We start from the raw sequence: 106,361 nt of genomic DNA, 5'->3' as shown, positions 1-106,361 counted from the left end.
ACTCAATTCCCTCATCCATATCACTGACACAGATATCAAACAGGACTGGACCCAATCCTGAGCCTTGGGGGACAGCACTGGTGACTGCTGCCCACTGGATGTAACCCCATTGACCACTCACTGCTCTCTGGGCATGCCCATCCACTCAGCTTTTTACCCAGTGAGCTGGGTAAAACCCCAGGCAAGCCATGAGCAGCCAGATTCTCCAGAGTAATGCTTTGGGAAATGGCATCAAAGGCTCTACTAAAGTCCAGATAGACAACGTCCACAGCCTTTTCCTCATCTGCTAAGTGGGACATCTTGCCATAGAAGGAGATCAGGGGTTAGTCAAGCAAGATTTGCCTTTTGTAAACCCATGCTGCCTGAGCCTGTTCCCCTGATTTTCCTGCGTATACTGTGTGATGGCCCTCAAGGTGATCTGATCCATTCAGATCTTTTCTTCAGGGAATGTTTTCTGGAATGCCTACCTATCTCCAAACAGAAAAAAATTTCTGTGGAAAAATGTCACTAAAAATCTCTTTAGAATTCTTTAATTCAGTTTTATATTAAGAGTAAAATACCTTATCTTGATGGAAGCAATATAAGAAAAATAGTGACAAAGTGACTATAGTTGCAAATGCCCTATAGTTACCATGTTTGCACAGTTGTGTTTTGGCTCAGATCACGGAGTCCTGCAGGTCTTAAGTGGAATATGTGTTTCTGGGGCATGGGAAGCAATAAAAGATATATGAGTTATAGGATGATTTTTAAAAAACAAGCCTATGTGCAAGGAAGTTGGACTGTCAGTAAAGTCTTATGACTGTTACTCTAAGGACTATGCAAATATAAAAATTGCAAATTCTTATCTGATCTACACTTTTTTAATTGCAGAAGTGTCAAGTTAAGTGGCAAAGGAAAACAATAACATTCTCTTGGAAATACACTCCCAAAGAATGTAAACAAAATCAAATAAAAGTGCTGTCTTAAATATAGGATTTGCATTTTCTTAGCAGAATAAACTCTCTGCCTTGACTCTCTGTGCGCTCACTGAAGTGGAGGTCATGGCTAGTGACAACTGGGAGCTGTTCCTGGAGGCTTTCTTGCCTTTTTAGGTTATGAGGGTCTCTGTGTGTTTAGGATAATATGATTGACAGCTCCACTCCGGCCCCAATTAGCACCCTATAATTTATTAGCTTCTGCTTTCAGATTATGCGCTAACTTCACAAATATTTCAACCACGGAAACAGCAGCTATCAAGTGTCTCTTTCCTGATCCAGCTCACTTGGACTGCAGTTAAATACAAGGAGGGAGCTGTGTAGGTCTGTCAAGAGAGAATAATCATTTGTGTCTGTGTGCAACTGGGGCTGTCACAGTTCTTTAGGATCCAGGTTCTGGAAAAAAGGAGCTGTTCCACTGGATCAGAATCAGGGGTTAGGGCTTGGTTCGGTGCAGGATTGAGACCAATGCACTGGTTCTTCCTGAAAAGGCCCATGTTTGTCAACTCTGTTTATCACGTAAATACAGACTCCATGCAAACAACACCAGCAGGAAAGTTTGTGTCCCTCCTAACACTGTTTCTTTGCTCCTTGCTGCTGTGGTGTGGGGCCAGAGTACTAAGTGCAGGAGGGAAGAACCTGAGTGAGGCAGGTGAACAGAGAGGGGATGAGACGCAGGGTCAGGGCTGAGGACAGAAGTCAAGGAGAGGAGAAGTGGAGAAGTTGGGGTGGATATGATGAGTGAGGAGGTACACCTTGCAGCTGTACCTGGGCCAGGTAGGGCAGAAGAAAATGTGCCATGCCACAGGCAGATGGAGTACCCTCAGTAATATCCAACGTGGTATTACATCTCCTAATGGGACAGCACTCCTGCCAGGTGTTTATCCTGCCTTTACCATGAATGAATAAGCAATTGGCACATATCTAAAGAATTGCTCCCATCATTGGCCAGCCTGTGCTTTTGTGGGCTGCAGCCCAGCATGGCAAATGGAAGCATGAGACTAGGGCCCAGGAAGGTGCACATCTGCACCCTGCAGCCCAACACCCCTGAACCCTTGCACATCTGCACCCCTGCACACCTGCACCCCTGCACATCTGCATTTGTGTTCTCTGCATCCCTGCACTCCTGCACCCCTGATCAGGCACTTCCAGCACCTTCCCTATCTCTTGTGGGACCTGATGCAGAGAGGGCAGGGGCAGGAGGATGGGAACATAGCACCCCAAGGCCTCTCTGCTGCAGTTTGCACTTACAGCTTTGATGCACATTATTCCCTAGTCATACCTGGCTAAGGAGGCTGTAGAAGGTGCACTTCAAAAGTAGCTCCTCCTCTGTGATTAAAAATGGACATGAAGAGCCCTGGCTGAGTCACTTGTCGCTACAATCAGATTAGATAATAGTGTTACCATACTGGGAACTAAATTAACAGTATGTTTCCCTAGGCTGTAGTCCCAAAGCTTGGGAACTGACTGAAAAAATCTTTTTTCTCTTTTTGTTTTTCTTTTTCCTTTTTCTTTTTTGTCTTCCTTTTCCTCTTTTTTTTTTTTTTTTAATGATCTCCTACTTGCATTTCCCTATCAAAACTGCCTAGCATACAAAATTAGTGTTTCACTACTGAAAATAACCATACGACTCTCTCCTTTCCCTGCTGCAACTGCTCCTCTGGGTGGCAGGCCCGGGAAGACAGCCAGGACACTACAATCCTCCACAGGAGCTGGCTCATCCTTCTGTAATCAAAAGGGCATGTTAATTACAACACTTGCCCAGAAAAAGATGCACAGCAACTGTCATTCAGAGAACGGTGCTGCATCCAAAGCCACCAGCAGCATATTCCTCCCTTCCAAGAAGGGCCCAACATTTAAGCCCTAGCTAGAGCTTGTCTTGTGAACCTAAATATGACATCAAAGGGAAGGCGAGAAGGGTCGGCAGCTCCTGACCCAAGGAGGAGACAGGGCAGATACATTTCCCCAGAGGTGGCAGCACAGTCTGGGGGACGCAAAAGGGATTATTCACCCTCTGTCCCCTCCCTTCTTCCTCCTCTGCTGGGGGCTCCTATGGCAAACACACTGGGAAAGGAGATAAGAAGTAAGCAACACTGCCCTAAAGCTCTCCAACATTAGACTGAAATGTAGGGGCACATAAATGCATTTAAGAGTTTTATGCTTAATTCTTGCAACTGGAGCCGTACCAAAGCAAAAATCTCATTAAAGTGGAGATTGCACCCACAAGTACTATGACCTATCCCTACCTCCATCCTTCCCTTGACAGTTCACTTTCAACCTCAGGGATCATTAAAACATTATTCCTTCATGCTTTGCTAATTTTCAGCTATTTTCAGAAAGGGAAATAAATATCTGTGGTGAATACATCCAGAGCTCATTTTGGAAACTCCTTGTGGAGGGGACATTTGCCATTGGGCAGCAGCAGCAGCAGATACCCTGCTACGTCCAGGACTGTCACGCTCTGCAGCAGATGCTGTCCCTCTGCTTCCTTTGCTGGACTCTGCGCCAATGGGTTTGAAGCTGTTTGTGTCTGTTTGTCTGTCCCAGACTGGATAGTCTGTTTATCAGGTGGGTAGCTAGGGAGCACAGCGTGGTGCATGACATTCGGAAAGGGACAGCAGGAGGATTTGCTCTTCAGGCTGCAGAGATGGGAACTCACGTCTCTTTCAGTGCGTGACAAGCATGTGACAGGTAATATTTATGTAACATCTAAGAAGGGTTTCTTTTGTAATTCCAGATTTTCTGCAAGCTTTCATGACTAACGGAGTAATAACCTATGATGCAAAGAGGAATAAAACAGACTGGAGAAATGGCATGGAGGTCATGTGCACTGTTACTGCATTAGGAACTGTGGCCCCAGTCCTGCAAAAACTAATGCCCAAGCCTTAAAGGTTGGTGCTGTGAGTGGTCTCTCAGGAGTCAGAATAACACAGAGTGAGCAAAATTGCAAGGATTAGCCAAAACAGGGCATGTGTGCTTTCAGGCTGCAGTCTACTCAGAGTAGGAGCATTTTTAAAAAGTTTTTTGTACTTCTAGCACCTTGAGCCACTGTCTTGGCTTTTTGCGTTTAGATACTTTCATGATAAAACAGCAAAAAATGTACCCTCAGAACAAGTGCCAAAACCTATATTCATGGATTCATTGCATAAATTCTCATGCTTGAATACATTCACAGTCCAAATGAATTGTAAATGCCAATGTAGTAAATTACTCTTTTATGCTTACATGAGTATTTCCAAATGTATTTGGACTGTGTCACTCAACCCTCCTTGTTAAGAATTGCAGAGAAGAGGGGAGAAAAAAAGAAAGAAAAAAGAAATAATTGTGGTGAAGCACAATAAATCATAGATTCAGATTTATCTTTAAAAAAAACCAAAACAAAACAAAAAAAAACACAAAAAAAAAAAAAAATCAAAAAACCCCCCACCAAACCTTTAAAAGAAGCTTGAAAAGGCCCTTAGAAAAATGCTCTCAAAATGACCCTGCTAACTTTAGGCTTCTGCAGTTAAACACCGTTTTTAGTTATTTTTCTCCTACAAAAAACTGGTGCCTTCTTCCTTGAGAAACACCTCAGAATGTTTTTGGTTTAACAAATAATGTAGATTCTGAGGTCATTCCCTTGCCCTTTGCAGCTTGTCTGGGCTCTGGCTATTTGGAGGCTGAGGGAAAAATGCCCATCGGTTTGTCTGGCTGAAGGAATCGCGGCGAGTCCCCCCTGCCGTTTGCTAAGCTCTGGCCAGGGGTGCTCCTGGTCAGCTTCTCACAGGATGTACTCACACTGCTTTGTCAAACTCTTTCTGTTAGGATTCCTAGTCTTTCCCAGAAACTGATCTATCACAAACCTAGGAGAAGCAATTTTGGGTTATTCATAACTCGACTTCTGACACACAGCAAACACTATGCCCAATTATGTGAGAGTCTGGAAGGTAAAAACTCTCATTACAGCACAAAAATTAATTTTCTACTGCTTCTCCCAGTGTCAGGGGGTAATAGGAATTTCCTACTGTATGCTTTAAAATTTGTCAGCTTCAAAGATATTTCATTAAGAAAAGAAAAAAAAAAAGACAAACAGAAAAACCCCAAAACACAGTAATATTGGGATCAATGTTTTGTCTATTAAAAAAATCAGCTTTTAAGTATGGGCTAAATGCCATTTCTGCCCTATTTCATTAATTATTCACCAGCTGGTAGTAACATTTTTAATTTACCACTGCAATAGCAATTCTATAAGCTACAGTCCCCTCTTCTAGAAGAAGAAATATGGAGCAGTTCCCTCACTTTAACCAATCTTATAAACACATCATACTCTAAAATGTAGCACTGCAATGGTCTCGTATTTTCTTCTCTTTTGTATTTATCTCTGTATATTTTACTCAACAAGAAAACATTTTCAGCTGCTAAGATTTCTATTCCTCTTTCATGCAAAATAATAAAATAACTCACTTCATCCACGTGAGAGATATACTTTCTGCTTCATCCTGAAGTTTCCAGTTTGCTTCATTTCTCTCATTTAGCTTTAATTCTTCATTAAAGTACACAGGGTGAAAGAAGGAGATACCTTTAATACTTTGCTTTGCTACTGTTAAGTATCTAATTCCCCCTTTCATAAAACCCCAAACAAAACAACTACTAAAGTGGCAAAATGACAGCAACAAGTAGACAAAGGGAAGTGTTAGAGCAACTCAGAACTAATGTCCATCATGTGCTTTATGTTCTGGTTTTCCCTTTAAAGGCTGTTGGGTTGGAGGTGAGCCATTCTTCATTGCATTCCTTTCTCCCCCTGCTTTAAGAAGGTTTAACTTTCACCAGAAAATGTTTATTGTAAAAAGGAAAAAAAAAAAAAAAAAAGACAAAAAAAAAGAAAAAAACAAACCCAAAAAACCAACCAAAACCAAACAACCAACCCCACCCCCAACCAAACAACTGTTACACAGCCAATGCAAATGTGCCAAACTCTGAGAAGTGCCACCTTGGTTTTCGTCTTTCTGGGATTTAAGCAGTTGTGAGGGAACAGCTGCATATCTGTAAGTCCAGGGCAGGTGGCCTCAGTCAGACACTTGCCACTCACAACCACAAAGCTGAAAAATCTGACCAGTTCCTTGATAGTCCAAAAATGTTTATGAGTCCAAATTTCTTCTCCTTTTGCTTTTCTATAATGCAAAATAAAAATCCAGTTCAAAACTCTTAGTAGCTTTCCCATGGTTGCATTCAATAACTTTCACTGCCATTAAAAAAATATTCACACCACTTATAAAACCCCCACAGTTTCCTCTGTTGCATGTATGAAGTCCACTGGTTTTGCATCACCATCCAAGATGAGATTTGACTCTTTCAGAGTAGTCTGGCTGCAGGTCTGGGTATGGGGTCTGCTTAAATAGGAGTTCAATGTCTTTGGCTCTCGTCTTGCAACAGAAGGACTTTTCTTTCCAAAATACGTCTAAAGTGTCACCCTTGCAATGCCACGTCCTTTTAAATCCCGTTGTCTTTCCCCGAGCAGCAGGGCCACGGTGGGCTTGGAAAAGGGCAAGGGGGGCTCTGAGAGTCTTTGAGTCAGCACATCAGCTCAGAAGGGATCCACCACAGAAGGAGTAACGGCGAGCTGCAAACCAAGATCAGAAGCTGTTACAAACTGACCCGATTTCAGCTCTGAATGCCACCACGTCTAACGGGTAGAGAGCTACAGGGGAGAGCCAGGGGAAGAAGAGTGAAGGACAGCTCTAAAACCAGTACAGATCCTTGCTTTTATCCTGAGGTTGCAAACCTGAGAATGGAGAGAAACAAAAAAAAAGGAAGAAGAAAAATAGGTACAGGCATTTAAGAACAAAGGAAAACAAATTGCATTTCTTGCCAGTTGAGTCTGAAGCATGGGCTCTCCAGAGCCCCAGAAGGCTGTGAAACAAGAAGAGCCCAAGTCAGACTGGAGAAAGGCACACGTCCCTCCTGCTTAAAGTGAGGACTCCATAAGGAGCCATTAGTGACTGCAATAACAAAACCAGCATGGAGCAGACTTTCCTTCCCTTCATAACTACTGACTCAGTCACTGCTGACTGTGCCTGTGTACCCATTTTTGTCAGCACTACAGCCACAGCCTTGGTTCCAGACATCCCAACAGGCTCTACCAGGGGAAGACCACTGCCTTTTTTGTTCAGTAAATGAAACTGTGCTTTCATCTCAGAAACTGGAAGGAAAAGGTAAATAAGGAGTGGAGCTAGTTCATTAACCTGCATGGTGTCTAGAAATGACCCTTCCAGCCAGCACATGGATGGGGCCAAGCACTGACCTTTGGGTGGCTCCATTCTGCTCACAGCTCTTGCTGCTCAATGTAGGAGCAAGAACAGCGCCAGTACCTCAAAGCAACCTCTAGCCTCAGGGGATGTTTGAGGGCATTAGAAATTCCAGTAATTTTGTGGAGATGTGATCTGTTGGCCTGTCCTACCCCTCCTTTCCCTCACTCACTTGTCTGGCCTGAGACCCCCAAGAAGAGCATCCAGGGCAGAGCTCATGTGTCACACATGGGGCTTCCACCCTCACGTCATTCCCTCACAGCAGAATCTCAGCCACCCCCCATGAGTCCTTCCCTACTGCAATGGGCAGTGTGGAATCAGGGAGCAGGGGTGCAGCGGGGCCAGGGGACCTGGAGGGACCGAGGGCAGCTCACCATTACCTGTGTCCACGTTGAGGCTAATGCCCTGTGCCATGTCTCCTGTTGCGTTGGGGAAGGGGCCCGGTGTCGTCCAGGCCGCGGCAGCACCCGCTTCGCTCTTGCCCAGTTCACAGGGGGGGCTGACCGGCGTGGACACGGAGGCGGGCGTGAGGCGGTGGGGGCGCACGGAGGCGGTGGGCACCAGGAGCGAGCCGTAGCGGGGGTCGAAGTGGGGCCCGTAGACCTCGTGCATGGCAGCGGGGCGGGGGTAGGCGGTGCTCTGTGTCCCGATGTAGGGGTGGTGGTGGTGGTGGTGGTGGTGGTGCGCGTGGTGCCAGGGCTCGGGGCCGCCCTGGTGCAGGTGGCCGTGCAGAGAGGTGGGCGCGTAGGGGTCGGCGGCGGCGGCGAAGGGCAGCTCGCTGTGGGCGGCGGCTGCCAGGGGGCTGCTCAGGCTGGCCGGGACCGAGGAGGGCTGGTACGTGCTGTTCCAGAAGGACGGCGGGAAGATGCGCTGGCTCATTGGGTAGGAGCCATCTGCGAAAGAAGTGGGAAAGAAAGTCAGAAATGAGCACACGCCACAAGTCTTGATATCCTTTCCCTAGGGCTCTGGCCCTCCCTGATCCACCAAAATCACTCCTTTCATTCCCTTCATTCCGTGAAAAACTGGCAAACGTATGAACTTGCTCCAAAGTTCAGACTCCAAGTACAGATTCCTCTCCAACTAAACATCCAACAGAACTAGCCTATGGCTTATCCATGAAACTGCAACTATGTCCTCCAGCTCCCTCTTAACATGTAGATGGGCAAAAGGTTGTTACCTAAAGGGAGAGAAACATCTCTTCAGGAGTGGAAATTGAGCGAGACCTACTATACAACATTTAAATTTTCAGGACTGGGTTTTTCTTGTTTGTTTTTGTAATAGTTTCCTCGTCTAAGCATTTATACCCAACGCTTCCTGGAAAGTGGTTGCTGCCTCAGTGCAGTTGCAAAGGGGGCAGGAACAGTGAGAGATGTGACTAAAGGCAAGTTTGAATTACTCAAATATCTGAGGGCAATTCTTCATCTATTACAGTGGTCTGTTTCTTAGGTATATTGTCCACATGTTTGGGAAGCCCTGAGCAGGACTTTGGAGACTGGCAGGGCAAAAGAAAAGGACCCTACATTTTCCTAGCCCAGTTATCAACGTGCAAGATGGACTGGTGATTATTAAGAGCACAAATAGGTGTTATGCATGATTAATTGGGAATGCACACTGTTCCTGAAAAAAGTAAAACCACGTTCCTATTACTTCTGTGCCAGGGAAGTATGTCTGCTCTGAGCCTTGGCATTGCTTGGGAGAAGGGGGAGCAGTTCATGATGAGCAAAAAACCCTCCTCTACTGCCATCAATTCCAGCGCTGAATATCTCTCACCCATGAAATATTCTTAGACACTACAGACAGCAATCCGTGCAGGGTCTGGGAAACCAGCCCTGGCCGAGCAGGTGGCCCTGTGAGGGAGGGTTACTAAGACTGCCCACAAGCAAGTGCCAGCCCTAGCTCTCTGGCAGATGGAGTGTGGGGAAGGTTATTTCCCTCTGCCCTGACTACCCTCTTGGGCCTGTCCAGTGTGAATTGGGCATGGATATGGAGAGCTGTGCATAAGCCACAGCCCTGGCCTTGCCAGCACATGGCCATGGGCATGTCTGCAAGCCCTTGTTTTGATAAGCTTAAGAGTCCTTGTCAGTGCTTCAGCAGCAATCAGGGTGATGATACATGCAGGGCAAGATAGAGGGACACACACAAATATTTTTTTTAGAGGTGGGAAGCCCATGATGGTTCCTACATTTGCTTTGTGCTTTGCTCCAATCCCCGTGACCACTCTAAACTGAAAGCTGGTGTCAACGGGGAATACACTGGTCACAGTCACAATTTGGGAGTCACTCTGCGGCTAGTTGGGTGGTAGCCCCCTCCAGGTAAATCACTTGCAGTGAAAAGACAGGTTTTTTCCCCAGACTGCCTCTCAGGCTGTTTTGCCCCTGGGCCATGCCCCACCCCTTCATAATCTGAAGGGCTTTATTCTTTCCTCTTTTACCCTAAAAGGGCCAAGCAGCTGGCAGCTCCAGCCTGGGATCCCAGGGGATGCCGGCCGAGCACCAGCAGCTGGTGGGAGGTGGGAGAGAACCGGGACGAGAAGCCGAGGCGGGGACGAGGTGCCGGCGCAGAGGGGGGTCCGCCGCCCCCCGCAATCCCCCGCGCTCCCCGCTCCTCGCCGGGCGCTCACCCCGCCAGGAGCCCGCGCTCCGCGCCGCCTTCGCGCTGCCCAGGGAGAAGCTGCTGGGCTGGCTGAGCGCCCGGCTGAAGTGCTCATCCACCACGGCGCTGATGTCTCCCTGGAAGTAGGTGAAGAGGACACAGCGGGAGCTGATGTACTCGGCCTCGGGGGGTCGCTCCTTCTCGGGGCTGCAATCCTCCTCTTTGATGCTGGCCGCGGGGTGGCTGGAGAAGGAGCTGCCGGCGCTGGCGCTGCTGCCGCTCTCCGGGGCTTCCTGCATTTTGGAGTAAAAGGCGAGTTTCTGCAGGGAAGGAAAGAAAACGGAGCCGGTCAAGCAGCACTCCAAGGTGCGCTGGCCCGCCCTGTGCTCTCCGGCGTGCAGCGCCGAGCCCCCGCCCGCGGTCTTTCTGAGGATGCCCAAGCCTGGTCCTGGGCTGCCCGCCGTTCCCTCAGTACGCACCACAATCCCACACCCGCATCTCGCTCTCTGTAGTTCGGGGTCAGCGAAGGGACCGCAAGGAGGGCTGGGGGACCGAAGCCCACAGGTGTGGGTGGATGGAGCAAGACAGCCGGCGGGTGCGGAAGGCGCGACCGGACAGGGGTCACCGCCGGGTCCCCCGCACCAAGCCCCGCAAAAAAAAAGGTTTTTTGCAGCTGGCTCAGGAGCGGACGGCGGCCGCCAAGGGGCTGCAATGCGGGGGCACGGGTGGGAGACGGCCGAGCACCCACGGAGCAGCGCCGGCAGCTGGGAGAGCGAGAGAGCCGCTCAGTCCCCGGCTCCGAAAACCTGTCTGGGGCAAAGAGTGTCCCGTAACCCGCAGCTGCGAGGTAGAAGGAAACGGGGGGGAAAGGACTGAGTGTCTCAAACACATTTCAGGGCAAAACTCAGCATTTCCCTGGACACCAGGAGGCTCCAGGTATTTACTACAAAATTAATCTCCTTTTACTGGGCTCCGTCGAGTGGGAAAACAGCGGGCGTTGTGAAGTTTGCCGGATGTTTCCCGTTTTTACGCGTGTGAGCGTGTCTGCAGCTGCTGAGTTTCTCAGCAATAAGGGCTGGGACGCGGAGCCCGAGCTTGGCCGCTGCGGGCAGAGCCTTGGGGCGGCCGGCGCGGGAAGAAGCGAGGGGACGGGGCTGAGTCTTGGGCCAAGACACGCGATATATTTGATAATGTCACTCGTCGCGACGACCGCCTTTCCGCTTGGCTCCCTGCTCGGCCATTGAGGTAATGATCATCCCGCTTAATAATGTCATAAGCCGGGGGCTGAGGGGGTGGTGGGAGGGAAGGCAAGGTGCGGGAAGACATCATCTGCTATTTCTGACGGGTCCTGGGCCCCGCTGCCGGGCTCTGGAGGCGGCCCAGGGACCGCCACGCCGCTGCCCCGGCCCGGCGCTGCACGGCGGGGGCTGCACCCGCCTCGGGCCCGGGGCGCTGCTCTCTTCGTCCATCCCCTTTTTCGTTATGCTAGGGCAGGAAGGAATTAATTCCTGGAAGAGGGAAGGGCGAGGGAAAAACTGGGAACTCAGAGGGGTTCAAACTCAAAGCGGTGTGCAGCAGGTGCAGCCCCGGGAGCCGAGCCTGACCCACGCGGGACCGTGCGCGTCCGGCGCCAGCAGATCCCCGCGCACCACGGGCCGTGCGTGCCCGAAACATCCCCGCGGCCGGAGCCATCCTTTTCCTGAAACCTCGGGATTAGCTGATACCCGCGACGGCCGGGAGGAACTACAAGCAGGGAGGCGGCTCCAGCTCGAGAAGCACCCGCGGGTCTCGCAGGCGACGACAGCCGCCGGCAGCCGGGGGGACTGGGGGCCGTCCAGGGGTCCTGCCGCAGCCGAGAGCGCCCCGGGAGAGGGGAGCATCCTGTACCCCTTGCTCCCCTTCGCCGCCGCGGTTTCTTCCGCTATCGCCAAACCGGGGAAACTCCGCAATCTCCCGTCTCTCTCGCTTCCCCCACTTCCAGAGCACAACTCCGGAGCACCCCTCCGAGGCGGCTGTAAAATCTCTGCACCAAGCGGCTTCTGTGGTAGCGGCCGGGATGCCGGCGGGCAGGAGTGAGCGATGCCCCGGGAAGCCCGGCCTCGCAGCTCCCGGCTGTCCCCACACGCCGTGGACATCTCTACCCCGACCCGCCGCGCTCGGAAGTAGCCCGTCCCGGTAAAGACAACAAACAAGCAAACACTTAAAAACAAACAAGCAAGCAAACACCCCCCCCAAAAGTCCTCCAGAGGGTAAAAATCGCGCATTCTCTCCCAAGGCATCCCGTAGCCCGTCGTTTGCCGCCGGGGTACGTACCCTGCCGAGCCCCGCGCCAAGGTGGGATGCGGTTCTGCTCCGCTCACCATCGCAGGCTCCCAGATCTCCCCCCCTCCCGCCCCCCCTTTCCCCTCCCCTTCTCCTTTTCCCTTTTTCCCTTTGGTGAGGCCCCAGACGGCCATCCTCCAGACGATACCCCTCCCACCTTCTGCCTCTTCACCGCTGTCCCCCACACGTACCTGGTGGTAGGGGCTGTAGGCTGCTCCGAAGTAGGGCTGGGGAGGACCGTAAACTTGGTACATAACATCCAAACAGCTCATGGCTGGCCGCGGCAGAGGAGTATTTTTTTCCTCATCAACTCGTGTTCTGCAAAGTGGAGTAATGCTTCGGGCGAGGGAGGTTCCCGGGGGTTAAGAGGCACCACGCACTGGTGGGAGGAGTGAGAGGGGATGAGGCCGCGCTGGGCTGTGCTGACACCCCCTCCCTGCCTTCTTTCCCTGCCTTCTACTCTTCCTATAGCGTGGCTCTCTCCCGCAAATGCTGCGGGACCGAAGGGGCTCCGCTGCCGCCGGGGGATTTTCAGCCCCGGCCGGGCGGGTGGCGGAGGCGGGGGCAGCAGAGATCCCCGTTCGGCAGCCGGGACTGCCCGGAGCTGCGGGGCGGGAGGCGCTGGGAGAGCTCCGGCCACGCGGGACGCTGGAGGGGTGCGGGGGGAAACCGCGGGTAGGAGGAAGATGGGGGCTTACCCAGCTAGTCAGCCCATCTTGGGCTGCTTTTTATTTTATTTCATTTATTTCCTGACATTCCACGTGTCTCCTGTGCCGGGCGCTGCCCCACTGCCCCCGGGGAGGATGCCCCTGCCGCCCCCCGCATCGTCGGCCCCCGCTCCTGGCCCGGGGGAAGTGGAGCTCCGGGAAAGGCAGGGATCTGGGTGACCCCATCCAAATCCCACCTAGTCCGGTGCCCGCCGGAAAATGCCACCACCAAAGCCACAGGAGCTGAGGAGTCTGATAAACCGAAGGAGGAAAAACCAGTTGCTCCCGAGGAGGAATCTCCCCAGAAACTTTCGAATCACTACAAATCCCGGGAACAGCAATGCTTTTGCATTTAATAGAAACTAAAATAACGCCGAGGGCAAAGTCACGTCAAAACAACAAATTATATGAAGGTAAACTGGATTTACTCCCTGGCTTTCTGCTGAGTACGACACGCAAAGTTGTAAATAGGTGAATGTATCTTCACTGCTCATTTTAAAGGAGTTGCATAGGTGGCAAATTATTTTTTAATAGAGATGTAAGTTCTCATTTCAATATCAGCTCTTTGAAATCTTCAGCTTCGTGGTACAAGTAACAATTACGGTGAGAAGAGACCTATTTTGTTTTGTTTTAAGCACCTGTAATAAAGCAGAAAAAATATAGAAAATACAAGAGAAAGAATATTACTCAGTTTTCTAATTCTGATTGGCTACAAAAGTATTGGGGAAAATCTGAAAAGAATGAACACTTTGAATTTTGATGACCTGGAAATATTTAAACTAATTTTAGCAGAAAACCCTCATATTTAAAACTTAACATTGACTCTATTTTGTTTTCGTCACAATACAATTTTTATATTCCAAGTGCTAGAAATTGTTTTCAATGCCTGTCGTTCACCAAAATTTCAGTGCCTAATGAGCATGTTTCAATGTGTTCTGCACCAGGTGCAAGTTTTAACATTTATATTTTAATAAACCTCCTTTTCCCTCTTCTAGTTTGGATATATTTGTTTTTAATACAGCCTGAAATACTGTGGCTGTGGGCTCTGCCTCAGTGTTGCTCCTTCCCCCATCAGAAACAATTTTGTGTTGATGGTCAAGAAAATGAGGGGATGACCTCTGAGTATTAGGCTTTAAAATAAGAAATGTAACTTATACTCTATAATTTTATTTCTCCTGAACATTAAGCAAATAGTCACAGTAAAGGGCAGGACCCACTCTGTGGCTGGTTTCCAAATTAAAGCAGTCAGCTACAGAACAGCCCTTCCCTTCTCACGGTGGGAGACTGAGGGATCTCACTTTGGACAGCAGGATCTCACTTTTCCTCTGTGTCCCTGCTTGTAGGGAGCTTTCCCAGCACACACAGACCTGTGCCTGTTTCAAAGGTAAGAGTGTGCTGGGCAAGGTACCAGAAAAAGGCCATTTCTCAGAGGGTAGGTCCAAGGAACACCTGCTCCAAAGACACAGCATGCCTTCCTGCCCTTCGGACCAGCCCTTCCCCAGGACTCTGTGCCATAGCCAAGGTAGGACCTGGCACTGGCCAAGGCTGAGCATTCACTTGTGTGGACAAACCCAAGGTGTAACAGCAACACCTTGTGTGACTGGTGCTGCGGTGTGGCAGACGGTCTAGCTTGTGTGCCCTGGAGAATCTCTCCTTGAGGGCTGAATTCAGGGCGTTTACCTCACACCCAAGTATATGCTAGGGAAACTGGGTCTCAGGTTGCTTGGTATGAATCAGGTCTCTTATAGGCAGTTATTTGACTGTAAAACTGTGCAGTGTAAGACACAAGTAAACTTCAGTGTCTGAATGCAGAGCAATACAAACATTCATGCAAAAATGCTGGCAGTATTTTGCCTCTTTGGTGCATCTGTGAAATTAGTCCTAGTATAGGAAATTATCCTGGGAACCAAGGGTCAGAAACTATACTCACTAATGATCTCACTATGTATTTACAATTACATAAAAACAATCTTCCTTGGTCTGAACTAAAGAATTTTAGGTAGATTGAGTCACATAAGGAATTACAAAAACTTGGAAAGAAACAGCTGAGTTACCTCAGAGAGAAAATTATGACAGCAGTAAAGGAAAGCACAATTTTAGAAAGGACACGGGTTAAGAACTGGCTGTGCAGCATCACAGCACTGGCATGGGCCTGCTCCTAAGCCATTCGCTGGTAAATATTTCACAGCAGTAATATGAAAAGAAAATCTGGTTAGGAATAAAGTGTGATAGGTTCTGATAAACAGCAAGATGCAAAAAGTTACAACTTGCCTCAGAAAACATTTCTATGAAGCAAGTCAGTGTTATCTTCTAACTAAGCTGAAACTTTTTACAAAACAAGAATTGAGTACTACTGCAAATGGTTCACCAGCCAAGCGAACAGATCATGAAACTAAACATCAACATTCAGAAAGACTTGCACGAAAACATGTTAGCACTGACCACACTTGTTGCTCACCTTCCCTGGGAATCCCACATCCAGTGCTAGGCTGCCAGCCCCTGGTGTGTGAAGGTTGGAGCACTGAGTATCACTGAGTTCAATTAAAGGATTAAGTATTCATCATCCAGAAGGGATATTTCTGGTTTTCCAATCGTACTACATATATCATTCTTGCTGTTCATAATATACTACTTTAGAAGCTCAGGGGGATTTTCACTGTTTCCAGTAAGGCATACTTTTCCAAATAGAAGATACCATGAGCTGGGTGGAGAATCCAGTCCTCACTGCAGTCGTTTGCCACGCTGCTTAGCAGCCTTCAGTGTTTTTCTCTTCCAGCTTGGGCTGGCTTGGCTTTAGCCTCCAGCTGTTGGTTCATGTAATGCCTTAGTTCACTTATCCAAACAGTCCTTTTGTAGGTAATATTTTCTCTTATGAAATTGATTTTATTCCATATAATATTTTTTCCTGCCAAAATAGATGGAGCTCCTCAACTTTCTACTGCAATTCCTCTAATAGTTTTTGTACCATTTATTGGCAGCGTATGCAATTTTTCAACATTTTTTTAAAAATATTGAGGCAAGAATTTGTTATTTTTTTAACGTTTCTCTTTCTGAAGGTACACACAAAGTAAAATACCTTCTTTACAACTGATGTTTATAATCATTGGGGTTTTTTGCCATAACACAGTTTTAAAGGCATCATACTGATGTGCTCTCTCATTGGATGACCACTGTATTTTCAATTTTGGTACTACAAGTACATAAAAGACATGGACTGCTTGGTGGTGAGGAGCTGATGGTATTGTGAACCCCCTGGAATTTCTTCTAAACTCTTACATATTTGACTGAGATTACAAGTAGCTAGGCTGAAGACTGATGATCTTGTGTGAGCCTATGACACCTGCTCATCATGCCTTGTACAGCCATCCTTTCTCAGACATTTTCCACCACTTGTCCTCCTTGGTCACAGATGTGCAACTCTTCAAACAGCTCCATTCATGTGCTGTTTGCTCTTGAGAATGCCAAGAGACTCAGCAATGGACTCAAGTATTGCCAAATGTCCAAATTCTCACTTTGCTCACCAGTCTTCTTGTTACTATGTTACCTACTAAATTTATTGCTCTGATTTCATATCAGCTTTCAAGTTACTTATGATCATCTTGCACAGTCCACAAATTAACTAATACAAATATTCCTATACAATGTTCATATACTGTACTCCTATGTGGCTGTAGTCATATTTCTAAATACTGTAGATTGTGTGTTGACTTGTTTCTTGTATTTTTTGTCTATTTTCTGTGTGTACCACTTTAATTGTGCAGTGCCTCGTCCATGAGATGATAAATTCAGTTTCACTAGTCTTCCTGTTCCTGCTCTCTGCTTTACTGTCAGATGCCTCAATCTGCCTGTAGGACTCAGCACATGCTTCGCTTATAGCTGAATGCACTACTTGTGAGTTTGCATGGGTCAAATTTGGCTGAAACGAATTAAGATAGATAATGCTGCTCCTCTTTCTTATCTTGTCAGTCTTTGTGCTCAACATCCCTAAAAGCTTTTTGTTTTTTAGGGCTTGGCAACTGTTACCATGGTGTTCTAAGGGATGTTTCTGAGGTCCAGCCTCTGGGTCTGTATTAATGCAGAAGACTTCCAGGCTCAGGAGCTTCTGGATTGGTAGTTTTTGTGGATACTGAATTAACTGACATTAAAGATGAAAATCAGTGTTATAAACATAGTAAAATACAAAGTAAAAATCAGGGGACATATATCACTGACTTAATTGTCTCCTTCACTGTCGTGAAAAACCTGTGTTTCAGTCTCAGAGAGCTTGTACAGTTAATTTTGAGCTTCCTTTGAAGGTATGATCTTTTTTTCCCCTACAACTCAAAGGACTAACTGCTAGCTTCTAGTTAACCACAAATAGGGATACTGTTTGGTGTGCATTTGTACACGTGTGGAGCACGTCTGCTGCAGTGACAAGCTGTGCAGCAGCTGGAATGTCCGTGGTGGTTTTTGCTCCGCCATGTATTTCCAGGGGAGCTGCAGCCCAGCTCGGGGTGCAGCATGTGGCCCGTGTCACTCACCCGTCCTGCCCGCCCTGACGGGCCAGAGGCATCACCTGTCCCTCCTCTACTGATGGCGGCAGATGAAGAGATCATTATGCAGGGCTGGGAGGGAAATCCGGAGCTGTCATGAGGGAATACATTCACACGCGTGAGAACACACTGAATGCATTGGATTTAGGGCTCAATTTTGCAACAGGAAAGTTCATGGAAGTTTCTTCCCAAGTCAGCATAGGAACAGCCTCAGTTTTGCCCTCAGAGGCAGAGACAGCAGCTTTTCTGATGCGGGTCTTTTGTCACACTCAGATCTGAGCTGAATCAGGGTGTACCTCTTTCCCTCTCTCAACACTGAGCCACCGAAAGATGAATTTGGTTTGTTCTGAGATTCATTCAAAAAGATATATCTTTTGTATTTGTATATAATATGTACAATACATGGTTTTTTCTGTGCTCAGAGCAGGAAGATAATTTCAGTGAAAATTTTCCTTAACAATCACCTCCCTGCACAAAATAAAGGGGATTTATGTTTTATTTTACTTTTTTAAATTTTAATTGCTTTCATGTGAAAGCAGAAAAAGGCTGTATCTGCTCTCTTTTGAGGTTTCTTAGGCACCAGACCTATTAATACAGGCATTAAACTCCTGATGTAATTGCATTATATAAATCCTCTACAATGTCCAGTCTCAGTGATTTTGATTACACAGTTATACCTTTGCACATTTTGTTTAGAAAAAGAAAGCGGTTTTATACAAAAGCTTTAATTCCTGTAAATGTTTTCATTTTAGAAGCATCTTTCTTTCCACTCTTTCAGATAATATTTCAGACAGAGAGAGGTAGGTGGCAGAGGAAGACTGCAGCTTGAGAGAGAGTAAGTGGCTCAATGCAAGGAAACAACAAGAAAATCAGGTTTTCAGCAGAGAACAAACAGGTAAGGTATGTGTCTTTTAATGTCTGTACAGACTTCAGTATACTGCCAACAGTATGAAGCTGGGATGAGGAATTTAACTTCCTTGACTAAGTCTTCCTCAAGTGGAAACTTTAATTGCTCAGAGTGGGCAATATATCATAGGGAAGGGGCTCACTGTTTCACTTCTGTTTTGTTCAGTGTTTGTATTTGGCTGAGCTTTGAGAGAATGCCACTAGAATATGGCAACACAGTATATTTTAAGCAACAAAATTACAAAATAAAATAAAAAGAAAATTCATAGCAAAATACTGGAGGTGGAGCCATGCTACAGGGAATTGTGTTCTCATTGCCTGGAATTGCCTCAAATAATGTAGCTCCTGGGTTAAGAGTAAATAGGGGTGATTTTAAAGCCTGGAAAATTGACTTTATGAAGCTGAACAGACCCTACATTTAATTTTTTTAATGGCTATATTTAATAGAGAACTTAGTCCTCACAGCGGCAAAATCCAACGCCATCTTCAGAAATGAGGCTGGAAAAACTGGAAGGACAGAGGACGACAATAAGAAAAGAATGAACAAACATACTGACACTACAGGTATGCACTGTGTGAGGGAGAAGGGGATAAAAGAATATGTAATTTGATTTTTATAATATCTATATATTGCAGTCCAGTCCACTGAAAAACAGTGTATGCATAGCCATATTGTAGCCCAGATGGGAATTCTGACTTAGTTTCATATTGGTACCTGTGTAAATTTACCTCTTTTAATATGGAAAGATAAGATATTAGTATGCAGATGACTTATTTGTAATAAATGCTCCAGACTCTATTGAGGACACGTAGTTTGTGTCGTATGTCCTTGCTACTACACAAAATTATTAAAATAAGGGTGAATGAAATAAAATCCCACGCAAAAATCACAGCCTCAAAGGCAACTTGTAATGCTAGCGTCAGGGCTCGTGTGCTGGGATCTTCATGCAGGATGGTCGTACTTTTTAAAGAATAACCTCTTCTCATGCTGAGGTGGACACTTCCCTGAACAGCAAAGGGTTTTACACGTGCCTGTGAATCAGCCAGTGAGCTGGCAGAGGAGGTAAGAGCCATGGGCTTAGAGAAGGTAAGCCATTCTCACACCTCTGCTGAAGAAGGCTTGTGTGCATTAAGGAACTTCCTGTCTACTGAGATAAATTGATGGAGATACTATTCTAACAAATCAAGTTTTTGAAATGCAGATTCAGTTTTTATAGGTATCAGTTTTTATAGGTAATAGTTTTTATAGGTAACAGAACGCAATTTTCATTTCAGGAAGATAACTTGATTGAGGAAAAAAAAATTAAATTTCCATTTTTGTTTAAGTCCTGTATACAGCTGGTAGGAGCCAGCACATGGTTTGGCACATACTTGGAGTTGCTGCTTCATAAGAAATTAATACTCAGGACTCATTTACCCTCAGAATTTGGCATAATTTTTGAATTGCATTTTTCAGAAATTGATACAGACGGTTCTCTGGTGAGATGGGAGCATGGTTTATTGTAAAGGAGAGTATGAAAGCTGAAGAGCTGGCCAAATGCAGAGGGCAACAGGAAAGTAGCTCAAGGCTATTTCTGTGTCCCTGTCTGTGAAATAATGCAACTGCTGCATTAAATAAATTGGCTTGCCCACCATTAAGGCATCAATTTTTGTTATACTGTCTATTGCTAAAATTGCAGGGACAATTTCACCAGTCTGTGTGTCTCTTGTCCTGATTTGCTCCTTTACTTCCAGCCTGGCACTAGGCTGGGACCTGGCTGTACTGGTTTTGCTGTGCAGAGATGCTGCTGCCTTCAGGAGCCCTTGTGCACCCTCCTGGGCCAGGCAGGCAGGTACTACCAGGCAGCTGAAGAAGGGGCTCAGGGTGATTTCCAGAAACACCCAAGAAAAAGCTGTTGGGGAAAGCCATCAGCTCTGTGCTCCAGAGGAAGATCAAGATATGCAGGAACCCCTTAGAGCTCTTTTCTCTCCCCCTCTCTGTGTGCTTTGTCCCAGCCCCCTGCCCTCCCAAGGGCAAGAGTTTGTCCTCCAGCGTGTCGCTCCCGCCAGCATGTGCCGAAGCACGTTTCAGTCTCTCGCCTTCCAGCACCAAGCAAACTCCACAGTGCTGGCATTCCTGCCGCATGGGACGCTCCTGCCTCTTCCCACAGCTTGCTGCCATGCTGCGGGGCAAACCACGCACCCATTGTTGGGTGTTGTGCTCTCCCCCAGGTGACTGTGTTCTCATGGTGGAGGACAAATTTTATCATTCAGTAAAACACACCAGCTGCCACACTCCAATGACTGGCAAGTGTCTGAAGCCAGTGCCAGAAAAGATGTGATATAACCTATTTACTGCTGTGTTCTCTCTTGTCCTGCATTCTGAATGTGCAGAATTATGGTTACATCGTTTCTTTTCTGCTGCAGGCAGGTTGAGGTGTGTGTCCTGCTCTTCACTGGAGCTTCAGAAGTTGCTTGCAAGTTCTCTCTCAAGTTTTGTGCATTGCCCTGGCACAGTGTCAAAAGTCAGTTGCCCCAGAGAAACAGGGTCCATCAGTTCAGTGTTCTCCAGTTTGCCCTGCTCAGGGATCCTTCCACCAGGATCCTAAAAGCAACTGCCTTGTGGCACCCTTCTGTATGCTCCTTTTATTTGAGAAAAGCAAGATGACTCCTACTCCATGAATTGTATGTGCTAATCTCCTAAATCAGTAATGCTGCCTCACAGCTTTTGCATAGATGAGAGAAAGCTGGCACGGAGGTAAAATGAATTTTTCAAAGGGTATTCAGGGCTTCCTGAAACTGCATGTTTTATCCAACTAGTTATATGTGCTTTGTACGTGCTATGTTTTCTTCTGCATCCAGAGAGCACATGCTAAAATAGTGATTTCACACACACATGAAACACTAAGCAGAAAAGTTACCATCCTCATTGACTTAGTAAGAAAGCAATTATCTCTTTACCAACACACTTCTTTCTTCAACTGTGTTTGTCTGTACTCACAATTTGTCCTAAAATGCAGATTGCTTACAAGTTTCTTTATCAACAAAAACAGACAATACTTTTGCTTTTAAGAAAGAATAAAAAATATTTAAAGTATGTGTGGAAATATGCCCAAAATACATACAGTTCTTTTCACACTGAAGAGCTCCAAATATTTTGAAAGATGTAGCTTACATATCTGCTAGACTACCCCTACCAAGATTATTTATCCATTTAATATCTACCTACCTACCTACTAGCCTATTATACAAATTTCTCAAAATTATCAAATACCTAAGAAGAGACAATTTGAGAGGGATATCACTGAAAGAGAAGGCTGAGCAGCTAATATCGATAAGCCAAACCTTCAGATCTAAGGGATATGATGGGGGAACATCTAAACCAAGGACTGGAAAGAGCACTTTGTCTTCTGGGGGCGTTGGGTAGCCTGAAAGCTAATACACAGCAGTTTCATGGACAAAATTCCACAGACAAAACCTCCAATCTCCTTGAGGGACTTGTGATGTTTCCACATTATTGTTGTCTTTTGTAGAAACAATTGGTCAAAACCTAAACTACTGATTTTGCACAGTCCTACTGAGTTAATATTTTTCACTTGTTTTTAAAAAATTAATCTCAGGAAGGGCTGGAAATCTACCTGTACATGAAACTTTTGGAACACCTTTAAAAATCCCTATCACTTCTTAATTACTCTAAGCACTATAACTGATCACCATTTAGTTCTGTTGTATTTGATAGTTTTGACAGATTTCTCTGATGCTGTTGCTTTCTGGTGATGATCCTTCTGTCACAGGGGGGAACTTTCAGCTTATGCCCTCCCTCTCTGCCAGAGTCCTCCTTTCCACCCTTTTTGCTGGAGCCAGCTGGCAATCTCTGTGTGGTTCCTTCAGTTTCTCCGGTGAGACTTCACTCTGTGTGTGCCTTCAGCAGGTGTCCTTCACTTCTGCAGGCCCAGTTTGGATTTGGACAATTTCCTAGGAAGCTGCACCCTCATCTCAGCCCTGCATAAGCAGCATTCCTGGTGTGGATGGCCAGCTGGCTGTTACAACCTTTTTTCGCACCATGCTATGTAAAACTACACAGGGCAGGTCTTGTTGATGTGTGAAAAATGCTTCTAGCAGCCTGCTCCCATGTGCACTGAGGTTTCCAGCTTCAGACAGAGCAACAGTGCTGGAAACAAGGAAATGCTTTGCTACAGGCAGGGAAGGGAGAAGAAAATGAGTGCAGGAATAGGCTTAGTTTTCAGAAGAACAGAAGTTTCCAGAAGCATGCTGAGGGTTGGTACTGTGGGCCAACAGCAAGTGCAGGAAGAATGAGCCTAAAGAAACCCTTGTTATACGTACAGCACTTTTAAAAGACTGCTTTACTGATTAGTTTACAGGTATTGACTACTTTCCACTGATCATCTTGCATACAATACATGTACATATGGCTTTTCTGGGTAAATGGGATTTGTGACTGCTCAGAATGGCACACCACTGGTGAATCAGTCACACGGGATGTAACTCCAGACAAACATATTTTGACATGTTGAATATGAATAAGGCAGTAAAAGTGGTTAAAAAGTGCATGCATGTTCATGTATGCAAATATACATGCACACACATATGTGTACCTAAAGATGATAGATAGATAGATAGATAGATAGATAGATAGATAGATAGATAGATAGATAGATAGATAGATAGACAAATATTCTTTTTCCTTCTTTGACAACCATAATGAAAGTCTGAAGATGAAGACTTTCAGAAATTATGAAATTATTCACTAAAACTGGGAAGGGGGTGCTTTTCTTAAAAATTTGTAAAACGTAACGTTCAGTTGAAGAACTGCTTCAACATGAAGAGTGTGGTCAGGCCAGCAGCTAATGCTTCTCTGAAACTAGAAGATGCCAGAAGCAAGTCTTTCTCTCCTAGAGGTCATGGAAACAACCTTCCCAGAAAGTTGACTTTCTCTGCAAGAGAACACTTCCTAGCCTCTGTCTGTTTTTTACACATCAAATCAGATGTCTATGCCATGAAACATTCACTCCCAAAATCTAGATTTTTGTTATTACAAAATCCAAGGCAACTGGGGCTAGAAATATTTACATCTGTTCATGAATATTCTGGACTTTAACATTTCATTAATCTGTCGTGATAAATTTTTGTTTCTTTTTCTTTAGTTTTTGCTTACCTCTAGAGCAGATTGGATTGTTTCCATTTTTTTCCCTGGGACAAATTTTTGAACAAATAGAAAAATACTGAGCAAATATGGAAATACTGTGGAAAAAATATTCCACTCTCATTTCACCTCTGGAAAACTCTCACTGACCAGTCTCACCTGTACTAGAGCATTACATCTGTGTGAAGTTTTTGGAAATAAACTCTCAGTGCATATGGCACAACCTTGATCTGAAAATGAACTGTTAACTGAGACAGGCACAGGGCTGGGTTAGGAAAGAAATGAGATTCATTACGAAAAGGATAATTTATAATTGATGCAGTGGAAGGTCATCCAGCTGTAAAAATAATTTTTAGTCACTTCTCCTTTCTACACTTTTCTGAACCTGCCTGTTTGCCTCTGGTGTGATGTGAGTATGGTATGAACAGATATCTGGATAAAAAATAGAGTGGCTGGGCAATTGGTCATGGCAGGGAGAGCCCTCCAGGAACTGTTCCGCTGGCTAAGCTTGTTGGAGAGAACATGTTTGGATTACAACCTCTCATGGTTTATGGTGGCACTCTTGATTTGATTTCAACTGCTTCTCAAGGTGGGAAAACCATGATCCAAAGAAAGCGATATTTTTGCAAATGTCCCAGGTCCAAAGGAGGCTTCGGGAGGGTAAAGGGATCTGTTCCAGTCGTCTAGCATGGCATCTCCAAAAACTCGTGTGCCAGCTGGAAGATGTGGAACACGATCCTGTTAGATTTAGATATGCAGTGGAGACAGACCTATCGAGGATTGATAGGGAATACACTCTATGGGCCATAATTGTGCTTTGCTACAGGCTTTTTAAAAAATTATGATGAAGAGATTTCTGTTTCATTACTAGTTTGGAGGTGTTGAGAATAAAAATGTTTTGACTCTTTGCTCTGCTTTTGCCATTGGGCCAAAGCCAGGAGCAAAGAGAAAAAATTTAATCTAGATTTATTTTAATTCTAGATACCATCTTGTGTTTTATGAAGTCCTGGTCCTAGAAGCCTGGATGCAGACATGACTTGGAAAGGAACCCTGTAGCCCTGGATTTACCCCCAGTGAGCAGAGTCTCATCCACTGACTCCCCAAACGCTATTTTAGAAAGAAATGCTTGAAGCAAGATATAGAGATGGGGATTTCTGTAAAATGTACTCTTAAAGACAGTCTTGTATACATTGGTTTCATGTTATATAATGGCATGTCAGACATGGTCTGTCCCAGTCTGAGGACTGAGCCCTTTTCACTCAGCACACACAGTCTCAGGCTGGTAACAATTCCATGCTTTGCATGGATGACATATTTTGGAAGAGAGTGAGAGGCTGGACTCACAACTAATATAGAGAAAATAAGAAAGACGTAACATGTAAAAAAGTATTTCACGCACGTCCAAATTATGCCTGTAAAAAACATTCTTGTGAGAAAAGTAGCCCAGTGCAGGGAGAAAGGAGAGTGTAGTGTGGTGGGGTGGACAAAGAGCCAGCTCAGGCAAGCCTGGCTGAACAGCAGTTACTATGCTGTAAAAAATGGACGTAGCAAATGTACTGCGTTTGCTAAGGCTCCATGAAACTCCAGGGAAAACAGAGCATTCACAGAGTGGCTCTGCCGACAGCAAGAAAGTTTCATTATTATTAGTCATATGCTGAGGATGTCAAGGAATTTTAAGGCCGCACTCTTTGCATTTTTAGAGGTTATTAATGAAATAGCATAGCAAGGTGAATTACATTAAAATATTTTTCTAACCATTCCAGAAATCTTGGTCCAAGTTGGCATAGGGGGCTGGCAAGTGGTGAACTTTTGACCTAAGCTCAGATTGCTGGGAGACACATCCTCCTTGTTAGTTTCGGGTGACAGTTCACTGTACTAGAGGGATCCACTTGTGTGTAAAGAGGCGAGTGGGGGAGGAAGATTTAGCACTGCATTTTCACAGTGGCAAGAAATTCCATCCAGCTCAAATGTGTTTTGGCCCACTGCCCGGCTCCTTGTCAGACATATGACCATCACTCGGCTTCCTATTTCTGGCCCAGGATAAGCAAGACCCACTAGTGGTTAAAATTAGGCAACTGACCTGTGACAACACATGATGATTCTCCAGCAGAGGGTAGACATATTTAAAAACCAGAAAAGAGCTAGACACACCAAGATTTAATGTCAACGCCATGTGTAATTCATCAGTTTGGGCTACCATAATTCAGATAGCAGCTGATCTACTTCATGGAGAAGACTTAGCAGGATTTTCTGGCTTTTTTCTGACCAAAGACTTCCTATAATAATCGCCAAAGAGAAGATTATGGCATTAATTTTTTCATGGTAGAAATCCATAGCCCTCGCTCCCCACCCTGTCATGATGTAGTTGTATGATGGAAATTTTCTGAGAATAACAAACCAGGACATCTGCTCTACAGAGAGCTATACTTTTGTTGGGAAAGTTTATTTCCAATTGAAACAGCAACAGACTAGGTAGTTAACAAGGAGGCCTTTTCTATTTGTCAAAAACAAATCAGTCAAAATGTTTGTGCACATCTGGATTTTTCTGCACTTTCTGGAATGCAATACTCTTATAGCCATTATATTTCTTTCTGCTGTTATCTCACCACCTTCATCTTCTTAGCCAATGACACTGGTCATGGCAGCCTGTCCATCAAGTTCTCATACAGTTCTCTGGGCTTTATTATACTTCCCTAAAGCCTGAGATACCCTCCTTAAATCCATTAATGAAGATCACTGGCTGCCCTTGAAATCCCTTCCTAAGCCTTTCCTACATGTTGTGGTATACCCAAGAAATCAGCCAGGGAATGTTAGACTGGGTGAGCAGGCTATGGTAGTGGTCGATGTCTAATAATTGTACAGAGCTTAAGAAATGAACATGCATTTTCATATAGGCACCATAGCCTTCCTTCACCACCCTTGACATCTGTGTTGCTCAATAACAACGTTGAACCAAGGAGTGTGATAGTGATGTCCTGCAAACTGATCCCTTCTGTAGTGTAATGGGCCCTTGCATTGCACAACTAACCAATCAAGTCAGCCTTTTAAACCTTTTAATAGGTCAATTTAATACATCCTCCTCTCCTCTCTCCCTGAGATACATTGCTCAAGCAGAAATTTCCAAGAGATCTTCAGTTATAGCACAAAGCAGGATACTTGAAATTAATAAGAAACACACTCAGTAAACAACAGAGCAGTAACAAAATGTGCTTTTGCAAAGTTTTTTGCTGTTAACAGTCTGGTATTTTAAATTATTGCAGTGTAACAAAAGCTTTGAAGCCACAGGAAGTGCATCTGTTACTCATGGGCTGCTTACTCTTTGTGGGTATAAGTGATGTTGCAGGGACAGAGAGACTCCAGGTCCCAGCTCAGGTGTGACAGTGTATGCTACCCTTTGGATGGGAGGATGCTGAGGTAGATCTATGTCAGACACTTCAGCACAGGGTTCCCAGCCCTATCTTGGGCTCAGGGCACAATGAGGGGCAGCTGACTCCAGGTAAGCACCCAGTGTGGTTCTCATGGTAATGAAGTCCAGGCAGAGACAGATGGAAGGATCTGGGGACTAAAGCACCAGCCACAACCCCAAGGAAGTAATTTAGTCTTTTTGATTATCTGTGATATTCCTGCCTTCTACTTGGCACCATGGAGAAGTGGCTGTGACTGTTGGCACCTGAGTTTATGTATTGCTGAGTGTAAGCACATGTGTGGGTGTTTTAACACCTTGCCACTGCAGTCAGGTTCATCAGTATGGTCCAGACAGAAGATGGCTCATGGTTTGGTTACTATTTGGACAGAAAATAAAACCTTCAGGTCTGGTGGAAAAAGCTCCTCCCTTTTCCTTCTCTTTACAGTGCTCTTCACTCTCAGTTAGCAGGGTTTCACCTGGCTTTTCTGCTCTTCTCCATCATCTTCTCTGTCTGACCCACAATATGACAGCAAATTCTCATGCTTGCAGTGTGCCAACAGCTGTCACTCAGTAGAGAAGATCAAGAAAATTCCAGGCAAGGCAGAAGCAACCTGTCCAGTTGGCAAAGGGACTGTGACCAAGGGGAGCAGGGCTAGAGGACTGATAGAGTTTGACCCGGTTTGTGATTATAATTACATCCTCATTGGTGAGATGTTAAATCTTAATATTGAAATATTTTGCTCTGTATGTTTCAGTCAAGTCATATAAAATGTTTTAATAGACTAGAACATAGAGTTTCAAAAAGTGTGTGGGTATGTTTGGAAGGGACCACAGTAATCATCTGGTCCAGCCTCCCTGCTCAAGCAGTCATTCTGGAGCACATGGAACAGAATTTTGTCCAGGTGATGCTTGATTATGTCCAATGAGAAAGACTCTATAACATCTTTGGGCAACTTGCTCTGATGCACAGTCACCTGCACAGTAAAGAAGTTCTTCCTTACATTCACATGAAACTTTCTGTACATCAGTTCCTGCCTATTGCCTCTTGTCCTGTTGCTTGACACCCAGCAGAGTGGCTCCATCCTCTTGGCACCCCCCTTCAGATACTGACAGACACTGATAATGTCCCCTCTCAGTCACCTCGTCTCAAGGCTCAACAGGCCCAGCTCCCTCAGCCTTTCCTTATGAGATGTTCTAGTCCCTTTTGTAGCTCTCTTCTGGACCAGCTCCAGGAGCTCCATGTCTCTCCTGTGCTAGGGAGCCCAGAACTGGACACAGCACTACAGATGTGGTGTCACCAGGGCTGAGCAAAGGGTCAGGTTCACCTCCTTTGACTTGCTAGGAATGCTCTTCCTAATGTACCCCAGGATACCATTTGCCTTCTTGGCCACAAGGACACACTGCTGGCTGATGGACAGCTTGTTGTCCACCAGGATCCCCAGGTCCTTCTCCTCAGAGCTGCTTTCTAGCAGGTCAGCCCCCAGCCTATACTGATGCACGGGGTTGTTTTTCCCCCAGTGGAAGTCCCTGCATTTGTGTTTGTTGACTTTCAGGTAGTTCCTCTCTGCCCATCTCTCCAACCTGTTGAGGTCCTGCTGAAGGGCTGCACAGCACCCTGGGGTATTGGCCATTCCAGGTTTGGTATCCAGAGAACTTGCTGAAGAGGCATCTCCCCTTCATCCAAGTAATTGATGGATAAGGTAAACAATACTGGGCCCAGTATAGACCCCTGGGAGCACTGCCAGTGACAGGCTTCCAGCCAGACCCTGTGCCACTGATCACGACCCTCTGGGATCTGTTGTTCAGCCAGTTCTCAATCCACCTCACTGTCCACTCATTCAGGCCACACTTCCTGAGTTTGCCTACAAGAATGTTGTGACAGTGTCAAAAGCCTTGCTGAAGTTGAGGTACACAATTATCCACTGCTCTCCCTTCTCCATCCAGGTAGCTGCCACATCACAGAAGGGAATAAGGTTGGTCAAGCAGGATTTACCTTTAGTGAACCAATGCTGATCAACTTCTTGTCACCCATGTGGGTAGAGATGGCCTCTAGAATGAGGTTCTCTGTCACCTTTCCAGGGACTGAGGTGAGGCTGATGGGTCAGTAGTTCCCCTGGTCATCCTCATTGCTCTTTTTGAAGACTGGGATTACATTTTCTTTCTTCCAGTCCTCAAGCACCTCTCCTGAACTCTGTGACTCTTCAAAGATGATTGTGAATGGCCTGGCTGTATTCTGCAAGCTCTCTCAGTACTCATGGATGAATCTCATCAGGTGCCATGGACTTGTGGATATAAAGTTTGCCTACATGTTCTCCAAACCAATCCTTCTTGACCAAGGGAAAGTCTTCCTTCCAAGAAGTTTTTACTCTGGTTTCCTGGGTCAGAGATGCCTGAGGGCTGGTCTTGATCAATGCATAGAAGATCAATTCATAGAAGGTGTCAGTAACTGCTACTGAGCATCCTGGTAACTGGGGTCTCCTTAGCAATGGGCTCACATTATCCTTTCTTTCCCATCTAAGATTAATTCCTCCTTGAATACTATAGCCTCTGCATTAAGTATTTGATTTGAGATGCTAAATAATTTCAAATACAGAGGGATTAATTGAGTAGGGGAACTTTGTACAAATTTTTTTCATCCATTCTTGTTGCTTTTGGGTCTCACTTTTCCCACTTTCTATTACCAGCTGACGTGAGTAGTGTTGGCCCAGCTGCTGTTTCCTGATTCCTCTGAGTTGTTTCCTGCTTTATTTTGTCCTTCCTATAGCAAGAGTTTAATGTAGACTGAGTCTGCTCAGTGAATTAGGCAGCACACTGATTGTAGCTTCCCAAAATGTTTAAAAATGTCTACCAGTGTAGATGGCCAAACTGTCACTAAGGTGCTCTTATGCAGACATGAAGATCCTGCTCACACAGAGCCATTCATCTCAGTCTCCACAGAAGTAACAAATGTCATCTATATACAGAAGCTACTCACATATCTCTCTTGGCTGACATTATTGACGCTTGTCTTTCTGGATACATATACTGACTAATTGCAACTGCCAGTGTTTTAAGAGTCAGATCAAATAATAAAAGATGATTGTGGCCAAGTGATACTCCAAGCTCCCAGGGCCACTTTGAAATACTGGAAAATTATTTCAATTGGTTTGATAAAACAGTGTCTTATACTTATCATTGTTAAGGTAGGTATTGTTTTAAAGACGTGCTCATTCTCTACATTTGTTCCTGCAAACATGCCATGAAGAGAACCCTTTCCTGAAAATAGACCTTCCCAGCATAATTCCTTATAAAGGGAGCTGGTGAAATGGAGGAAAGAAAAGCAACTTTAATACAGCACCTGCAATCTGCTGTGAATTGTTATCATAATTCAATTCTTGCTTAAATCTTGTGCAGAGTGGAGATCCTTAATCAATTCTTCACCTTGCCCACTTCTCAAGGAACTGTTCTCAAGAGGTGACAAGTTTAGGTTGACCAGAGGAACTTCTTTTTCATGTTCAGAACTGCTGGTGAACCTTTCTGGGACTTTCACTACTCTGTAGCCCTGAAATGCAAATGTGATTTTTCTGCTTCTTAAGCTCTTCCAAAACCAAATTCATGGATAGGTAGTTAAACAACATTTTCAAATGGATTAATAAAATCTTAGAATCATAGAATCCTAAAGGTTGGAAAAGACTTCTAAGATCATTGAGTCAAAGCAAACTGGGATCAGCTGCCTTCCCTTTTAGAATATTTCTTTTGGAAAATTAGAGCAGATGGTGAGAGGTGCTGGTTATCTGTGAGCTTACCATGGTAATGCAGGCTTTTTGAAGGAATATTAGAGCACTACATCTTTGGTGTTAGAGAACAGGTGAAGATGAATGAAGAAACAACACAATTCTAGTGAGCAGGAAGGCAACCCTTGGTTGTATTTTGCCTTAGGGGAGAAACAGTGTTTCATCACCCATTTTTCCTTAGACTGCACACACTACATTTTACACCAGCTTTGCCTTTTGATAAGTTTTCTTCTATTACAGAACTCATTCAAGTCAATAGTCTGACTACATTTATTTCCTATTCTGCAATCTCAGTAACAGACTCCATGGTTTTAGAATCATAGAATTGAGTGGTTTGGGTTGTAAAGGATCTTAAAGATCAACAAGTTCCAGCATTCCCAACCCCCCACCATGGACAGGGGCACTTTGGAAGGGAAGTTTTCCCTGTTTATTGTTCATAAGGCCTAAATATGCCTCAGAAAGGCATTGTAATCACACCATCATGCAAACCATGTCTCTAATGTCCAGGCAATAAAGTCGTCTTGTTCACCCTCATGTAACTGCTTTTCAAGAGCAACCGTAAGTTCTTATCCCTTTTGCTGACACAGGCAGAATTAATTAGCACTCACCTGACCTGGTGTAGAAGACATTTTCATTCACTTGACATTTACTAACTTGTTATCTAACACCTTGCTTCTATCCTCCTAGGTAACCTGTCTATTCTAAGCTTCCTTTATTTCTAATGGCATATGCATGGCATGTTCATATAGCCCTCATGTCTAACACTTTCTCTGCCAGGCCCATGCAGGAGGCCCATTCTTCTCCTCCTCCCCTCTAATATTTGCTTAGCCTGAATGTGACTTCTGAGTCACTGTGCACAACCTTATTTTCAGCTCTTGCTGCAACACAGTGTACCTGATGAGATGTCTGGGAAGGCACTAGGTTGAGCAACCCTGTCTTTCTGTGTTCCCCAGGCTACAATGAGTACAAGGCAGTTGTTTGTCAGGTAGGTGCAGAAATGGGTTCACTGTCACTGTGACACGACTGTCCTTGTCTCTACATCACTTTTGGTCCGCAGGATGGCGTTTTGTGAAAAGCAGGGTCTTGGTGTCTGCTTGTCAATACAGATTCTTTGTTAGCAGAAAAGAGAGATGGTGTGATCATATTCTCTCTCCAATTAATCTGCAGCAGTAACTCATTAGTGTTACTTTTAAATTTTGGAGTGGTAAACATGGAGAGACTTCATCCATTTTTTAATCTCTGCTTTTTTTTTTTTCTCTGACCACAACACCGGCAGTACTTGCTCTTCCAGAATGCTGAGTGGAGTAGGAAACAAGAGATGTGGCTGAGGGGAAGAGGCACTGTTTATACCCTCGCCATGTCTGGAGCTCTTCTTGGAGGCACTGTTTATGCCCTCATCTTGTCTGGAGCTCTACTTTATATCTCCAGGCAGCACTCTCCTTTCTAGCCTGCAGTCCAGGGAGCACATACTTTATTCCCAGCGGAACCTATTTAAGTAGGGAGTCTCCATCTCCCTCTTCACAATGGATTTGTCTTTTCCTAAAGCAGACAGTCTTAATCCTGAACTTACCATCCACACATTGCCACTGAGGAATCGCCACCAGAATTCAAATCTCACCTTCAGATTTGAGGGTCTTTCTGGAAAAATGCTCTTTCCTCATCTATCTGGTAAATGAAATGATTCAAATTATGGGTAGTTTTTATTTGCCCTACTCTTTATTAGACCTCATGTAGGCTCTTCACAGCACCAAGACTTACTGCCAGGAGGTGGAACTCCAGTTAAGTTTTGTGCAAATAACTCTGGGCTTACTCTAACAACACCTTTGTTTTTCAAAAGTGCTCTCCAAGTTGGCAGATGCTATTTGGTTTCCCTCAATCAGGCACCTGACTCAGGCTTGCAGCCTGGAAAATGTAACCTCGTGTTAGGCTTTGTGGATTGCCTGAGAACCTGATATTCCTGAACTCCTTCTGCAGCCATCTCATGAGATCTCATGGTAGTGACATATAATTATTGCCATATAAAAAAATAACACAAAATAAGAATTAAACACCGGCAGGGAGGCCGTGCCTCTGAGACATGAAAGAGAAGCTAAGGAATGGCACAATGTCTGTCCTTCCATGAAGATTACAGAGGACTCTGCCCTCCCATTCATCATGACATAACTTTCCTGCAGGGATTATAGCATTTGTTGACAAGTAAATGTATTAGTAGGAAATTATCTGATGCATTTTGATGTGTCTAAATGATATTTAGCAGGTGGAAACATGAACAAAGCCTGCATGTACAAAACCAGAAGTCCCATGCTTGTCTTCTGTTGACAACATTATTATTTATATTCTGCAAGGACAACAAGTAGAAATGCCAAATCTCGTCCAGGGTTGAGAGAGCCAAGTTATACAGCTGGACAAAGGAAGGACAGAATACTCAAGCAGTCAAAGAGGGGAAGTAGGGGTAATATGTTGGGGTAAGTTTCAAGAAAAATGAGAAGGAAGAGGAACAGAGATCATGAGACATATCAGGAAAGGAAGGTAGATAAACTGTTCCACCCTGGCAAAGATGATGACCCTCAGTGAATTTAGGGAGCGTGGAAGCTGCCTGCTTCATCAATATAAGATGTGAAATTACACAGTAATTACATTCACAGTTCAAGGTTCCTTCATGAAGGACTGTGCAGGGCACCTCCCATACTCAAGTAGTCCACTACCAAGAGTGAATATTGGACAGCAGTTACGTTTTTATGCCCTTCTCAGCAATCTTTTTTGCTTTCAGACTCTGACTAAAGTTAGGACAGGCTGCAGAACACACAAAGAGGTGTTTCCAGGCCTGGAATTGGATGACTATGGGACCCTCTTTTGGTTACAACATATTCGAAAGTGACATCTACAGCATACTTTGCACCTGAGCAGCGTGTTTATGGTTCATGGCATTGAGCACTGACATATCAGTGAAACCCAGATGAGATGGAACAACCTTTTCTTACATGTTGGCATACGACTTGCAGCTTCCCCCGTTTAACCTCAAAAGTGGCATTGGCACTGTATGTCTTGCCTTGTAAAATGCAAATGACAAAATTTGCTCTCATTCTAAGCTCTCTGAACACAAAGCAGACGTGAGATCTGCTGAAAACAGCGTAACTCAGCTACATCTTCTTCTTGGTCAAAAAACAGGAAGAATACTGAATGATTCAGGTGAATCTAGAAAAGTACTCAATGCCATCTTTATGATAGGAAGAGTGCTTAATCCTAAATAGTCCTGAACTCCTGCGCTACATACCTTGCTCAGCTTCTGTTTTCATAGAAACAGGGTTTACCTCTGTTGCAGACTGTCACAATGTAGTCTTTGATATGTGTGTTAAAGTCATGAAGCTTGGTGCTGGCAGCTTCTGTACTATATATATATACTACATAATACTTCATATTCAGGCATAGTTGTAACCTACAACTATGAATAGGCTACTCATTTGCTACAGAATGAGTAATGTTTTTTGCCCAGATTGGAATTTCATTTTATGTTAAAGCTTCAACATTGTAACATTTCACTGAATCAGTCTTGAAGATGAGTTTGATTAGGCAAACAAAATTTGAGCATGTGAAATAGCAGGCTTCTCCATAAGAAATGACATCATTGACTATGCACGGTAGAGTGGTATGATGGCAGTCCCCCACCCTCCAGACTCACAGTAATAGAGAAAGCTCTTTCCACTGCAGTAGGTGGATGTCAGCTGATTTCCTGAAAGCAATCTGTCACTAGGTTTCCAGCAAAGAACTTTCCAGTACTCAGTAGTGTTGGTGTGCAACACAAAACCACCATGGGAAAAGCTGGCATCAAGCAAGGGCTATACCTGGTATTAGGGAAACCTCCTGCACCTTCAGAGATACAGGAATGGCAAGAATCCCTTGAGAGAGATGGTCTGTTTGCTTCTGCCTCAGAATTCCCATTAATGTTCCCACAACGTTCAAGATCTCAGGTATTCTCTCACATCAAGTGGCCACGGTGAAATACTGTCTTTAAATTTGGGATTGTTACACATTTTCACATTTTGACAAATGATTCCACCTTGAATCACACCATAGCACTTGCTCTTCTAGTCATTAGGCTAACTCTCCCTTTTTAAAAATTTTGACCCAACCTGTAAATGTTTTGCCCAAGTTAACAAAACTCTACAAACATCCCAGGCTTTACAAACACACATGAATTGTTCTTGTCTAACAGTGTTGGGATGTATCCAATGTAGAACTTCTCCTATAAATACAGAAGTATAGGTTGAAACTACGTAACTAGAGATTATAAACCCAGTTCTTCAGAGGGATTAGCTTTCTCTCTGCAGACTCTGACTGCATGTCCTAGTGTCACAGCGCAATTTATTCACCCTGTTCATCGTGTTTTAAAGGCATAAAATCCTAGGCATATCTTTCTTTAAGTATGTGCATAAATGAAACCACAATTTGTCTGGCACCGCTCACATGAGGAGAGGCATCTCTTTGTGCTTCCAATGTGCACCCAATATACTACGGGTTTGTGTTTCACTGTGAAAGTGAAACTAGACAGAATGCCATTTAAAGAATAAAGTGAGGTGACATCACTCCATTTGCTTACTTGAATTAGAAGATTACTCACTTCATCTTTGAGTCTCAGCTGACTCGATTTGGCTTTTAACCAACAAGTAAACAAGCCCTATTAACAACACTATTCAACACTACTTCTAGCAAGATGCCAATAGGTTTATAGTTAAACAGTATTTCAGACCATCACTAAGACACCAGCACCCAGTCACTAATTTAAAAACTGACCTTTTGAATTCACCACGTGGATGAGCCTGGGAAGTCAAAGGACAAGGAAAAATCTTATAAAAAAGAAGAAAGACAGCTGCCAAGGGTGCAATTGGATCAACTTCAGAGTAAGTCTGTAGAACAGAGTGGCATTTGCAAAGGCACTGAAGAGCTCTCATGGCATCAGGCTGGTGGTGGTGACAGAGCCATCTGTCCTGTCTTTTTTGCCCTTTCCTGTCTGCCATTAATTTTCCACAAAGGCTCCAAGCGACAGTCCCCTCATAGTGACCATACTTGGAAACAAGGTGTATGACAGGCAGGGGGAGAATGGCAATAATCTCTAAGAGCCCCCGTGTTACGGCTTGGGAAAAAATAGCTGAGAGTTTGCAAAGTAGCAAAGAAGAAGTGAAAGCCGAGAAGATCTGCTGACAGGAGGATTGGGCAGGCACGCACTCCCTCGTTACACGCGGCGCAGGAGCGGAGGCGTGCGCTCTTTGTGCGCGCGCTGCCTGTGGTAAACAAGGGAGTATTTCTGGAGCAGCTGCCCCTGTAAGAGGAGATGTCCCTGTCGCTGTCCTGCAAAGTTACACTTTTATAGTAGTGCGTACCTCATGCTTCTGAAACTCTCTCATTTCTGGCACTAATTGTGCCAGGCTTTCAATCAGCAAACTGTCTTTTGGGGTTGAAGCCCATGTTTAGAGATGAGAAATTTTGCTGAACTGGATCTGTAAAACATAGGATACACACCATACTTTGGCTTTTAAAATTAATAACTATCAATCTGGTCTCTACCACAATATGTGAAGAAATTAATATTGTTTGCTTTATATTCATATTGGTGCTGTTTATAGCAACAGTCAAGTCTAGACATGTTTTACAGAGTTTAATTACATAAATTCCAGTTTAGATATTTTATGCTGAAAATCATTCCAACTCCCAATTTCAATATTCAGCTACTCTGTTCATCATTGGACTGTGTATCTTACAGTACTGCTATGTGCAATGCAGTCAACACTTAGCCCACGTCTATTCTCCCATCTTTTCCTCCAGAAGGATATATGCATTTGAGGGGTTTTGTTTTGATATATTAAAAGCAAAATGCGCACACACAGACATACACTACACAAAACTGAGTGTGTATGAAGTGAGCTGCGTACTCAGAGCAGATCACTCTTCCATTTAATGTTGGTGGGCAGTTACTGAGGGAAGTTGCACAGTCTGCCTTCTGTGGAAGATGTCGCTGCTGTTATTGCTTAGGCTCTTCCCATATCCAAAGGCTGCAGTCTCTGCCATTAGGCTTCCTCCAAACTGGTTTTAAGACTGACATACCTTACTGACTCTTGAAGATTTTGACCCCGTGACTTATTGTGTGTAATTTATCCATGGAGGGGTTGAGAACTGGGTGTTTAATAAGACCGTGACTGTACCAAATGATGGGTACTTCCTCAGCCCTTATTCCCATTCCAGGGTACTGTTCTCAGGACCCAGTAATATAATTGAGCTCATATGATGAGCTCACTTTTTTATTTTACATTATTTCTGTTACTTGCAATTTGGTAGAACACATCAACCTGCTTCCAGGTGATTTTTGTACATACTTCTGACAACAGATAAGGTCTAGTGCTTCTTGGAATCAGTGACTTAATTCTTGTTTTCTTCCTTTCTATCAAGAAAATGAGGAAGATTTCTAAGTTCTGTTATCCTGGCAATGGCTGTTTTTCTTACAGAACAGGAATCTTTGATTCCTCTTTCATTTCAGCTTCTCGGATAGTCCCCATTTAATAAAATAGGACATTATCTCCCTCTTCTACACATGGTTAAACTGGGAGGTCAAAATGGCTTGTTTGCTCAGCAGCTTATTAAGTGTATTTTTTGATGCCCTGAGTAATTTCCTCTGGCTTCTAGTTAGAGCTGTAGGTGCAAAGCTTCTGTAAGTTTTGAAGCCCAGGAAGTAGCATTCCTCCATGAGGTTTTTCAGGTTTTCTTGCTGCTATTTATTTTCTAATAACTGAAGGTTGAAATACCAATGTGGGCTACTTACTTGTTACCAAAAGAAAATTTTCTTACCTTTGAGAATGGGAATTATACTGTTTAGTTAGAAGAACAAGTCTATGTTTCTACTGGAAGTAGTGGAAACACAAGTGCCCAATCCTGGCTGGTTTAAGAATACAAGAGATTAAAGTTTTGCAAGAATAGTAATCTCATTCATGTGTTTGTTTAACTACATCACCCCTTCCTAAGAACTTTGGGGTTGTGTATGTGTTCTTTGGGTTTAAATAATGAAAATTTATCTAATAGCTAATACTCAGCTCTGCTTCATGAACATGTATGTGGAGATGTTTTTGTTTTGCTAACACTACACAATACTAAGCTGTTTAGCCTTAGGAATAGAAGAATTTTAATAACTCAAATCTTCAAGCTTTTCAGTGGAATAACATGATGTGGAAGGCCTAATTTTATAGACAAGTTACTGATTGCTTGAGGTTCAGTAGCTACATCCTTTAAGAAAAACACACTAGAGTCTCTCTTACTGTTTCTTCCAAGAGAAATTACCTTTTCTATGTGGAAAATGTTTCCTTTAAAATTTTTTCAAAGCTTTCCAATTTCTTTTTGCAGACATTCTCAGAAAAAAAAGTAAAGGTGAACAAAATAGCTTTTTTCCCCCTGTAGTTTCCAGGTTTTCTCCCAGACTCTCAGATCTTTAAGCAGCCTACAGGGGCCCAGAGGTTGTGCCATACCTCTGTGAAGCTATTGGCAGAGAGGATGTCACTGGATGGAACATGTAGCAGCTGTAAGAGAAGGAAAAAAACAGCGGTGTGGCCTTGCCTCTTCCCCTTCACTCATCTGAGAACTGCTGTGGAAATACTCCTGTACTCTGAAGAAATTGTGACTCTGCTTGGTTAGTGTTCAGGATTCACTCAGGTGGGAGTTTTTTTGCATGATCTTTATGCTTGTGAACCTGCTCAAAGTTTAGATCTCAATTCAAGATTTGGGAGTCTGGAGGTGTAATGTTTTCTTCACAGCTGATATCTGGGGATGCCAGGGACTGGATAGCTTTGTAAGTAGCTTCCAATGGAAATAATTAAATTGCAGATGACTACTCTGCCTCTGCTAAGGTAGGCTCTGCTTTGAACCTTCTAACTTTTTTACAGACATGTGAGAGAGTCAGAGTAGAATCAGATCGAAGTAACCTTGCTTGCTGCTGATTCTAGGCCAGAGTTGTTGGTGCTACAGCAAAAGAGGTGTCTGTATGCACAGAACTGGCCAGAAAGGTGCAGGCAGGTTTTAGTTTTATGGTCATATGGACAAGCACAGGCAGGTTGCTCCTCATGTTCTGGACTATGTGTTGACAATCGGCTGGAGTAAATCACCTTGGTTTCTGAAAAGATTCTTGATATTCTAGAGAGTCCATATTGTTTAGAGTGGCTCTAATCAAAGATGGAATGTGAATGTTCAAAGGAAATCTCTAAAGGATGATCTCTGGAGAGCATAATACTTGGATTTAGTCTTCAACAAAACAGCCCACTGAAATCAAAGACATGGGGAGTTCACAGAGCTCCTGTGGCAGAACTCCTCACATGACATTTGCCAGACTGAGAATTTGGGACAGGTTTGATCCAAAGAGCATGTCTACAATTAATTCCTTAAACATTTTCACTCAGATAGAAGTGTATAAGGGAACCCTGTTCCCTGGTTGTAATATCTAGGATTCTACTCCTTTTGGTAGAATGAGAGCAGTAGATTAGACTAAAGATGGTGGAAGTGCACAGCAAGAGGGTGAAATTGAATTTGCATAAAACGAATGTACACCTCTGTTCAAGGCAGTTCATGCTCATGCTGTGTTCACTTCCCGAGCTGGCCGTTCAGTTGGAGGCAGCTTGAAGCACCCCATGTTTTCAGACACCAAGAAATGTTGCTGTGTGGTGTGTATAACTCATGCAGGACCATAGCCCAGTAACTCTTGTGTACAAGTGAACTGAAAAGAGATTTAGACATCCCCGCTGGACACAGTGACGCACAAATAGAAGCTCATGAACACATTGCTTCATGGTTATGTAATGGAATTAGTAGCCATCTATAATTGTCCAGCTGGACTACTTAAATGTACTGAATAACTAATTGAACCTATCTCATAAACTTTTTTCCTCTGGACTCTTTTTCTTTTTTTTTTCATTATGTCCCTGTAATGTCATTGTGGCCAATTTTAGCTGCCATTTTCCCCTTGAAGATATTTACCAACACAGTGCCCTCGGCCTCTTGTAGTACAGGAAGTTGGGGCTGAGGGATATCTCTCCAGTCTGAATGTTTTCTTGTCAATGATATCAAACTATAAGTAGCTGCACTAATATGTTTATGATCAGAAATAGCCAAAGAAAAAAGCACAAATATAAACATAAAAGGGAACTCTCATCATTTACATTCTTGTCATAGTTCATCATAAATCAATGTAAATATCAGAGGGCTTGTTCTTTTTGACACAACCTGGAGGCTAGTTTTGCCTGCTGACATGTTATCTTCTCACAAGATACTGTATATTAGTAAAGTTAATTGACTAATCGTTTTCATCACTGGAAGTGTAAGTAAATAATTCCATCTATTTCTACCTAGGCTTCTGTTTACGGTCCGAGGGTGCCAAGCATTCAGACTAAATGAAAAGATACCCTCTCGGAACCATGCATGGCATCCCCCATAACAAGCTGCAGAAACTCTCTGAAGCATTGCTGTTATGTTGTGGGGAATCCTGAGAATCTTAGGCTTAACTCACCACGCCGGCCAGCCTCCTGCAGGGGCAGCCAGGAGGAGGCTGGGACAGCAGGGGGGTGAATCTGGGCAGACCTGTGCTAGACCACTGTCATCTGTCATTTTTAGGAAAAGAGGCAGGTCCGAAGGTAATTAGTTATTGGTGGCTGGGAATGTGCATGAGACAATGTCGGAACACGTACTTCATCAAGAGGAGAGAAGCTGGAGGGTTGTCTAACAGCTGGTGGTTTTCATTTTTGACCATCCCTGTATAGTCAGACATAACAATTTGTTTTCTTTCTGATAAAAGAAACCATTTTCCCTTCTCCCTCAGTGACAGAGAAAGGAAATTTTCTGCTCCTTCTTCCTTCCATATCTTTGCCACCTGATGAATTAAATAAAAAATTGACTGTGTTAGCTTTTGCAGTACTTAATACATTTGATGACAAGACTTCAGTGGGGGTGAAAGTTAGTAGTCCTGAACTTTTGCTTTAATTTGTGGTGGAGACTTTCTAGGTGATGAAGGGACAAGTCATTAAATCATGAACTCCCCATCTGTCCCACAGGAACACAGGACCAGTTTTTTCTTTTGCAACTGTACCTCAAAATTAGTTAGAGAATGTTTAATATTTCCAAAGTGCCCATATAGTGTGCTATGTTCTGTTTCTATCTTTGTGCAAAATTTAACTCTGTCTAGAGAGGTCTCTCAGGTTTTCTTTGGACACTTTGCATCTAAAAAATACAGCCTGGACACTGTCACTGATTCTTACCATGTTGACTCATTTGTATGACTTGCAATAGAAACTTTTCCCTTCACTCATCTCCCTCCTGTTTAGAGGAGAGCAGGGTCCTATGCTGGCCTATGTGTTTTCCTGCTTACTTTTGTCCTGGCTCCTTCTGATGTGACTTCTGCCATTAAGGATGTCATTTATGCTGGGGATTTTTGCCATGCACAACCACCTGGGCTGAGACCACCGACTCATTTTCCCTGCTGGGCTGCAGTGCAGAGAGGCAAGGACTGGGTACTGCTGCCAAGGTCGGCCTCACATCTGGGATTTACAGGTGAAAGGCTTCCAGGAAAATGCTGAGACCAGGATGGTTCATTCCCTACCAGAATGTGCTAACCTTGTTGCCCTTAGCAGCTTTGACCTCAACCAAACTGAACCCTACCTTTTCATTAGGTCACAAGAATTGATGACAGCTATTTACTTCTGCACAAAATGTGCAGGTATTTTAAATTTAAATAGCAGTTGATAAAAGGACCTAACCATACACTTAAGTATCGCTATATACATTTGCATTTCAGGGAGGGCTCTTGAATAGGTAGGAACCTGAACACTTCGTTGAATGCTTCTAGTAGTGAAGATTGTAGTGCACAGAGCCAGGGAATGTGCAAGTTTGTGCCCTTATTTAAATGGTGCAAAACATTTTGAATGTTTAAAAGGTATTTCACCAAATAAAAAGCCACTTACACTGTAATTTAAAGAAATAATAAGTACTTTCATATATGTTATTTCACATCTATAGCTGTTTCTGTTTCGAAAAAGATGTCATATTTATTCCCCAAATGAAGTTTTATTAACATCTTTGTGTGTTTGTCTTATGGATGATACTAATTTGTGAGACCTTCACCACTGTTGTTACTGTAACATGCAAAAATCCTTTTATGTGGCTATGTCAAAACACAATCTTGTATGCAAGTCATATTTGTTTCAGATCAAGTTGTCCTCTGAGGAGCAGTGTGGTGTAAAAGGTACAGGGGAGGGAGTCAAATGGAACACTTAATAGGGAGTTAAATGGAATACTTAATAGGAACTAATCTAGCAACTGGAACTGATAGGAACAGACAGGGTTGTGAAATGTGAGCCTACAAGATGTCCACTGAGAGGTATCCATTCCACTTCATCCTCCCAAGTCTTACTTCCCACAGATGTATGCTGCCTTTTTTTTTTCCAATCAATTCAGAAAGAATGAGAAAGAGCAGTACCACAGCAATTTCTTTTTAAAGGTATTTCTTGAAATTCCAGAAATCTTTCCAAATAGTTTCTAACAGCAACTTTAGGCTGCTGAATTTCTAGGGCAGCATGTTGCTTCTTTTTGCTACCCAATGCAGTAAATGGATCTCTAACCTTGACTTGATTCCCACAGAAAACAAAACTTTTGCTTATGTTTCCTCAATGAAAAGAATTTTAATAATAGAAGTTTGTTGCATTAGAATTGGTAACAGCTTACATAACCCTTGAGGATATAGGAGGTGTTAAAGAGTAACAGCACCTTGGGCAAACCTTTTTGTAAAAGAACAGCACAGATCACTGCAGTTAATGAAAGAGAGGATATTTTAATGAAGGAAAATATCCACAGATGAGCATGCACTGCAGGTTTCTAGTTCTGAACATCTGAATTAATTCTGCATTGGACATTGAACACTGTACCATATGAATGAAATTTTGTAAATTTGACTCCACAGGCCTCATCTGAACAATTTATGTATTGGGAGTATCAGGTAGAAACACTTCTGCATGTTCTTCCTGGTCAAAATTCAAATTTCGAGATTGGTGTAATCAGCCACCTCTAAAAATTAGAATAAGCTTTATTACTTTGTTAGTACCAGTGTAACTTTTTGTCAAGCTCAGTATGAACATGCACAGCAACACCGGCACCCCAAATTTTAGGCTTGGGGTTACTGAGAACCCTGTGACTTCAGACACAGAGGACCCTGAATGAAAGAGAAAAAGTAGCCTCACAAAGCAGATGGGGCAAAAGAATTCCCCAGGCTGGCAAAAAGAAAATATTTTTACTTCAGAGTACTGGAGAAAAAGGAGAAGGAATAGGAAAAAAATTGATGCAACCATGAAAAAACTGCAAATTTTCTGAGCGAAGACTATGGAGAGATGCAGTTTCCTAGGATGCCATGAGGATTTAGTGAATCCCATGCTCACCTGTGAGTAATGAGGCATTCCAGGCCATCTGCTTTGCATGGATTGGATTTTTTATTTTCTTGGCCACCCAACTGGCTGGAAGATGTCTGTTATGGTAGTGAGAAATCTTCTGGACCTAGTTTGGTGAACGACACCTTTGATATCTATGTTTTATCCTTCTCCTTGTAATAATCTGAGCTGAAAATATCCCTGATTGCAATGATAAGGGGGGAAAAAAGAAAGAGTATGGAAAAAATATGATAGGCCAGCAAAAGAATTTTCACTATGAAAAGCACTTCCATAAAATTCTTCTGCAGTGACTAAGTTGTGTCAGTGACTACAGGAGCAACTGGGAAACTGGACATACTGGGAAGTCTTAAATGCAAACTGGGAGCATTATTAGGGAAGCTGGAGCTGTTGTTCCAAACAGAACACTTGCAGCCTGTACTGGGTTCAAACCAAGAATTACTGTTTCATTGACTGCATTCATAGCGAGGAAAGATGTTTAAGAACACGTAGGGAAATTTCCTTTAAATCAGTAGCATTGTTCTCATCTCTCCACTGATGTTGCCAGTCAACTAGACATGGAAGGAAAAAATAAGCATAGACTACTGTATGTTTTCACTTTTGTACAACAGATTTTAATCAACACACCCACAGTATATAAACATTAGGTCAGCATATAGTTAGAAAATGGCAGATGTGTAAAATAATTCAGATGCTCTTCTGCCTGACACAGTCTTGGAAGTATATTAGTGTTTCCACCAAACAACATTTACTTCTATGATCATCTTTGCTTGGGAATACTATGCTCTTCCAAAATTAAATCTCTTGCTCTTTGAGCAGCAAATGTATATTATCAATAAAAATTGAAAGAGATTGAATCCTTCCTTTCATGCAAATTTTGGTATAATCTTAACAAGTGTGTCAGGATCATAGCAACAGCTTTTCTGTGACTGCAACAATACATGTGCTGTATAGAATTAATTATCAAGAAGTGAACTGTATGGGTGATTTCAGCCTGGAAATAGCTAATCAAGATGTCTGCTGGTAGGTTGCCTTTGAACATGTAACCTACTTAACCTGAAACACAATGAGAATAACTATGAAGCATCAAGCGGCTACCCAGCAACTCTGGCTATTGTTTGGGGGTTATTTATGTTTTGGTAGCCTGGTACAAAACTCCAACATGCAATGCTTCCACCTGCCTGGATTGTTTATTGTTGATTCACAGTTCTGATCAAGATTAGCAAAAGTGAGCTATTATTTGTATGATTTTTTAGTGAATTTGCCCAGAAATCATTTTTCACTATTTAAGAAAGCAGTCCAAACCAAATTTCACACCCTTGCCATCCTTCTCCTTGGACATGAGGTTAAGCAGGGCTCACTGAGTACCGGAAGCATTGAATTCAGTCCTTGTCAACTAAAGGACTTAACAGATAAATTATGGAGTTGCGCCTGGAGAGACTCTGTGTCCCCACTCTCCCGGGGTTGCTTTCCTGGCTATGGATCAGTACTGTGAGAACTACTTATACTGATTCTTCCCTTGTGTATTTTCAGTAAAATGATTTTGGAAAATTTTCCCTACTCCCAAAATTCTAAATAGTTAATTTCACCTTTTGCTAAGCAATTTAGCAGCACAAGTCCAGAGAGGTTCAGGGATACTTGTCCTTCTGCTTTAACTAAGAATACAAAACCTGTTAGGCGCACACGTGGGAAAACTACACAGCTAGATGTAAGCCAAACGTTGGAATTTAAAAAATATTAATATTGTTTCCATCCAATATTTGGAAGGTTAATAGCAGACCAAGTAGTATAATTAACAGTCAGATGGATATTATCTAGAGAAATCATTCATGCTTGGTAAAAGACTCTCATGGAGCCTTGGACTAATGGGTATTAAGTACAAGATTTGATCTTCCTGTCCCTACTGTCATCACCAGCAAATGTGTCAGTAACTTGACAAGTGAAGACTTTAATATACTCTGTATGTCTTCTTTAACTGCTTCTTTCTGCAGGGTCAAAAACACTTACCAGGGGTCGTTTCAGCTGAGATATTAAAGCCCAGATTAATTTCTTTTCTCTGAATGCAATGCATGCAAGCCAAGCAACTAAATGATCACTCAAAAAATACATCTTTCTGGGACAGATACTATGAAAAATATCTACTGATAGGGCTAAATTGGCAAATTACAACTATCTCAGAGTTTACATTGTCTCCACCTTGTAGACTCTACTGTTGCTCTGTGGCAGCCTGTAACAGCCCTTTGACATGCCCAGGAGTGCCATTTTTATAGGGTCACTTTTTCCCAATTACTTATCCAGCAATTACAATCATTTGGCTGGGCAACATAATTCTCAGCTGTGCTGCAGCAGGGGAAACACCAAAGAGGGTTGCCCCAACTTAGAACAACAGCACCATGGCTTTGTCAAATCTCATCTGCAGTACAGTGGTTAAGAAAGAATCTGTTATATTGGAAAGGTGTTTACAGTCAAAATTAATGAAACAGGATATGGATAATTGGGAGGGCCATATTACTGGAAGAGAAAAACGGAACAAGGTCCTAATTCCATTTGAGACTAATTAGGTGGCCTGTCACTTTAATAAGATGTTTGGGCTCACAGAATCTGCTTTGTTGAGGGTATTTCTTCTTTAATTGGCCTGTCAATTACAATTTGTCATGAAATGCTGCAAACTCCTCAGGGCCTGTTTTCAGTCTGTCTTATAAAATGGGTGCCAGAAAAGAGAAAACAAAAGGTGTTAAAATACATACTGGTTGTTATTCCCCTGGTTAATTTTAAATATTCTTGCTATTCACTTCAATGCCTTCAGGGCTGAGCTACAGAAGTCTTCCACAACTGAAAAGATAGGAGTTATGCTTGTGATGCAAGTTGCAATGGAAAAATTAGATTTAAATTGAACGTGGTACAGGGGACAGAGTGTTGCCCTTCTCTGGGGTGACAAGCCGAGAATACTAAAGCTGAACGAGAGAAGCAGCAGAATAGGTGTCTTACTGGAGCAAGATATTTTTGATATCTTTAAGGCTTAGCTGAGAAATTGAAAATTAACAAGTACTTTTTAGAAGGAGCATGGAAATAATCAAGCGTGAAATAGCAATCTATTGACCTCTGGTAACACGATGTCTTGATTTAGAAAACTGCCTTACAAGCTTGACAAACAACTTAATGCCAACGCCACTGGACTTTTTATGGTAGTTCGCTAGTTACCCAGAGGAGGAACGATCACCATGTGACAAACCTTTAACAGCTGACTCAAAGGCATGCTTGGTCAAAGCAAAAGCAAGCGTTTTCCATGTTGTAATTATTCGTTTCTTTTTTCCTGGCTGAGAAAACAGTTTGGCTGAATGAAAGGGTGCTGTAAGCTCTTGCTGAGGAGCAATTTTCCTTTAGGAAGCAAAGACTGAGAAGTTTGCTGTCAACTTTTACTGCTAACAAAAGCAAGAACGTTAACCAGTACATGACTTTAATTTGTGTGTTCCTGAGCATGCAGTGTCTGTATTCTCCAAGCTGCAGTAGGAAGTATCTAGTCTCTGTTCTTGTCCTCTCCCTTTGCACTGTTCAGGTGATGTGAAAGAGTTATTGCAAAAGAATTTTCTGTGAGAAAATCACACTTTCTCTCCAGTAACAGAGCTTAAGAGAGCAGGAGCAGTAGTAAGAGCTCTTCAACTGTGTGTGGAATTAAGTGGGTACCAAAAATCCAGGAATAGGCGACTGTGGATGCAGATGTCAAAACCTAAGTCACTATTGGCCTTGAAACTCTCATAATTACTGGAACTATTTGAGGTTTCTGTCTAAGCCAAATCTTGTTTCTCTCCTCTCAGGAATTGCAATGAAATGTCCTGATCATAGGAGGTGTGAAGTGTGTTTTGCAAACCAGCATTTGTCTGAAAGCACTCAGCCCCACCTCAAATCTGAATGGAGAGCAGTCTGCTTTAAGATTTTTTCCAAAGCTTGGATTAGGTAAAGAAATAGTAATTTCCTCTCTGGATTTCCTCTCCCTTTTTCCTAAGGCCAGATTCTATTAACACATATTCACCGACTTTCCTCTGCAACAAAATGTTTATTTGTTTGTGACCTTTGCTTCATTTTCAGACTGGAATAGTTCAGCTGGAAGAGGCCCATGAGGATTATCTAGTCCAAGAGCCATTTTAGATTTTTGCCTTGACTTGGATCTGAAGTGAGGTGGCTGAAGCCACAACGCAAACCAGTGACCACTCTACAACCACAGCTTCTCGGTGTCCGGTGCTATCGCCACACGTGGACCTTGAAGGCTTGCCTTATTCTCATGCTGTCTAGTGGTGATTTAGCACTTGATTTGGGTAGGACAATTAAAAAAGCTAAATAAAATAATGACTCAAAATGCTATACATTTGTTGAACCCCTTGAATAGCTGTTTACATGCCTACTTTTACTATAAATTGGTGCTTCATGGCTCCTTTGTATAAGACAGTGAGCTAGTCTAGCGGGATGACCTAGTTATTTTTAAAGCCCGCTTATGTCAATACTCTCTGTCCTGTGACCATGTTGGCCACCATTATTTGAGGGTGAGGTCAGTCTTTTTCTTTGCTCGGGTCCCCTGCCAGCTTCTCAACACCTGCCTTGAAAGTGACAGCTCTATGGGTGTCCTCATAAATTAAAAATCATGTGCCTCTGCCCTGATGCCTTGGGACAGGCACAAAGTTAGAAACTGTCCTGTAACCCAAGCCTGGGGCTGCTGCACGGGACAGCTGAGCAGCAGGCAGTGAGCCCCGGCAGCGGGGGGCCGGCTGCAGACCTTGGGCAGGGCCCAGCCCGGTGCCCGTGGGCGTGTGGCCGCGCCAGTGAGAGGCAGGGATGGCCCCAGGTAGTGATCTTCCCCCACGGGAAAGGTGGAGAAACCAACGGGCTAGCAAGGGGCTGCCCTGGGTTCTGTGCAGCACCTTTGCCTTCGCGTGCCCGGGATGAGCCGGGCTGTCAGAGACAAGATGGGGAGTGAGCAGTGGGGAGCAGGCTCTCTACAGTGAATGGGCAATCCCGTGCACAGTTGTCACTGTCCTTTGCCACCTCCCAGCTCCACCGTTGCAGCTCTGGCTCATAATTAACCACAGTGCTAATTCAGTCACATTTTTCTCTCTTTCCAGTGTGCACTGTAGACACTCAGACAGCATACATGTTCTCCATAGCCTGACAGAGTCCTAAAGCTTCAGTTCAGCAAAGCACTTAGGTGTTCTCCTTTCCCCCAGACCTGGCTTCTCAGTCTACACCTCTCACCGCCCCCACCATGAAGGCTACATCCACCTGCAGGGAAACTCTTAGACAAATCAGAGAAGCTGCAGCACCTCACTGCTCTAAGTGATCTGCTCCTGCCCCAGGGGTCTGTTGTGACCCATTTCAGGATCCATGCCTGGTAGTGCCCAGGGTCTTTAGAGCTGCAGCTGCAGTATCACAGCACCACTGCCGCCTCTCAGCTCCATAACTGCGGGTGCCAGACACGAGTGCTAATGTGACCCCTGGTACGGAGTGAGGTCTGGGCATGACAGCTCCCAGCATAAAAAGCAAGAAAAGCAGTGAATGGAACAGAAGCTGATCGGGCATCCTTTTCTGGATGCTGCCTTCAGAGGCACAAGCAAAATCTGTTACCCTATTGGCATAGGATCCTTAGCTGGATGACTAAATTACAGCAAAGTAGAACCCCATTTTGTTTTTCAATTATCCATGACTTGTGTTTTAACAGAGTCTGCTTTTTGTCTTTCTTCCAGTCTTCTAGTAGGCATCTTTTAAGTTCCTTCTAACAACTGGGTATTATATGGTCAATGCTCTTGCCCATTCATTAGTAAAAGGCTGCAGATGGGTGCTGCTCACTGTTTCTACAATACAAACGGAACACTTTCATTATAAGATTCCAGTCCCATTTAATGCTTCCCATACTCTGTCTCAAAATAAATGCATAATCATCCACTGGAGTCCTACTGCTAGTAATACATCCTGTATTTTGGCAAGCCTCATGGCATGTGTATTTCTTGCATTCCTTTCAGGTATTCTTTGAGTTCTTCTCCTCTCCCAGCCCTGCTGGCAACTGACAGTATTGAGAACTCAATGTCCCTTTCTTTAGCTGGTAGCAGCAACAGCAGCAATAAGACTTCAGGTACACATGCTTTGAGAGCTTCTGCCTTAAGAGCATCTATCATTCCATCCCTGCATCTGGTGACATTTTATTGGTAGATAGGACAATCCAGACAAAATTATCTCTGGGGAAGGCTGCTCTGCTGCTGGCAGAGTGAGGGGCCACCTCCTGTCTCTGTGACATCCCCTTCCCTGTTGCCCCACCTGGTGAAGAGCTGGCAGGGCGCCAAGCAGGGAACGTACTTCCTTTCCTATGGGTCTGGTGGTGACAGCAGCCCCTGGCCCCTGGCCAGGGTGGCTGAGGCCTGGGAGAAGGCTTTCAGAGCTCTGAGAGGCATCTGCTGGCCCAACAGCTGCTCCCAGCAGCAGGCAGGGGACAGGCACAGAGCAGCCTGCTGGGCATTGGAGCACGGCCTCATGCGGGGAGGGGAAACTGTAGGGCTACAGGAGAGATCAGTGGGGGCTGAGACATGATGATACTAGGGAAAAAGAAATGGGAAAGAGCCCATTAGTAATGAGAATAAGTAAAGATAACTCTTTAGCACAGGACAGAAGTTTATCTTGCCATGTCACCATTTTGCTTTCTTCTTGTCTTTTCCTAATGGAAAGCACTCACAAAACCACTATTGTCAATAAACTTCGGAAAAATATCACCTCACATCTCTTCAAATCTTGAGGCAATGAAGCCATTGCCAAGGTGATCATCTATTTGTCACCTGTGAGTGATGCTAACAAATATTTTAAATCAAAGCAAGGCGTCACCCCAGTGACAGAAGAACAACAAGCCCATGCCTTTGTTGGAATAAAGTGCTGGGTATGTCAGCAAAGGTTGGTCTCAGATTTCCCTGGGGAAAATAAGGCAGTCCTACTTACACTGATCTATCAGCACCTACAGCTGCCTTTGTCAGATAAGCAATAATATGGAAATAAGAGTCCACTGGAGTAAATTTTTCAGGGAAAAAAGTTATGGTAGTTGTCAAAGGAGGGAGAGGTTATGGTATTTCTGCAGGTGAGATCACACAATTGAGATAAAGTATGGGGCTCAAAGAGTTAATATTTGAGGTTTTTTGCCTTTATGGAGAACTTTTGGACTATTCTGAAGTTCTGAAGTCATTGGAAAATGGATCCTTTAAACGATCAAAATCATGATGCTCTAGGATTGCACTTGCCTCCTAAAGTCAGTATTGTTTTGTCAAATTAGAGCATGACATCGGGTGACAGCTAATTTTATTTTTGCTCTGTGACATGCCTATGCTTCCAGACACCTGCATATCCCTAAAGAAGTAATTTAAACTTCCAGAGTCTTTGTTTCCCTTCTCTGTCTCAGTTCTTCCCGTCTCTGAGGTCTCTGTCTCAGTCTGAGATTCTCAGTCCTCCAGTGTTATGGGGACATAAATAAAAGCAGTGCTGTGAGAAAACCCAGAACTATTCAGTACTGAGCAACTTGTGATGCTGAATTAATTATACAGAAGAAAAACGTTAATTGTGGGAATCATGGTGAGTTGACTGCACAAAACAAAGATTTGTCTGCTGAAACCTTTCCTAGCTGTTCTTCACTGGGCGCAGAGTGTGGTTATGTTTGAATTTCTACTGTTGGTAATGCAGCTAGGGCTGAACACAAAACAAAAGGAAGCTTGCCTTTCTCCTAAAGGATTGATAATCCAAGGTCCTGAGACTCATGAGCAGATTTTATTTTATGAACATAAGTGATAAAGACTTACTTGAATGTTTATATCTACTTTTCAAGTACAGGTACTCTGTCAAGAAAGGTCTTGACAAAAAATTTCTACCTATTGTGACAATTTTTATTATTTACTCATTTTCCTACTCACTAGCATTAGGTTATTTGATTTTTGTGGGACAGTTCTGTGGGGCAATAGAGCATCTTGAGAACCAAAGAAAGCCTTGGTAGGATCTGGGATGTTGAACAGCAACATTGTGGCCTTGCTCATCTTGTGAATAGCTTTCCTCACTTCCATGTTCAGCCCACAATGTATTTAAGTATTCAACTCAGACTGTAACTCTAGAAGGTAAACATTTTGTTTTATCAGGGTCTTACATATTTTCTTGGCTGTGTTCGTCACAGGAAAACTTCTGAACTACAATTTGCAAAAGGTTAAAGGGTCTCCTTGTAATTTCATTATATACTCAGGTTTATATGAAGAAAAACAAAGTAGAAAGCACACCAATGTTGCCAGATCAATTTCATAATGCCAAGACTTTTAAAAGCAACAGTTACTAATTAGTTTTATACTGCTACAGAGAAGAGAAATAGTTTATGTTGTAGGGATTCTTGCTTAAGAGAAAGGAAAAACACAAGAGGTGATTTCTGTGCCCACCTATGTACAGATGGGAGCCTATGTGAAAGGGAAATGTTCATGGCTGTGCCTGATGTGCCAGTGGGCACGAATTAACCTTGTATCCTGGTGGCTACTGATGATGAATCATTAATCTTCACAGCATTTTGTTTCTAATATTTTGATATATTTGAAGAGATGCACAACTGTCACTGGCAACAAAGCATCTCCTGATCGCTGAGTTCCCATGAAAACTCTAGGTGTTTTCTATTACAATCCCACAAACAGGACTGGACAATAAAAAGGATTCTAGAATGTGCTTTAAAATACTTCTGCTTGTTGAATCACTACACACACTTTGCTGAATTCAGAGAGTTTGGTACTCAGGTCTTGCCTGAAGATAATGATATAAACACCTCTCACCCCTGTGAAAGCTGAAGGCCTGCTTTGAGTGCTGTGGAAACAAGTTCAGCACCTCTCGATGTCAATTTGATTATATGTACATGGATCTGCTTACGCTTAACACATACAATGCCTAAATACACTCCAAGGCCAAGAGAATTCAAAAAACGGCACTTGCTGAAAGGTTTCTTTCCTCCAGCTTGTTCCTCTGAACTCAGCACCTCATTGGGAAGCATGACAGCAAGTTTTCAGTGCTAACAATATTTCAATAAGGCACAATGTATCCAGATGGATATAGATGGAGGCTATCCAGTACTCTCTGTTCTTGATGTCTTCATCACAGGACAAATTTAATACCTATTTGATTTCACATGCTGCATTTTGCCTGATTTGTGTGATGAGATGGTTGGCATATTCATTCGCTCTTCTCACATACGTGTTACCTAAACACTGTGCTGAGAATAGCAAAACATTTGAGGGACTTCTCCTGCCCTCATTCTGTCCTGGATAAAAGCTTGTTGAAATGCACAACATCTTAGGGGTAATAATAAATAAAAGGAAGGATATCTCATCGATTGACAGATTTCTGTCTACAAGCTATATTAGAGCCACTTAATCATTTTCAGTGGGATTAGTCTAGACTTCTCCAAAGGTTAGTATTTTCACATTTGGGTAAGGACAAACAAGAATGTGTTTTCTGTTTACCTCTTAAAGCAGCTTCCAGACTGACATCTCCATGGAGGGCTGAGTATCCACAACAAAGAGAGGCTGCTTGCTGTGTTTTCCGTGCTCCAGCTGCACAGCAGCCATCAGGGCTCCATGTAACAGGGTGCATTGATCTAGCTACTCTGTCCTTTTGGAGGATCAGATTTTCTAAGCGCGTAATGGTAGTGAAGTTCTCCTGGTGACCAGGCTGGTATTGCCTTCCTTACACGGACTGTTAAAGCACACCGACTATTATTCTCCTACTCAATTAATTGCCAAGGAGACAGAGGAAATATGTACCCAGAGGAGAAAATGAAGCCATTTTTATTTGCTGGCTAATCAAAATCCAATGGCTTTTGAAGACAGTGTTAAATGACCATTAATTAGGAGAGATACCTAAATCTGAAGTTCTAAGAACCTTGTACAAGCTGAAGAAACAAGGCCTGGAGGACAGAAATGTTTGCCCACTGGGAAAGGATGGCTGTGTGGAAGCACATGAGTCCTATGATCTGTGGAGCAGAACCTACTTAGCTGTGTAAATTTTTCATGTTTTCTTGTTAGACTTTATCCCAGAAGGGAGATGGTCAATTATTTCTACCAACACAGATCTTATTCCTCCCTGTTATGTTAGTTGATTGTCCTGCCAGGGGCTTGGGCATCTCTGAGTTTCTGTGGTGATTTGAGCACAGCCACTGTCATGAACCAACTGGGATGTACCTAGAAGGTACTTAAGAGTCTACAGGGCAGTAAAATAAAATTCATTTCCAAGCTAAGAAAAATCTAGAATCTTGAAGGTCTCTCAATTGTTAGTGCTCTTCGATAGCAATAGATCTTTACTTGGTTTCCACTAAAAAAAAAGCTCATGTCAAAATTCACTGCCAATTGTGTGCAGAGGAGTAGATCAAGGATTCCTATATTGCTTTCAAAAAGGATCTATATACCAAACATTACACTGGAAGGTATTAGAAAAGATATTAAGCAAATACATAGGAAAAAGAAAACATCTAATAATGCCAAGGCGACAGGCATGATCTCCATATGGGCTGTTAACTTACCAGTTGGACTCAGTGTTTCTTGTGGGTCCCTTCCTAATCCAGAATATTCTGTTATTCTTGTCTGGTTTTTTAAGCAGTATCACTGAAATACTTTGTGAGTAAAAACCTGTCTTCAGACTCCAGTCAGAATTGGACTGTAGTTTTGAGAAAAACTTTTGCCAGCATAGTGCCCATTTATTAAAATAATTATAAGGTAACCCCAGCCAGCTAAATGGAAACCTGAGGATAACAGAAGATAGCAAAACTAGAGAAACTTAGAAATTAAAATACAATTTTCACAGAGTCAAGGGGGTGGGCTATTTCTCTCCTGGGAAATAAACACTTTAATATGCATAAATCTGACCCCAACTGCTATGTTACAGATTAGTCTGAAAGATTGTGGTCTGGAAGAGCATGCAGAGAACTCCATGTGATGATTTCCTGGAATTTCTGGATCAAAACAGATAAGGGCTGCATGTTGACATCTGTGAAGTGATGTAACCTTTTGTTTGCAAGCTGATCAGACTGTGATCAGCAAAGAACCAAAATCAAAAGCCTTAGATAAAAGATTCAGTGAGTTAAATTTGGGAAAAAGAAGTAAAAAAACCCCCACCTGACAAGTTCCACATATATTGGAGTGGTATTTGCAGACTCCTTTACAGAAGGACTGCTTCCTGGTTAAATTTACTGCCTTATTTCTAAATGCTAAATCATATTAAAATGTGTATACTGGTCAGAAATCTTCAAGAAAGCATTATCTGTCGTTCCAAAAAGTACAAGCACATGAAAAAAAACCAGAGTCATTTACAAATATGTCATAATTGGCACTTTCTCCTTGCAATTGAGGAAAATGAGGAAAAATGGAAATGATGAAAAAATTTTGAATCCTATGATTTTGAATACTATATTAACCAAAGTATATCACTACCCTTCATAGCGAAAGTTGGAACAGATCTTCAAGAATAAGTACTTCCTCTCAATTTATAAAATCTAGGTATTTTTGTTGGGGTGATTCTTTGCAGTAATAGTTATGGAAGTTTGTGAACAAGGTCAGAAATGTTTACACAAAAAGTGGAATTTTGCTGTGGAATTTTGCCATGGATTTTAATTTTTTAAAGTCAGATTCAGGCATTACTATGTCTTCTTTGCAGTATGCCTATGACATGCCCTAACACCACACCTAACACCTGCATCTGATGTAGTTCAGTGTGAATAAAGACAAAATGTTTGTGGGAGAAAAACTACCTAGATGTGTTATCTAACTATTTACGTAATTAACTATTCAGACCTGAAAGACTATTTTCAGCCCTCGATAAGGACATTTTTGTGTCCTAGTACAGAATTATTGAGCAAGCATGTGGCCAAAAGCTGAAGGCTTAAAGTTCATGCAAAGCACAGTGAATGCAAAGCATATTGTTATGCAAACAAATCACTTCCTCTCAAATGACTCTCAAAATTTGTCACTGAATGTACATGTAGACAGCTTTCCCAAGATTTATCAAGCTAAGTTTTCAAGGACGGAGGTTCACCAGTTTTTCTGGATAAGTGTGTCCGTGTTTGTCATAAAAGATATTTTCTTCAACTCCACCCACCAGTTCTGTTGCTACAACTTGTGACTGCTGCCTCTTGTCCTTTCATTTTTATCTCTGCCTCTATCATCTCCACAGCCCCCTGTAGATGCACTGCTAGAAGACTGATGTTCGATTCACCTTCTTGCTTTGTCTTCTCCAGGCCAGAAAACCACATCTCCCTCAGCTTTTCCTTTTTTCTTGGATAATCCATACACCTAACTGTTCTGCTAGTTCTTTGCTGCACTGTTTGCAGACTGACTGCACCCAACCATTCACAGGCTGCTCTGCTCCTGGCTGGGGTTGTGGAACAGCTCTGGCTACAGGTCCTCACCCTAGGAGCCCTCACAGCTTCTGGTCCCAGAGGAGGTCCCTGACAAATCCATATGTACACTCACACAGAGCAGAGGAGAAGGGAATTGTTCCTTCCCTCGGGCTGCTGCTTAAATTCCTGCTATCCACCACAATCACTGGTGTCCAGTGGCTAATCCTCTGAGCTGCTTCTCCAGCCTTCTTTTAGGAGGCAGCTCTAACTAGCCTTCCAAAGCCTCCCTGGTAAAACGGTTGTCATAGTGGTGCCCACTCTCCATATTTTCTGTACAATGGCAATTGCAAGGTATGTTTAGGGGTATCACATACTTTATATGTCCTGTTTCTAATTATCAAGGTGCTAAAAATAATGTGTAAACTGCTTGATAATAACATGTGTGTTAAAAACTGGCTGGAGCATTTATTAGAAGAGTAATTCTTTATTCTTTAGCATGTCAATGTATGCAGGGAGGATGGTTTCTCCTGTTCCTTTTAAAAAGAAAAATGTTAGGCTTTGATTCTCTGGTTTCTTTTCATCTTTATCTAGCATAAAAAGCCTCAGGGATAGAATAGCAAAGAAATCACAAAAGGAAGATATCAATAAGAAGCACCACTGACTATTCTCTAAGCAGTTTCCAAGCAACTTTTAATGGAAGGTCAGGCACAAGCAGGATAGAGGGAGTAAAACCCAAGACATTATTTCATACAATAAGGTGACTGTGAATGCTGCCAGTTACAGAAGAAATAGATTGGCCAGCCTGAGCACTTATTTGTTTTTCTGTGAATACAAATGAAAATCCTCTACAAAGGCTGCTATCAAATTTGAGCGGGAGTTAATTCCAGCAATAGGTTTGCAATACTCCTCGGAGAGGCTTTCATCACTGAATATGTGATGCTGAGTTTGTGGTAATAAGAATGATCCTGCTGGACTTCCGTAGCTCCTTCTGCCTGAAGATCTATGATGTTTTTGTTAATTAATTAAGCACACCTTACATTTGAAATGCCAAGAATATTTGACATGAGTTTTGTGGATGGAGCAGTTGCAGGGTAGAGACAAGGAGTAACTTTACCAAAATTGCTGTAGCTGTCCACAAACATCCTAACAGAGACAATGGAATGGCCAAAGATCTGCCTTTAGCCAAGGAGAGACAACCATATGTGCAGACAAACCTTGCTGTCCAGCACTATGGGCTGGTTACCACAGTTACTGGTGGCAAGAGACAGACATTGTACCTGAATAGCATCTTTCTGTATGTCTAACTCATGTGTGATGTTTAGTTCTTCCTTCATCCAGCATCTGACAGCTTTAGGCAGCCCACAGCTGAAATAGTCCTTTTGAACCTCAGTGTCATAACAGGCAGTCTTAATGCATCACTTTGGTCCCAATATCATAGAACATATAGCATCTCTCCATGTTCTGTGGCTTGAAATCAAAGTCAAGAAGCAAAACTTCATGTGCCCCTGCCAAGAAAAGCCCTAGGAAGGGTTCCAGGGGTTGATTTGGAGGCCTGAAATTGAAGAAGTGAAGGTATTGGTTATATTGGGAATGCTGGCCTACTAAGTAGTAATAGCAAGTGCAAAACAAATCTTTTCTCTTTTAGATTCAGTCTTGCAGTAAAATGTTTAGCTGACAAGATGATAAAGTTTGGTTTCATAAAATTTTGCTTCTCATGGCTGGATGTTCTGATGTCTGCATCAGGATGATAATACAGCCTGTCTCTTCACGTGGTAATTCTCCTTCCCCATCCAGCCTGTCTTCAGGTTAAAAGAAAAAAAAAGAAAAAGAAAAAGAAAAAGAAAAAGAAAAAGAAAAAGAAAAAGAAAAAGAAAAAGAAAAAGAAAAAGAAAAAGAAAAAGAAAAAGAAAAAGAAAAAGAAAAAGAAAAAGAAAAAGAAAAAGAAAAAGAAAAAGAAAAAGAAAAAGAAAAAGAAAAAGAAAAAGAAAAAGAAAAAGAAAAAGAAAAAGAAAAAGAAAAAGAAAAAGAAAAAGAAAAAGAAAAAGAAAAAGCTAAGTGAAACAATAGTCTGAATTTGAAATTTTAACCAGAGAAAATATTTGTGTCAGGAGTTACTGACGATGAGGTTCTGGGTCATTGTCCTATATGCCCAGGAGCCTGAACGAGAGAATGAAGAATCATTTACACTGGGAGGTCCTCAGCCTTGATCCTGTGTTTAATCTGATAGACCCACATAGCTATCTTGGGTACCCCTAGGACATGCCAGATTCATGTACCACGTCCATCGAGACACTGTTAGATCAGAGGTTTAATTTTGTCAGGCTGCAAAGGCTTTTTGCTGCATGGGAATAAGGGTCACACACACACACAGAGGCTGTGAGGAGTTGCTGCAGCTGAACATGAGACCTTGGGAAGCACCTCTCTGCACAGGCACTTATGTGTGCTTTCCACAGCTGAGGGGTGATGCTGAGGCCACTTGTCTTGCTCCAGGTCCTTGCTTGCCAGGCACAGCTGGTTCATAATCCAGTCCACTGGGACCCTAAAGTGGAAAGAAGTCACATTATGCCCTTGAAATACATGAGAGCCAATGGCCCTATAGTCCAGTATTTAAAGACTGAGATTTGAGTACAAGCTTACCACTGTGATGCCTGTACTACATTTTGTTTGGAGAAATTGATTACAGATAGGAAAGAGGGTGGACTAGCTTCTTAGCATGATTTCAGCTACTGAAATCTGCTCAGCTTTTACGTTCAATTTCAGGCATATACATAAGAAGACTTTCCAGTGGGCACAAGAAACAAAGAATTTACCCACAGTATGAATGGGTTAGTTATAGTGCATTTTCCTTGTCCTAAAAACAGACTGAGTGAAGGTTTGAAGATCAGTTTTTGAAAAACGAATCTGTTTCTGTGTTCTTAAAGTGTGTTATGAATAAGGCTGCTTTTTCAGATGATCAAGGGTAGCTTATGAACCAAGGTACAGATGTCTGACAATATACACTTATGGAAGAAACTGCTACAGTTCAGAAGAACCTTGTCTGTAAAACACACTCACATGTATCTGAAATAAATGTTGTGAAAATCTCAGTATTCTTACAGCCTTTTTCCTATTAGACATGATTTTTTAAAAAATTTAAATCACAACCCTTTCCAAATTGTATGTAAACAACATGCATCCCAAGCTTCTTCCTGCAAGGAAGGACATCAGTAAGAGCTAATTACTTCCTTACAGAATGTGCTGAATTTGACCTGAAACAGAGGACAGATTTTTCACAAGACATGCTCAGCAGTGGACATGGCAACTAATTATCAGGGGTGCAATAACATCTTAGGGCTAGTGCAGCTGGTCTGCAGAATGTTGAAATAAGACCTTGTACAGTGTGATTTGTGCTACATATACACAGATACAGACTGATACAGTGACCAACAGTTGAGCTTCCCTCTATTGCCTTCTTCAGCCTCTCTAGATCAGCTTTCTGCTCCAGACCCACTTGGCTGAGGTCAGCTCCTGGGCTAAAGTCAGTGATGCAGCTGCCAAGCCTAGGTCAGAAGAGGGATGTGAGAGAAGTTTTCTACCTCAAAGTAGGTTGATACTGGTTTTATCTGTGCTGCCCTGCTGTCCTCTGCAGAAGTGTAGTGCTCAGCTCTGAGTACATGGGTTATGCTGTGAGTAGTTGGCTGAGAAGTGCTTTGGCAGGGCAGCAGCACATCTCTGTCACAGATTTGTGGTGGCTGTCTCTTCTAGGACAAAAGGTTACTAGAACTCCAGTATTTTACTTACAAAGTCTTTGTTTTCTTTGTTTGCTTTCAATTTAGTATTGTGAAAACTTCTTCAGTCATGATGGGAAGATAACACCTTGAAGCCCATGCAATTGCAATTATCTTAATTTAAACTTGTTTCTTCTTTACTTACTTTTAGGTTTGGAGGGTTACTTTGAGAGTTTTTTCAAAGTACTTGAGATTTTTTTCAAAGTAATGACCTGCACAGCAGCCAGCAGCTGGACTTCTTAGTGGGACCACAGTGTGTGTATGTTCCAGAGAACTACTTGTTTCCTTGTTTCTGAGGCAAATGTAAAGCTCTCATCTCAGCCTACATGAAAAATCTCTTGCGTATTTTAGAAACCATCTCAGCTGGAGCAGTTTCTTTTAAGCTAACAAAGCTAATGGTGCCTAATAAAACTTGCTGTAGCTAAGGAAAAAGCATGACTGGATGAAATCTCTGAGTGGAATTAACTACCAGAAAGAATGAGTTTAAGCCCAGTTAAGTAAGTTGTTTTTGGAGCTGCTGAAAACATTTTAAAAAACAGGCTTCTTGCAAAAAACAAAGCAGAAATGACAGCAACAATATCAGGAAATTTGGGACTTTCAACTCATTCTCTGTAATAGGCTTTAAAGAAAACATTACTAGTGGGATGTGGTAAGGTAATATTATGGTTATAAAGACAAGGGACTGCAGGTAGAAGCTGAGAAATCCATCTTTATGACTGTTGTTTTCGGGGCAGTGACATCTTAAACAATAATATACAGATCCACCTTTTAATTCCTAACCCATCTCCTGCCCAGATAAAATCCTGTCTTCTCTCTGCTGTACTACTTAATGGATGTCAAGTCACTGTTTCAGGATTTATCTAGCTAAAAATGACTCTTACTTTCTAACTCTTCCTTTTTCTAACACTGTACCAACATATTGTCCTGTGGTCAGTACCATTCCCAGCTTTGCATTCTCTCAGCTTTTGGCAGAGGAGTGAATGCAAGACGACACACCCTGAGTCTCCTGGTAGCTGCTGTGCACACCCCAATGCCAGTCCCGTGTTCTTCCTCCCTCTCTTACTCTGTTTGTGCTTGATACAATGTGTCAGGCACTTCAGTGAGTCATGCTGCTTTAAGACAAAACTGATGTTTTGGGAAGATTTGAGTTTTGGCTGTGTTGGTTCCCTGAAAATCCTCAGTGTGAGATTTCACAGAGAGAAGTGTCAATCTGCGGGAAGACACCATCAGGACTTCAGCTGGTTTAGGGTGCTGCAGAGGGGTACCTTAGCTGATGGCATTTTGCTGTGTGGTTCATCAAAAATGTACCCTTTCCCGTTCACAGTGCAACTTTTGTTACTACAAAATTATCCTAGTTGGTGTCCTGGTTTAGGAATGGTATTCCCCAATTTGGTGTTCCCACTGAACCACTCCAAACCATGCACTGCTTGCTCATTCCCCACTTCTGCTGCAGCAGGCTGGAGAGGAATATTGGAGGCACAAAGGGTAAAGATCATGTGCTGAGAAGAATGATTTTCTGGAAACAGCAAATAAGAAGGAAAATGAGCAGTAACAGTAACAATCCTAACCACAGAGTGTAGAAGAAAAAAAAAGAGTGATTCACACGTGATTGCTCACATCCCAAGGAAAACACCCAACAGCAGCTGACTACTTCCTCTACAGTGCTATGCTACTCTTCTCCAATCCCCTCAAAAGGACACAAGGTGTTACAGAGTAAGCTTTGTGTCCTAGCCGTGCCCCTTCCTGGCTACTGCAAAAAATGAACCCGGTCCTGGCCAGAACCAGGGCATTTATTCTTGAAGAGACACCATCCTGTTTCATCAGTGTTGCTGTCATGACCATTCTTTATCACGTCAAGTTCCCTGGACAACACTTCGCTATGAAGCGTCCAACAATTCCCCATGTTTTCTGCTGCATTAAGTGCCTCAGACTCAGGGCCTTTCCTGGACATTTTTTCCTGCCTTAACAGATCTTAGTCACTCTCAAAATGTTAACTTCCTTCTCCATTTGCGCCCTGCTGCCATCAGTTGCTCAGTTTCAAGATGCTCTTGACCACACAGTTATCCACATTAGGGAAGCTTCTACATATCCCTGTGATTATCTACCCTAAGACCCCTTCTCAAGATTCTTTTATTCAGTGATACCTATAACAGGGAAAAAAAGAGAAAGATGACAAATTGCTGGTGTGCTCCGTTTGTAGACTGCTGTGTCAGCCAGCATTGCCAAATGTCCTCTCATGTTCATATCTTTTTCAATACTTAATTTATGTTGATTCAATATCTAAGAGCAGCACCTTGGTCCAGATTTCTTACTTGGGGCTTGGAAGGAGCTTTCTGCTCCATTTTTATGGACTGCTTCATCTTCACTAGGTGAGCAAGTTGCCAGTATGTTGATCCATAGAGTCCAAAATTCAAACCAGGAGGCAATATGCAGTGATGAAAATTATCTGAACAGCTTATTCATGTTGCTAGACTCACATGCTTCACATGTAGAAGCACTATCTGGAGTAATATCAGCAAAGAATTGTCATTTGAATTTGTTAGTGAGTTTCACAAACTAAGAGAAGCTTAAAAAATATGTAATCAAAATTAAACTACGTAAAATAAAAGCTTTGGTAGGACTTTGTGGCTTGGCAGATTTCAATGCAGGCTGAAGACACCCATTTCTCTGCTCCAATGTTTGTTTTTATGAAGACATTTTGTATATAATGATGTGGTGATATGTTACCGTGGATGTAGCACTAAATATAGCGTGAGAATATGTTTGCTATTTGAAGAGATCATGCAAGGGTGTGTAGTGGGGGCTGCATTTGCTGTATGTGTAGTACCCTATTTATAACAGACATATAGGATGGATTTAGTGTACTAGAAGTGAGCACTGTGAACTAAAGTGAGCAAGTGAACTAAAGACTTGTAAGGACATAGTGGTAGAGCTCAACAAACCAGAGTATCTAACATGGCAAAAAGACTGCCGAATTCATGAAATGCACTCAAGTTTATCTGCTTTTGGCTATACTAACAAAAACCAACTCTGGCTTGGTTTCGTTTTACACCTAAACTTAGTAGTTAACAATAAATATGACCTTGATCTTGCTATTTTTGGTGAGTGGGTTTTTTTGCATCCATACAAGTGACGTGAAATCAAGTAAATCCTCAGTGCATAAGCTGTGTTCATGTGGCAAATCACAAAATTATGTACAAGTGCTGGTACATGCCACTAGGAGCCATGGCCACTAGGCCTGGTCTCTGTTTTCTGGTAGGAAAAGATGTTTTTCTAGAGATGTTCCTTCAGAATGCTTGAACACACTTTGCTACAGCTTTAATAAATTTTCTTGACCTTGCAACTTCCATTAACCAGATTAGAGAAGCTGAGCATCAATGTTCTCACCCATGACTGAAGAGTAATTTTTTTCTCCCCTGGCTGTTGCACAGGCTGTACTGTTCTACTGCACTTTTCTTTGACATTGTCTCCAGTAACATCTCTGAGGCATAAACATCCTTCACAGAGAATTTAAATTTGTCCATAGGATGTTGGTTTTGCACACTTAACCTCTTTGAAGTAGGCATATGACTTGCAGATTGATCCTGGAGACCAGCAAAGGATCTGTTGAGGAATTTCATTGCCCCATAGTAGTGAAAGTAAATGAATTGGTAGACTTGTCTCAAGTTAAAAATTCTTGACTTACTTATAGGGAGCTGAAACACCTCAAAATCAGAAAATGAAAGGTATACACAATTCTGATTTATTTATCGAAACAAATAATCACATTGTAGTTGTGAATGCAACTTGAGCAACTTTTAAAATTCTAATCAGCAACTATATAGTCAAAATATTTTGAGAGATCAGCTGTATGTGTACCAATACAGAATTTTTCTCTTGCCTCACTCCTTCAAAAATCATAAGGTTTTTTTTTTGCTTCCACGAATAGCAAAGACAACACAGGGATGTACCATCTGCCATGTGCAAAGAAATCTCAGTCCAGCTTATTTTCTAAAGTTAGAAGCTTCTGGTCCTCTGATTCATAAAGCAGGGAGGACAACATGGAGCTAGTTGATATCTGCCTACCACCTTCTCCTGTTGCCCTGGTGGGAGAAAGGCCTGTTGCCATCCTGCAGTTTAGGGTTTAACCCAAACTCCCTCAGCTGCAGAATGCAGTAGCTGCTTCTGGGTCTGACACATCCACTGCAGCAAGGTGGGGATGATATTTTTGGGAGCACATGGAGACTCTTGCCCAGAACCTCTCTCTCCCCAGTGAACCTCACTGTGCAAGGTCTATCATAAAAGGAGAACTCAGCATTTAGGAGCCCTTGTCTGAGCTAAAATCTCTTGCTTTAAGCCTGACCCTGACCTAAGGACAGTGCTTATCAAGGCTAGTACTCACTTAAATAGTTTTTTTTGGTTTCTATCTCTCATTTACATCACACAGGTGCCATTGACACAGGTGAACAGTCACCTAGAATGTGTTTAGAGGTCTCTGTTGCCACCGCCTTGTGTCCTTAAGGAAAATCTGTGCAAGAATGCAGAAAAATTAAGGAGTTTGCCTGGCTCATGACTCCCCTTTACTTACTCCAGGATGAGAACACAGACCTGCTACAGCTGCCAGAGACTGTCAGCATACAGTGACTGAGGGAAACCTATATGCTCATCCTCATTACAGTGATGTAGGGTGTTTTTAGCTGAAGGCTTATGACCTTTGAGGAAAGTCATGCAGTGAAATGCAGACCATGGCATGGACTGTGAAATGCATTCAGCCTCTGGCTCTGTGGCTGCACCTCCACAGCCAGGAACACTGCATTATCTCTTCCAGAATAAAGAAGGAGGAACACTTTGTTTGTTTCCATTACATTAGTCTTTTATACACCATTGCCTTATAGAAGATATCAGCATCGTAGGCAATCTAGAGCCTATATGCTCTATTTCTGTTACAAATCCAGCTTTCCTGAAAGCAGAAATTATGAGAGCCTAATGACAGTATTTTCAAGAGAAGTCTGTTCACAAATAGGGTTTATAAGGCTAGATTGTGTGTAAGAAGAACTGAACATACCTTTGGAATACTGGGCCCAAATGTGCTAAACAAATTGGACCCAGGCTCACAGCACTTCTCAAAGTCCAGCATTCAGACCTCACAGGAAACTTGAGGCAAATGTTGGAGTGGGACCCAGGACTGGCTTCCAAGTTTCTCTGGCCAAAGATGAACATTCCTGTTTACTCAAGAGAGCATGCCATGTTACGCTCCCAGTGTAAAGGAAAATTTGGTCAGTGCAAAATTACCAAGACTACTTTGGCAATGATGCTGGATTAAAACACCAACTTTTCACATGGAGATTTAATGAGTGTCAGTAGTCAAGGTGAGGCTTGTTTGAAACTTTTTTAAAAAGAATTTTATGTAGTTAAGCCAAAACATTTTCATCAAGAAGATAGAGAACTTTTTGAACAAGAAATGAAAATTTATTTTCAAATAGAGGGAAAAGAACTATCCCTAATGCTTGGTTGCATACATGGTCTGCCAGAAGACAACATCCCCTTAGTCACAACCATAAAAGTTTCTGACAAATCTCCTTTCCTGCAGAAGGTTTTGATTTTGGTCTGTGGGGCACAGAGGCAGCCATGTACAAGCCAGGGATAGCTGGGAACAATGCCTGCAAGAGAGCATAATGAGCCTTCTCACCGTGGGCTCAGCCTAAACAAACCCTGCCATGAGTGTGGTGAGAGGTGCTCCAAAATTGGACAGCCTTGAACAGAAATACTCCTGTGGCATTTCCAGGGTTTGAGAGGTTTTGTCTAGCTCTGATAATAGTCTCTGCACCAGAAAGAGTGTGAGGACAACTGTCTCCCATTGTCATCCAGATAATGGGGTGATTGCCTGCAACCAGGTCTGTTCTCTTACCAGCCTCCACATGCTGGAGAACACTCAGCTTTGTGAAACTGAGTTGTACAGGGATTTTTCCTTCTCTGGGAATAGATCTTCCCAAACACTGTAGCAGAATTAGTTTTTGGCTTGTTGCATGGATGGGCCTCTTGACATGACTGATTGTGAAGGAGGGGAGGCAGGTCTGATTTGTTTGGGTTTTTAAAAAATGTATTCATAGTAGATGAAGTTTTGACCCCTTTGGGCTGGCATTTCCTGCAGCAGAGAGGAGAGCAGGACCTAAGCAATGAATGGAACCCTGAATAGAAAACAGTACTGTTTCATTTTTTAAAAAAGTATATTGCAAAGGCTAATTGCATGATTTAACATTTGAAAACTTTGCATTCCTTCTCTGCTCTGGAGAGTAAAAGGGCCTATTATCATTTCCAGGCCAGATGTTTCAGTTTATTGAGCCTGTTTGATCCCTGCACCTGTCTAAGACCAGCAGTTGCTGGATTAGTGGAAAGAGCTGAATTAAAAAATCTGGACAACTGTTACTGAACAAGTGAATGGTGTGAAAATGAACAGACTTTCAGTATAAAGGATTTACTGTTTGTGACACAAGGCAGTACACATCATTTATGGTGCAAAATGAGCATGTAGCCTTCATTCTGCATGTCCATGTGCTGGAATATACATTACAAAGTGACAATTACAGGAACTTCCAGTGAGGGAAAGAAAGGAAGGGAGGGAATCGAGGCAAGCAAGGGACATATTACACCATCCATCTGTGAGACAGCCGTTCAGTTACAAGGAATTATATATTCTTTCTGGTGGATTATGCTGATTATAAAAAGAAGAATTTGGTTCCTGCCTCTACAGCAAACGTTACCGTGTATCCTGAAGGAAGCAATGGCTTTTCACTTGCCCCTTTCCTGTCTCTTTCCTTTGCTTCTTGCTCCCCCAAACATAATCACCAGATACATTTTGTCTTTACTGAGCTTTTTGTTCCTCTTTTGACTAAATGCACTGTGTCATGTGGCTTACAGAAGCTGCTTCATTTCTCAGGTCTATTCAATAAAGTTGCAAGTGTGGCCAGCCTTAGCAGGTCAGAGCCCAGGATCCTGCCTGCTTGGTAGCCCATCTCTGAGAAGAAAGATTAGGACGATGGCAGGTATTCATACATCTTTACAGCTTAAAACACCTCAAAACAAATATGTTTCAAATGTATACTCTAGGGGGTGAATTGTAAGAGGTGGCACAATAGAAAGCTGTTTCACAAACTGCCATTGGTTTCTGCCACTGAAGGTTAAATATTACTGGTTCTGATTATCCCCAGTTTACTGTTTATACAAAGCAGAGCCTAGAGGGGAGGAGACAGGTGTGAAAGTGAGTTAAGTGAAGATAAATAGTTTCCCCTGCTGTGTGAGATGTGTCATTTCCTAGCCCCACCTATTAAGTCTGTCTCTTCTATTAGGAAAAAGTCAAGTGTGTATTCAAATACTCAGCACAAAATTTTTCCTGCCTCTGCAGTCATGCCTAAAGTTGATTGGGTTGAAGGCCATGGATGTTACTTCTGATTTACAGGTAGATGCACAGCCAAATAAAGCCACTCATCTGATATCAAACAGCTCAGTCTATGGTAAGAAATGAAAGCAAACATCCTCTGTGACAGCTCAGAGATTTAACTGCAGGTTGTTAAGCCCTCTAGCCTTTTCAATAGCATCTTCAGTGCTTTGCTTACCTGTAAGCCCTGACCCTGGTTTTGTGCAAATAAGCTGACCTAAGTGACTATGACTTGAGCAAGTGTCCAAGTGCAAAGATAGACTTGGTCCACCTTCATAGGAACCATTCTTATGCCTGTTCTTAAGAAAAGGCAGCTTGTGAGGCTGATTTGGAGACTGGTATGATAGAGGCAAGACTTGCATCTTCCAAGAACTTTCCTGGGTGTTACTGCGAAGGGACTGAGGCATAGGCAGATTGCTGAGCATAGACCCTGATGTGCTGGCTGTTCAGATGTTCTCTGCATTTGGAAGACACTGTGTAGAGAAAACATAGAAATCAGTTAGTTCCAGATTTCAAAACGTGTGTTTGTGTGCCCTTTCTTACTGGTGTAGGTTCCTAAACTCCAGGACTTCCAGAGGACTAGTGCCTAACAACCAGTAGAACTCTGGCTTCTGGTCAGTGATGATAATTAGAAAGCAAGAATGGCACATCCCAAAATGTCCTATGTTGATGCAGCTGGACAACTGCAGTTTAGTTCTACTTCTTTTTGTAATACTTTGCACACAGACAGGCAATAAAATGGCAAAAGCTTACCATCAGACACTAATTCATCATCTTCATATAAAATTTTTGAGGAATAAGGAAAAAATACTGATTTTTCACTCACTTTGCAGGCAGTGGACCATATTACTCTACTTGTTAACATGCTTATTAGTGACTGTTTTTAATAGGAGCACAATGAAGAATTTTAGTAAACAATGGAGAAATTACAAATTTTTGTGCAGTTTTTAGTTTGATTTTTTATAAATAATTGTTCTTTTAAAGGCCTTTAATTTATGCAAGTATGCACAAAAATAATGGCATATATATGCATTCAGCTTTCCTGTTTGTTTAATCCTGTACCTAAAAGATGCCCTCTCTTTTTCTGTCTCTCTATTGTAATGAAAAATATTTTACCGGGCAACTCATTTTACATTTTAGTATTGTTTTCCATTGGTAAAACGTGATTCTCATTAAAGATCTCTTAAAAATCTACTTCTTTTTTGGTCATGATAGGCAAGGTAAAAGTGCTACACGTCCATTTAAGATGTGGCTGCCTAAGATAAACTTCGGTGTAATTGTTCTAAAACTGCTTGATGTGTGCAAAAAGAATAGAACTACTGAAACTTGAGTGGAATAAAAAAAGAAAAAACAAAAAAATGGGATGAAATTAATTCCTTAAGTGTCCTGCCAATTTCAATTCTGTGGTGTCTTGGTGCAGCAGTACCTCTGGGATATTGATTTATAATGACCAAGCTGGGAGCTTTTCTGTCACCAGGAAGCTGTGTACAGCTGTCCCAGTACAAGAGATACAGCAAGTACTCAGCTAATCTGGTGCTTCCACAGTCATTTCTGAGTTCTTCAAAAAAATTTACCAGCAATGTTCTCTGTTTCTGAACTCAGCCAGAGTATACCACTGGCAGGAAAAATGCTTTTTTGTTTTGGCACCAACTTGCAGACCTGACAGTGAGCTGGCATGCCTCTCAGATATGAGACAGTTTAATTACTCCATAACAGCTTTAATTGCTATCCCTCTAGGGCAGTGCAGCCACTCTGAGCCCTGGGAAATGAAGGCACATATATTCCCTTTGTTGGATCAAGCCCTCTGTCCATTCTGTGAAGACGTTGCTGAATATCTGCAATGAAGATGCTAATAAAAATATTTGGGAATATGATAATGTCCCGTTTTATTTATATGAGAACACAAGAGGTGGAAAGCTCCATGTCAGGCAGAGAAGACATGGAAACTCATGGCTGAGTCCTATTGGTCAAGGTGGCTGACAAGTGGTGTTTGCTGCTGTATCAGTTGATGTTGTCCCAGCTAAGAACAAGACGCAGTAGGGAAAAATAGTCCCCAACTATAGTTATGAACTTTTGAGATGAAAAGTGACTAGAACTTGGACACAACAAGACTTCCAAGAGCCCAATTTGAGTTGGGCACTTCTTTGAAAAGGGGTACATAGGTCTGAAATTCTCACATACTCTGACAGACTAGAGGGGGGTTTGAGGCTGTTTTGAAATTGAAATCATATTCTTTGTCAACATGATCTCATTTTATCTTACAACAACTTACAGATCTTTAGAGCACTGAGCCCTCTGAGGGATGGCTGGGTGACATGGTGCCTTTGAAGATACAGTGGCATCAATAGACAAAACATTACACTCACCTGGCCTGTCTTGTGTGTCACCCAGCCCTGTTTTAGGCACCCAACTTGGAGAAAATCCACTTTTGTTTGTCCATAGCTAATCCAGGCAGAGGAGGATGGGGAGCTGCAGAAAAAGCATTTCTCTTGTCTGAGAAGGCTTAGAGGTGCCAATTTTGACATGCTACATATTCTTAACATTCTTGTGCTGTCTGTGAGTAAAAAAAAAAAAAAAGGGGGAAAAGAAAACAAAAACAAACCCTATAGGCTGCATTGTGTGTGCTGAGCCTGAGCTACAACCTGAAACTGCAAGTCAGAGACCCATTTTGTCACTTTGCACTTGCAGTTCATTTTCACACTAATCCTTCCAGTGTAGGGCTGAGCAAGAAAAAAGTAAACAGGCTAATGCCCAAATACCCCTTGTGTACAGGATTATTCAGTGGTAAGAAAATGGCTTGGATACCTGGGCTGGGGAAGAAGGGGATCCCCACCCAAAGGAGAAAGGGGATGCAGATACAGGTCTTGGGGTACCAGGTTCTTTGCCAGATGGTAAAATGATGGTAGAGAAAGGAAAAAAAATCACAACTCTACCTTCTCCCAAGTCTAGGTAAGCAATATACATCAGGAGTGAATATATATATATATATACACATCTCCTTCAGTGGCATATTCGATCTAGTCTGTAACTTTTTCCAAAATTAATCTTAAGACTGTTTTGATAGCCTGACCCACTAGTGCTTCAGGAAAGGGTCTGTAGCATCTGTGCCTGCCAGCCTCAGACAGCTTTCTCCAGCACCTTTGAGAATCTCAGAGCAGCACCAGGCAGCTATGATTAGGTGAACATGCCTCGTCACAAATGCTCATGTCTTATGTCAGAGTTGAGCTTTGGCTATCCATAGAGCTGACAATTAATTCCTTCTTTTCTGAAGCAACTGAGTGTGAGGCAAGACACACTTCAAAGCCTTTACCACCAAATAATCGTATCAAATTACAACCCCACTGTAAAACAGTTCTTCACATACTGATGTAAGTTTAATAATTAAAGAATCACAACAAAGCTCAAACAGAACAAACAGACATCGTTCCCACCATGAGAGTGCAAATTATTTAACACTTCTGTTAATTAACTACATAACTGAATATGGAAATAATGGTCTTCCCTGGACCACAGAAATACAGGGGCAGATAGTGACACAGTGGATGTCTTTTACTGAACTTACGTCATGTTACTCTTCAGGGGACTTCCAAGTGGTTTTTTCACAGTTTATTAAATAATCTGTGTGTTTAGTAAAATGAGACTTCAATGCATATTACCACTATTTTATTAAGCTCTTGGAATGTACTTTTGCTCTTACATGAGTGAATTACAGATTCGCTGAGCTCTCTGAAGCAAACTGGCTAATCTGAAACTGAAACCACCTTTGAAATTTCTTGCTAATATTGACTTAAGGAAGCCTGAGAAGAGTCAAAATCACCACTTGTGGTGATGGATGTAAAACCAACGCATGAAAATGTTACTTTGCATTGGGTTGTGTGTCATCAGCAGTGTTTAATTCATGCAAAATGCATCTTAATCCTGCAACTCAGTTCAAAAGTACTGACACATAAAGGGCCTAAAATAAGGTCTCCTACAGTCAAAAGCTAGTTCTCCAGTCCTGCTATGCCCTCGCATCTGAGGAGAGGGAACACAGGAAATAAATTGTTCTTTTTCTGCACAAAAAATACTGCAAGGAAATGGGTATCTTACAAGGATGTTGATTAAAATTTCTGTAGGGTATAACAAGAGTTTAATAGTCACTAGCAGATTAATTAACAGTGGGCAATAACTCCCCTTCTAGCTGCCTGTAACTGATCCCAGCTTCTATTACTCTGCATCTAATAAAACTTCTAATAAATTATTCTATGTAATTTTCACAGAGCAGAATAATTATTAATCATGTACAGAAATTAGGTATAAAACAGGTGGATGTAGATATTCACTGTGGGATGTTCCCACTCAGAGAAACCTTGCAGAATCAGTCTGGTGACCAAAACATGTATTTTAGAGTAGAAGGAACAACAAACAGCCATGGTCTTAACACGGCAGATGCCATTAACTAAAAAAGCAACATAGAAAGCACTTTCAACTTTCACTTGCTAAATGTAATCTAACATTTACTCACCACAAGCCAGAGGTCAATATCTCTTCGCTTCTGGCATATGCTGGCTGTGGAGGAAAACTATGGAGAAATGTTCTTCCTTTGAACAGTACTTCCATTATAGGAATACTGCTGTCTCTAAGTGGCTTTGCTGTTGAAGCACATGCCACTGCACTGGAGAGTTTTAGATCTTTTGAAGCAACAATGACAACAATAACTCCTTTTAAGTAAAAAATCTTCTTAAACATTTTAAACAGAAACTTTCAAAAAAAGTTTGTGGCATCGCTGAATGATGGAACTTTGCCTTTTAAACTTTAGTTTGGGGAAGAAAACTACTTTTTTCCCTTCCTCTGGGCTTATATTGCTTTGCAGTGGAGTACCCATTCTTCACTTACATATCAGACTGAAGTAGGGAACCTGTTCAGTGACATGAGCTCTATCAGTTGTAAGTGGACGGATTGTTGTGGCTTCATTTTTTTGAAAACCCAGCAGAATACCCACCTTCTATTTTCTTGTCAGCCCTTTATTTTGCTTTTTGGCTTTTCACAAAATGAGTCAAGTTGGAAGGCACCACAGTGGGTCATCTGGCCCAACTCCCTGCTCAAGCAGGGTCATGGTGCCTCATGGCTCTCCAGTATCTCCCATGAGGGAGACTCCACAGCCTCTCTGGGCAATCGGTTCCAGTGCTTGGTCACCTGCACAGTAAAGGAGTTCTGACTCATTTTCAGGTGGAACTTCCAGTGCATCAGTTTCTGCCCATTGCCTCTTGTCCTGTTGCTTGGCCCCACCCAGCAGAGTGGCTCCATCCTCTTGACATCCCCCTTTTAGATACTGCTGGACATTGATGAGGTCCCCTCTCAGTTATCTCTTCTCGAGTTTGAACAGGCCCCACTCCCTCAGCCTTTCCTTATGCAAGAGATGTTCCAGTTCCTTAATCACCTTCGTAGCCCTGTGCTGAACTTGCTCCAGGAGTTCCACCTCTCTCTTGCACTGAGGAGGATAAAAATGAAAACTGTACTCCAGTTGTACCTTCGCTAGGCTCCAGCTTCTTTGGGGCATAAGGAGACTCTTGTGCATCACTGAGCTGCATTAGCAATGCCTGTGCTACACGTTCTTCAGCAAAGGTTTGCTACAACTGTCGAGTTGGGATTTCCATCAGTCTGCACACAGTTTTATACTTCAAACTAAACACAAGAGATATTAAGCACTAATAGATCAATGGTAATATTTTGCATAGCCCTTGCAAATGACAAAATTCTCCTTGAGAAAAAGAAAAGTATATGTATGGGATGGAACATGTGCTTGCATCCTTGACAAATTTCCATCTTTGAAAATTTCTCCTATGGCTGTGTTTTGTTACCTGATGTACAATTTGATAAGGTTGCATCTGGCTTCTATAAAAAGTGCAATATTAGCTCCCATTTATTTTCCATTGCTTTGGTTAAGACTAGATACTTGACACTGTTTTTGTCACAGAACCAGGGAATTAAGTCTTCCTTTCCTAAATAATTAATGAAAAAACATTATCAAGGATTCGTTACAGCTACTTTTGTTCAAGTACATATTTTTTGAAAATATTACCAGACAAAAATATGAACACACAGTTAAGATACTCTAAGTCTGGAAAATGGCAAGTATTATATTTCATGGCAAACACCACATTCTATTCAGGAGAATTTGTGTGTAAAATGTGCCCTTTACACAGTTCACAGAAGCCCTTCCTCAGAACAATAAGGTGTATATTTATGAAAAAACACTGTAGCAGAAATCAGAGTGATTCTAAGCCAAGGTAAAAGTACTTCTTAGACTGTAAATAGCTGTATTAGAAGATATATCACTATAGTTGTACTTTGATTCAGTCTCTCCTTTGAGAAGAAATCCTATTCATGTTTTAGTGTTTTGATATAGTCAGCCTCATTTGGAGGTATTCAGTGGTTTTTGTTTGGAAACCATCTAACAGGCACTACTCAGCTCTTTATGAATAGAAACTCAATTTCTTAAGTATAATAGAGCTGTTCATTGGGTCTGTCCTTGTGTTGAAATTCAAAATATATGTTCATAAATAAAAAGTGACATTATTCAGTCCCATCCAAAGGATGGAAAGCTAAACATTTCTTTATGAAGGTAAAACGAGGTAACATGTAACAAAAAGGAGAGGCTTTTTTTGTAGCATAATGTAGCTGGATACAACAAACAATGTGGAGTCTATAATATAACAGCTCATCTAAGAGATACATTACAGACTATGATGGCAGTCTTCTCTGGAGTGTTCTTCATACAGTGCTGAATATCTGAGCAAGGCTGTCAGTCTCACAACAGCTAAACAATATTTTTTGTTCTGAGTGTGAGTGAGACTAAAGAATGATTTGTAAATGTGGTCAGTATGGTTTTTTTATGTTTTTAAGTCAGGGTAATTCTGAACTAGCTGCTTGCAAAGGTAGTCTTGGTCAGCCCAAGGAGTTTTTCACTCTCTTCAGAGAAAGATTATTTGCTAGGGCAACAAATGTTTGCCAGTGTACAATAAAAATAATCTTTTTCTCAAAGTAATTGCAAAAATTATAAAATTCCTGTGGAGAGTAAAATCCCACAGATTTATTCTGAGGAGGAGGTTCAGTGTTTTGGGTTTAGAAACAGAATCACAGTCATAGAAAACTGAGGGAAATGCCAGACTGCTTCTTGTTGCCCCCTCTCCCCTGGTGTCTGGGTCTCCCCATGTCTCTTTGTCTCATATTTGCCTGAAGTGCCACCATGGAGCTTCTCTCGGGGTCCATAGAGGTTTCAGAGTGTGCTGCACCCCAAGGCTCCCTGCACCAATAACCTGCCTCCATGGGACCATCCTTGCACAGTCTCTGCGTGGTAGGATGGATGTATAGGGTGTAAGAGTGGGGAAACATTTCCTAAGGCAAGAGGAGCTGGGGGAAGGGCTGGTCTGCTGGGACATGCAGGAACAGCAGCTGATCATTCAAAGTCCCCTTCTACCTATCTGAACAGGGTACACTGAGGAGGTGGAAGGTACATAGAGTCATCATAGAATGGTTTAGATTGGAAGGGACCTTAAAGATCATTTAATTCCAACTCCCTGCCATGGGCAGGGACACCTTCCACTAGACTGGATTGCTCAAAGCCCTGTCCAACTTGGCCTTGCACACTACCAGGGACGAGGAAGCCACAACCTTTCTAAGCAATCTGTTTCTCTCACCACCCTCACAATGAAGAATTTCTTTCTAATACCTAATCTAAATCTACCTCTTTCAGATTGAAGCCATTTGCCCTTGTCCTATCACTACACACCCCTATAAAAAGATAATGAGATGTGGGTTTTTGAGAAGCATGCTCCTAAGAATTTTGCTCAAACCTCAGCAACCAATAATGTCATAAATCTCAGGGTGGAGCTTCAAGAAGTTTTTTCCATATTTAGATACACTGCAGAAACTTTAAGCCAGCAAGGTTTAGGCATTTGATTGCTCAGTGGGGCCTATGCCCTGAACTCCTTCTCACTGGGTGTGTTGGGTTCTCAGCAAGCTGCATTTGAAGACCCTTGTCTGAAGTTCTGAATAGAAGTGTTCCTGAGAGCTGACAGAAGTTGAATTCACAAAAACTTCTAGAAAAAAGACTTTTGGACTTAATCATAAGATTTTTCTCACTAAATTCAATATGATAATTGTTTAATTTGCTATTTTACCCAAAGCATACATGTTTTAAAAGTTATATCCGTTCTATATTTCAAAAGATCAGTTTAGTAAGCAAGAGGGGGATATTTCATTACTCTTTTCCTTTACCTTTTTTTAATTATCTTTTTTTTTCTCTGCTATCTTGTGTCAGAGACCTGGTTTGCCCATTCATTCAGTTCTCACAGTGCAACTTGAGCTGTGTTCAGTGTTATGTTACTTCCTTCCTGCACTGAGAAACCTCTATCATGCCCAATTTACACTCTTTGCTTTCACTGCACATCGTGTCAGCATTCCAGGCTGCAGTTAGTGGTGATTAAATAAGATAGAAATGCCTGAAATCCACTGGTTATCCTGCCTGAAATACAGGAGCTGACAATTCCTCTGCTACTTGTTCTGTGCAAGTTCAACTTGCTTGTTCTCTTTGCTCAAACACAAAGGTTGGATTTTATTTAAATACAATAAAAATCCAAAACAATTAATAACCTGGAAAAGTTCTCCTTGTTTGGCTTAACAGTTTGTAAAACTTCTTTGACATATGACCACAGTGTTTTCCCTTCCGCTTGTGTAATATTACCGAGGTACACAACTGAGTTACATTGCCTCGAGGTACAAGCTTGATTTAAAAAAAAAAAGAAAAAAAAAAGATGGTTAAGTCAATATGAAAATAAGTAAAGTAGTCAAAATTTAGGGTTGAGACCTTTCCCCAAAGCTATATTCCAGCCATTCATGAAACTTGCTAGATTTCAAGTGCGACCTGTTTTGCTAAAAAGTAGGATTTTTGTTAGCAAACTCTGCGTAGTCAGTGTATGTGGCTCTTTGCCACACCCTACTGCCCATTTCAAAAACATTTCAATGAAGAATGGAGGCTGCCATTATTTTGGACTCTTGTCTTAAGAAAGCTCCATGAAACTGCACTCCTAAATCTTGAGAAAGCTACCAGATAAATGTAGGAATCACACCAACATTAGTACTTCCCCTGAAGACAAATGTTGCAATTTGAGCATAAAATCAACCAGATTATGAGGGAGCAGAAAATCCATTCAAGGCTGCCACAGGAAACCTCTCTGCATGGCTTCTGCTGCTCATGGGATTATCCACTTAAACTCCTGCTCCTCCTCCGCTCCTGAGGGTGAGGTTGGCCTGGCCATCTCCTCCAGCCTCTGCCCTCACTGCAGGTGTTGGTTTTTAACAAGTTCTTTCCCTTCCTCTCCCCCAGCTCCTGGGACTCTCACAGAGGGGTTCTTCTGGCTGCAGGTATGAATGTACAGCTGACTGCAGAGCAAGAGAGGGCTCCATGACCTATGGATTGACGCTCTCCAAACATGTCTGTTGGGACTACCTAGTCTATGGTATCATTCTAATTAATTTATTTCATAATTGTGAAAGCCCTCCTTTAACTTCTACTCTCCTGCCTCTACTGAAATGTATCATGCATTAACCAGTACAAGGGTAAGATTCCTCCCCTTAAGAGCATGGCTTCAAACCCAGAAATTGTTCTGTGCTGGGCTGGGATATTGTTTGGAGCAGGGCCCTGCTGTAGCAAATCTGGATTTCAGCTTGCTTGCTGCAAGCTGACCACTCCCAAGGGAGCAAACACGGAGATCAGGCAGATAGATAATCAGTGCTTGCTTTAGCAGGGTCTTTGGATGCCACAGGGGTGTGGAGAGGAGGATGGGTGTTCTCCTGCAGAGCGTGATGCCGGTGGAAGTCTTCAAGGCAGGATCGCTGTGACAGGACTTCCTCCTCTGATTGGAAATGAGATAATAGTGAAACTCTAACTAGAGGACCTCTTCTCAAAAGTAAGATTTAATGGCTGCTAAATGATTGTGTATCTATCTAATGGATTTAGCCTGTGGCAGGAAAAACAGAAAAAGACAAGTGTTAGGAAATCCAGGACTGATCTTAAAGCTACTAGGAAGCAAATCTCAGCAAAATAAATGAGTACAGGTTCATTCTCTCCGAAAATATTCAGGGGAAACAATAGAATCGGAAGGCAATTTATGTTTAGCACATTAACAAAATAACTAGAAACCCACTTAGTTTAGGAAGAACTGAATGAAGACCAGAACTAGGGCTTTTATTTTTGCTTCCCCTTTAAGTATTTTCTCAAGATAGTGCTAAATTACGATTAAGCACGGAGTGTGTAATAGCTGATAAACAGCACATAGTTCAGGCAAGTGAATCGTGTGCCCTGTCACAATATTGATGTGCTTTATAAAGGAAAGTTCAGACACTGCCTTTGCAACAGCGTAAACATGCCCATTAACCAGAGTGAAGAGGGCAGAACAAGTATGGCAGGCACGGACAGACAGATCATCTGCATCACCTGACAAAAAATACACCTTTCCAGCATTGAAAAACATCAGTGGTGTAAACAGAAAAGTTCAGATAAATGGACAGAAAACAAAGCAAATATGACCAGTGGCATTTGTTAGCTGTAAGTTTGGATCTCTGCTCTTTGGGGCAGTTGGTAACACTGGCATGCGTCTTGTGAGGTGCTTCATTATGATCTGCCTGCAGTCTTCATAAACTGTATTTATTTTCATTGAATCTTAAGTATGCATAGTATCAGGTACCCAGGCTCTAAGAAAGAGAGATGTGAGGCTAAAGTGGGCTCATGTGTATTTGCACTGACTCCAATGCAATCCCCATTTTTTCCCACTTCAGTGGCTGAACAATCAGTCCCAGATGGGACAGATCCCATGCAAATCCTCTTCCTCACCTCAAGCTTTTGACCAGCCCCCTCTGAAGATGTTGTGAATTATGGGCTCCTGTGCTGTCTTGCATAGGTTGGAGCAAGGTGTTTGTTTATGTGCCTCCCAAAACTGAGAGCAGGAAAGAGGGAAATGCAAATAAATACGTATGAACCTTAAAGGCCCATGAGCAGTTCTTTCCTCTCTCCTCTCGGAAACCTACTCAGCCCGCAGCACAAAGCAGTTTCAGGTGAGCACACTGTCAGAGATTGGCCTTCCAGATCCATTCTGGGCAAATGAAGAACAACTGGCACAACTTAGAACAATATTATTAGCTCAAGAGCTTGTATCACGAGATTGTAGCCCACATGCTGCAGAAAACCAAAGGCCAAACCTGCCAGGAGGTGCTGATCTCACACTGTCCCCTCGGTTCATTCCTCCCCCCCTTTCAGTTTCTCAGAGGCTTCAAATAATGGTTCTGTCATTACTGCAGGTTAGTGAGCACAGTTTCCCTTCTCCTCTTCCCATTAGGGTCTTTCATGTCTTATTATCGAGGTGTCTAATCTTCCTGCCCTTTGTTGAGCATTGCAAGCCTTGCTGCAGCTGTTCTGCAAGAGTTTAATGTAACTCACTAGATAGATGTGTGGATGAGACTCTCCAAATGCTTGTGTTCTGCTTAGATGTTATCATGAAAACATAGCAGCCTTGACCTTTCACATAACTTAGCCAGCCATGAATGGTGGCAAGCCCCGTCCCCCAGCCACATAAATTTCATGCCTGTTCATCAGCTGCTGTTATGCAGAAGAGTATTTTATCTCCCTTACTTTTGACACCTTAATTTGGTTGCAGGGGCTTTCCTAGAAGCTATTCTTTGTATATTTTCATCCGCAGCTTTTGCCTGCTGGAAGGTATTAGACAACAAAGTGCTGCCTGGACACTTTCATTTGTAGAACATGAGCTAATTAGCACTTTTAATGGGTTTAATGGATTGCACCAGAGTCTTATAGAAACAATGCTTCTTATCTAGCTAACAATAATTGGGAGCACAAATGAGTAGATCCCATTCTTCCTTGTAATTGCATTAAATCAGCTGACGTCTGAGCTGAAGCAGTACCAATGTGAATCCATCTATGGAAGCTGCCACACCTTCCACTTTATTTTGTATCTGTGTTCATATATATTTGTACTTGCTTCAGTGAGTCTACCCACATGTGCTGTTTCTACCAGTGTGCAGTTCCCATTACATTTTGGTACCATTTACTGTTCGTAATGAGATCCTACGAGATGACACAGCTTTATGATGAAGAGCTACCTTCTATTTCCTAATCCCTTGTTATGCAGTGTTACATGTATTAGATGGTTTACATATTAGATGTTAATTAAAGGGGAGCAGATGGAATCTGTCAGCATCAGAAAGGCTGTGTGTTCTAGTTTGTGAGCCAGCAAAAGCAATCCACTGGTTTGTCAGGAAGCAGCCCGCTGAATAAAACTGTCATGTGTGAATGGACAATCAGAACTGCAATTTCTTTGACATTTAACTGCAAAGTGATGGATTAATAACAAAGCAATTATAAAGCAGTTGAGGAAAACAGACTTGCTGAGCAGCAGCTGCTGCTTATGTAAGTATATCCTTGATGAAAAAATAGCTTTGATGTCGAACAGAAAGTGTTGTGCAAAAACGCAGCACTTTAGCTTTTTATTCGCTACTGTCCTCGCACCTTCCTGCAAACAGATTTATTTCTGTGTAGTAAAAAAAAAAAATCTGTTTGCAATTTTTTTTTTACTGCTGGTGCTTCAAAATTTCTCTGTATCTCTCACAGGCAAATGAACCTCTCAATTTTCCAAGTGTGGGGAGTAAACTGTAGGGTGGGCTCTGAAATTCCTAATATACACAACAGCTTCTGGTGGGAAGAGGGCAAGTGGCTATGCTTCCAGACTCAGCCTTTCACTCACCGAGTCCTATCTTTTCTCAGAAACATCCTCAAGCATGGAAGCAGAGAATTTGGTCCCAGTGGTGGTGATTGTCACTGGCCAGTGAGCTGCAATATTATTCATTTTCTCTTTATGAATCTCTTCTTGTGGTGCACTTGATGATACCGCTGCAAAAGGGATGCTCAAAGACAGTTGTGGTGGTACACGTGGTGAAACTTTTGGCCCCTTAAAAATTAGATCATGAATCAACTTTTTTAAGAGAAAGCCCTAAGCAGTCTTCAGCAAATTCTGTGTGGGGATGAGCTGTGGAAAGATCAGAAGCAAATGAAAGTCATGACTGAGTATGGGAAAGAAAGAAAGGAGAAGTAGAGGAAATTCTAATGGATAAATATCAACATTTATGGGTATTTATCCAACTCCCAATTTTGACTTTCAGCATGTCCTAGTGCTGTTTCTTCCCCCAGGGTCTGGAGCCTTTGTTCCCCTAAATCATATTTTTGTATTGGCTTAGGACCTTACAGAGAGACAAGAAGTGAATCTGCAGTGTGAGAGAATGAAAGGAAGGAAAGGGGAAAGCAGGCTGTCAAGTGGGTGATATGGCAAGCTTGTGTACAAAGCCCTTTGGTGGTTTCCACTTTTTCCCATCGTCGTGCAAAGCAGCAGTCTTCTGATGGTGGGATGCAGCTGTGGGAGTGAGTGTGGCCCTGTGTTTGCTAAATGCCTGGGGGGAATGAGGTGAGCTCTCAGCTGCCACGACACTCTAGTGCATGACCTCTCCAAAACAGAGGTGCAGAAACAGCATTACAGCCGGCAGCAGCTTAGAGAACTACAGTCATGCCCAGTAAATGTGTTTATGTTGGTGGGATTCATGTCTGGAAAGCAATTGTCTCAGCTGGAGATAATTAGTTATTAAATTAATGAAAATATATTGCCTATGATCTGATGACATTGCAGAATTGTGGTATTCTACACTGTGAGAAATGCCTTTTTGTACCAAAAAGAAGGACCAGATCTTGATTCTTCTGAAAAATCCTTTTAAATAAAGACCGTACCTTCTCAGAAGTGAGTGACCAAGACTGCATGTAAGCAGCTTTCAAGACCACATGCTATATATGTTAACTCCTGTTTTGCATTATGGTGGTGGCCAGGCTTCCCAACCCATTAAACCAGGCACTGACAAACAGAATGGGTCCCTGGTTCAGAGAACAGGGGATTTTAAAATCAGTGTGGCATTTGGTGCTATATCAGATACCTGGGATAAATCTGAGTTATACTATCAGAAAATAGTTGTGTTTACTGACAAAATTAGTGTGACATTGGTGCCTTTTATGTTTAAGAAGATCAATGTGCCAGAAAACATGCTGATTACCTTTAACTGTATTTTTGTAACTTGTAGTGTCTTAGTCCTGGTCATCTTGTGCATAATTATTTCTTGGTAGTCTTGAGTAGAGTTTCATTGTTTCACTTTTGTTGTATGCATTTATAATTATTATAAAATCATTTGTTTCAAAAGTGGCACAGCAACCTCTCCTACATCTCTCAATTTTTACTGAATCCCATTCATAATTATAACATCTGTTTCTGTATTGATCTGATGCCTAACATGGATTTATCTCTTGTATATTTTTAAATGCCTTATATTTAGTTTTAATTAAGTGGCTATTGATATTTCAGATATTCCTTTAATTTCTCTGAATGAAAACTGTATATTGCTTTTTACAGCTGAAAAAAGCTTCCCTTTTCTTCCCTTCTTAAAATGGTTGTAAATAAAAATATATGTATCAACTGTTCATATTTTTTTTAACTAGGAAAACATTTTCTAAGCAATTATTTCTTTCATATCTGAGGAGTTGTATCTATTGGTCACCCATTCATCAAACAACTTATACTTAAAACTGACTTCCAATTTTTGTTAGGAACCACTAAAAGCTTTTTGAAGATTCAAGTTCCAGGTATACTGGTCTCTGCTGTAGTCTGTCCCCATCATACAGAAGAACACTGGATCACAATATTGTCACCTTGCCAAATGTGTTTTCTTTATTTTTGAGTCAGTGATTTTTGACCATCAGACAGAGACCAAATATGAATTAAGATGTAAGGAATGGTGTGGTAAAAAACCACTTCCATCTTACATGTAATCACTTAAAACCTAAAATCACAAAGTGTCTGCTTTCACAATGTCTTCGTAAGAGGCTGAAATGCCCTCTTACAGTACACCTTTCCCTAGTTCTAACACACAAAATTAGTTTTCCTCTGAACTTCAACATTCAGGATGTAATCTGTGCTACCACTATCACTTTTCTTCTGTGAGCTTATCCAGTTCACAGAGGGATTTTATGCCAAGTGTCCTTTAAGCTTTGGTGTGGTGCATGAGAGACACAGTAAAGCTGGGTCTGATATTGGGCAGATGAGGAACAGGAGAAGGTTACTGAGCACGAGAGGGCTCACTGAGGAGGGTCTGTCCATTTATTGACTGCAAGGTCATGGTTCTGAACCACATGGGCTGAAGATGGAAGAAGTTGTTCCTTGGACTTGATCTCAGAACATGGACCAGAGCTGTTGCTGAGATCTGACACTGGCTAGATGCTCCTCGTTTAAATATTTTACCTTAATTTCTTAGCAAGAGTTTCACATTAATTTTCATGTGCTGCACAGCTACATTAGAAAAACGTGTTTTCCTCCTGAGATTAATGTATAATGACATCTATCTAAAGAATGCTTAAGTATTCACACTTCAGAGAAACTGACCTTTAAGCCACACTTAGTGAAAGTAAGCTAAAATCAGTGCTGCATTCTTGTTACCAAGGACACTTATAATAATCTTCTTAATTGTCCTTGACAATCTTATCATTAAAGATCTTGGCATTAATTAACTATATAATGTCTCTGGGTTGATAAAATCAGCCTTGCTGTCACAATAGGCATTGTATTTCCAGGCATTCTTTGCAGGGCTGTATCTATAGCAGGGGTCGTTCGTGCTACTGATGTTGCCTGGATGACACACAAACATTTGGAGCACTTAATTGTCTGAGAAGTGAGCTGAATGAAGGCAGTGGTGTCACTGTAAAATATGTTTCAACTCAGTGTTTCTTAAGGGAGCTTTTATGCCAAGATTAGTATCAGTGTTTAATTGACAGCCTCTTCACTTAGTTAATTACTTGGGCTATTGTAGCAGAAAGAGAGAAATGGACAAAGGCGTTTGTGATATGAATCACTACCAATACAGAAACAAATATGTGAGTCCTGTGAAGACCTACAGGAAAAATATTGAATCTCATCTTTCTCCTGCCAGAGTATGGTCTTCTTTCAGCATTTTCAAAGGAAAACCTGAATCACCACAATAGCATTGGTGATTCAAAGGTGGCTGGGTTCAATGCTTTTATAATTTTCAGATGACTGTTAGGAAAGACTGCAAGTTGAAGGCTGAAAGTTCAACCTGTGGGCTCTACATCAAAACACAGACAGAAATTGTGTGTAATTCCAAATCTGCTCACAGATCACAAAAATTTTTACTTTCTTTTCTTTTTAGTATATGTTTTTTTTTAAATAGCCTAGAATTTCAAGTCTGGCCTGTAAATCTCTCATACATTTATGCAGTGACTGTGGTTATGCCTAAAATGTGAGTGTGTACAAGGTCTTTCAAATGAAAACATGGGAATACAGCAGTCTTGTTGGGAATGCTTTCCAGAAGGCACAGTCAGTCAACTTGGTGTCTCAGGCTGAGCTCTCGAGTGTGCATGCAGTTCCCACCTCCAGCTGTGCCACCAGGAAGCACCAGCCAAAAGCACACAGCTGCTGAAGGAAAGTAGTTTCTACTGTGGTCATGTGTTAATTTTGCTGAGAATAACAAATTTATCCTTCTGTCCAAATTTACCCTCCTGCCCACAGACAGAGGGAGACAACAATCTTTTCAGTTTTGGCAGCAGGACCTTGGAGGGCTGTGTGACTTCCTACCATTGACCATGGCAGAAATCTCTAGAACTGCCAGTAAAGAAATCCCTGTCCTCCCCTCTGAACAGTGCTGTAGGAGCCAAAAGGCAAGACTAGAAATAATTTTATGTACCAGGATTACAGTGTCCTTTCTTTTTTCTTTTTTTTTTTTTTTTTTGTTCTGCCATGTTACATAACCCATTTACTGCACAATTGTCTATCAGCACAAACACTCATGAGACTTAAGCAGTGAAGTGGGAAGGACTATGAAACCTCTTCCATTTGTTAGTGCCACTGTCCCTCCACAGGGCATGATGAAACTGAACTTGAACTCTAAAATCTAAAATCCCTATGGACTATTCTCAAAAGGCTGGGGATCCAGGGCAGGCCCACCAGAGTAAAAAGGATTCTTAACTAAGAATTCCAGCAATACTCTAATTCAGACCAAAACCAATGATCACTTGCAATTTTAGAAGACCTTGGCATGAACACCGCTGCTGTGAGCAATAGCTCAGGCCCATTAAGAGTCTTCTATTTGCAAGTACAGACTCATCAGCTCCCCATATCACTTTATAACAGGTATTTCTGGGTGCAGTTTCACTACTAAATGACACTATGAGCCACTTATGAGGAAAGAATCCAGCTCTCCTCCTCTCTTGTCCGGGTTATGTGTCCTCCCTCAGGTTCCTGGTACCCAGCTGCTGCATGGCCAGACTGAGCCACCTCTGCTGGCTGCTCTGGCTGGAAGCTGGCAGTGAAGAAGGGCAAAGCAGTTGATGGATGAAGTGTTCTTCTAGGGGAGAGCCAGCACCTAGACTGGCCTCAGCATATCATGGATCCTTGTATTTGTGATGTACCTGATATGTCTGAAGGCAGCCAGAAGTCTACATAATGGTTCAATTAGAAGAGTTGTTAATTTTAGTGGAGATCTTCTGACTCAATCTGCCAGACTGTATTTGTCTTTTAGCATTTTTTTCCATCAGGCTTCCTTAGACACAGCTTTTAATATGGAAATCATATCACTTCTGAAAAGGAGCAGACCTTTATTGCATACTGTCTCCCTTGGTGATCCTCCCAGAAAGTCATTCTCCACTAAGGAAACGGGTAGCAAAGGGCAAAAGGTACTGGGCAAAGGAAGACTAATCCCCATTACTGCTGCCACTGGGCCTGAGCTGGATGCAGACGTCTGTGAATCTCTGAAATGCTTGTGCCCCATAAAGCATCAGGGCATGCAATTTCTCCATACAGAGCACTCATTTGCTTTTTGCTTCTCTGATGGAATAAATCAGATTCCCAGGTTCAAGTAAATGCTTTCTTATATGACTCTGGGTTTACTTCACATGTTTCTTTGCTTTTCCTTGTGATTGTCTTCCATCTTCTGCCAGCCATTTTGCAGAACAGATTTCACAAAACCTTGTATATGCCAAGACAAAAACGAAGGAATTGCCAAAGTTTGGATTCTCAAGCACTCTCCTCCAGACTACCAAGAGAGGGCTAAAGTTAATGCAAGAGTTTGCTCTCTCATTTCCATTTTCCACAAGGGAAATATGAATGCTGCTGTCTGTGTCAGGGAAAGCCCACAGCTGAACAGATGGGAAGACATAGGTGCCAGTGAAAGTTAACAGTAGAGTAAAAAGATCACTGCAAAGCTTCTGTATTTGGATCCGAACAAGGTCTGAAGGGAGGTTCCGAAGGCCACTGATGCTTGAACTCTGACTTGCTGTAGACTGAAATATGTCTTCCAGTTTATTCAGGGGCAGGGCTATATTTCATGGTTTTGGATACAGCTCACAAGCTTCCATCACCCTCAGCCCCTGCCAGATTTACAACTGAGGCCAGCTTCCTGTTATTTCAGGTCACTGTCATTTCATCTGCCGTTAGACACCGTGTTTTCATAACTTTGAGGGAATAATGCTACATTCACTATCTCAACAGCTACATTTTCACCCTGACTGCTCAATTTGGAAGTCATCATACGTGTCATAAAAGTGTACCAAAGACTGGGCCTGTAAAGATGTGCCTTTAAATGACCTGTAGGAGAAAGAACATCTTGTTCTGCATCAAGTTCATCCAAGTGGTTTGTGATGTTGCAGTATATAAACCAACGCTTTTCGTGCCTTTCCTCACACTATTGTATTAGTCTTGTAAAAGTTCAAAGACTAAAAAGTGAACAAAGCATTTTGAAATCATGTGTGCCTAGGGAAGATATAAACTTTGAAAGAATTGGAGTTGGAGATAATAATAAACTGATCTCTAGGACTTATGTTAAGGAAAGCAAGTCACAGTGAGGTCCAGTTCTTGGCTACTTGTCCCTGTAGAGACAGCCCCTGGTAGAGCAGCGTGGTGATTTTTGTCCAAAAGCTTGACTTGGTAGCTAACTGCAGCTGGGTGTTGGTTTCCTTGATGCCCACTGACACAGGGAAACCCTTGTACAAATCTATCTCATTGCTCTGTGGGTAAAACTATCCTAGGCCTTCTGCTTGTTCTCACTGTTGAGGTAAACGAAATGAAGCTCTAGAAAGAAAAAAAACTTGTGACTCACAGAGAAGAGGTGACAGAATGATAAGTAGAGCACACTTGACTGGTATTTTCACAAAAAAAATCCTTTACCTAGTTCTGCTACAAGCAGTAGCTCTCTCTGTGTCTTTTTTGCTAGTTCTCCATTCTCCATCTTGCAGAACTTCTCCTGTTATTTTCTCTGGCAGGTTACTAGAACCTTGAAGTAACAACAACAACAAAAAAAATACAAGGACAAGACTAGACTGGAAAAATAATCTGTATGGAAAAGTGCATCTGTTAGTCTCTGGAGCAGTCTTCACAGGCAGACTCTGCAAAGGGTTTATTTCAAACAGAACCTGTCACTGGTCAAGAACAGAAATGGCTGGAAGAAGACAAATAATTTTAAGATATTTTTTTTTCATCTTGTCCAGGCCTGCTTATAGGCAGTGCCACCTCAGGCAGTTGCAATGGCAGTCACCATTAACTGCTCTTAAAATTAGTTGGATCTCAAAATTAGTTTCCCATAAGACTTGTCACTTGGAACTTGTATTTTTGGCTTGCTGGCTGTCATTTTAAACAAAGTAACACTGATATGTGCCTAGAATTTTTTTTTTCTGAAGCCATAAAATCAAGACTTTTTATGTATGAATGGTTTAATATGATTAAACCTCCAAAAGAACACTGGGATTATCTTCTCTGTATGATTTAAATGCCCTTCTGTGGACATTTAAATAATGTCACATTTTAAATCATATCCAACACCCTTACATAAAATGCTGAAGACTTGAGTTTAAATTATCAATCATTACCAGGTAAAACATCCATAACCTCCTTATTTTAGTTTTAGATTTTGTGTGTCATAATATTATTGAATAGTTTGATTCATGACAGATCTTAAGGCAGCAACTGCTGCAAGATGAGACTTGGCTACAATAATAAATGTTTAAAAATATTCGAGATAAAAAAGTTAAACAATAATTTATCTTTGGTACACTGAAAGTCACAGCAGATACCCACAAGGCATGTCTCATAGGAAAAGCAATATGAATGTAAGCACCAATATTAAGTTGCATACAAGTCTAGGACATAGATGGGGGAGCAGGAAGGGACAAAGTTGTTAAAACTGCAGTTTTCATTCAACTGAATTCTGGTATCTGAGTGGTATGACCGCCCCTCTGTGTAAGAGATCTCCTGATGTCCAGTGCCTGTGCTTGGTCCATGGTCAGTGCACAGGTACAATAGCAACAGCCCATCTGCAGCCCATCTACAAACAAACGGTCTGCTATGCAAAGAGCCGCAGCCTAGGGAATTGGGGTGCCAGCCAAGGGGCACTTTTCCAAAGTGCAAAGGACAGCAGAGCTTTCAGCTCACCCTGATGCTTCTATAAGTCTTCTGCAAACACAGAGTCCTGGAGTGTAGGTGTGTCTGCCAGGTCTTGTGTGGTGGCCTGCCCCCTTGCCTTTGAAACCAGCTAAGCTGTTGCAGGCCAGAAGAAGTTGGGATACCATCTAACTATGTCAACATGCCATTGGGCATGGTCTAATAAGCTCTGCTGAGAGGTAGCATCTGTTGCCTCAGTCCCAGTTTGGCACCAACAGGGATATGTCTGCTGTCTTTTATCTGGCTGGCTTGGTCTCTGAGATGAATTCTTCTCAATGTCTGATTGTTTACACCTTGAAGGAGGATTTTTTTTCTAGCACAAAACAACATTATCAATTCTCTTCTAAGGTATAAGGTTGTCTCTCTCATTTTTAGAAAAACAAAGAAGTAATTTAGAGAACTCATTATGAGAAAAAAAATTCCATTCTGCTCTGCAGAATCTGTAAACCTCCCCATTTATCCTATGATATTTCCTATAAGGATGGAAAGTGCTCAGGCCTCAAAACTAGCAGCTTCAAACTGGACCCATAAAAGTTAACAGAGACCACTCACTACCTTCTGAAGAGTGAACACTTATGAAGGATTGCTGTAAGAGAATGTCATCTACTCCAAGGCAAGATGAAAGCTTGAACAATTGCCAAGGATGAGCCAAGCCAAGGGACATGACTTGGCTCTCCCTGCCAGACTCTTGACGGAGCCAAGGGGAACTTACTGCACACATATGGCAAAGCATATAAATTAAGTGGGTTTTGACAGTGGCCACCAGAAAGCAGTGTCAGCACCCTGTCACTGGGCTCTGGTCTGGCCCAGGGTCACAGGCTGCAGAGAGCACATCAGGGTCAAGGACACAAAGAGCCGGGCTGCACCTGAATCCACCCATGCAGCTGCTGGTCATGAGTCCCCTTTGGTACAGCATGGAGTGAGAGTGGAAAAAGCCTTCAGTTCTCAGTCCAGGCTTTTATTTTGCCAGCTACTGGCATCTAACCATGGAAGAAAACACCGTGTCTTTTTTCACTTGTTTTGTTTCCAGTGCAATTTTTTGCAGTTTCCAGTGCAATGGAGAGTGTGTGAGGGCAAGAAAAATGAGGTACCAGCACTGGCCTTCCTGAAAAAGTAGTCACCAGCAGCACTATTTAGCATTTCACATCACAAATCTGTTTGAATCGGATACAAGCCTAAATCCCATGGAACAGAAGGCATGACCTTTCTGGGATAAGTGAGCACATTGTAACTTTTGAAATCTGTAGCTGTAATGATATTTATATTAAAAAAAAAAGAAAAAAATAAATAAAAATTATACTGTAATTCAAAATTATTGGCAGCTGAATGTACCATAATTTATCTCTAAGTTATCGCTCAGCATAAGATTTACAGTGGCAACAATGCAGAGAGATTTTCCAGATATTTCCCACGAGTGAAAGAAATGCCTGTAATGCCTGTAGTGGAGTTGGCTTACACCACTTCAGCACCCACAGCCCCGCTCAGGTTGGGAGGCATGTGCTGGAGATAAGGGTTTATGATACACCAGCCAACATATAGATCAGAATACCCTTTCTCTGCTGAATCACCTGGTACTTCTCCACAGTTTTTAGCTCATATTGCCTGATAAACAGATTAGGTGAAGGATGAATATGTGAAATAAATGATGCTATTAACTTCTGTGTGTAAAAGATAAATGAGTGAAATGGCAAAACATTGCACAAACATTTTAATGCCAGTGCTAACAGACAATGTTGATAACTCCATATAATGCAAAACCAACACATCCTATAACACAGGTGTATAGAAGAACAGACCTAATGTGGGAGGTGGGGAAGCTCCCGAGGAGAGCGACACGCTCCCTTGGAGGGAGAGTGTGTTGTAACAATCCCACAAAGCAAGTTCTCCCATCAATTTAACTGTTTTCCCTATTAGTTTGAAAGTTAGTTGTTCTCCCCTCTTCCATTGGCCAAAAGTTAGGCAGTGTTCCCCCATTGGTCCAAAGTTTCTGTCCCACAGCCATTGGATCAAAAGTTACTTCACCCTGCTCTCACACAGAGATTGGTGCATTCCTGATCCTTCCCCTGATTGGGCCGTTTCACAATCCCCTCCGTGATTGGAGAGTTCCCCAACCTCGCCCCCTGATTGGTGAACTTTTCAATCCTCTCCCTGATTGGAGAACTTCTCAATCCGCCCTGCGATTGGTCCTAAGGGAAAACCACACCCCTTTCCAACCCCATAAAAGCACAGTGTTTTAGACCCTTGGGGTCTTCGGTCCTGCTGATGTCGCCGGTTCCAGCCTCCGAATAAAGCAGCTCCGGAGATCTCCTGGCTCCCGCTCCTCCTTTCTGCACCGCCTTGGCCCCAAATCTGCAGGCAAACTGCCCACCAGCTTCCTACGTCTCTGCTGGCACAGAGCTGCTGGGGTTGCCTAGGCGACCCTTTCACAAAAGAGCTGAAACACTGTAGCGAGCCTGTGCCTCTGAGGCAGAGAGTGTCTTTTTAAAGACAACTCGCCGCAGAAGGGCGCGGCCCGCCGAAGACTCCACAGAACTGACCTCGGGTGGTCAGTGGGCTCCGGCCGCACACCCCCAGGCCACGTCAAGTGGCGCCCGAACAGGGACCGGCTCCGGCCACCCTGCGGCAAGTTGTGTCCAGCTGGTTTCGGCCACTGGTTCGTACAACCTTGGGCTGCCACTCCCTCGAAGGGACACCTCTGCGTTCTAGCAGAGGCTACCGGAGAGGCACCAACCGGGACCTGCCAGCATCAGCAGACGGCAGCCGATCGGTCCAGGCGGTCACCACCCACTGAGCTTTTGTTGACCAACGCCGTCGGGCGAAGAGAGACAGTGAGTTGTTAATATAAAGGGTCTTTTTCTTCAGTTCTTCATTTTCTCCGTGGGTGGGACACAGAAAGGAGGATGGGCAACAATATCAGCCGCCCATCACTCTCTCCATCTGAGCGGGAGTTTTATCTCCAAGTTAAACAATCCCTTGTTGTGGGAAAATTTCAGTTCAGTTCCAGTCTTTTAAAACGTTTTGTGCATTGGATTTTTAAGTCTTTTCTAACACTCCTTTAGATCTTGTTTTCGTAGATTCTTTCTGGGAAAAGGTGGGAAAAAAGTTAAATGTTGCTCAATTAGACGGGGACCTTTCAGTTGCAGAATTTTTTCCTTTATTTAAGTTAATTATTAAAGGGGGGGAAACTAAGGGAAGTTGCAGTAAGAGGGATGGGGGTGGGCCCCAGTTGAAAACCCCTTCCCCCTGTTCCTCTCCTTGTGATCCAAAACCCCCTTCCCTTCCTGAGAGTAGGTCAGCAGGCGTAATGCGCGGTGACGCACCGGGGTGCCACCGACCCCCGGACCCCTCCCGACCTCCTTTCTACCCCTGCCAGGACAGTGCTGGCCACACTGTCTTGGATCCTTTCCTCAACCCTGTTTCCACATCCCTCCACCCCAGTTTTCCTTCCCCCCCAGTTCGTAGTTCTCTTTTCCCCGGTCCTCAAAATGGCGCCGGCAACGTGGCCAGCCCCGCCATTTTGCCCCCTCACGATCCAAGTTTACCCACCCTGTCCACACAAAATGGCCACCACATAATTACATCACCCTCTTGCCACTCTCCTTGCGCTTCGATTGGTGCGGTTGCATCGGGCCCCTCCCCCGAAATAAAAATCACCCCTACCCCTTGCGGCGAGATCACCAATACCGTCGCGGGCCCCGCCCTTGACCGCTCCCCCAGCACAAATACCACCCTAAACACTGGCTCCACCCCTGACGCCTGCCCCTTTCCACAAAACCCTCCCCCTGTGTACCCCTCCACTTCCGGAAGTGGGGGTCCAGGCAGCCGGAAGGAAGCCATCTTGGCTCCCACTGCAACCCCGCATCACACACACCCGGCACACAGCACCAAAACAAGCCTGCGTTTTAAGCCCCCAACAACAGACGATGAAAGCAGTGAGTCTTCGCTTTCAGATTACGAAGATCACTGGGCTAAAACACGAGGGGACGCAGCCAAGGAAGGAGACTGGGAAATGGTAAACAAAATATCAGCCTTTCCTATCACCGTTAAAACTAGCAGGTGTTCTGGGAGGACTGTTACTTGGGAGCCCCTACCATACAATCAATTAAAAGAATTGTGCAAGGCTGCCAAGGAACATGGCAGAGGGTCCCATTATTTCAAAAACCTATTAGAAGCTACCTTCGCCGCTCACACATTAATCCCGCACGACATCAAAAACATTATGGGATGTCTGCTCTCCCCAGCGGAGTATATGCTGTGGGAAAGAAATTGGAAACGGCAATTAGGAACATTGGTCACTACTTATCAAAACGATCCAAACAAACCGCAATTAAATTTAGAGCAGATTGCCGGCGAAGGAAACTTCTTTAAACCACAGGACCAGACTAATATACCAGAAACTGCACTGCTTGACATCACGATGGCTGCAAAATCAGCACTCCTACTCACACCTGATGATTCCATTCCAACACAGAGCTTCACACATATCACGCAAGGCCCAGAAGAATCTTTTATAAAATTTATAGACAGATTAAAGGTTGCTTTGAAAAAGCAACTAGAGAGCAAGGAGGTGCAAAAAGAAATGCTAACTAAGCTAGCGATGATTAATGCTAACTCGAGCACCAAGACAATCCTTAGATCCTTGCCCCTTGATCCACCCCCAACCGTGGATCAAATGATAGAAGCCTGTGTTAAACACGATTCCACCGAGAACACAGTAGCCAAAGCAGTTGCACAGGGAATCGCCCAAGGTGTTTCTGGAGCTTTTGCCATGGTGTCATCAAGAGAAAACTCCAAATGCTTTAATTGTGGGAATTTAGGACATTTTATGAAAGACTGTCCCGAGAAAAACATGGTGTTAGACCACACAAGAGACCATAAGTGGTTGCGCAGCAACCCCAGAAAGAACTGGCAGCCGGGAAACTCCCGGCTGAGCACGGTCCGGCGCCGCGCGCAGACACCAAATTCCCAGCCGTCTCGCGCCGCTCGCGTCCCTGGACACACAGACACCGACCAGTTCCCCCATGGGCCACAGACCCCCGAGGAGAAAGTACCGGCGGAGATGAAGACGACTCAGTTTACGCCGCGGTACAGGTGGGGACCAGACGGGAGCTGGTGAGTGACCTTTCTATACAACTTGAAAATGACTCTGTTTTTAAAATTGCAACTGGGAAACGGGCACCACTTAATGGCCCTTGGGACATTTTAATTATCGGAGATCCTTTGCACAAACCATCGGAAATCGCAATTATCCCAGAGGTGCAAACATTAGAGCCCGGAGAGGAGATTTTCATTTCTATTTTGTGTTTAGACTATCCTTATTTTTTACCTGCTGGAGTCCCCTTAGCTCAAGCATTTCTACTTCCCCAAAAACTTCCTGATGCAGTCCCTGCAAATCCCACCGCTTTCTGGGTAAAAGTCATTGGAGCAAATAAACCTATCATCAAATGTACATTATTTTCCAAAGGTGAAAAGGTAAAGAGACTCGGAATGGCGGACACGGGAGCGGACGTGACAATCATTGCAAGATCAGAATGGCCTGCCGACTGGGAGCTTGAGCCTGTGGCAGTCATGATTTCAGGTATTGGGGGCGTTGCAACCTCATGGCGCTCCAAACGAAATGTGGTTGTCAGTGGGCCGGAAGGCAAGGTCGCAACCATCAGACCTTTTGTAGTAAGAGCTCCAATCACTCTGTGGGGCCGGGATGTCTTATCCCAGTGGGGTACATCACTACAGATTAACTGCAGGGATTTTTAGTTGGGGCCACTGAGGAGTGCGCTTGTAACATACCGCAGCTCACATGGAAGAAAGACGACCCCGTGTGGGTAGATCAGTGGCCCCTCTCAGGAGAAAAGTTGCGCGCATTAAAACTGCTAGTAGATGAACAGCTTGCCAAAGGGCACATTACACCATCTAACAGCCCCTGGAACACCCCAGTGTTTGTTATCAAAAAGCCTGGGAAAGACAAGTGGAGACTGCTACAAGATCTCCGGAAAGTTAATGATATCATTGAAGACTTTGGCCCTCTCCAACCAGGCATGCCATCACCAATGATGCTCCCCAGGAATTGGCCCCTCGCTGTCATCAACATCAAAGACTGTTTCTTTAACATTCCCCTCCATCCCGCAGACGCACCCAGATTTGCTTTTTCAGTACCTTCCCCCAGTCGACAGGCTCCTCTCCAAAGATATCATTGGCTGGTGTTACCGCAAGGGATGAAGCCAAGTCCTTCAATTTGCCAATGGTACGTGGCTCGCATTTTATCACCTATCCGTGAACGGTTCCCAGACTGTATTTTGTTACACTATATGGATGATCTATTATTATGTGCCAGAGACTCACAAACTTTACAGACTCTATTGACAAAGACTATTGTTGCAGTAGAAAGTGCCGGATTTGAGATTCAACAGGATAAGATACAACTTACAAGCCCATGGAGCTACCTCGGACTGCGAGTGAGGGAGCAGACCATCGCGCCCCAGCCGCTTGTCATCAACAATAATCCCAAGACGCTGCACGACTTGCAACAACTGTGTGGATCAGTCAACTGGGTCCGGCCTCTCCTCGGCATCTCCTCCGAAGACCTCGCGCCTTTATTCAACCTACTACGGGGAGATAGCAACCTGAACTCGCCGAAATCTTTAACACCAGAGGCCAGACAAGCCATCGCAGTCGTGCAGAACGCTCTCTCTGAACGGCAAGCGCACAGGTATGACCCATCCTTACCCTTCCTCCTCGCAGTACTGGGTAGAGCTCCTCATATCAGTGGTCTGATATTCCAATGGGATCCCCAGCTAAAAGATCCATTGTTGATCCTTGAATGGATCTTCTTACATGCCAGATCCACAAAAACGGTTACCACCCCCCAAGAGTTCATAGCCTCGGTCATTCGAAAAGGGAGGGCACGCCTCCGCTCTCTTGCAGGGTGTGATTTTGCGTGCATCTACATGCCATTGGCCACTTCCGAAGAGCTTGAGTTTCTGCTCCGGAACAATGACCACCTCCAGTTTGCCCTTGATAGCTACTCAGGGAAAATCTCCATTCACTATCCAGGCCACAAATTATTCATCCAAAGCAAGATTCCCCTCGACGCTGTGACAGTTTTTACAGACAGCTCCGGGTCCTCACACAAGTCAGTTATGACTTGGGAAGACCCCAAGACGCGGAAGTGGGAGTCCAATGTTCAAGTTGTGGAAGGTTCCCAACAAATTGCAGAACTAGCAGCCGTTGTCAGAGCGTTCGAGAAATTCAAAAACCAACCTTTCAATTTGGTCACGGATTCGGCATATGTAGCCGGAGTAGCTATGAGGGCAGAACACGCCATTTTAAGAGAGGTGTCGAATAAAAAACTTTTCCAGTTGCTTTCTCAATTAATATTTCTTGTCTCCCACAGGAAGCAACCTTTCCATGTCATGCACGTGAGGTCACACACCGACCTCCCAGGAGCCATCACAGAGGGAAACGAGAGCTGACGTGCTAGCAATGGCAGCTCAAACACCCACATTGCCAGATACATTTCAGCAGGCTAAATTGTCTCATCAGTTCTATCACCAAAATACACCATCACTAGTGAAAATGTTCCACTTAACAAAAGAACAAGCAAAGTCCATCGTGGCAACTTGCCCTCAATGTCAAACATATCAGGTACCCTTTTTAGACAGAGGGGTGAAACCAAGAGGCCTCAACAGCAATGATTTGTGGCAAATGGACGTGACACATGTTGCGTCTTTTGGACGACTTAAATATGTACATGTGTCTGTGGACACCTTTTCTGGGGCAGTTTTTGCCTCCGCACATTCAGGGGAAAACACCAAGTTCGTTAAAAGACACCTTATGATGGCGTTTGCCACCTTAGGGGTCCCACAAAAAATAAAAACTGACAATGGACCCGCTTACACATCTAAGCATCTCGAGGCATTTTTTCAAGAATGGGGAATTCAACATACTACAGGCATCCCTCATTCACCTACAGGGCAATCTATAGTAGAGAGAATGCACCAGAACATAAAAAGTGTCCTCCACCAGCAACAGGAGAGCACAAAAGCACTTTCCCCTATAGAAAGACTCTGTAAAGCACTTTATGTAATCAGTTTTCTTAATTGTTCAGAGACTGAACCAAACCCCCCAGTGATAAGACACTTTGCCAATACCACACAAGCCAAACTACAAGAGAAACCCCCAGTATTAGTAAAAGACCCACAAACGCAACAAATCACAGGGCCACACCAACTAGTAACTTGGGGACGTGGATACGCTTGCGTATCCATGCCCTCAGGACCAAAGTGGGTCCCAGCCAAGTGTGTCAAACCCTATCTTGAGCCCTATGAACCTAACGTGGTTTCTCCTGAGTCACACACAGAACAAGATGAAGAGCAAAAGACTGTTAGCTGGAAGATAAGGAAGAAAAAGAACATACAACGAGAGCAAGCAATGCATCGACCACTGACGCGCTCGATGACCAAGAGACATCCAATGTGCTGAAACAACAACGACCATCTCATACAGAGAACTATTTCCTTTATACCCCTCCCCTGTTTGTCCTGATCCTTTCCCTCCTCCCTCCAATTTTAGAAACTTTATATTGCCAAAGTCATATGAAGTTCCTGTATCTATTATCACTAACACTGTTTTCTATTAATTTTGAATACAGAGGCTCCTTACCACCTGCAATCATGAGACTGGTGCTTCTTTTCATCGCATCCGTCTGTGTGTCTGCAGTGCACAGCAAAATTCGAGTAATACCTCATCCAGAGTCAGATGCTACTACACAAAAGATGTTGCAATTTGCTCTGCAGCAGCATGACCTGAACCGTCGTCACAAATCTCCGAGTCAGCTTGTGAGAATTTTAAGAGTGGAAAAACGTATTCGCGCAGGAGTCACCTATGTGATGGATGTTGAAATCAAACACAAAGAGCAACGCCATGAACTGTGCAACTTTGCAGTATACTCGGTACCATGGAAAAGTTCTCTAGAAATACAGCAGGACAAGTGCAAAGATGTAAATTTGTTAATTAAAAACATTGCATCCCAAGCTCCGTACGCAAGCACCGTCTCCACTCTAACTACTATCACACCACAGCGGCAAACCAACCGAGAAGCAAATTCAGATGCCTCTGACACACACATTCTTCGTTCCTCCTTTTCCTATGTTATGATAGTTATAGGAGTTTCTTTGCCTGTGATTTTCTATATTTTGTACCTATATTACCGCAGACGAGCTATTAATGCCGTCTTTTCAGTTTTTCAGATGGAGGGAGACGAGGGAGAAAACCAAAGTGGAGGGGGGGACAATGACAATCATCAAAAAGACACAGAACTTTGAGTATAATTGTTCAGAAGTTAATTCCCTGGACCCCATGTTCCCAAACCCACCTTCCAAGTTGTACCCACCATAGTTACTGCAGTTGGTGACTTAACGTTATACGAAGATTCTTTGTATTTTATGTTTATTTAGCAGCAACCCAAGGGAACCGTTTCGGGCGAAATCTAGCTGCAACGCGAAAACATGTCGGTACTCTTCCTGCTCTGCCTGATCGCAGGAATTAAAGCGTGGCAAGTCGGACAACCACCCGAAAATGTTTGGGTGACATTGGCAAAGACACTACAACAGGACAACCTATGTTTGTCAATGGGCTCGGTCACCAGCCCTGTGTCCTCGTGCCTGGTGGGAATGCCGTTTAACATCCAAGACCTAAGACCGCCGCATCCCCTAGCTGGAAGGTGGTCTGCTCCGCCCACAGCACCCAAGTGGCCAGCTAGGGAGGCCTGGGAAAATTGGGTAGCGCAATTACCAAAGGTTGCACCAGAACATTTTAATTCGGAAAGACCAGACAGGAAGCTAGAGCCCCAAGAATTAGATCTTTTAGGATCGGCTAGAGCAAGCTATTGTTTTAATTTTTACTTCAATAATCCGAGTGTCAGTTACAAAGTCTATTTAAACCCCTTGAATAAAAGGTATAATTCGGCCGCCTGGTGCAACCACACAGCAAAAATCGCATTTGACACATCAGGATTCCTTCATCCCAGGGCCCTCCCTAAGGGTGTCTTCCTCATTTGTGGAGACAGGGCGTGGGCAGGTCTCCCTTCCAGAATCCAAGGAGGTCCATGTACTTTTGGTCGGCTTACTACCCTCACCCCAAACACCACTATGCTGCAAGAATGGAAAAGAAATAGCCCCGAATTGGCTCGCCAAAAGAGATCATATCATCCATTTGATGAAAATTGTGATGCCACCTTTTATTCATGGCCCAAATCAAAAAGAATCGCAGTCTCAATCTTCCTGCCGTGGGTGGCAGCGGCAAAGAGTTTAGGGGAGATTGAACATTTGGGGTGCTGGCTCAGCAAGCAGGCCAACAAGACATCACAGGCATTGAGTGAGCTTTTAGAAGATGAAGAAACCACCAGACACGCCACGCTGCAGAACCGAGCATCCATTGACTATCTGCTTTTGCTACACGGACACGGCTGCGAAGAGTTTGATGGATTATGTTGTTTTAATTTATCAAGCCATAGTGAGTCCATTCTAAAGAAAATCCAGCTACTAAAAGATGTTAAAGAACTAAAAACTGAGAAAGACCCAGAATGGTTCCAGAATTAAGGGATGGGTTGCTGCATTGTTAAATCAGTTACTCTGGATTCTTATTGTCATAGTTATTGTGTTATTGATGTTCACCTGTTTAGTTAAGGGCTTCAAAAAAGCAGTTGCTGAAATCTTTTTAATAAATAAAAAAGGGGGAGTTGTGGGAGGTGGGGAAGCTCCCGAGGAGAGCGACACGCTCCCTTGGAGGGAGAGTGTGTTGTAACAATCCCACAAAGCAAGTTCTCCCACCAATTTAACTGTTTTCCCTATTAGTTTGAAAGTTAGTTGTTCTCCCCTCTTCCATTGGCCAAAAGTTAGGCAGTGTTCCCCCATTGGTCCAAAGTTTCTGTCCCACAGCCATTGGATCAAAAGTTACTTCACCCTGCTCTCACACAGAGATTGGTGCATTCCTGATCCTTCCCCTGATTGGGCCGTTTCACAATCCCCTCCGTGATTGGAGAGTTCCCCAACCTCGCCCCCTGATTGGTGAACTTTTCAATCCTCTCCCTGATTGGAGAACTTCTCAATCCGCCCTGCGATTGGTCCTAAGGGAAAACCACACCCCTTTCCAACCCCATAAAAGCACAGTGTTTTAGACCCTTGGGGTCTTCGGTCCTGCTGATGTCGCCGGTTCCAGCCTCCGAATAAAGCAGCTCCGGAGATCTCCTGGCTCCCGCTCCTCCTTTCTGCACCGCCTTGGCCCCAAATCTGCAGGCAAACTGCCCACCAGCTTCCTACGTCTCTGCTGGCACAGAGCTGCTGTGGTTGCCTAGGCGACCCTTTCACAAAAGAGCTGAAACACTGTAGCGAGCCTGTGCCTCTGAGGCAGAGAGTGTCTTTTTAAAGACAACTCGCCGCAGAAGGGCGCGGCCCGCCGAAGACTCCACAGAACTGACCTCGGGTGGTCAGTGGGCTCCGGCCGCACACCCCCAGGCCGCGTCAACCTAATATATGTTACATATGCAAAGAATAAAACTGACAGTAAAAGAATATCACTGCAACTGTGAACTGCCAGGCTTACTGAAAGGGTAGGATCCATGCTCATACTGACACATGGGCAGCTGAATCATGCAAAGTTTGAGAGGGGTATCTTAAAAAGGATGACCTAAACCCTGGGGACAAGTCTGTCAGCTGAAAGAACTGAGCATTTTTTACTGAAGAGGAAAGCTAGGGCAAATGATCCAGGTTTGAAAAATGACAGCAAGAACTAGGGTTCAGAAGACCTCACTGCATCATTTCATCAGCTCTCTTGTTAAAGCCTGATATCTTCTTTACACCCACTTACCTTCTTAATTAACCAAATAACTTTATAGGTTGTCTTAAACTCTCACTATTTTTCAGAAGACTTTGTTGCTTTAGACAAGGAATTTGGAAAATTTTGAAAAAAAATTGATCATCCTGGATCATGTTAGTGTTTGATCTGAAGCTGAGGGCTCAAACATCTCACATGAAACGAAACTGTCTAAATCAAGAGACACATCTCACCCTGAGTGGTTGTCTAAAATGGGTCAGATGAATCACCCTCTGGAGAAAGGAGTACAGAATGCCTACAGAGGCTACATAATTGGGGCTTATGATTTTAAAGTCAATGAGGTGAATCCTGTGCTGGAGAACTGTAGTTTGGCCATGCACTGAAGACTATGTACAAAACTGAGTACTTAAAATACCCCTTCAGCATCCCATCAGAATCAGCTGAAAACCCTGCTGGGGTGGGGTTGAAGCAGCACATTAGGATGTACTCCAAGGCTATGCCGCAATGTATATGCACAGTAAAGCAGAGTTAAGTTTGCTCAGGCAATTTTGTTTTAATTGATAACACAAAGTAATTGGCTTACCTTGGATTTCCCCCACTATTGCTTAGACTGCAGAAGAACTTAAATTATCTTTTAATGAACTCCATCTTAGCTGGTGACCCATGAAATGGTTTGCAGGGTACAAACTGGTGTTATTAACATGTTCAACAAAGCTGCTATTTTCACCAACATTTCATGAAGGCACTGTAAAAGAAAAGGTCACCCCAGAGGAACAATTCATTTACAAAACACTTCCTCAAGCAATTAATCTACAAAATACTTTTTTCTTCAAGATTTTGCACACTAAATATATAGATTAAAAAAAACCTCTCTGGTTTCCCTCCTTCCACCCTTCAGTTCCAGGTAGAAAGCTCTCCCTAATTTGCTGGTGGAGTTGTCCCCAGATGTCCCCTTTCCTTCACAGATGATAATGTTCTGGAAGTGACAGCTAGCCCCAGTTGTTGAAACATTATGAGGATTGAATGTACAGATGAAGAGTTACTTCAAGTGATGAAACTCCAACCAGTAGTCCAAATAGAGGATTACTTCTCGCCTCTTTGTTTTGAGAACTGCTTCATTTACTACCACATGGTATTAAACACCAGTGGGATTTTCCCCTCAGGGACATCAGTTAGGTAGATCATTTACAGGATTGATAATTTTGTAAGCTGAAAGCAGTGGTGAAGCCTGAGGGGATCAGTGGTAGCTGTAGCTGCATGATAAAAATCCACAAACATTAAGGCATTACAAGGAAAAACCAGTCTGTAATTAAGTCTTCATTGCCAGATAAAAAGGAAAGGAGAGCCCAAAATCTGGTATTTCCCTTTCTCAGGTTCCTTGTGAGAGCCTCTGATTTCTCTGTCTTTTCTGACTTACAGCACAAAGAGGAAATTGTTCTAGGGGAACTAGAAAATCCTTCATAGAAGTAAAATTCTTAGAAACATTTACAAATACTGCATATGTGTATTCATCTTGGGGTTTTTTGATATGCAACACAATGTTATTCACCACATTTGGAATAAAATAATATTGGAGGATAGTGTGTTTAGAAAGTAAGTGTAAAGTTTGACTGTGTAGCACCTAAAGCAGACACAATTTTTTTTCCTATATCATCTCAATTCTTAAGAAGATCTTAAGGCTCTATGGTCAAGGAAAATAGTGACTCAAGAGCACATTAAGATACGGTTTGCCTCTTTTTTATGGGAAAAAAAAAAAAAGGAAATGTGTCAGGTCTCAGCCCTGGGTGCTTGTTGCTCCCCAGAACTGAGCCTTTTGCAACAGCAAATATATTCTCAATAAATTACAATTCCATAGTACCAAAGATTTGACACAAAAACACTTGTTTAGGGAAAACAGCACTTTGATAACAATTTCTGTGTGAAAGAGGAGCACCCAAACATCACAATTGCACAGAATAAACAGCTTAACTATCAGGCATTAATAGGTGGCCTCCTCTGCTGGGCCAGCTACTGCTGCTATCCCTGGATTGTCCTCACAGGTAACAGGGAATCCTTTGCAATCCAGCAGACTTTGAGGAAAAATGGGAATCTGAGCCTCAGCACGCTGAAGGACACAGGGATGGAAAGGAGGCCCTGCTGCTGCACAGGGATGCTCAGTGCCAAGAGCCATGTGGGATGCTGGTTAGAGGACAAGAGGAGTGTCCTTCTGCAGGGAGAGATGGAGCAAGCAGGGCAGCTGGGAGGTGGTAGGGCTCCGAGTGGGGGGAGATGAAAGGAGGAGAAACTGAACACAAGTATGCACGCCTCCAGGTCTCCAAAGGCTAAAGCTGTTAAACTTTGGAACCACACTAGCTCCAGGAAATAGCTGAAGTTCACATCCTATCCTCACAGTCTGCATTTAGCTGCACATTCACTCTTAAGTTTATTTTTAATTTTATGGCCAGTCCACATGCCACTTGTTGGCCTATGCTCCTGGTCCTGCCATATTAGTTGAGAGTTTCAAAGAATACTTTTCTTTCTGGTAGTACAATGCTAAATTCATAAACTTGCACATTCTCCAACTTTCCTTAACTGTTTATGGCAATTTTTTTCACATTTCTATATTAGCTTTTGTTTCAGGCATACATAAGAAGACAATGTAAGGAAGGTGGTTAAGAATTAATTAAGGTTATTAAATTATAATAACTCAGAAACTTTATTAAATTAATTAATTTAATGGATTTTGTTACTTTAGTAAAAAAACAAGTGCTTTAAATCATAATGAACATAGGAATGGAGGAAATAAACCCTTGACTAAGCCCTAGCACTTCCTAAAACTGGGAACTTCAATAGCCACATCTGAATCCTGCACAGAGGAGGATCTGGTCTGAGGAGGCCAGCACTGAACCTTTATCATCTCTCCCTGCAGGGGAAAATGGAGGAAAAGAAGAGCAGAATGTGTCCAAGATCCCCAGCCTCTTAGCACTGCACTGCAGAAGGAGGATGAGGAGCAAAGGGAATGCCATCAGGGGATGTTCCCTTAGATTTTCCTGCTTCATTATGGGACCAGAGGAGAAAATCCATCATCCAAGGGAACATCTGCAGCAGATGGATTTTCCCTACAAACACCGGAAGAATCTGGAAACGCACAGTAGCTGCAATGATGGCAGCTTTGACAATAATATTCATCTTGGCTGAGGTCAGGAACACACTTCTCTGAATGTGGAACATTCACAGGGAGTTAGTCATATAAACCCAGACAGCAAAGCCAGCCACAGCACGGAAGATTTTACTGTGTATCAGGGTAGGAGCTATGGTGAACTCATAGCACTTTGAAAAGAAAATGTGCTTAGAGCATCTCAGTACTCACATACTGCTCAAAGCCTTCACACAATTGTCAGAGGCTTTAAAAAAAAAAACAAAACAACTATGCTTTGTTTGGAGGAGCACTTTTAAATTGACAAATCACATTTCCATTGGGCTGAAAATTTTACGATAGTTGGATGGGGTTTCAGAGAAAATTTTCAAAGAAATGTCCTAGTTCAACTCTTTAAAGAATCCTGTATTATGTGTATAGGAAACTCATGCATTCAATTCTGCTGTTAGGACTAACACCTCTCACCAAATTCCTGCAAACTGTGCCCTTGTTCATATGAAATCAGACAATTTCTGCTGGATTTTGTTAAATTTTAAGTATGTGGTAGAAACCTGGCAGACACTGGGAAAAAATAAAAGTTTAACTGGCACCACAATGGTGTTAAAATGGGGATTAGTATTAGCATGTGCTTTGAATTCAGAGTAATAGAAGTAAAACCAGACGCGTTTTGTTTGGCATGTATTTCATGTCCCAGTGAAACTGGCATACCACCATTTGATCAGGCACGAAGCCATCCCAACAGATGGTCCCCAGCAGCAGCAGCCAAAAGACCATGTATGAACATCAAATGTGTTTGAGAAGGGCAGGACTCCAGGCTGCCAATGTCAAAATTGTTTTCCATTCCCAGCTTCCGTGCCGATGGCTAGTGGTGCTACGCAGCCCCTCCACTGCACTGGGGACAAATCCAGCATCGCGGGGAGCATTTGTGGTCAGGAGCATTGTCATTTTGTGCCCACCTTCACCTGGCCTCTTGCAGCAGGCCTTCATCAAATCAGTTTAAAAATGCTCCTGCACCCATCATTTGCGTTTAAATAAAAAGATGGAGAAAGAGCAGCCTTCTGCTGCATGATATTCTCAGGGCCTTGGTGCATAAAGGCACAAAGAGTGCTCACAGAATAGGTGCACCAGGGAGGCAGACACATTTCTTTCAGGGCCAAATGAAATGAGCACAGGTAAACATTTTCTGTGCCAGTGCCAACCACTACACATTGTAAGGAGACTTTTTTTTTTTTCATTTTGCAGTTAGAAGGCTGCTGAACAAATGTGCTGATCATGTTCCTGGGCTGTAGCCTACATAAGCTGTGAGTTTGGTTTGCACAGGGTCAGTTAATTCACTGTGGATCTGAATGACCCTGTCCTGGTCATCACAACACAGCAATGCCATTCAGGGCCTGTTGAGCCCTCTGCTTTCCTGTGCTGTACTTGTGCAGAGATGTGCCTTCATTCCCAAGAAAGACTGGAGCACTGAGATTACAGCCAAAATCTCTGCATTTCCCTCCCATTTCTAATCTTACTCCAAAATAGGTGTTTATACTGTCAGACCAAGCACACCCCCCTTGTCACATGGCAGGAGAAAGGAGAGGGCAAGTGAGTCTAAAGCCCCAGAAGAACACCTGTAACAGCAGTTGGACACGCTGTCCCCTGTGCCCACCAGTGCCCAGCCTGGCCAGGGCACAGCCAGGGACACGGAGCAAGAGTGGTGGCAGGAGCTGCCTCCGGCCAGCTCCTCACGGCCACATCTCTTGGTGGTGCTCTGTACAGGACAGGCACACCCTGAGGCCACCAGGCTCTAGGGCTTGACCCCCACCCCACACAGCACTCAGTGGGCACTGGCTGTGAAGAGGGTTTTTCACCTCTTCTGCTTCATCTTCTAAATGGTTTTCCACTCTACAGGACATTTTAGCCTTTTGAATTACAAAAGTATCCCAAAGTTCCTCTGGAGTTCACAGAGCTGAGGATCAGCCTCTTTTTACACAGGTTCATGGCCTGATTGCCATCCACTGTGTATCATGGTGTTGTCCATCAGGGAGCTTCCTGGAGCTTAACAAGCCAGACATGCAAGCTTCACAAGCATGCAAACATAGACATATGTATTCCAAATAACTTCTCTCATTGCTGAAGCGCAGCCATCCCGCCATGAATTGTGGCAATTTTTCAACAATGTGCAGCTGCATTACCAAACCATGCAGGATAGGAAGCAAAGGATCCCTTATTTCAAGGAAACTCAGGAGGAACCCAAGGCTGTCTCCACAGAATTAATCCCAAGTGAATTTGTCTCCTGACTGGGTTAAATAGTTGGCAAGTGGGAAGGAAAGGAGAACATTTTTCATTAACACTCGGGCCTTAATTTGCTTGTATTTCAACCCTTTTGTGTGTAAGAACCTTGAAAATATCTTGTGATTCAACATCAGATGCTTTTGTGCAATTGTCCTGCCAAGTGAAACTTGTTTGAGCTTCGCTGATGTTCCAATACCAACAGTTGATACAATCTGGCTAAACCTTAAATTTCCATTTGTTACATTCCTTGAATGTTTCCAATACTAAATAAAGTGTCAAAATTTATATGGATCTATGACTATGTTGGAGTGCAGAAAGAGGGCTTACACGCACTGATTTGTATATTCAGTGAATACCAGAAGGTCTCGAATGTGGCAAGGGTGAAAGTGACGGTGCCAAACTAACTCCAAACAGCTTTTTCAATAGCATCTCCCCTTGCAAGGCCCCAGGTAGAGCAGCTCTAGAAAATGCTGACACAGTCAACATGATGGCACTTCCAGCAAAGACTTTCAGCACCACCTAATGAATTACAAATTTTTTTCCTGGCAACACCTGCAGGTCTGTGGGTATCCCTCAATCACAGATTGAGCAAGCCTAGGGTCTGAGGCAAGAGAGAATATGTGGTTTGATATTAATTCCTTTGCCTGCACCTTCTGCATGAAATCTTATCTAGGAATAAGTCAGAAACGGTTCACTTGCAGCAATTTTAGTTTTGTTCAGGTGTGTTTGATGTTACAGGTACTTCATGTTTTCTACAGATTTGGTTCTGGGTTTGCATCAAGCAGCAGATTCCTTGTGGGTCTGACATAAAGCCCTGCTTATCACGCTAACAAATTTTTAAATCATCTTTTTTTACTCATTTAAGGCTTATGCTGGAAATCAGGACAGAGACATTTCAGAGTTCTATCTTTCTGTTGGTGTTGTTGACACATGGACACTTCCATATAAACTCTTAAAAGGACTGAAACAATGAAGTCTCCAGTGGTATCTTTGCCACTTCATCTCAAGGGATGTTTTTTTTTTTCCCTCTTGTGAAAGTTTGCAACACTTAGCAATGACATGTGTGTCTCATAGTATTTAAGGACTGATGCACAGCATCAGTTTCAGTTTAGAGCTTTAGCTGGGTTCTGAGCAGTTCAGTTGAAATACTTACTGGGCATATGCATGGGTTTCCCTTTTAAATTCTTCTTCCAGTGGGCAGAAGGGTGCTTTGCTTCCCTGAGAGTCCTGAGGTTTTGCTGACAGGGAGAGTTGGTGGGGGAGTTTTCGAGCTTCCCAGAACTGTGCTGCCATCTCTCGATCAAATGTGAGGCTTCCCCTAATGAAAGCCTACTGGGACTAAGGCTAGCAATATTTTCCCTTCTCTTTCCAGAGAGGACAGTGGAATCAAAGAATCGTTTAGGCTGGAAAAAACTTCTAAGGTCATTGAGTCTTAACTCTGAACACTGCACCACCGGGTTCACCACTAAACCACTAAACGTGTTCTATTGCTTGTGACTTGGGAGAAGAGACCAACACCTACCTCACTACAACCTCATTTCAGGCTGTTGTAGAGAGATATAAGGTCACTCCAAGCCTTCTTTCCTCCAGGGTACATAACCCCAGCTCCCTTGGCACCTCTGTGTGGGACTTGTGCTCTGCAAGGGCCCCATCCCTTTCCTCACAGCTGCTCTGTTTGCCATGAGTGCTTGCTCAGAGGACACCCACGGGCACTGGCACTGAGGCTGGGTTCAGAGGAGGGCCAGAGCTGCTGGGAGCTGCTCTTAGAAGGGTTCTCCCAGTCTGCTTAGCAGGCATAGGAGAGGCTGGGCAAAGGCCAATTCTTTAAGTAGATGAAGATGAGCAACATTTTCTGAATGTTAGTTTTTGTGAAAGTCAGCCTTGATTTTTAG

At 43.0% G+C, this 106,361-nt stretch overlaps 1 protein-coding gene across 1 annotated transcript; it reads right to left on the bottom strand.

The window, feature by feature from the left end:
• Positions 1–233: 233 nt before the first annotated feature.
• VGLL2 (vestigial like family member 2) lies at positions 234–52,807 on the bottom strand. The gene is made up of 5 exons (XM_063389863.1): positions 52,595–52,807; positions 12,364–13,517; positions 9,879–10,170; positions 7,639–8,151; positions 234–6,573 (listed from the first exon to the last, which is right to left on the bottom strand). Exons 2-5 carry the CDS (start codon positions 12,442–12,444, stop codon positions 6,533–6,535), a joined length of 927 nt encoding a protein of 308 aa, XP_063245933.1. The 5' UTR covers positions 12,445–13,517; positions 52,595–52,807; the 3' UTR covers positions 234–6,532.
• Positions 52,808–106,361: the final 53,554 nt, after the last annotated feature.

Source organism: Prinia subflava, chromosome 2 (assembly GCF_021018805.1).
Source record: "Prinia subflava isolate CZ2003 ecotype Zambia chromosome 2, Cam_Psub_1.2, whole genome shotgun sequence".
NCBI classification, from domain to species: domain Eukaryota; kingdom Metazoa; phylum Chordata; class Aves; order Passeriformes; family Cisticolidae; genus Prinia; species Prinia subflava.
The sequence above is the reverse complement of the archived record's forward strand: the minus strand, read 5'-3'. Positions and strand labels throughout refer to the sequence as shown.

Bases quoted from the DNA above. Each gene is read 5' to 3' on its own strand.
- VGLL2 (XM_063389863.1), bottom strand. From the start codon at position 12,444: ATGAGCTGTTTGGATGTTATGTACCAAGTTTACGGTCCTCCCCAGCCC. The intron at 10,171-12,363 runs GTACGTGTGGGG...CCTTCCCTGCAG, and splicing joins CCTACAGCCCCTACCACCAG to AAACTCGCCTTTTACTCCAA. The intron at 8,152-9,878 runs GTGAGCGCCCGG...CTTCTTTCGCAG, and splicing joins GAGCGCGGGCTCCTGGCGGG to ATGGCTCCTACCCAATGAGC.